Source organism: Apteryx mantelli, chromosome 2, assembly GCF_036417845.1.
Source record: "Apteryx mantelli isolate bAptMan1 chromosome 2, bAptMan1.hap1, whole genome shotgun sequence".
Taxonomy (NCBI): domain Eukaryota; kingdom Metazoa; phylum Chordata; class Aves; order Apterygiformes; family Apterygidae; genus Apteryx; species Apteryx mantelli.
Window position 1 is genome coordinate 20,781,153 of NC_089979.1, and position 144,179 is coordinate 20,925,331.

Consider the following 144,179-nt stretch of genomic DNA (forward strand, 5'->3'; position numbering starts at 1 on the left):
AAAATTAAGGGGCCAGTTGTTCAGCTTGTCCAAGCGGGGCTTCTACAGAGTGGTGTGCATAATACTCAGTTCAAAAGGTCCCTTGCATGTCAGTGTTGCTGCAAATATGGTAAGGAAGCACATGCCAAATGTATGACCAGAATACTGAGGATGCAGAAGTGGTTTTGAGAATATTTGTTTTGTGCCCAGACAAAATGGCCATGTAAAATTCTGAAGCCAAAGAATTAGACGACTCATAAATTCAAGGATTACCTTGGGGTTCTACATGTTATTTATCTACATTGTTTGCAATTTCATAATAAATTACTCTCATTATAAGGAAGTTTACATTCCACAAGTGAAGTGGAGGTAAGCTTAAAAAATGGATTATTTTCCTTTGATATGAATGAATGTACTCATAAATGATGCTTAATGGCTGTTTTCTTCATTTGCTTGTGCATTGTTAGGTTTAATGATCTGCTTCTTTGTTGTTTAGACTAATTGATCCCATCATTCTTTCTATTATCATTCTTTCTATTCACTGCTGGATAGATAAAAAGAGTTCTTTTGTGAATGGCTTTAGTGGACAGATAAGTGATTTTTGAGGGACATATCATGTTAGAGAGAAAAAACTTATATGATGAAAATAGCTACTTCATTGGTGCTACATTAACTAATATACCCCATGTGAAAATCTGCTCAAGAACCTTTTTAAGATAGTTTGTGTGAATAATCGATTGAAATAATTCTTTAAAATCATAGTTCTGAAATGTTTCAATATTCTATTTTTATTTCTCTTTGTTTTTCTGTTTGAGAATTTGTTTTTATTGTGAAAATTGTTACTTCCTTCAGTAACATTGAGGTATTCTGCTGTTGTGTATTGATCTGCAAAGACTGCAAAGTCCTCAGTAGCACAAGCTTTTCATGTCTGCATTGATGTTACATGTTCAATTTTCTCTACTGTCACAAATGCCCTTTCTCTTTATATCCATTGTTTTTCTTGTTTGCTAAAAGTTTTAGCTCTTTTCACAGAATATCAAAAAAAATAGAAGCTTGTTCACTGGGATGTTTTCTAAGAAGAACCTATCAGCATGGTTAAATTCGTAGGAAATTTTCATGCATTATATGGTTGAGTAAAAAACAAAGATGTGTGTAGTATAATACACAGGTAGCACTCAGAGTGTGACAGCACTCACACCAATGAAGAACAAACTAGATAAGTGGACAGTGAGGTGGACTGAAAACTGGCTGAGCTGCTGGGCTCAGAGGGTTGTGATCAGTGGCAGGAAGCTCAGCTGGAGGCCAGTCACTAGTGGTGTCTCCCAAGGGTCGATACTGGGTCCAATACTGTTTAACATCTTCATGAGTTACCTGGATGATGGGACAGAGTGCACCCTCAGCAAGTTTGCAGGAGATACAAAACTGGGAGAAGTGGCTGACAATGGTTGTCCTGCAATTCAGAAGGACCTCAACAGGCTGAAGAGATGGGCAGAGGGGAACCTCATGAAGTTCAACAAAAGGAAGTGCAAAGTCCTGCACTTAGGGAGGAATAATGCCATGTACCAGTGTAGGGGTGGGGGGAGGGTGACTGGCTGGAGAACAGCTTTGCAGAGAAGCACCTGGGGGTACTGGTGGACAACAGGTTGTCCATGAGGCAGCAATGTACCCTTGTGGCTAAGAAGGCCAACATCATCTTGGTGTGCATTAGGAAGAGCAGCAGGTCAAGGGAAGTGATCTTTGCCTTCTACTCAGCACTGATGGGACACATTTGGAGTGATGTGTCCAGTTCTGGGCTCCTCTGTACATGAAAAACACAGACATACTGGAGCCAGTCCAACGAAGCACCACGAAGATGCTTTAGGGACTGGAGCAGCTGTCATATGAGGAGAGGCTGAAAGAGATGGGACTGCTCAGTCTGGAGAAGAGAAGGATCAGGGGGGATTTTATCTGTGTGTATGTAAATATTTGGTGGGAGGGAATAAAGAAGATGGAGCCAGATTCTTCTCAGTGGTGCCCAGTGAGAGGACAAGAGGCAATGGGCACAAACTGAAATACAGGAAATTCCATTTAAACATAAGAAAACATTTCTTTACTGTGAGGGTGGCTGAACATTGAAACAGGTCGCCCAGAACATTGGAGCAGGTTGTCCAGAGAGGTTGTGGAGTCTCCATCTGGGCGATATTCAAAACCTGATTGGACATTGCCCTGGGCAACCTACTCTAGATGACCCTGCATTGAGCAGAGGGTTTGGACTAGACCATCTCCAGAGATCCCTTCTCAACCTCTGCTGTTCTGTGTGTGTCATTCTGTGTGATTCTCCGTTTGTGATTTGAGTGAAACACAGGTGAGACCCCTCTTTGTCCTTGGTTGTCTTGAACGTAGATCTCCTTTTGTGGTATTTGTCCTTATTTCTTAAAGTGGATAACTGAGGCAGTTTAATCTGGAATTAACAAAGGGATCATAGTAATTTACCTGTTCCTTTTCTGAGAAGAGATGGCAGAAATTGTATTACCATGTGTAAATGGAAACTGTATTGATGTGGAACATTGCAACATCAAGATATTTTCCTTATGATACTAATGTGTGTGTACTTGCCATAGTTGTAAATACTTCTACAAAGTAGAAGTGCTTGTTTGGATTCACTTTTCAATTAAAACATTAAATTTAGGTGTCTGCATATGAGTTAGTTCTTAGTCATTGTCAGTCGGGGCCAAGACAACAGCACAAGAATGGTCTATCCCATACTAAGGAAAACAAGAAGACATATCAGGCAACAAACTTGCCTAAACAGGATTTCTGGAGTGAGATCCAATTCAAAAAGATGTATACAAGAGATGCAAATGAGGACAGACTACAGAGGAGGACTACAAAAACATTGCCAGGACATGCAGGGTAGTGTTAGGAAAATCAAAGCTCATCTAGAGATGAAACTAGCAAAGAAAACCAGGGGCAGCAGGAGGAGCTTCTAAAGCTATGTTAACAGTAAAAGAATAAACAAGGAAAACCTGGGCTTACTACCAAATGGGCAGATACTTAGCGACAGCAGTCATAAATAAGGCTGAGGTAATGAATGTCCTTTAGCCTTGTTTTTCATCAGCAAGATTGCCTAGACATTAGTGCTTAGAAGCAGGGTTGAAAGAGAAGGTGAACTACTGGCAGTGGAAGGGGAACAAGTCATGGATTTCTTGAGAGAAATCAATTCATGCCAAGTGTGTGGGATGTGATGGGCTCCATCCAAGCGTGCACTGTGCATGGTGCACTGTGGGAGAAGGAGGTACAGATATAAATTGAATCAAGGATTCAGAGAGTATATAAGGAATAAAATAATTAAGTATAATTAAGCATTGAAGCCATTTGCCCAGGGAGGTTGTGCAGTTTCCATCCTTGGTGGTTTTCAAGACCAGACTAGACAAAGGCCTACAGAGCCTGGTCTGATCTCATAGCTGACCCTGATTTGAGCAGGAGGTTGGATTAGAGACCTCTTGAGGTCCTTTACAACCCCAGTTATTGTATGGTTCTCCTACAGGCATTTATTTAAATTACATGTGGAAAGTATACTGAATGTTGTTATACAGTCAACCATAACCCTGGAGCGTAGGAAGTTGTTGGAGGAATAAAAATAAAGCTGAAATGATCAATTCCTAAAGTAATCCTGAATTTATAATTAATGGAAGCATTCTTTGATATTTCTTCTATAACTAGATAAAGTTGCAGGCAAACATCCACAAAAGCAATTTAATTTTACTTGTCATTAAAATGTATTTTAACCAAGGTACAACATAGGCTTCTTAATCTGTCTCAGTAGAATCTTCAGTGAATAAAATTGGTTAATGAGCTGATAACATTCTTAATTTTTTTTAATAGAACTTTTCTTCATCATCCAGACGCTTTAAAGGCTCAAGCAAAAGTATCATGCCATATATCAGGAGAATGGAAATGTATATTCAGTGAATTTCTAAAACTGTTTTAATGTATTATAATTCCAAGAACTGGATCAAATAGGAAATGTTGGATTTCTCTAAATTGTTTTTATAGGCTAATTTTTAACTAGATTCAGTTCAGTTTACAATACAGCTCTGCAAATGGTCATATTGGCAAAGTGAGACAGTGAATTCTGTGACAGATGCAGAACCAAGTGGCTAGGTAGAAGGACCTTCTCAAGATCCATTTGAGCCAATACTGAAGCCAGTCATGTTGAGCTGCCTTGGCTGAAGTGAAGTACCTTTTTATGTAAGCCTTTTTCAATGCAATTTCTGTTGAGCTTGTATGAGCTCTTTAGGGTTTCCTTTGGATGGATGTCCTTGGAATGATACTCTCTCCCTAGTGGACTCAGCCAGCCTTACAATTTAGATGACTGTAGGTGAACATACGGATATAATGGAAATGTGCCTCATCCTGGCACATTTAATAGAGGAGGAAAAGTTACTTCTTTGCTAAATATGAATTTAAGTGCATAAGTGCTTTATAATGTATAATTTCATCACTGTTCATTTTATAACCATGCACAGCAGAACAATAAATATGGCTTTTTACTAGCTGCAGATAAAGACCAGACATGACAGCATATAGAACTACCTTGGGACAGTAGTGTTTGACTTAGTGACTCCTAACTATGAATGATGATTTAGGCTGTGACACCAACTAAACCTAAAATAACAGTGGAGAGAAAGTTTCCTGTGAAAGGAAAATTGAAGTTAATTTAATGACAATACACTGAGATTTACATTTATCATTTGACACAATGGCATGTCAGACTCCATGTTAGGATTCATTTTCTGGTGCTAGGCAAGAGCAGCACTTGTATCTACTGTATGCAGTATTCAGTGATTGCAAGGTATTTGAATGGTCTGATTGTTCTACATGATCTGCCCCACTACTTCTACATAAAGATGGAAAATGCCACTATGATGCAGCAGCCTCAGGAATAGACCCACCCTAGAATAGACCTTCTGCATAGCCTGTATGATGCCTAGTAGTGAACCCTTGTAGTTTTATACCTTTTTCTAAAGCATTGGCATGCTGTGGTAATGATAGGTATTATCTGGTTTGCTCTATTGCATCAGTTTTGGTGTGTAAATCCAACATTATTTTGTGTCCTTTTAATTACTTTTGCTTTTCTCAATGGACTTGTTTCTCTACTTTCTCTAAATCCATTCTATTATAGAATATACTTTCAAACAGTATCTCATAGTAAATATACTTGCTTTTTCCCACTGGAACTAATCTCCTGGTCAGTTGTGACCAGGTTGCTCATGTTAGAATAGAGAATGAACAAATTAGAGAGTATGTAAATGAGTTAAATACCTGTAAATCAGCTGTGGGGGGAACTACATACTTCAACAGCAAAACTAGCTGAAAAAGCTCTGCCTATGGAAATTTATTCCCTTGTAACAAAGATTGTCCCTCTCCTTCAGCAATTCTAGGATACCTGGTTTGGAGGCCATAGAAACTAGATTTCTAAAATGATCTAGAGGAATGGAATTGTTCTAAAAATATCAAGAAAAATGATTTGTTCACCCTTGAGAAAAGAAAGCTGAAAGTGTACATGATATAAGTCTTAACATATATAAAGCAGAGCTCCAGAGATGAAGGAAACAATCAATTCTCCATAACCATACTATTTAGAATAAGATAGAATGAGCTTTAATTGCATCAAGAGTGATTTAGGTTACACATTATGGAAAACTTAGCTGAGAGAAAATGAAGCATACATTGAAATACATTGCCCTGTGGAGACTGCAGAAATTCCACCTGTGATGGTTTTGAAGAGGCAGGTTAGAGAACTGTCTATCAGAAAAAGTTTAGGTTTTGGAGAAATGTGCCTTTGGCAAAAATTTGGATTAAATGACCTCTTGAAGGTCTTCTCTAGTGTTGTTTTTTTTTCCTTATGATACTGTGAAGATTCTGACATTGTGATGGGGATTATTGTCACACTTAGAATTTATCTTCTGCTTCCTACCATTTAACAGCTTCATATCTTTCTTGAGCACAAATATTTCTGAAAAGCCTCTGCTTTTCCTTTTTGCAAGCCTCTGCCTCTCAACATATTAGCATGAGGGAGAACTCTGAATACTGATCAGTTTATTCTATTTATTTGGTGCTTTATACAAAAAAGGGCACAAGACATCGTTTACAATCTTGGCTCTTAAAAAGCTCATTTGCAGAACTTTTATGTTGTTTGCCATGCATTTCTTTTACTTTCTACTTTTTATCTTTTACTTCAGATTCCTTACTTGAAAGCTCAGAATAAAAATTCTTTTCTTGTGGCATTTGGGGGAAAAAACCTTGGTGTGTTGTTTTTCCACTTTCCAGGCAGGAAGAAATCTGTCATGAGGTATATATTAATCCTTAGATTATTTATATGAAAAAATGTCAGAAGTATTTTGAAGTGATTTAGTTGTAGTGCTATATAATAATAATAACAATGCCTGTAAGTGCAAATTGCAAAAGGAAACCAAAGGATCTGTAAGCTCCTAAATAAAGTAAAATTGTTTTAATTAATATGATTCTGTAATTCCAAAACTAGTAAATTCCTATATTTTTCACATCTCCTCCTTATGGAAAAAGCAATTACTTGGTACCTAGAAAAGGTAAACAGTACTTTGTCGACTTTCTCACAATGCTGTTGTGGTTTGGTAATATCAGAAATACATCACTGAGTCTAAGAGACCTCAAAAGACTTTGTCAATGAACAGGATAGACCCAGGATTTTTTGTGATGAGATGATTAATTTACCCTCTATCTTTAAGAAATTATGCTTTGTCTACTGCACCTCCTGCACAAAATATTCAAATCTTTTTTGTTTGTTTGTTTACTCTTATTTAATAATAGTTTTATTCCGTGATAGTTCTTGTCAAATGTTAGAAAATTTGTATTCTCCTTTTCTAAATATGTTTCTTATTGAGACTCATTAAAAAACCTAAAGCAATTGCATTGTTCAAGATTATGAACGAACACTGCTGGTTTGCCAGGGTAGAGGGACAACTTTGTTATAAAGCAAAATAGAGCATTTCCTCCCAGTGCTGGATACAGACCACTCTAAGAGTTAATATTTCTTCATATGTCTCCATAGTATAAAAGAAAGAGGACTTGTGTTTCAGAGGAACCTTGTTCGAGGTATACTTAAAACTATTCATAAAGATTTTTCCAAACATGGTTTCATTTTCAGTTCAATTCACTGAGTTTTGTTTTGTGAGAGCTGGTCAGGTCCTCAATATGAACACTGTATTGGAGACAGAGCTACTTTAAGCAAGTGTGTGGATTTTGTCCTCTCTGCTCTGCTTTAAGTGGTTGGATTTTCTTTCTTTCTTTCTTGTCTTTTGCACTTCTCAGTTTCAGCCTGCACTTCTCCAGCTTAATTTACCTGGGTTTGGATGTAACAGCTACAAAAAAAGCTGGAGCTGTTGTAGCATACAGAGGACACCTCATTACCAACACAGACTGGCACGAACATTTACTTTGTGGCTGTGCTGGCTTCCCATTCACTACAAAGCAGGGTTCAAAGTCCTGATGCTAATAAAAGCACTAATGACACAATTTCAGAAGTATTCAGTGCACACGACCAAGGCCAGATTTTCTAACACACTCCCTTACCATTTGCATGACAGATAAGTGGTTAAATTCTCGGAAGAGCTCACTGTGCTTGCTGGTTAGCTGATGAAAATCTGGACATTAATGTTGCTGGATGCTAAATGATTCTGAGTATCTGTCACTTACTCAGCGGTCTGTGTGGGAGCTGAAATCTTGTGAAAACTGAGTCCCTTACTCTGACTTCACTAGGTAATCTCTAAAGTCCCTTCCAGATACGCTTTCTGTTATTTCTCTGCTTCATGGAAATCTAATCCAGAGAGGAAAATTTGTCTCTAAACACATCTGCTTAGCTTTATGATTTTTTTTTGTATAATTTATGTATTGCCTTAAATATTTAATTCCAACACAAATTTAAAAAGCTATGAACTGAGAAAAATTCTTGCATCTGACAAAACAAGTATTTTCTGTTTGGCAGACTTAAGTCCTTGAAAATGTAATCCTTTTCTTGTAAATTATTGTCTATAACACAATGTTTTATAATTGGCTTTTTCCTCCTTGATATAATCCAAATATGTATACTGGTGATCACTTAGGTGAGACCTAAATTTGACCAGCACTGTACATATACAATATAATCTGCACTATTTTCTATTAAACTTGTCAAATTAAGGTCCCAATGCAGAATAAGCAACCCCCTAAATTCTGTGCCAGATCATGTGTGCTCTAAGTGAAAAAGGACTTTAAAGGATTCTATCTTGTAAATGGCAAGTTCTCTCACATAGCTGTGTATTGATATTTGTCTTAATCTTGGATTTTTCACATAAGAAACAGCTAAAAATTGTTAGTGATTCTCACACTTGACTGTGAGTCTTTGTGCCACTTCTTACATGAGCGAGGAATTGTCAGTGATCTGAGCTTTGCTGTTTGGTAGCTAATGAGAGTCGCAACAATTTCAGAATGAAGGGACAGGGAGGGCAACGCTCCAGCATCCTTTATGCGGGCAATGCAGATGCATAGATGCTGCCAGGTCACTTAGCTTCAGCAGGGCTCATCAGTTCAGTGCCGGTGCTATCGACTGCCACGTCTTGAGTAAGCACAGCTCTGGCCAGGGTCTATTAAGGCCTTGGCAGATCTGGACTGGCTCTGTGTGGATCCCATGTGTTTGTGTAGCAATGAGCACAAGCTCTCAGGTCCTGCCAGAAAGAGAAGCTGTGAGACAGCTAGGATCCACACCCAGTCCAGAGAACCATTACATATACTCCAGTAGTAATATATATTTTCCCTTTTCTGGGGTTTTTGAACTCCATGTTATGTTGTGCGATAGCAAGCTGACTTTATCTGATATACCTACTTAAAAATATAGGTATGTTTGGTGACAGTTTGAAATTGTGGATCCCTATGGATCAGAGCCCAAGAATTTGAAGCCACATGGCTTGCAGGATCAGGGTCTCATTTTTAGCCAGATTTTGGCTTAGATCTAGGCAGCTAAAATCTACCTTTAATAAGTATTTCAAAAGTGACATTCAAAGAGAGGCAAGCACTTCAGTCAGCTGGTAGTAGTAATAGCATAAAAGTGTTATTAGAGATCTTTAAAACATCAGTGCCAGAATAGAACAGAACCTACACAGAAATGGTATATGGGGGCGGACCCCAAAACAATCTCCCACCCCCAAAAAAGCATGAAGCAAAACTCATTTCAATGGAGAGATCAGTTTTGTTAGATGTGAGTTGAGAGGCTGCCTGGAGGTTGCATTGCTCCAGCACCTACAAATAGATGCCCAGGCACTTTTGGGATGACTTAGAGAACTGAAATAAGTGTTGAGGCCCCTTTACAGTGCATGGGCAAAGCTAGGTGCTTCTGGCAACACGCAAGAGGGACCTAGGTAATTTGGTTTGCAATATGGAACCCTGTTGCCTTGGGATCGTCAGGTTTCAGTCCTCTTTGGAGTGGTGGCAACCCACTCTTCCTGCAGCTGGCTGGTGAGACTGCCTAAGGTCATGTGCCTTCTGCATTAGCAGAGTGGCAGCACTGAGTTCAAGTCTCTTCTCAGACTAATGGGTGGCACCTTGCCTTGCCTTCTTCTTCCAGAAGAAAGGGCACCTCCAGAGTCCAGAAGCCCTTAGACTGAGAGCTTTCAGGATCTGTCAGGATATGTTTATATTCTGCCCTTGTTTTAGATGCCAGAACAGGCTTTCAAGATCATTCTGTAAATGTTTATGCAAGGAGATAATCATATTATACAGCTATATACAGACACATTCATTCTGTTCAGGAACTAATAGTAATTTTCTGTTTATGTTGATATAAAATTTTCCTTATCACTACTTTGTGTTCAAACCCTTAGCTGTTTTGTTCAAACAATAGCATTAAAATACATAAGTTTAAATTATTTTCTAACTTTCTTAAACCTGAAATTATAATGTGAGGGAAATTGATATAGTCAAGTGGTCCACTTTTTTTTTTTTTACTATAAATAGAACAGCTCTCTGATACTTCTTTTAACAAGAACTGAACTGTTATAATTTGTGTCTCCCTACTAGTTGTATAAATGAGATTTTACTAAGTGACATTTGAACCCAGAGATGCTTGCTCTCAGCCAGTGCTAAAGTATGTATGTAAAGTAGGGCAAAAAAACTGGTATAGCACATGTTGGTGTACGTTTTCTAAATTCAGCATTTCATTAACAAGAATAAGGATTCAGTTAGTGGGTTATTGTGTTTGTTTAAATCATTCATTAATTACTTAGAATTTTGTGAAGCAAAATTACAGAAAAAACCTAGTTACAGGAGAATAGGAGAATACTGAAAATTTGTCAACAATGTTAGAGTCAAACAGTTTGTAGTTATTGAATAGTTCCCCAATAATGATAATCCTCCTTAGAAAATATTTGCTAATCATTATTCACTGAGACATTTTGTATCTTTCTAGCTAATTGATAATTATTGATTAGATAGGATATAATGAACTGCTTTTTCTAATCACTCTGAACATAATTTGTGTAAGTTGATGAAATTGAAACCTGAAAGATAAAGGAATGTATATTCTGTGGTCTTGAATAGAATAATTGATAGGAGATTTTAGTGGACTGTGCATGAAGGGAGCTATCAAAACTAAAGTATAAGAACATACCATCACTGCAGTAATGAGCACAGAGTAAAATGAAATATTTTGGGGAAATGATGTAATAACTATAATATATAAAACATGTTTATTGCCAAACAAGTATTTAAATTTATGCAGTGCCATCAAATGCCCCAGATTATTTGAAGAAAGCAGATTCCTTAAGAAATAGCTATTAGCAAGGATAAAAAGTCTATGTAAAAAGTAAAATACTAAGAATACCTGAGAAGAACTGAGCCCAAAAGCAGATTTCATCTTTTACAAGGTTAACTGCAGACATGTTGAGCTAGGTTTTGAACCATTTCTAAAGTTATGGAAATCACAATAAGAAAAATGTGCTGAAGTCTAATAAGGGTCATAAACTCTTCATTCAACAGTTCCCAGACTGCAGTGCATGTACTAGAATAAGTGTCTGTCCTAATGATGCTCATTAAAATTTTTAATGTGATGTGCTGAGTACTTCTGAATGTCTCGGGGTCTGAGAAACACTTAGCTGATTATAAATTTGTCATGCTGAGAAGATTTTGTGAGATGTTTTTAATTTGAAATACCTCACATTCCTAAGGTAGAAGGGGAAGGTGATGAATCCAAGAACAGTTTGACTGCAGGGGAAAACAAAAACCTTCCCTAAACATCTGGGGTGTGAGCAATATTACTGTGAATTTGGATTCCTGTTCTAAATTGAAGACTGCAAGAAGTTGTCAGCTAGCCTTGTCTTCTGGTGGAACACAATGTTTGATAAACTGTGGTAACTAGAAATACGGGTTCTTTTTTCCATCCTGTAACTGAAATTATCTCATAACTTTGAGAAAATGACTTAGCTTTTCAGGTTCAGTTTTGCTATTTACAAAATTGTCTTTTTGAAGAGATTTGAGACTTACAGAAGAACAGGTTTTAAAAAAATGGTTAGGATGTTATTGCTATTATTCATTCTTCCATAAGGAAAGAACTTTCTCCTACTAATGAAAAAGTTAAAAACTGATGGCAGGAGAGATGCAGGGGACAAGGAAAATAAGAGAAATGCAGGAATAAGATGTAATGTGCATAAGAAATTTGAGGTTGTATTTGGTACTTTCAGTGTAAAGCAGAAAGAATAATCTTGTAAGAATTGCAATAATTTTGCAAAATCAATTTCTATAGTTTTTAATAGGCTTTGTCACCTTATATCACTGTTTCTTAACCTAACCTATTCATATATTTCTATTGATTTATAAGACATAAGAGGATAATCTATAGAACTGCAAAATATAACTATTTTTAAAACATTAATATATAGCCCTCCACACAAGCTAGAAAACCAACAAAACAGAGGGGAAAAAAACCTACACGGGCCATTTAAAATTTAGCCTAATTTTTATATCTTTGCAAGTGGAAAGTATTATGGGAACATTTCACAAGAGAAGCTTTGGATTGTTTGAGAAAGGGGAAGCGTGATCCTTGATGCCTTCTCCTTGATCGCTTTTGCTCGTCCCTTCCCTTTTTTCTTCTTCATTCCCCTCTCCCTAAAAAGCAGAAATATGGCATTGCTTAGCTTTAAATTCATTGTATAATGGAATTCTCGTATGCAAGGTTCAAGTACATGCCTGTGAAGTTTACTCCTATGGGTAATGTGGAACGTTTCAGAGAAAATGTGTTTTTTGGTTGGGATTCTTTGCTATCCAAGCCAGTTAGAATTTTATATATGTATCAGAATTTAAGAAAGTGGATTTGCTCAGAAATTGCTTTGTGTAAAAGAGGAGAAGAGAACTATGTCTTTGTAGTGATAAGCTACAGATAGGTATATTAAAATGAGAAGGATAAAATGTGAAGAGTTCCAAACAGACCTGTTCTGCCTTGTCTTTGGTTTGCACCACAGTGGAACTCTGGAGCTTGCATTTATGTAAAAGTGTCACTAATTCCTTCTTTAGAAAGTTGGCAGAGCCAAAGTGTGAGGGAACTGGCAGCCTGGTTGATCCAATCCCTGGGAATTTTCCAGGGTAGAGAGTATTCACAGGTGATAAACTGTCTGGCAACCCTTAGCTTATATTACAGTGTGGTCAGAGGAGAGAGTCTGTGGCCAAATTACAGCCACAGCCTAATGTTCTTTCATGGATAGAATTACCCATTATGTGTCGGACAAGCAGGTAAATTTTACAGCAGTTTCAAGGCTGCTGTAAATTAAGTTAGGAGTCAGATTAGACAAACATAACCACCAGGATGTCTGTGTCTTAAAAACACTTTTGAAACAGATTTTTTTAAAAAAGGATAAACACCTGAATATTTCTGTCTAGCTAAGATAAACTTGCTGAAAATCCACTATATGTAGCAACAATGGTTTGGAGTATTTTAATATAATTCCTTACCTTTATCAACCAGAATTTTGCTCTGGAGTCTGCAAATGAGAGCATTCCCATGGATCTCATTGGACGTTGGATCAGGCCTTCATTTCTTGTAGGTTAAACATGTGCCTTGATTTCTTAAATACGTATACATCTGTGACTATGTATGTAATTCCTACTGAAGTGTGGCTGTGATGCACATATATTAACTGAGTGAGAACTGAGCTTTATATATATATAAAATATATATTTTTCTCATTTTTTATCTTATTTTTTCCTTAATAAATAAATAAATAAAACTTTTTCTACCTCAAGTTTGCTTCTGTACATGAAGCTGCTCCTTTTTCTCATCTTTGCTTCTAACTAGATGCAATTTTTCCCTCAGTTAAATTGTTTAATGCAGATCATTCCTCCCTTTGAAATCTGAGGATTCTGCTGCTATTCCCCAGTCTCCCTCTTTCACTCTTTAGCTGTCAAAGGATGGCCTTAAAGTTAATGAATCCAACACAGCAGGGCCCAAAATCTTGCTGACAGTAACTTTCTGTCTTAATTCCAAACCGTGTTGGAAAATACTGTCTTATATTATTGAATGCAATTTGCTAGATTGATTTACAATGTGAGCAGGTCACATCTATGTTTCAGCAATTAATAACAATCAATCCCTAGTGAGCTCTTATTGACTATATATAAGGCAGGATTACAGTTTGTTTTTGTTCTTTTATTCATATGCACAAGAAAAACAGAAGAGTTATCTACTGTAGTAAATGCTGGTCTCAGATAGAATCATTAAGCCACAGAGGATAATGAATTTCTTTCCTCCAGAACCGTGGACTGAATCAGAAGTCTGTAAATCCCCCCCTAACAATGAGGTTTCTAACAATGAAAATTTCCAACCTCAAAATAACTGGTATGTAGCTACTGACCCTGGGCACTGTTTAAGATGGGTGTACTGCAATAAGACCAAAAGCCTTTGTAGCATGCTGAGAAGAAGTCCCCATTTAAGTCCCAGATTTAGAACACAGCTTTATTGCTCTCACATATACGTGCCTGCCTTCAATGCTATGAAAGAAAGAAAGAGGTGGCAGCTATTTGCTGCGTCAGTTCACTGCCCAAGAACAGCAAATTTATAATTTATGTCTAGGATTAAATTATTACCTGTTCTTCTCTGTGAGCAACAGGAGGCAACAAGAAGGCTATAGTGCCACACAGGATTTTTTTAAAGTTAAGTATGATGCTATTCAGGACTGCTTATGAGTGCACAGCACATATTTACAGCTGCAAAGTGGCACTAAGAACAATATGACATACACAGAAAGAAAAAACAAAGCAAAACAAAACTGAAAGGCCTGGTTTTGGTTTTGTTCTGCCTTTTCCCTACTGCTTCTGTATGCATGTATTACAATACCAAAGGGAAGTTCAGTAAACTTCACTTCTTTCCGTTCTACAGTTTGGTCTTTAGACCTAGTTCTAAAAGGTGCTAAGCACTCACAAAAATTTTCAAGTCAATGAATGCTTCAGATGTTCAGTAACTTTAGGACTTGACATTATATGTTCATTTATGTCCACTTCAGGAAGCATGATATGAAAAAGATTGGAGAATTAAGTGTGCATAGTATAGACTGCATTCCATATGGCATCTTGCAATATTAAAAATTAGCTGTCGATACCTATAGAGGCACCTAGAAATTTTTCTGCATTGGACACATGCTATATCTCATAAAGCAGTCATGGTATTAATTTAAATTCTCTTTTTTGGCTCATTGCTACAGTATTATGGTCAGCCAAGTGAATTCATCCTAGTTTTCATATAATTTTGACACATAGTTGGCAAACTGCAACTCTGCACTACTTTAAAGCTCTAGCTCTATCAAACAGTACATGCATGAACACAAAATGCAATTTCCTTCTCATTCATATTTTAATCTTTATTATGCAGTGTTCTCACATTCTAGGATTTGGATGGATTAAAATTCCAACATATTATGCTGATGATTTTTTTTTACCTCAGTTCTGGCCTCATTTTATTTTTATTTTTATGTAGCTTTTGCAATATTTCCACTTTTTTTTCAATTTTTTTTCTTGCATATATTTATTGTACATATATACATATACTGTCATTGCAGACTGACTTCCAGATTGAGAGAGAGTTCTCAAGGGGCTGTAATGTCCTAACCCAGGCAATCCACAAATGGAAAAGTGAGCATTTCTTTATCATATCATTTAGTCACACTGATAGCCCTAGTTTAGCTTTGAAACAGTATCTGTCCCCATATTACCCACTTGTTTATTTTTTAAAGGTCTGAGGAGATACTGTGAAAGATTTTATTTGTGCTCATATTCTAGAACTCATCAAGAAGTTTGGCATTGGCTGTTGTTGCTCAGTGGGAAAATCCCCTTTGAGCACAGAGGAAGGTAGAAAACCAGGCTTTGTGCTACCAGCAACCTATCCAGGCAAAACAGAGAGTTCCACACTCAAAATCCATCAGTAATTAACTACCTGAAAATGGAACTGGATCATCAGTCTATACATAATCAAAGTTTAGCCTTTGTGGGTGTCACCAGAAAAAGAATGATATTAGCTTTCTGCAGCTTCGTGTATGGTTTTCACTGTTCTGCAACCAAGTATTTTCCATGTATTTTTCCCAAAAGAACTATCCTTTGGGGGGCAAGCTGGTTCAGCTGGATTCAGAAAATCCATGTTGTATTCCTAGCAATCCATTCTACCATAAATAGGATGAGAGTTATCCCTTTTGTAATGCGCTTAGAGATTTACTGATAAAATGGGCTATATATTAACTAAGCTATTGTATTACTACAAAGTGGTAAGTTCTGCTCTGATCTAAAGACTAAATTCTCTTAATTTCCTTATGTTTTAAGTTGACTCACATGTCATGGCAGGAGCTCAGAAATTAATGTAAAATTCAAAGTGTGATTGCTCTATAATTCATAAATTAGGACTATTCATGACACTATATTATAATAGGTAGTTTTTGAAATCTCAGAAATGGACTGACCTATTTTTATATTCATTTCATGTTATAAAACTATTTTGCAAAATTACCATTATGCTTAAAGAGTTCTTGGATGAGGTCTGGCTATGTATAAATGTCATACTCTCTACACACACTCCTTATACAGTTTTTCTCAGTGGAAAAACCCTGGCATTTGAAGTTACAGTTCATTCCTCTTCAGATCTGTTGAATATTTCTAAGTAAGAAGCTGGCTTCTGTAGTTCACACAGACATTGGCATTTAATTCATTAGTCTGTGAAACATGCTTTGTGATTCTAGATAGTTCAGTTCACTAAGTGTTGTGATTATTATTTTTCCTTACAAGATTCAGATCGCAGACATATGCTTGTTACCATTGTTTAACAATTTTTCACTGTTGAGCGAAGCCGTGGCATCTGTATGCAGTGTTAGCTAAGTATTGCATTCATTTTAGACTTAGTCTGAAACAAGAATGGTTTCAATAAATCCGTGACTGTAGGGTATGTCTGCAGATTAAGACAGTTATGCTCACTCTACTGGTTGGTGGAAGTGAACCTAGTGTAGCTTCATGCTCCTTTAAGCCTCAGGTAAAATAAACTTACTTGACCAAAGTAAATGCACAAGTACTGGTAATACTTTATAGAATGTACATGTTCTAACAAATTGCAATGATATACAAGTTTGTTGATGTCTGGTACCTATTCAAGATTAGCAGACCTACCTACAGTGACCTTGAACAACAGTTAAAATACATGAAATTTTGATCCTAAATAATATTTAGTTGAACCTTCCTTCACTAAGATGAGGTATTTGTTATTCTCACTTATTGAATTTGCTGGCATACATGAGGTTTTGTTTCAATCTGTTGCTTACGGTTTATACAATTTTCCTTAACTGGTGTAGATGTCCTCTGATAGATCATCTGTGCAGGTGTTACTGCATTATGGTCTCTGATGTTACCGTGGATCATGTTAGAGGTCTAAGCCATTATCTAGATCAATAACATATTACTTATTTAGCTTTATTGTACTGGCACAATCTGTTTTTTGTTGCCAGGCTTCAGGTATAATATTTAACTATTCCATACAACTGACTGTTTCTCTCAAGGAAATGATGGTAAGTACCCTTCAGAGTTTTGCATTTCTGAGGGGAAGGATAGTGCCTGTGGTTCAGTGCAGCTAATACAGACCAAGTAGCCTCAACAAACAGGGTCTCTTGTGAAAATAAGACAAAGTCCTATTAATCCAATCTATGCACCTACCTGGACACCAGTGTCCCACCCCACTTTCCTTTCATGCTACAGGAGGTTACAAAAGCAGGAAGCACAAACTGCACTAGTCCTCATGTGTTGTTATGCCCAACATAGTGGGAATCTCTGGAGATCTCACTTCTCACCTATGAATCAAAATGGTGTTCCCTTCTGAGAATAAAAGCTGACCACATACTGCGTTGCAATAGTAGGAGAGTAGCCAACAACTGAGGGGAGTGATTATTCCTCTCCATTCAGCATTGGAGAGACCACATCTGGAACACTGTGCCCAGGTTTGGGTTCCCCAAGATAAGTAATATATTGACAACTAGGAGCAAGTCCAGCAGAGGTCGATCATGAAGGTCAGGGGCTGTAGCACAGGTTGCATGAGAAGCTGTGAGAGCTGTATGTGTTCAGCCTGGAGAAGAGAAAGCTAAACAGGGCATCTAATTCTGTCCTCAGTTACCTGATAAATCAGACAGAGTCAGATTGTATTTGGAGGTACACAGTGATAGGATGAGAGGCAACAGAACTGCAGAAATGGAAATTCCAATTAGCTATATGGAAAAAATCTCCACAATGAGGGAGACAAGCATTAGAACAAGTTGTACAGAGACATGGTAGAGACTCCCTTTTTGAAGATGTTCAGATCTCATACATATAAGGCCTTGAAGAACCTGATCTGACTTCAGTTAGTTCTGCTTTGAGAAAAGGTTGGACCAGATGACCTTCAAAGGTCTATTCCAACCTGAACTATAATTCTGTTTTATGAATGTTTCAGGTATCCTTAAAACTCCCATATACCAGAGAAAGTTTTAAAAATTCCCATGTAATGTGTTTCTGATTGACGATACAAGGAAAAAATCATCTGCACAATGCAAAAATGGTTATCTCAGAGGCACCCAACATGCTCAGGATTCCAGCAGTTTGACTGAGTGGGATTGAAATTGAAGTCCACAGCAGCTCCATTTGTAGATGCCCATTTTACTATCTCCCTTTGTGTTGTATTACCACTACAGTCAGTTCCTCAGATCCAGGGGCAAGCAGCCTCCAAGTTATGGCCCTGGAACAGCATGTGATGCTCCTTTCCATTACTTGAGTGAAGGCTAAGGAAAGAGAGAAGTAGCAGCTCCACATGCTGGAAGTGTGTGGGGGAGGGGGGGGAGAGAAGAGAAGAAGGAAAATATGAGAGAAGAAGTACAATTTCTTCTTAGCTGCTAGCATGTGGTATTTCTACTGCTCCCAGGAGGCCCAAACTTCACCCTGGTGAGCCTCTGAAAATAAACTGTAGCTAGTACGCAGGCTCAGAACTGTAATGCAAGCAGAGGCTGTGCTCTGCTATACATGCGTATACCACAAAAATGGAGATGATGACAATCACACTTTCCTTATGCACAAGGATGAGTATGGTTAACTTCATTAATGAAGTTCTTGTATACTATGGCAAAAAGGGCAATATCCATAACTAGGGGATGTAAGTAGCACCCACATAATGCTTCAAGAATTTCTTTGAAAAGACTTCTAGATATGTAAAAAGTTATTAAGAAACCAGAGGCAGGACATTCAAAAGGTTAAAGTGAAAACAGCCTCTACTGTGACATCTGAATTATTTGCTCTGTGAATGTGCATGTTGACACATGTGAATGCCATGTCTGGCAGCAAATACACTTAATTGTGAGAACTGAGATAGATAGCTTCATCAATAAAAGATTTTACTTTCATGGAGTTATCCTTAGTAATAATATCAAGGTAAGCAAACAAATGGAATCTATGATCTTTCAGGAAAGCTCTCTGTAATTTCCATAAGGCATGAGTGGCATCAGGTATTTGAATGCAAGTCTAATCTTTCAAAGGGGACATTTGTTTTCTATAGACCATACTATGTCATTAGTGTTTAAACACAATATATCATTGATTTCAAAGGGAACTTATGCTTAACGGCTGTTGACAGGATATGGTACTGCATCAAGGGAATTTTAGAAAACTTTCTGCATGTCAAGATTTATACTTATTAGTTATCTGATGAGCTGTAATCAAAAAGACTCATGCTGTCTGTTAGAACCCTGGCAACAAGTCTCTCAATTAGATGTCCAATTGGTTGCGCTGCCAGGTCTCAGCTTTTCAGAGCCCTGTGCTCTTCACTATATAAACATTGACACATGTGCTCTGCCTTCTACACCTTTGTAGAAATTTCAGCTTTGGTGTAAATTCACCTCTTCAGGAAGTAGCTAAGAAACACAAATGCCGTATAAGGGTTTCATAATCACTTGTTATTTTAGCCAGTACAAGACATATCCAGATAGAGACAAATTAATAAAAAATATTCCAATGTTCTTTTTGCTTTGATTTCCCTGAGCTTATGAACATTCTTTGATCTCCTATCAGAATCCCTGATGGAATCCAGGGGTCTGCCTGTTTTCCATTGAATTCTCCTTCAAATTATGTAGGATATCCCTCCCTACATTTATATCCTCCCCACCCTCCTTTCTAAGCATCAAACATGTCTGGTGAGAAACTTCTCCTTTAATATTTTCAGCTACTTAATTCAATGATTCCCTGCTCAGCAATGTCAGGCAATCAGAGTCCCACACCAAATGATGCCTGCTTCAGTTACCTCCATTACAAACTTGAAATACTGGATAGGAAATTATTTATTCCAGGAAGCTCCAGTTGACTGAAAGATCATAAAAATTTAGTCCATTTTCCACCCTTAATCATGCCCAAGGTATCAGAATTGCTCTTTCAGGTTTTATTTCAATATGGATGCTGAAGTGGGCAGGGTAGGGAACCACAGCCCATATTTAAAATGGAGTGTACAGCCTAAGTAAACGTTGTTCTTTCAAACAAAATTCAATATGGCTTTTATATATGTATATATATATATATTTATTTATTTATTTATTGGTAGAACAGTTGAACATCCAGCAGTATTTTCACTGGGAAAACACAATTGCTTTTTTTTCATTCAAGGTAGGTGGTCCTTAGAGACCAACAGCTTTTTCTACAGTAGATCAGTGATGAGCCATGTAATTCAGGTGCCAGATGCAAATGCCTGTATGCCGTAGCTTACGCCTGAAACAGAATCGAAAGATTTATTTTTGCAGGTCACTTTTCTGTTTGGTTATCAGTATAATATTTGAAAATAAGTTAGGTGTCCTAATATGTGTCTGTGTAAACAACTTATTGATATTAAGTGTTGCACTACTAAGTAGGTAGGTAAAATCCTTGAAAGTTGGGGTGTATCAACTACCTTACTAGAGGAATAATAAAAAGCTATATTCTAAGCGAAAAAGCTGCAGCTGAGGTGAAATATGAAGTCCAATTAATTAACATACCTTTTCTGGTAGAATAGTAACAACCTGAACAGACTTTTGCAGTTAAACACTTTCAGCAGAATCTTAGCTCACAAAAAGCAGAGATCAGTTTGTATTAGAAAGTTTGTAGCCAAATGGACTGATTATTTTTTATTGAACCTTTCCTTTAGAATTATACACAAGACTGATGTTAAAAAAGAGCAGATATAGCTCAGAGAATTATAAAACTAAAAGGAGGAATGTACTCTAGATGCCGAAATCATTAAAGTTAGCATAGACACTCCTGTGCATTAGGTCTCAGAAGAAAATCTGTTCATGAATGTATAACAGAATACCATCCTTATTATGGTATCTTTGCAAATTATTCCTTCTTCATCAATTTAGACTTAAATAATGGTACCTCTGCTTCTCTTCACTGACATAATGTCTGTGCAAGTATTTTACAGTGGAATGCAGACATTTCTGAACAATTACATTGGCATGTATTAATAATAACTGTAGTCCATAAAGTGGTGGGCAGTCATTAGCTGAGTTTTTAAAACCTAGTTATAGCCCCCTGTCGAAGCACTTTTTATGCAAAACAGTCAGATACAAGAATGTAGTTTAAATTATTTCAGCTTATTTTAATGTGTTTTTCAAATGAACCTAAGGAGCAAGGTAGCTTTCCTGCAGAAAACAAAAAATCCCAATCTTAATAGACTGGAAGCAGGGAGGGAAGAATACATTTCTTCACAAATGTGGACTTTGCCATGATCTATCAGATGATGTCTTGTCCAGGGATTCCTGCAAGTTGGGTTTTCTTTCTGGCTTTGTCGATGGACTATCATGTAACCTTAAAAAGTTGTGTCAGCTTTTGTCTTCTATGCCTCCACTTCACTAAATCTAACTGCTCTTGGAACCAAGTTATATTTTCGGCCCCTGTTCTGTTCTGCAGCTGCTAATTCTGCAGTTTAATTGCATATGGTGAAAACAGACATCCTTTTGTTTTCAGCCCACTTCCTAATCATTTCATTTTGTGCTTTCTACATGTTGACTAGTGAGGAATAGTAGAAAAATAATTTCCAGTGAATTATACCACTGACGATTTTATAGATTTATTTTATTCCACCCCACAAACATCTTTTTGTCAAAATTAAAAATGCTGGCTTATTTAATGCATTTCAGAAGTCTTTTCATACCTCTTTTTGTTCTCACCTCCATTCTATGTTTGTTATCTATACTACTTTATCTTTTTTCAATAAAACTGCACACTGTATTCAGGATGTGGGTATACCATGCATTTATACAGTTGTGTTATAATGTTTGCTGCTTTGCTTTCAATGCTTTTTCTAATAATTCTTAGCTTTTTATTTGCTTTTTAGCCACTATTTAGCACCAACCTGCAGTTGATAAAGAATGTCTTTTCTCTTTGATTCTTTATCAATGCCTCCAACACTCTAACCAACTTCCTGCCTCTGTTGGTTTGAAAAAAGGTTTTATCATCATGAGAATGATTTTCCTCAGGATGTTTTTGGCCATGAGGCCTTTAAAAGCCTCTCTTTTCTCTTTCTCAAGTGCCAGTAGTTAATGTAGACACTGCTATTGTGATTGATTTTTTTTTTAATGCATTCTTTTCTGTTTAATGACATAGAATGTCACTGCCTGTATCTTTAACCAGTTATGCAAAGCTGTGAGATCCTTCTGCATTTTTTGAAGCCAGTTTTAGACTCAACTATCCTGAGTACTTCTGTTTCAACAGCAAACTTTGTTGCTTCACTTTTGATCTCTTCTCCAAGATTATCCATGTATATGTTGAGTAGCACAGTTCCAGTACATCTCCTTGGACAACCCTTTCTCTGGTGTAAAGACTGACTATCGTTTTTCTCTGTTTTCTGACAGTTGTTAGTTCAAGAGGACTTTCTTCTTATCTCACAATGGTTTAATTTCCTTAAGAGCCTTTAGCAAAGAAACTTGACAGCTTTTTGAAAATCTGAATATACTTTATTGAACACAATACTTTTGTCCATCTGCTCTTTGAGTAATAGATTTGTGAGGTAAGACTACCATTTTCTAAGGCAAAGAGTGCTAAATACCCTGTGTTTACATATGTATCTCCTCATTATATTCCTTATTATAGTTCCACTGATCTGCCTGGTATGGAAGTCAGACTTCTTGGGTATAGTTTTTTGGATCTTCCCTAGAACATTTTTAACAGATTGTGTCACATTTACTACCTTCCAGTACGGAGGCTGATTTAAGTGGTAAGTTATACATCTCAGATAGTAGTACAGCAATTTCACATCTGAGTACTTTTAGAGCTCTTGGGTGAATACCATCTGGTCTTGGGAGTTTGTTACTACTCAGCCTGTTCTAAATCCTCTTCTATTGACAAATCAGTCTGAGACTGTTCCACAGTTCCTCTTCTCTAAGGAATGATGCTGAGGACCTGCTCCTCTACTATCCACATTTCAGAATATATTTTATTTTATTATTTTTTCAAATTAAAAATAGATGTGTATTTTGGACTAGCTCTAACCTGGTCCCATGGACTGAACACCCATCTGGTGTGTATAAGGAGCACTCCCTTTCAGTTTAGTTTTGTCTGAAAGGAATCCAGTTCATGCACTCCAAGGCTGCTCCTCAACTTGAAACAAAGGATGTTCAAACAGGTTCCCATGCACAAAGATACATTAGTGGGGTTCCTAGCTGATACGTTGACTCAGATGGTGAAGGGTTCCTCTGGGGATGAATAAAACTAAAGAAAAGAGAGAGAGAGAGAGAGAGAAAAGGGAATGAGAAAACTCTTCCCAGTGGCCAGCAGGGAGAGGAAGTGATGGAGGAGTCCCCAGGCAAGCATCTCTCCTGGGCATCCTCTGCAGTGCAGGAGTGTCCCACAGCAATACTTTTGTCATGGTAACTATATATTTTTCATCAGGACCAATACTCTCCTATTTCTGCTTTTGATGCTATCAGCACAGATTAGAGCACATTTTCATCAGGGACAGATATTGTATGCCAATTGGGTGTTAAATTTGTGCATGCATTTTTAGGGGTAACATAAATCAAATGTAAATCCTAATTCAAAAGCTGCAACTAAGGGGTAGAAAGGAGGAGAAAGAAGAGGTGATCTGCATGCCAGTGGCAGTTGCTTCCCTTGACTACTGGCCATAATATTAATACCGGGGTTTGCAGGTGCAAGGCCATGATAATAACAGCATGAGAACCACAGAGGCTTTGGAAAACGCTGCCGTGACAGCTTGGGTGAAAGGGTACAGAGCAGCAGGTGAAAGGCAGGCTACCAAATTGCAAATGAAAGGCCCTTAGTGGCAGAGGCACCTAAGGCACTGTGCCCACAGGGAGTGGGGATGGTAAGGAGATTTGCTTCAAAACTGCACTCCTAATCCAAACTAAAATCTGCTAATGTAGGTACAGCCTCTTTGTCTCTAGCTAATATCCCAATTCTGTTGTTTCTAAAAAAAAGCACTGCAAGCAGAAAATCATTTGGCACATGATGCTGTCATTTTTTATTTAACTTGATAGAATTAGCAGTCTTATTTTTCCCATTTAGAAATGACTTCAGTTTTTTAAAGATGTTTTTCTATTCCTCTTAGCTTTCTTTACTTTTCTATGAACATTTTTGCTTTTTATTCTTTTAGAAACTTTTGATTTAGGGTATATATTTTCTTATATTTTTGATAGTCACCATGTTGTATTTTATCTTTTCTCCAGCTATCGTTTCCTTTTAACTAGCATTCTGCTTGTCTTTGGTTTACCTTTTAGAAGTTAAAGATGCATTTTTCCCCAAGTTTTTCTCTTTTATGAGAATGTTGAAATTGAATGTATAGAGTATGAGGTGGCATGTAGTATAATAGCAAATTGTATTCAGAGATAGGCACAATTAGTTTCTAGCTTCCATTTGAAGCCAGTGGTAGGTGCTTGCTTCTGCCCCCAACTTTGGGGATCTCCCATCTTGTGTTTAAGCAGCATGACATACAAGCTGTGAAGCATATTATAGTCCTTTCTACCTACTCAGTTATTAGACATAAGGCTAAATTAGATCACTCAGTTTCTGCTAACTCTTTTATAATTTAATTTATCATAAATCACATAAAGCATAATCGTATCCTTGATATACAGTTTCTGAACAGAAAATGACTTTATTTGTAAAGTAATCACTAGGAATGACACACAAAGGGCTTAGAAAATCTGTTCAGAGGGAGTAATTCTTTTAAAGTTTAATTATTTTTCTATAATTTTTGAAACAGAAACTAACTCACAAGGATAGAAATGAAAAAGGCCATTTCATACTTGAAAGGCTCCAAAATGTGGCACTGACTGTTTCTGTGCTCATAAAATAGTTTAGGATACTGCATATCTGACAGATTCATCTTTCTTGGTATCTCCCTTGGGTTTTCTGACATTAGAGGACACAGTGCTTGATACAGTGCTCAATAGCTGGAATTATTGCTAATAAAGAGATACCAAGGAGGTCTAACGGTGTTCTTTAAACAAATTTAGTGAAAAGAGGAGGACTCTGTGTAACATTTATTTTTAGAAAGTGGGATGGGATAGAAAAGAAAAGTAATGGATTTTTCTCCATTTTTATGGACTCAATACACCGTGGATACATTTCTGTCTGCCTTACTTATATTGTAGTTCTGTCAGACTATTAAGTAAAGTAAGAGAATGAGTGAGTAAGACCCTTAATTGCTATAAAATGGTCTACAGACTTACTAACAAAACAGAAGAGAGGCAATAAACTTCTAAGGCAAGTAGTCTCTTTTTTTTCTTCTTTTTTCTTCTTCTTTGTTATGCAACTCTGGCCTTGGAACTTGTTAATTTTTTGCGCTGATAGAACAGCTCAGGAGCAAACCATGGGGGTAGCAGATGTGCTGACCCAACCTAGAAAGTGATCTACGTCCTTGAATGCTTTCCTTTGGTTAGGTAATTGAATAAAGTGGTGCAGTGTGTCTGCAGAGGGGATGGATGTGGTTATGTTGGTGCATTCCAACCATGTAGAGACAGCCAAGCTCTTTCTCTGCTTCTCATTTGCTTAAAGTTCCTTGATCTTTTAAATGTATTTTGGCCACTAGCACTTTATAGATAGATGAAGATGAATAGATGTTAGATTGACATTTCATTTAGTTGGGGATTGAAAAAAAATATTTGAATACAGAATACTATAAAGATATTAATGTAACTTTGCTTAAAGGTATCTGTTATGGTCCTCGAGGAAGTAGAATTTCTATTTTCTAAACTGCTATTTTCTCCCATTTTATCTACTGACCCTGTTCAGTTTTGCTATGCTAGACCTGGAGAGCTATATATCAAATTTTACATATATGTTGTTCAACCATTTCTTAGTGATAGTTCTAATGCCAGGCAAGATAGTAAATGAGCACAATGTCAGTACTAAAACGGGCAAGTTAATAAACCCAATAATGTATTTAAATTCTTTTTGTTAAAATAATACTCAAAGGATTCCAGTGGCAAAATCTAATGTGCTTAATGGTTAATCACAATTGCTTTTTTATTCTGTTGCTCATTGGGTGATGTAGTATGTGCCATCCCTCACTACTAGTTTGCATTTTTTATTCCTGTGTGTTATCCAGTGTTCCTAGTAGCAAATGAACAAACACAAAGTCTGCTAAAATTGGTGGAAACCGAGAACACTGTATTTATTCATCTCCAGGTTTGTTTCTTAACATTAAGGATAGTTTATTTATTTTTACAAATTTCTTTGCAAATGCAATGACACATAACTAGCATAGTGTCATCTGAAAGAGAAATGTAGCATTAATAAAATAAATGTATATTCTATGTGATATTTGTTATAAGTGAGCTTGGAAAAGTAATGGAGTCTATATTGTCTTGTTCACAGCCTTTTTAGACTGTGTATTAGACTGAAATTCTGTGATAATAGATTTTTTTTTTCCTCTTTGAATGCGCCATTGAAAGAGAAAAAAGGTTTTGAGAAAAGCCAGGAAGGCAGGGAAGTAAGTGAGTGTTGGAGAGGAAGTTTGTGATTGAGTCTCATAATTTTCAGAAGGGTTTTGACTCAATTTGAATTGAAGTAAAAGTCTCAGGCACCTCAGACTGCCTCTCTATGGAACTACCTGTTTTTTTATATATAAAGCAACACAATATGTAAAAAAATGCACCTGAAAGATGTTTACAAGCTCAAGAGAGGTGAGTTGAAGAGCCTCAGAACATGCCATTAGCTGTTAAACCTCTGCGAGGAGCTGCAAAGGTGGTCAGGAGAAGCAATAGGACTGGCCATGAAATCTGACAGATATCATGGGTTCTCCAGAAAAGACTTGTGCACTGCTAATTGATTTGTACCAAATTTTAGAAAACAAGCAAACACAGCTTTAGCCTTGGCTTTTCTGAGTGACTTCCAGCTGGAATTGTAAGGAAAGGCTAAACCTGTGGATAGCATAACCTTTCTTGACTAATTTATTTGGGGCTGAATGCAGAGGAATGAGCTTCTTGTTCCTCTCACCATCCAAATAAAGACCATGCACCACACAAAGAGACATAAGCAGTTGGAAGTAAAGAAGATTATGTCTGTGATGTCTCCCAGTCTGTATGGTATGGAAGACGCACACATATGTGAGATCTGTACACCTCAGGACACAATCTGCTGTTTTAAAGTCTAGGTTTATGTTTGATTCTGATTCACTGTGGACTCAGATTCATCACTAGAGTCCACAGGGCCACTGCAGAGCTCCGCTTACTACTGTAATTGGCAGCAGAATTGGGAGAAAGGCTGTAGCTAGCACTGCACTAATTTTTGCATGGTGCTTTTTGATCCATGCATGCACCTTCCGGGAACTTACTGGCATCTAAAACTGGACAGTCAAAAGTGATATGAATCTATGTTAGCAATTGCCAAGTGGAAGATGACAATGCTGTATGCAAATAAAATACAGATATTTATCATCTGTAGCCCACATACTCTGAGAAGCTTCCACTGCACAGCTTCATCTGGTATCCAGGGAAGTAATAATCCCCAAAACATTTCCTGTACCTGGGCTGTGTACCTTTTAAATCATTATAAAAGGCTCTAAGTGGATAAATGGATGCCTAAGGGTGTTACCACAATTGAATTTCACTCACAGAAGTTGTACTTGGGTTCTGTCCAGGATGGAGAGCTGTGGTATTCAAGGTAAGTTAGTGAGGTTTGCACCTCATTTGTGCTCTGAGACTACTGAAAATAAGTCTCATTACAGTTTCTTGCTAGATTTTTCTTCAGGTTGTTTACTTTATAGGACATGGGATATTTTACTTTTGCTCCTTCAGGCTCACTAATTCATTCTTATTGAAAGAAATGTGCCTTTTTTTCTAGCTATTAAGACATAACGAGGTTTCTAGACATCAGGTATCTAAAAGTTGATTGTGAATTGTCCGTCTCAACCTAAAACACTCAAGTATACACTCTCACTACTACAACTCAAATGGCTTTTGCCATTTTTACCTTTCCATTCAGTGAGAACTGAGTCATAACTAAACTTCCATAAATCTGAGACGACAGGCATTTTTATTCTTCTTTAAATGCCACTGAAAAAGATTCCACATTTGAAGAGTGCTTTCAAAGGAGAACAAGCTCTTTCTTAGAAGTATTCCAACCCTCTTACATGAAAACCTGTTAAGACACAGACACTCATTTTCTGGTTGAGCTCATGTATGAGTCATGCAAGAATCCAAATCCTTTGCCTTTTTACCATTTAAACAGTTTAGAAAACCTTTGAAGAACTGAACAAATTTCACTCAAAGCTTTTTCTCTTGTTTACCAAGAAACCCTACTTTTGCTTTTTCCTGCCTCATGCCTGTATTCATTATTTGATTGATATTGTTTTTTGCTGTTAGCATTTTAGGAAGATGCTGCTGTTTTCTTCATCTAGGCACATAAATTATATATATATTTTTAACATGGTTATATATAAATGTGCCATTAGAATGATGTTTAAGGATGAACAGTTTAAGGATCCACAGACGTTAGATTTCTCCCTTGCATCTACAATTAAAATGTACCAATTTTGTATGCCATCTCACCTTTTCTTCCTCAGTTTGTCATAAATAATGATTGAGATTATTGTACGGTTTTATTTTTTTTTAGGGAGAAATGACAGCACAGGAAGACTGCATTTCCAAAATGCAGTCTTAAAAAAAAAAGGGGTGGGGGGGAGTTGCTGATTTGAGTGTTCAATAAGCTGAGTGGCTCAATGCTTTATTTCTATTCAGGCATGTTTGAGGCAGATCTGGATTAAGCTCTCCATGTATTAAATAGCTTTACTATTTGACTTATGTATCTTGATGTATTTCTTTCTTCTCTAACAAGAAATCCTAATTTTTAATCAGCTGAGACTTTCAAGGTTTGTATTAGAAAATTGATTTCCTTCCCATAAAGGCACATTATTTAGAGGGCTTTGTATTGAACTAAAGTTTCTGCACTATTGCCTGTGATAGGGGTTTTTACCATGGCAACATCCCCATAGAAAGCAGTTGTGCCAAAACCATTACCTGTCAATAAAATAGAGAATTACATGAACTTCGTGTCTGCAACCTTTGTCACAAAAATGATGTTTCACAACATTAATATCTGATATATTCTCAGAAATTTAGTAGCATGGCATTCTGCTTTCACCTTTCCACATTTTATATGTGACTGGTTAGCTACTTCATTCTTTTTCTTGTTGATGGCCTTGCTAATTTGAGGGAAAAGGTGTAGTTGCTAGCAAAAAGATGAAATGCTGAAAGGTTAAGGCAATAAAGCACATTACTGTATTTCATGGTAGAGAAAATTACTTACCTGTAATTGTTGTTCAGTGGAGAAGTGAAACATTTGAACATCCATTTCTAAATGTTTTTCCTAGACAGTGACCTGGTGTCTCAGTGCCAGATAAAACAAAACACTGGGCAGATTTTCTAACAGCTTTTGTCTCTCTATTTAACACAAATGGCTTTTTAAAGTCTAGTCTGTGAAGGGAGACTTGGGGTTTTGAGGGAACAGTTAGAAATAAGTCAGTGATTAAAGCTGAGAGGAATGTATGATTAGCATGCAGCTTTGTCATTTATTCATTCATCTTTATAACATCTAGGGCTCAGTTTTGCCTTGCAATATGCCAGTAAGCACCTAGCACTGTAGTGCAAAGCCATGGTCCTCATTGCAGGAGGTGGAAGTGTGACTGCTTGTCCCACCACTGCTTTATCCCATTCAGCCCTACATTCACTAGGGGACAAGGGCAGTCAAGTGGCCAAGGGCTGTCTACTAAAAGGATGATGAAAGCAGCCAACAGATTCCTTTTTTCCTTCTGAGATTTTGATAAGTTTTAATCTTCTCCCAAAGCCCCAAGAGCCTGGCAGAACTCTCTTTTTTTGGAAAAGTGGTCTGTCTTAGGTGATTCCTGCCCCAGCCATCTGAGCAGCAGTCTGGGCCAGGGGGACCGCACCTCAGCTCTCCACTCGCAAGATCAGCAATGTTCTCCAGGTGGCCCGGAGGTCAGCACTCACTGCTTAATGTCTCCTCAGAGTGCCCCAACTTATTCTTGAGTCCCTACTGCCATCCAAGAATAGGCAATTTAGAAATCAGGTGAGGTATGAAGTCCTTGATAACCTTTTAAGCCTTACACCTTCGTCTGCTGCATGTGCAGCTGAAAGGCATGTAGCTTAGTGCTGGGCATACAAAATACTAAGTAATTCAAGAGGTAGATTTCATTCTTGGATGAACAGTTGGTGTCATATTTAATGCAAAATCATCTGTGTAGTGCAAACACTGGGAGAGGAATGAGAGCAAGTTCTGAGCAGTTTGTGTCTTTGGATAAATTACACAGCCTGACATGTCAGCTGGCAGGACTAATCTACCAATGGGATTTTTACCACAGTGTAGGAAAGGATACACAGCATTTATTTTATCCTGCAGTTTCTTATGACCCTTTTTCCTTTAGCAATCTGTGAACTACCAAAGCCTCACTCTGAGAGTAAAATTATTGCATATCATCTTTCTTGACTCACTGGACTCGTTTTTTCGAATTGGATTAGGAACACCTACTGTTTGCTTTTGAAGTAGGATATACTCAAACTATGCTAGTGCTGACTGTAAGCCTTGCTTGTGTGCAGTCTTTTGATCTCTGTCCTGTACGAACCAATGTAGCCTGTGGCCTATAGTGACTTACTATAGCAAAAGATAAAGCAAGTTTTGGGTGCATATCCTACAGGTGTACAAGCTCATGGTGTTCCTAGGGTTCAGCATTTGAGATGACAAAAGAGTTTGTCTGACAGGTAGGAACCATTCCTGTGAAAATGGAGATATTTTCAATCATCTCTTGCACTAAACACTATAAGATGCTATATTCAATTGCTGTATTTTAGTCAAGAATTCTTCAGAATATAAATGTTAATACATTTTGCTGCTGGCTAACTGCCTCTATCAGTTGGGCTGGCAAGGTTTTTCCAGGGTGGTGGGCACAGTCTCTCAAGGCAGGCAGGAAGCTGCACTATGAGAGACAAATAGCTGTTGTGAGGACCAGATTTGTCAACAACATAAATCGCTGGCAGAGTCACTATTGAGAGCTGCATTTGAAAAATCTAAAATCTAAAACTATAGAGGGCCTAAAATTAAAAAGAAATCTTTTTTAGGTTAATTTCATGCAAGTCACACAAAATAATTACAAAGAGTCACATGTTATCCTTCCATATGGCTAAAACCAAAACAGTTGTTTGTATTGTTTATCTTAAAATCGTCCAGCAGAAGCAGCCTGGCATGATGTCCAAAACCAATATCCCATGGAAAGTTTCAAAGAAATACAATGTGTATATGGTTTTTATACTCTAGATATTCATTTTCTAATCATTTTTTAATCACAGTGGTTAACACAGGAGAGTGTAATTATTATTGGCTGCACAAATTGCTTTTAACAAAATTATATCCTAACTTATTATCATATTACCATAGTTACATTATTATTACAGAATAACCTTGTACTTAATTACTCACCAAAAGCAATTATGGCAAATAATTTGAACATTCTAATTTAGTGAAAATATCTTATTTTCTTTTATGAACAACAAAATGTCATTCTAGCTAGGTAATAGGATAAATCGCATTTATCACTGTACACTTAATATAGTTCAAACAAATTCCTTAGGCCAAAACGTTCTCTCCCTGTGTTCCTGCAAAGTTAGCAGACCAAAATAAGGTTAACATCAAGAACAAAATCTGATTGTATTGACTTGCTGTTAATCTACATGTTATATTATGCTGTCATGCTGTAATGATGGTTACAGAAATGTACGGTGCATTAGAGTACAAAATGTATCTCTGGCTTTGTTTGTTTTTCTTGTAGATGGGTTGCAGGTCTTCTCTGCACTTCTGGACATGTACAAAGCTTGAAGGTGTTTAACAGCTGGACTTTTTATTTGGGACTTATCTCTAATTGTTGTATACTGGTATTTAATGTGTGAAAAGAATCCCAGTTTTAGCTCTGTTTTGGTAAAGGTCATTTCAAGAGAATTGATAAATTTTGCCAATAGAAAAAGCCAGTAACTTATTTTATGCTACATTACATTATTTCAGTTTATGCAATTGTTAAGACCTCTCCTAAGAATAGAACAGGAAATGGTCAGGCAGCTGTAGTACTGGGATTAGATCAATATACAATTGCTATGAATATGCAGAAAGAAGTTGTGCCAAAAATTCTAAATGTTGAATAGGAAATAGATAAGGAAACCCCATCTTAATTGTGGGATTAAGGGCAAAGTTTAGAAAAAGCTAGGAAATCAGTTACCAGAATAACTATATACAAAGAAGGGCTTATAGAGCAAGGGCAGATTCCATATGCAAGTTCACAGACTGTACACTCACCTATGTTCATACTGGCCACATTGCATAGCTTTGCAACGCTTAGTCCAGGGAGCAAGAAGGCCTGAATTTAAGGCAGCAATTGTGACAATCCCAGTAAAGCCACAGAGATTTAGGAGAGAAAATGCCTTCTGATGTGCAATGGAGAGAAAAAAAAGACACTTAAACAGAGCCTAGCTCTGAAGTGGAGAAGTTTCTGATGTATAAATGCCACTGCTGGAGTGTGCGATAAAAGTACAGAAATGTGTTTGTTGCAGCTCATTTTATGCGAGCTGCAAACTCTGAACCAGAAGCAGATAGAATCCTTTATCAGAGTGCTATCAAATGCATTTTAAGGCTGTGATCCTATGGATCTGAATCCCTTCTAAGCAGGCAGCAAATAATTGTGCATGCGCAGCTTGTTGGAGAGGTACCAGAAATACCAGATTTACTGCATGTGAGCAAATTGTATTTGCATCTCTTGCATGGTTTGTCTGATGTGGTCAGGACATATCAGACATGTTGCATGTGCTCAGATAGAATTCAGGTGTGCAATTAATTGTTATTTTAACCTGTGCTGCCAGAAATCTGTAAATCTGAAGTGGGAGCTCAGCAGATCTCTCACCAAAATTGGTAAGATTGGCAGCTCTGCATGAAGAGGGAAGGATCCATTTGCTTTTTAGTTTTCAGAAGGCGAAAAAAAGCAACATATCTAATCTGCAATAATTGCTGTCAAGTATTTAGACTGTCTTTCATTGCAGCTGTCTAACTGACAGGCAGTCTGAATATAGAATGATTGACATTCTTTAAGGTAAACATGCAGACATTATGCAAAAGGAAGCGCTGCCTAGAAATGGTGATATAATATCCGACACTGATGATAAGTGCTCTGTGTTATCACCTACAGCCCTACAAGTAATTTGATTGAAAACAAGGAATTCTGTCCATAAGAACACGTAAGACACTCCTGTGAGCAACGACGACTTTCTCCTCTGGAAGATAATTTCCTAGACTTTTGTTTTTTTGACAAATTTAATTTGGGCAAAGAGATGGAATAAATGAAGAAAACGGACAGGGTGATCTAGTCAGACAGAAAGAGAAAAGGGTTAAGCAGTTTTGAAATATTTTTCATCCAGCTTTTAATCATGGACAATAATTTTTAAAATGATTACACGGTTTGTCACAGAAGTTATGTTTTTGCTGCTTTATTTTTGCCTTTAGCTTTCATTATATCACGCTAGTCAAAATAAGATGTCCTTCCCTCCGCTTTAATTCAGCATACCATTAAGTATACATACGTCTATGATTTGATTTATTCTTACCATCTTGAAAATGTTTTTGTTGAAAAGAATGCTCCAGAAAAATATGTCTGGGAAATGTTGGCCAAGTTCTGTGCCTAGTTTAACTCTGAAGGATGCATCATTCTTACCCAGGTTGCAAAGTCCATTTTGATGCTTAAGCATGTTTTCTGTTTTATACCAGCTAAAGCAAACAGTCAAAAAAAAAAAAAAAATCTGCCTCTGCTGCTAAGTAGCCTAGTGAGCAGATATGATGCTGTTTCATTCCCCCAAGAGACCTGTAAGGACCATGCTGCTGTTTCCAGAAACATCTCTGAAGTGATCAGATCTACTGATCAGATCTACTGATCATAGTACTGAGAGCCCTTCAGAATAACTGAGAGTTATTAGATTTCATACCAAGCTGCAGTTCTGTTCTTGAAGGCATGGACTTGTATCTCTTAAGTGCATTTAGCTGTTTACAGCACACTTTGTTGGAACATCACATACACAAGGAAGGTCCTGAGTTTAAATTAGTTCTGTACATTACAGGAAGAGAAAATATTTGATTGCTAAGAAGTCTTTTAAAGAAGTCTTTTAACCCTAACATGGTTATCTAACAGCTACACATAAGGCATTTCTAATCATACCTATCATAGCATCCTATTTATGCTTATACTGCTGTGCATTTCATCAGATTGTTCACTAGTTTCTCCTCAAAGTTGCTCAGTTTTCTTTCCAGTGTTTTCAGCTGCTTAGAAGCTATTAGTGTATATGAGCAGACTAAATTAATTATTTCCATGTAATTTTCTTTGCCATTGTTGATACTGAATTTTATCACTGTGCTGGTCCAGTGTATTCATTCTTTGCAATCTTACAGCCTAGAGCATTCAGAAACAAAAATAACTCCTCACGAACCTTTTTTCCAGCTTCCTTTATTCACTTCATCTTTCAAGCCATTGTTTAAATACATTTAACAGTCCTGATCCCTCAAATCACTATACTATTAAATTATTTTCATTCTGAGAATTACTCATTAGAAACCACAGGGGACTCTTCTTGAAGCAAGATACTCCTCACCGTAAGAAAAAAAAAAACAACAGCATTTTGTTCTTATTTATTCCCATTTATTTTATTTCTAGTCTTTAATTTTATTCATTATAGCAGTGTGCAGTATTAATCAGTCTGTGATTTTCAGACTCTCATATCTTGTAAAGAGCTTCTATTCAAAGCTTGAAAAATGTCTGAATAAATTGTAACTACCTGGTTTACCTTAGACCTTTTATTCTTAAATCTTTATTTACCTACACAGACAATCTGCTAAAGCCAGAACTGAGATCTGTAATTTTCTTCATGTGGGCTATACATTCACACAGTAGTATTATCTTACTTAGTGGCAATAAAATATGTTTTTTAAACATGAATAATTGCCTGGTTACTAGCCAGGAAAGTCCTTTGTATATCTAAGCAAGCCCTGCGCATATGGGAATCTGAACAATAGCTGAATACTGATTATGGTTATTCCTGAATTTTCCCACAATTTTGATACCTGAAAATAAAAGCATAATTCTCCTAGACTCATTGAAGTTATAATAAGATTAGCACAATTTTTAAAACACTCAGTTTCCTTCCTTCACATCATTTAAACACATTGTTCTGAGTAAATATTATCTGATTAATATAGTAGTTCTATTTTAAAATTTACGTTTTATATTTTGTGTATATCTCAAATATCAAATGCCACTTCCTCAGTGCCTTAAATTATATTAAATAAATTTTGCATTAAAGCATATGAGCATTGGTAAGGAAATACATTATTTGTAGTCTGTACGTTACACAGAGCCACCTCTGCTGCCTAATGGAAGTCAAAGTGGGATTTATATAAATTCTTACCCTGACTGTCCTAGCTGTGTACAGTTCAAAACAAGCTGTATTTTCCTATATGTTATTATTAACTCTTTTACTGATTAATGAACAAACAATATACTTTAGCTCATCAGTGAACATATTTTTTATGATGCACATGATTTGTTCTTCAAAAAGTGAGCAAATATCTTCCTTCACTAGGAGTGCAAAGAGTGCTACAAAGCCATATTTGTTCATTTTACCTGAGGAGTCCAGAGGATCCAAAACTGATTTTTGGTCACCAGCAAAGTCCTTTAAACATGGCCTGGCTTGGTTCAGGCTGTTGGGTGCTAGGCTGTCACTCCCCTCATGGTTAACCATATCATTTACATGTAGTCAGGGCACTGATAGTAACATCACCCTTCCTGACATCTGTATAAAATCTTTGTACAAACACAGGTTCCTTAAGGCCTCAGTGTCTTTAAAGACAGCAAGTTTTGGCCTTTGGAATGCATTTCATCTTGGCATCTTCCTATCCTGCTCTGCATCATTTTGGTTAAAGAGTTTAAACCACTCTTATGGACTGTGCCATGCTATGGGCTGCACCATGCTTATTCTGTTCAGATTCTCTTTCTAAAGAATCTAACTCATTCCTCTTCTTCCCAGACTCTCTCACCTGTCTTTTCCTGGGAATATCCTCATTCAGAGAATAAGTATTTGATCAACACAGCCTTATTTGCTGATTTGTTCTGCTTCCTGAAACTATTTTCTTAAAAGGCCCATGTTATGGAGCTGAGGATACTTAATTCTAGGCCTCCTAAGTATTTTTGGAGATACACCATTCTTTCATAAGCAATGGGCTATTATTGTGAATGCACGATAAATTGCTGAAGAGACCATGCTGTGGTTCTTTCTGTTTCATGGAGATCAGTTTATTACACTTGTGGCAGCTAGTGTAGTACAGCTGAAATTACAAAGTGGTTTCATTTAACACTCTTCCAAATTTTCATTTTCCTGATTTTGTAAAGTGTACAAAATTGAAGCCCTTTCAGGCTAAAGTTTTCTGTGCTTGGTGCCTACTCAAATAACAATTATTTTGGAAAGCTTGAAAGTTCCTTAAGTCACTTTGAAGTAGTGAGAAAGGTGACAAATGTGCAAGAGTGCCACTTCAAAACAATTTTTATTACTTTTTTCTATATAGATAATTGTACTCTGACTCAAGAATGGCTGAATTTTACAACATACTAACGTAGGAGAAAAAGGATAACTTTTTTAAGCAAAGATGTTTGACATTATCTGGGGTGATTATTAGCAAATAAAGTCCTTGTCTCCTCTTGTGACATTACAGTACAATCTTTCCCTCACCAGATACCTCATAGGAAAAGACTGCTGATGGGACAGTGGCATAAAGCCTCAGGAGGGAACTAGGCAGTCTGCTATCCAAATAAATTCACAATCTCTTCATGCACAAGCACACAGGGAGAATTAAGCAAGGGAGCAGAAGCTAAAGATGACAGCAATCTGAGCGAAGGTCTTCCAGAAATAAGAGAAGGATGGATTTGTACTCCTTAAAACTAGTTTTGTGCCCAGCTGCCTGCTGTGACAGATACTTCTAAGCCTCTTTTTTGATGTTTGGTATCTGTAACGTTAGTCCTTACCCACAGGAGCTGAGGGGGAATGAGAAAGGTCTGCCACAGTCTGGTGTCCACGATACTTCCTGGGATGTGGGAGGCTAAAGGTAAACTCCCTGCAATAAGTTCAGCAAAGCAGGGATCTGAACTGCAATCTCCCATCTCACAGATGAATCCCCTAGTTACTGGGCTGCTGGGTGTAAGTCAATTGATATGGTCAGCTGCTCCCAATATCTTTTAAAGGAAATTTGATCTGGTCAGGGTGATCTGAGAACATGGCTGAAGTGGGCAGCATGGATGAGGTGCATGTGGCCTGCAGTGCTCAGCAGTGCTAGGATTTGTGTAATTGTGTACACCCATGAAAGGCAATTTAGATACCAAAGGGATTTCTGTATTTCTGAAGTTAGGCACAGCTAGATTAGTTTTCTGAGGTTTTCACTGGTGCCAAAACAGATGGTTAAATGCTTTAAGCCTCCATAAATGTAGTCCAAGTCTTCATAGACTATCCAGATTGACTTTCAGAAAAGAACAGAATTGTTTGGGTTCTTTTTAAGTGTTGGTTCATGCACCAAAGCCAATAAGTTAGTAAGCTATCTGTTATTCACCTAGTTGATGTTTACATATGCAATTAATTACAGATGCAGTTGAATATGCATCCTTGCTTCAGTAATTGTGTGCATGTATTAAGAGTTATGTTGAATCCAGATGGAGGCTACAAAAACAAATGTGAAGGATGAATGAAAGAAACCATACTGACAGATGACCTGAAAGACTGGAAGCTTTAAAGCAGTATTCCTTTCTGTATATTTGGCAGATCATAACTGATCTATAAGTAGTTAGAAAGTAACTGATACAACTACTTACTGATACTTAAAATAATATATATATATATACACAGTATTATATATATATATTTTTTTTTTCCTTGCAAACTAGAAAGCAAGCAAATGGAGATAAATAGAAGTAATAGATTAACTGTCAAAGTCTTCCTTAATTTCTATTGGGTTGTAAATGAAAACGACCACTGTAGTAATAATACAGAAAATCATCTTTCATTCAGTTTATTTATTCACTTATTTCTTTCAATTTTAATAAATAAATATTGACAAGAACAGGTGCTGGAGGAATGATTATCCAGTTGCTATGAAGAAAGATGGGCAAGTGGCTGAGAAAAGGAAATGGAATAGAAAGAAGATTAATGCTTGATATTATCAGTTTTGACTTATGTGGAAAAATGTATTTTTTGACTGACCACTTTTTTCTCAATCCCTTGAGGGCTTTCTTAATATTGGTTTGACTATATCAGAAATTGAGACAGAAATCCAATATATTTGCCACAGAGGAAGGAAGTAAAAGGTTTTCAAATTTGTCTTTGTAACTTTCCAGCATGACTAATAGTTTCAGATAGAGAAAGAGAGATACTTTAACTTGCAAAGGGTTGGTACAGATGCAAATTTAGTTTCACAATCACTTTTTAATAGGCAAATTATGATGAATAGAAATTACTTTTATATTCTAGATTAAATAGCACTGTAAGACCAATAATATTTTTAGATATGCTTTTCAGCTACAATTTCCCTTTAGGTTACCAGATAATGTCTTTTTTTTTTTTCTTTTTTTTTTTTTAAGCAGAAAAGAGCAAAGAGCCATTAGAAAGTAAAAGAAGTAGAGAGAGGAGGGAAATTTTTATTTAATGGGCAATGGAGACATTGGTCAATAAGCACTAGCACAGGTAAAACTACACACTTTATTTTCGATTTCCCTAATAAAGGGGTAGTAAATAGATGTTATTGCAATAGTCCACTAATTTGTTGAATAGCTAGGAGTTAAATAATAATGAAGATAAATGTGTTCCCTTTTCTATAAAGGGTCTTGATACTCTCTCTCATGGTAGAGATTTAAACGTTCACTCTGAATTCTATAACCTTTTCTCAAGCAAATAGCTGAGCTCCTGCTCAATAACATAAAAAAAAAAAAAAGAGCTTTTCAGTTTAAAATTTTTAAATTATTTTACTTCCTGGGACATTAAATATTTGTGTCTTAAAAGCAGTAAATTTTATTTGGCTCATTTCTTAAAGTGGAACACTGTTCTGTGGAGAATCTGGAAACTGCCAAAGGTAGGGCTGTATGATATAGGTTTCACAATGCTGTTATCACTGTGGACTTGTTTTAGTTGAATGCTTTGCAAAGCCAATAATGAACGAGGTTACTGTGAATGCAGGAATGACCTATGATTTATACATTAGATTTGATGGAACAAATTTGAGATGGTTTAATTACTGTGCTAAATAATAAACTGTAATTTTTGGGTAACTTAGTGCAGTTAAACAGCAAGTTCTGCAAAATGCATGAATAACAGGACATATATTTGTGATGTAAGGTTATATGATGGCATATGTGTTATACTGAATGGCCATAAATCTGCAAGGTAAAGCTCACTTAAATAGGAGCTGTATTGCAACTCTATGAACTAGTACAAAGTATCGTGTCATTAGCTGGAAAACTGTATTGTACTCTCAATAGCTAGAGCAAAGCTTGTGAAAGCAGTGTAGGCCAATTTTGAAGTAACGATTCTTTGAAGCTGAGTTTGACTCTAGGAGAATAAATGAAGTTATTAGCCATCACTGTGATTAATAGTGACAAATTAAAATATATCTGAACTTCCCAAATGGTTTATATAATCATATGTATTAATATATTATTTTGCAGACCTATTCTAAGAACTGCAAGAGAACATAAAATAGTGTATAGAATGATGAAACTTATTCCTGACATAAATGTTCAGCTTTCTGATGCAGAACTGAAAGAGCTCAGCACGAGTACCATCAAGGAATACTGGGAAAAAGGAAGCACAGGTAGCAGTATATCTATCACAGTGACTTTATCATCTGGTTATAAAAAAAAAAAAAGGTTTATTTTTTCAGGTGCTGAAACAGATATGTTCTCTTTTTAATATGATGTTGTCTGTTAGAGTTATATTCCTGCAAATATATATATATATATATATATATATATTCTTGTCTCTCCAAAACCAGAATTGAAGATGCTGTCACAAGCAGATTTCATATTCTTTGAGAGCAAAAAAATGGATCATCTTATATAAGAATTCTGGAATGGAATACCTTTACAGGGTATTTTGGGCATAGAGTTTAAATTCTAATTCTGTTAGATGGACTAAAAGAATTTTACAAGAGTCCTTATTGTCCTTAATCAAGAAATATCCTCTTCCAGACCTTGCTAGTTCTGAAGATCACTCAAAAACTAACCACAGAAAATGTTGCTCAGGATTCAAAACTGTGACAAGTGAAGTTGGGTGACTCACTGTCTGAGCCCCAGCTTGATAGATTGCTATTCCTGTTCTGCGTTATGACACTGTCTCTACTCTTTCAATTATGCTGTAATATGAATTGTCAGTTTTTTTCCCCTAGAAGCTTCCTACTAGTTCCTACGAGGAGAAATTTTGAAGAGCTTTCTTAATTTACTTCATGAGATATTCGTGCATTATTAATTCCCTGCAGATTAGATATTGCTAGGTGTTTTGTTTTGTTTTTCCTATATATAATTTACTTTCTCTTAAAATCATCAGAAAGTTTCCTATAAATTAGACTAACTCTTTGCTACAGCTACAATACCAAGAAAGGCTGTTTTGCGTTGTACATCATCAGGGTGCCACCATTTTGATGATGTATAAAATTAAGTGTCACTATCTTTATGAAGGATAACACTAGGCAACATGCTCAAAGTGATAAATAACACAAAGAGCCATTGCTCTGATGATGTATTCTAGTAAGGGGATAGTACTGATGTAAAATACATAATGAGAGCAAGTTGTTTGGAGTTATCTATCATCAGAGCAAAAATCCTTAATGTTATATACTGTCTTGGCAGCATTGGTCTGACAATACATAATACAAAATGGAGTCTCTTTACATATGTGTCATGGATATCATTTATTGCATAAAATAAGGAAGAGATGAGAAAAGATAATCTCTGTTTTGTTTTTGTTCTGTTTTTGGAATCAAGTCTCTTTTGAGAGGATAGAGCTGCAAAAGTTAGAGACCATTGGTTATTAAATCTATTGTCTGTGTCTCCAAAATTAGGCAGTGGAATATGCAAATAAATCACGTCTATAGATAAAACAATGCTTCTAACACTAACACTGCTTGTCTAATTAAAGACTCTATGTCAATATCTCATTGTAATAACATGTAGTATCTGGCAAGGTTTTTGTTGTCATCTATGTTTGTATTGGTCAGTGACTTGAATTGTAGACTAAAGTCCTGTGGTAGTAGGGCTGTACACCTAGTGATGGCATGATGGACTTACAACTCCAGCCATGACACCCTGTTGGATTTTAAAGATCTATTTAGTCTTTACATGGAATAGTCTGATGAATGCTTGAATTAATGTGTTTAAAGTTAATATGCAAATCAAAGTGTGAAACTCAGGATGGAGGTGCTTACATTACAGCATTGCTATGTAATTAACAGGCAGACTGAACGAAGATGTGAGCAGGCAGGAACTACATTTGCATAATGATATGGTGATAATGAAAAGGACAGATGTAAAGTCATAGCTCATGACTCACATGATAGTCATGAAAATTGGCTTCTTGATGCAGTATTCAAATTTGAGAAAATCAGGGACTTAGTTGTGAATTGCCCTATAAATCTTGGTCACTAGGACATCCATGTTATGTTAGATGGGGTGCTTTATTGATTTTTTAATAGCTAATGCGGAACCATTATATGGTGTAAAATGGTGGCAAAAACTGCTGATCATGAAGCAGTTTGTCAGAAAAAAGCTAATTTTAATGATTCACTGTCACATTATGCCTTACAGACAAAGCTGTTTTACACCAATATACAATCATTTCCTGTTCTTTGAACCAGACTAGGCACTATTTTCAGTCTAATCTGATGCTATGATCTAAAAATAAATGGTAAATTGATTTTATACTAAGTAAAACAGGCTTGACAAAAAGAATAAATGCCAGGCATGTTTTTAATCTCCAAAGATTATCTTTTAGAGTTCAAGTTCAAGAAAGTAACGCATTATTTCTCTTATACACTCCAACATATCCTGTAACAAGGGTTTCCACACTCATTTGCTTCCAGGTAATACCTTTGAGAGAAATACATCTAAAACATTTTCAATTTAGGGGATTATTTCTGTAAGCATTAAATCAAAGACAGGTCTTCCTTTGACTTCAGTAGGTGCTAGATGAAGTCCCAAAGGACTTATGCAAATACAGAGCTGTAAAAATACCAAGAAAGTTCTGTGATGAAGCAGTCACCAATTTATGGCTGATGAGGCTGACCATGGGAATAACAATAGTTTTGGACCATAGATTCATAGTTTCCGTCTCTTATTGTGAAGTATTCTATTTTCTGTTACTATTGATATAAAATCTAGAATACTTCACAAAAATCTGGTAATTTCAGTGTCATAAAAGCTGAGAAAACAGTGGAAATTTTGGAGAAAAGGAATGATCCAGAGGCTGATGGGGTTGGCTTGTGAAGAAAGAATAAGTTTTTTTCTGAGAAAAGTTCAATGAATGATGTGGGCTACAAACATTTTGAAGAACTAAAATGGTAAGAAGACAAGGAAGTGCAGCATGTGGGATGTCAACTGGGGCAATGAGTGGAACTGAGCTAAAAAGGTTTGTGGGACTGATAGCCAGGTGCTGAGAGGCTACTGGTGCTAACCCGGGCTATAGAGATGCCTGTGATTTGTACAGCCAGAGAAGCATGGTTGATTTAAGAAAAACAAATAGTGTAGGCTGATTTACATTCACAATTTCTCTTTTTTATCACCACAGCCACTATTTTCAATGCTGTTTAGTAGACTTTTTTTGTCAGAAAACTGAGGCATATGACATAAGGCATCATTTTCCATCAGAGAGTGCTTCCTTTTTCTTCTTGATGCTGCATCTCTCATGTTCTAGGTCTTGAAGCTTGATGCGGTGAAACAAAGCAGAGGTAGAAATAGCCTCCAGAGCACATTAATGCATTAAAGAAAGTAGAAATGGGGATGAATACCTTATTTATATTGCCAGACATAATGGTTAACATGTCAGGCCATGAAATTAAAAAGTGCTTTCTTATGCTGGGGCAAGTTGAGGCTCTGGAAACCACCAATAGTTAGAAGAGACAACTAGGGATGTTATAAAATTTATTTGCTGTACCAGCTTGTAAAGACACAGACATATTGCAAAGATTTTGGAAAGCTGTACTTCTGCTTGAGTCATCCGAAATGAATTGAAGCAGAAGTTTTCATCTCTCTCTGACACGAAATGACACAACTGAAAGAATTCTGAAATCCTAGAATACTTTCTACTTGGTCTGTGCTTCATAACATCTGCAAGCATTTACATTTATGTCTCCAGTTTGGATTGTATATGTTCAAGTTTGGCTTGTATATGTCCAGTTTGGCATGCATATATGCAAGTAACCCAAGAATGGGTACTTTACTTTAGCTTTGTGTTGTGACCCAGATGAAATCTTTTAGTTGAACCTGTGTCAAATTGGTTAAAAATAGTTGTCTAAAGTGTTGTAATTTTGTACTGCACCCAAAATGTACTTTATAGGTGCATTTCATACAATTTACAATCTAAAATAAATTACCCCAAAAAGGTTTGCCTTCGAAAAAATAAAAAGACCATACTGATCACATTAAATGTTTAGCTTGTAATCTCATTTTCTTTACTTGCACTTTTGCCAATAGTAGGCATTTAAACCTTAAAAAAAAATCACATTTATTTAGTTATAAAATATTTCAACTGCTACACTGCAACATTATTAATCTGTGCTAAATGATTTAAGAAAGTCAAATTATTTTTTACTTTATTTAGATTAATGGCATTCTTACTTGATAGAAAATCCCCTTTGACCCAGGACACCATGTCTTCTTGTCAGTAAAAGACAGACTAGTAAGTCTTACACAAATATAGGATTTGGGGTCCTTTTCTTGTGCAGTATTTATGAACCTCAATTAAAAATATAAAAACCAAAATTTGTTAGGTCTTCTGCAAAGGTTATTTATGCCATAGGTTGTTCTTCTAAGTTTTTCTTTTTCTTTGTACATCTTTTCTTATGAACTTCTTAAAATACATTACCTATTGTAAATAAAAACAAATAAAACAACATGAAGACAGACAACTGTACCTATAGCTTGGAAATTAATCTCTTTTTTTATTCTAGTAGTTGGAAATCAAGGTTTTTATGCAATATTGAAAGGCTCTGCTAGACCTCAAAAAAGACTTTACAAAAGAATGTTGGGAGAAAACTTTGATTCCTGGGCGATGGAGACATCTCCTCAACCTGCTCAGGGATCTGCAAGTGATTTATCTGATTAGGAACTGGTAAGCACTGGGAGGGGTGTGTTGTATAGCAAAAACTACTGAAGGTCAACTACTACTCCTGTTAATATCCTGCTTCCAATACAAGGGCACAGAAATACATGTTAGTTATTAAATGTTGGTTAAAAAATGAATGTTGCAGCTAGATGAAATATATACACGCACGCACACACACACACGTTTATATATATATATATATATATATATAAAATGAAGTGGTCCACTTAGATATTGAACACCTTGGTCTAAAATATAACATGCCATGCAGTTACATAAATATAAATATATAATATTATTGTTATAATAATTACTCAGAAATAATGCCATGTTATATACACTCTATCCAATGGTCTGCAACATCAGAATCTTATTCCTCGCTTACTTCATCTAGGCTGCTTTATATGGGTAAGGTGGAGATCTGTGAATATTTCTGGTTAGTCCTTCAATGGAAAAATTCAGTAAAGCTTTATAAAACAAAGAGCTTTTAAATGTATATTTTGTTCAGTCACATTTAAAGAATTTTCCCCATTTGGAAATTTGGACATAATACTGGTGACTTCCTTTTTTTGAAAATCTTTCCTTTTTAGAGTTTTTGAAATCTCTGGATATAAAATTTCAATATAAAGGCTTTACATTATCCTTGAAAATTAGCCCTACAATTTATAGCTGCTGTTTCTTGTCAATTGCTCCTTATGAAGTCTTTGTATTAACCTGTTTTAGACAGAGGAATTTCAGGCAGCTTATTTAATTAGAATTTATTTTGATAATTAATTTAATATACTTTATATTTTCTCAGTTTAATTAAAAAAATCTAGTATCTTACAAGACATCTAAAGTTTCAAGATTAAATGATCATTTTTTATTTCTTCCTAAACAGAAAAAAGGTGCAGTTTTTATATCCTATAACACTATGCCATTTATTTGTGCACTTAGTGATTATAATGGGTTATATAAAGCATGTGCCTACATGTTTAAGCTTAACCTCTGTTTCTCATTTAATGAAGAAGCCAACTAGATTGGAGCTTCTTTTGAGAAATAATAGGCTTCCTACTTAGCTACTGGTTAAAGGCTTGTATGTACAAATATGGATGATTAACTGAGCACACAGAAGTTACTGGGTGGGTAATACAAAAATGATTTGCGAAAATTGGAATTGGCTGTCCTTGTTGCTGTTGTATATGAATCTGAATATATCAGTGAGAGTCCGAATAGCTTTCACTGATGTTTGGAGGTTTGGGAAGCTGTTTGATTTTGTGTGGATGGCCTTATCGCTTACAGTAAGCTTTCATCAACCTGCTGGAATTGATGCTGTTAAGCCTTCCTTCAAAAAGTGTTAAGCATTATTGTTACTCACATATCTTGTCTCATCAAAACAAACAATAAATGAATTCTAAATGCCTTCAGGACCGAGAGTTAATGCCTCACAAAAGGGGCACTGAGAATTCATGATGCCATCATGCTAAAATAAAACTGCTGACCTTGAGGAGAATGGCAAGGAGACAGGATTAATTTTCTCTTATTTTGTCCCAGTCCATTCTAAATTAGATCCTCTTTGCAGATTGCAGGCAGTACACCAATTGTTTTTCTTTAAATCCCTTTTTATTATGTTTGATGATAGTCCTGATCTGACCTTTTTTTTTGTCACTGTGTGTGAAGTGTTGTGCCATTCACCCAATCCAGCAAATATAAATTGTACTTCACTTATTTAGATGACGATGATTGCTGATTTTCTGAGCCCATTTATTTTAAGACCAACCCTTAGGTTTACCACCATTTATTTTAAAGAAACTTTGTTTGACTGCTGTCAAGTGGCATCAGAAACTCCCCAAATAAAATCCTAAACAAAACAAAACAGAAAAGAGATGGATGATGGAGTATACTAACTTCCTGCTGGCAATAATGGATGTGGGGTTATAGGACTGGAAAGGAACTTTTGGGCTGTCTGTTTCAGTTTTTGGTTGTCTGGTTCAATCTGTTTTTTCTGTTCCATCACTGCAAATAATCCTTTTGCAATTCAAGTAGATACTACCTTAGAAATACAAGTTTTATGTTCGCTGGAAAGTTGTTCTTTAAAGAGTTATAAGAATTAGAAACTTTTAATTTTCTGTCTAATTTTACTAATGGCCAATTTGTACAAATTGATTTCTGACGTGTGTTTTATCTAAGATACTGCTTTTTAAATCTTTTATTCTTACCCAGATGTATATATAAACAATAGCTATATCCCTCTTACCATTTCTTTCCTAAACTAGACTAATCAAATACAGCTTTTCTAGTGTTCTGTCTTAAAGGAGAGCACCCATAGTCCTGCCCCTCCCTTTGGCTGGCTCCTCCTTGAACTGCTGGGCGAGCACAGCAGCCATGCATTCTAGATGAGGTCTCATTAAGGCCTGCTATAATGGCACTAGTATTTCCATGTCTTCACCAGAAATCTCTCTCCTGATGCATGTAGAAACAAATTGCCATTTTCAGAGCTAAATTACTTTAGCAGTTCATAATTCTCCTATGATCAGCTGGAATTACAGTCCTTCCTTTGGGCACTAATTATGTATAAAAGTTTTTTTTTTTATGATTGATACTCAAACATGATTAAATTTTATTTAATCTCCATCACTCTGTCCCTCAAACATACCATGGTAATTCTTCCATAATATCTTCCTGTTTTCTGATGATGTCTCTCAGTGTTGTCTTATGAGCAAATTTCATCAGCATGCTCACAGCAGCTGGTCTAAAGTTATTAATGGAAGTATTATACCAATACTGGGCCCATGATAAATCTTTGGAGAGTTTTTCTGTTAACATCTTTCAAGTCTGATACCTGTCTTTCTGGCACTCCTCACTCTGTTTATCTGCCTTTCAGCTTCTCTACTAATCCAGCCTTTTCCCACCTGATGGTTTCCTAAATGTCGCGCTCTCAAGTTCGCTGTTGTGGTTCAGACGGACGCGCTCTGCCATAGCCACCCAGGCTGCACTGTTTGTTGACCTTCTGTTTTGGCACAAAGATGTCTACCTTTCAGTGTCCTGCCACCCAGAAATAACTTATCAACAGGGGAGAAATATTTTGCACCCTGCCTTTTAGTATGGGAATTTGACTTCTGAGTAAAGGAACTTCTGCTGTCAGAAATTTACACACATGAGAAGAGTGACTATTTGTTCTCAAATACCTAGATTATCAATGAGTACAGGAAAGTCAAATTTATGGCTTAGAAAGCAAACCTGTTTCATGCAGAAAGCCATTACATAAGGCCTCCAGTAAATAAAGCTATTGCTTTTCATAGCTGCTTTGCTGATCTTATTTTTCAGAATTGGTTTCTTCGCACATGCAAGGAACTGAATCTAGAATTTGATTTCCTTGCCATTGATTTAGATCTGAAAGCTACCTTTTTTTGTTTTTTTAAGAGGGCTATTATACATTTATGAATAGTGTGAAGACACTCATTTTCTTCTGATCTACATTAAATGCTTGTCTATGGATTTTAAGGTATTAATTGAGGTTTCCCTGTCTCCCTGCTGAATTGTGATTACTGTACACTAGGTGTGTACCTGCCTCTGATTTGAATTATTTCGTCAGATGGGAATTTTGTAGTGAAACTGGAAAGAGAAGCCAGAAATCACTGCCTTTCTTTTCTGTACTTTAACTATAACCAGATATTCTTCTGTGCAGATTTATATTTACAATTTGTGTAATTTTTTTTATATTTACAAAATATTTCTTTGTAAATTTCTGAGGGTTGTCCTATCCGTGACAGGAGCAAAATCTGTGAGTTAGACTGAAAATGATGCAAAAGCTGTGATAATGGACAAACAAAAAATGGCTCAAAAGCTAAATTAGGCCACAAATGTTTCTTATATTTTCTGTTAGCATAGTACTTGGGAGTCTCCAAACCATACTGATGCCCCAATATGCTCGGAAGCTAAACAAACACATAATGCTCTGAATGTCTAAGAAAAGTTGAGTGGAAGTTCTGGAAATAGTGGTAACTGACTCTGCACTGCATTTTGTAATGTATTGAGAAACAAATAGTGGCTATTTATAATCTGAAGGCTGTACAGCTTTACTATCTAGTTTTATAGATGTTGATATTGACCACAGATTTGCAAAAACTAATTCCTGAAAAGATTCAGTAGGAAAAAATGCTTTTCTGAAAACTTCACAATCTCTTTTTTTGTCCTTCTCTTTAAGCTAAAACAGAAGTGTTTGGGGGTTTTTTTTGTTTGTTTGTTTAAATTCTAAGGCTGGTAGTATCTTGTGTGCTGTGTTTTGGCCTGAAGCAAATTCTTCTGTCCATGCTGTGACCTCCTGAAAATGGATATTTTTAAAAGAAATACTGACAGATACTTAAACGACTACTTTCTACAGAAATACACTTGAAAGAAGGCAACACTGACACAGAAAACAACTTATTTTCTTTGTAATTCTCTGTATTGCCTATGCCATTATCTAAGACATTTTGTGTTTGAATAAGACCTAGCTCCTTCCCACTCTCTACATCCTGCAGAGAAATGGGAGTTCGGTGTTGTAATCTGTTAGAAAAAATGCACGTGAATTCATAAATTGAATATTATTACTTTCTGCAGGTTTAGAAATTGATCTGATCAGCTGGTGAATGCCTTAACTCCCGTTGTCTTCAGCAGGGGCTGTATTTCTGCTTCTCCAGTAGTTTATGACTCAGTTCTTCAGTGTGCTGGGCTTTTCATAAAGAGAGGACCTGAGCTAGAGAAGGACAATTTATGCTTAAACAAAATAACATTGAAAATGAGAATGTGTCCAAGAAAAAGAAAAAAAAAACAAAGAGCAAATACAATATAACTAGATGAACTAGAATAGAAATGAATATATAACACAGTGTTGAAGGCACTCTGATTAGATAAAAACTGATGAATTGTGAGGCCAAATCATTTAATTTGCTTCTGTTTTTAGAAATACATTCCAAACAAATACAGTGATTAGCCATGAGGTCCTCTTTATACAGAGAAATCATAAATAAACAAGACATTTACATTTTACTTTTGTATCTACAGAAAATTCCCTGATGCTGAAATCCTGATTGTAGTAAGGATTCCTTAAACTTATGTGGCTTATCATTTGTATGATAAATTTAAAAAATAATATGAAATTTAAAAATAATATAAATATTCTCCTGTGTTCACATGTATTATTCTTCTAACAATGAGGAAGAATCATTCCTCTGATGTTTAAATATTCCGTCTTTCAGAGACTTTAAATCTTATTTTGGGATTAAAAGAATTAACTACCCACAACTAATATTTGGGCTTTCTGGCTGGAAAATGATGTTGCTATTGAAACTATTTCCAACCATGATTATTTTTAAAATCAGAATACTCAATGAAGAAAATTTCATACTTTTGAAATAACATGGATTGAGTTTACTAATTAACTGCTAATTTTTCTAACTTCTAATACTATGAAGTGCAAATAGACCCTTGGCCTTTTTCATAATTTTCATAATTTTAGACAATAATGCCACATAAATTGAACAGCATGTGAGTCTGTTAAACTTTGTATCTCTTTGGATCTCTTCAATGTGAGCAAGTTGCATGCTTCAAGCAAAATTATTGAGAAATCCAACCATGAATTTCTTCTTTCTGATGTCTGCACACTCAGCACTGGCAGCACACATATGCATCATGGATAAACCTGTAATTTCACCACCACATTATAAGCTTATCTACTTGAATGAAACTGAAGTGAATGAAGGGTGATTGAGGATGTAATTTTAATACATCAGCCAAGATAAATACTAAACTGAAACTGCATCTGCGTTATGGCACTGGGCTGAATGCCATAATACGATTTTTGCACCTGCTGAGCAGTTGGGAAACTATTTCCCTACTACGGGGTGAAATGCATTCGGGCTTAAAGGCATTCCAGAGAAGCAGGGGGCCGTCAGGACTCCAGTGGGCCCCACGTGGGTGCTGCTGTGGCTGCTCAGAGCAGGGCGAGATGCAGAAGGTCTCGGGACTTGGCTGGCCGGGCGGTCGGATGCGGCACCCGCTCTCGTCTCAAGGAGGCAAAAGCACCTCTGGAGGAACAAAACCAGCTCCACACCTATGGCTCAGAGGAGCCAGCTTGACTTCTCCTGGAACCACTGTGATCCCTCTCCATACGGCCCAATCTGCACATTCTCTTCTAGATGATTTTGATGGGGAAGTGTGTGTAAACATGGCTTATATTTAGAAAGGAAGGCGGCATTATTTCTAGTATATGGAGAGAGTCAATTTTAGTTCTTCTCAGTGTTGGAGGATGTAGGATACAAAATCATTATTACATTAAAGAGCTCTGCAATTTTCTACTTGTGGCATTTTGTGATTTATTATGCACATTAATTAAACAGTGGGTCAAGCTCACCAGCTACATGGTGCCTAAATGTGTGTTGTGTAAGATAAAGCTACATTAGGAAGAAAGGAACAGAAAAGAATTTTGGGGAAGTACTGTAAATCTGTTAGCCACAGGCAATTCAACAATTAAATTTCACAATAAATTCATTAACTTTAGGAGAGCAGATCTTAAAGCATTGCACATATGAGTGGTTCTGCCATTGGATAAACTCTAATAACTTACAGTTTATCACTGTATTCTGAAGCTATATGAGACATACACATTTACCAATACCTCAGTTTGAAGATATCATACCTTTTGTCATCTCTTTATTCAAAAGAAAAGTGGTAGTGGCAGCTTTTTCTGTCCCTTTTAAATCTGCCAGAAGATAGAGAAATGATACATTCGTTCTTATTCAGTAAGAACAATTTTTACTCTTTCTCCTGATGTCTTGGAGGGTACCAAAGTTAGAATTTCTATTAGTGTACATGCATGGAAGGAAGGAGTTGCACAATGCCAAGATCCTGCTCTTTTATTCCCTCTCTGGGGGAAGGGTAGCCCTACTCTTCCTCCAAAGCAGTTGAATAGGAGCACATTTGTGGAAGTGAAAAGTCTAAGAAGTCTGGGGTTGATGGATAAACTACTAACCAGGTATATTTTCTCTGCCCTTTGTGTAGAAGGAAAGAGTAGGAGTGCAAGAGTAGCTATGCCAGTAGGTCTGGAATAGCTGTAGACCAGCCTGTGAGGGTGACCTTTCCAGGCATATTTACTGTGTCTGGTTTCTGTATTCCTGCAAGGTGGAAGAGACAGAACAGCCATCTGGATCCATTTGTTCTAGGACTCCACTCCTAACTATAAAGAGTGACCATGTGTTGCCAGATATTCTGAAAATCCTTGCAAATTTTCTCCATTGTAGGGTAAATATACCCATGGAATTGAACATATATATTTTTAAGGGAGACTGAAAGTGTTAGTGTACTTTGAATCTGTTTATTGCCTTCTATTGTAAAAGACAAAAATGTCTTTTTATTGGCATATATTAAATCTGTTTACTGATGTTTCTTTACTAAAACAATAAAGGGAGAATTTCAGTTGTGCATGTTAATCAATTTGAATTTATTACTATTACTACAGTGGAGAATCAAAACAGCAGCCAAAACATATGATCACCAAGTATTTTCCAAAGATTTTTCCAAACATCATGTTTCCATCCCATCCCATAAAATAAGAATCTTTGATTTTAGTGTCCATTAGGAATTTCTTTTTGGTGGGGAATTTTCTCTCATTTCTTCTTTTACATTGTATTTTAATGGTATTTTGCAATGTAAAAAGCAATACAATTAACTATAGATCACTTATTTTCCTGTCTACAAACAACAAAACTATATAAATTTTAGAACCGCAGCTGGTATCTGTTAAAGAGAATCACTGTCAATGTATATTAAGTTTTCAGTGGTAAGTAATGTGTGCTTTATTTTCTTCCAGCGTATTCTGTTAAATCTTTGAGGACTTTGAATCAAATTACTTGGCAGCAGATGTTAGATTATTACATTTGAGTTTTTGTGTTTGATTACTGTTTGATAGTGTTTTCTTAAACAATAAATGGATGTACTTGATAACAAATAAGACAACTTTTTCAACCTCATAATTGCTTCTCGTTCAGAAGAGGATGCTGTCATGGAGCAATAGGTACCCAGTTTCTGCAACTTAGACTTTTGAGGAAGGTGCTGCCATTTAAAAGAAGTCACAGCTGTAGCATACTCATTTACTGAGAAAATGCTGAGGAAAAGGAGGGAAGGGGAAAAAAGCAAAAGACGTAATTAATTATAGAAAATAGTGCTTGGACATCATTCCGCTTGAAACTAACAGCTTAGAACTGGGAATAAGAAGAGGGCATAACACACACTCTACTTGGCTGAGTGTTATTTTTCATGCCTGTTCAGGATCCCTATTTGCGGATAGTGAAAATCCTGCATTTTACCTGGGATTTGGCAGAAGCTGGTGGAGCATCTAAGCTTTTTTCCTAGTAGGAGAGCTACTTTTCAGAAATGTGCTTTTATATCAGCCAAGCTGATACACAGAAACTGATCACTCCAAAATTATAAAAACATGAAAATGAAGACAAAAGTGAAATTTATTGAAAGTAACATTTTAAAGAATTCATAATTAGTCTGTTTTGAAAGTTTTCTTAGATACTTTAGCTAAAAATAGTAATAAACCTCCCAGTTTACCACCTCCTATTTTTTCACCCATCCTCTATTCTTTTCCTTTCTTTATTTGCAACAGAAAAAGTAAGTAGGAAGGAGAAGAATAAAGAGAGAGAAAGACTACGAATTTAATGGGTTGTTTGGCTGGCCTTTTTTTAGAAGAGGGCTACTCAAGAAGAAATGACTGAAAAAAGGGTATACAAGACACATGCATAAGCCTCTGAATTTTGCATTTACCTCCTAAGTAGGTATTCAGCTTCTTTTTGACAATGTTGTCTTCATTTACTGGTATTACAAGAGGAGGCTAAAAGTGTTTGGTTTCTCTGCCAAAAAAAGTCTGTGAGATATATGACTTCTTTTTAGAAATACAGTGGGTAGAGAAAGGGGAGAGTAAACAGGGAGAAGAACTATATAAGCTGAAGGACAATATTGATATAAGAAGATGGGATGAATACTGGCCTATATAAATTTAGACTGCAAATTAGAAGAAGGTTCCTAGCCATCAGACGTTGTTCTGGATCAGCATTTTAACGGGAGTAGTGGGGAGGAAATGTAACTACTTTTCCAACTGTGCATATTTCATCGATGGCAAGGATTATTGCATCCTGATTCCCTGGCTTGCGGGAGTTAAATTGGATTGCCTCCTCTTTTGGGATGGACATGATGTTAGGAATTAGATATTTCCACTTGCAAAGCATTATAGGGTTAAATATCCATGGGATGCATGAAACATCAAGTAAGTGTGAGACAAAATAAAACAAATTCTAGTATATTAAACAGCTGAAACTGAAGTTATGCAATATCTTTGAATTAGCTATTTAGCCTATGATAGGAGTCAGTAACTGAATTTGTTTACAATCTCTTCTCAGGTCACAGTTTAGCTATGATTACAAGAGTAACAGTATACTTTTGCTGAGCATTTCAGCTGGTGGAATTAACCTTTAATTAACCTCTCAGCTGATGCTTTCAAATTTTGGTACAGAAAGATGAGTTTTACTTATGTCAGCTGTTTCTTCTAATTCCTTTTATATATATATGTTTTTGTTTCAGAGAATAGTAAACAGATCATGAGATATTTTTTAAGAGAACTTTTTGGAGCTGATGCAGCTTTCTGTGGTAGAGAAGGGGCCCACAGGGATTTTTCATATTCAGAAAGGTCTTTGAATCCTTGGAAACTCCAAAGTAAAACAAAAACATGAGGAAATTCAGGGTCATTATATGAAAAAAAAGTACTAAATAGTAGATGCTTTTTCTGGGAGATGTTAGAACTGTTTTGATTAATTCACTTTGGAAAAACTCTAGAAATATATCTCTGTGCATTAAGTTATGATTTCTGAGCACCTGGAAAAAATTGTGAAATAAAGACCTATAAGGAAAACAGTGAAGTGTAGCTGCAGAAATAATTTTTATCCCTTTCTCTAATAATGTAATACCTACTCCAACATTTCTGGCCAGCCTGGCCGCATCTTGTCTGGCCCATCTGCACAGGCACAGTAGGACCAGTGCTTCAGGGAAGCGACAGACTTGCTGCACATGCCCGAACTGACTGCACTGCGTGTCGGATAAGAGCGTGTGGCGCAGGCGCTTCCCTGAGTTGCCACAGAAACTAGAGCACATTCCCACAGCAAATTCACCCAGCCTATTCCCAGCTGCCTTCCTTCCCAAGGATAAACCGGACAACATGGTGGATGAACTGTGAACTGTAGTAACGGTCCTGGCAGTATGAGTGTCTGTGGGGGTCTTGTTCTTGTGGGACAGTGATTTTTTTATTAATATTTTTTAAATGTTCTAGATTTTGGCTTGGTTGCATGCTGTTTACTGTAAATAATTGATACCCAGCATTCTGCACACAAGCCGTGTTGATCAGATCAGATTATTATACACATCAAAAGTATTATTTCCTCTCCTTGATTCAATAAAGATAACCCTTATAGTTAGAGAGGATTGAAGAAAACACCAAGGGTTTCAATTTTTGAGGGAAAGACACTTTGGCAATTAAGGAGCAAGAGTAGATGAAGAGAAACTGAATTTTTTGGATAATGTTTATAATTCTGTGTTTCTTCAAAGCATCAAATGTTGAAAAATTAGTTTCATGAGAAATTTATAGACCAGCTATAGAATTCAAGTTGCATTTTCCTCTCTGACACCCACACACAGTTAACACATGCTCATTTACATTCCTGGCTGCAGATCTTGTGATCAGATACTTGCTAGTTCATATTCAGCCTGATTCAGAACGCTATAGTCAATAGGAGGTTTGCTATTGACGCTACCAGGAGAAGCTTTTCAGGCCCTTTTTGCTGTTATGTGAGGGATCTGAAGAAGAATTTGTGAACCATGACAGCCTGTTAAGTGATTATGCAGTGTCCTGTGATATCTAATTTGCTTTCTTCAAGTTTTATTGTGCTATTATTTGGGCAATAAATGTGAAACAGTAACCAAACCAAAAATAGCTATATGGTGTTTATAACTACAGATTAAGATTTTTAATATTTAATGATAAATTCATAGAATGAAAAAAATTACTCTTGCTTCTTCAAAAGTAACTGCTTCTTCAGAAGCATTATTTATATCTGAAAAAGATTTTTAAAAGGTATGAGAAAAAATGTTAGCTGATCTTAAATATGTTTAAAATGTAATTTTCATTTTTCAGACGTATTTTTGAAACAAATGTGAATGTTTTTATATAATTAAAGTCAATATAAAAGCTTTTCGATATTTTCAAACTGAATTAAAATCCCACTGACTCGTTTGGGAAATGTAAAAATTTTTGCTTGGCAATTTTTAAAATAAAATCTCTCTCAAAAAAATGAGATTTTTGTTTTAAAGTTTACCTACATTTAAAAGGAGAAAGGAGAGAAAGCAGAAAACAGAAACAAAATCATGATTCACTTAGTTTTCCTTTTTAATGTTCTCAGTTCTCAAGCAACTTATTTCCATATCTTCATACTTAAGAGAATATGAAATTGTTGCAGTTTATGGTGAACATAGCATTGAAAATGCAGCCTCTGGTTTCAGAGAAAATATTGAGTTTTGCCTGCCAAAATCATTTGCTACTTGAACATTCTTGTTGATGATAGAGACAAAAATGAGGGAATAGTGAGATCTATAATTCAAAAATAGCTTATTCTACTAATGTCATGGCAGTATAAGAACACTGACAGTACTTACATTTGTAATTTTCTGGAATCATGGATATTTGATGAGCTGTGGTCTCATTTAATTAGCACTACAAAGAGTGCTGCTGAAAGACAATTATACAAACATTTCAAGAAAAGTTATCTATGTTACACTGTAGTGTCACAATTACTTGCAAAAGTGAAGCTTAAAAAGGATTATGTTCAACAGTGTTTCCTGGCACCAAAAAATCCTGATTTATCTAATAAAGGAAGATGGAGGTTCCTATCCTTGGCAGTGCTGAGCTTCTCTAAAAAGTTTTGACACGCGCTTGAAGACTGCAGCATTGGTGGCTGTAGGATGGGTTGAGATTTGTAGATTTGAGTGAAATAGTCATTTCAGGAAACACGTTACTGTACTTTATTATGTCTAAAAGTGTGTAAGCACACAGTGTAACCCCAAAGCACACCTGCACAGTGAAACAGCTGACAACCCAACATACACTATGCAGATTTTAGGGCTTTACTTTCGTATTAGTTCTGCTGGGTCTGATGGACTGATGCTCAACAGCAGATGGAGTATATCACGGGCTTTCTTGGAGTATCTGATGTTCCAGTTTAATTTCATCTAAAAGGATGAAAGTTTATATCTCCCAAGATTGCTCTGCAATACGATCTGAAATATGCTAAGTGAGGAAGATCAGGAGAATATCTTCCAAAGCGTGCTTCTGATCTGCGCTAAAACAATAATGGAGACAAACCTTAAAAGTATAATTCAAGGAAAAATCAGAAGATGTCAATAGCAGAGAAGTTAGAATATTTTGCAGCATTGTTTTTGAATACTTCCTGCAATTTGTATTATTTACTTGCTTTGATATAAGTTAGAAAACCTGATAACTTCACTCTGTATTTCTGCTTGTTGCTTATTTGTCATTTAAATGAAAATGGTAGATATTTTATTTTGGCTACTTCAGTGCAGATAGTGATATAAATGATGTAAACTGATATAAACTATATGATATAAACTGTGAAAATGTTCTGATTTATATCAGTCTTGGATGTGGTGAATTGTCTCTGGTGTCTCTGATAGATTCTGTCTTTCATGAACCCTTCCATATATTCTTCCAGCTATCTTCTATTAGGCAGGGAGATATTCATGAGGGAAAACATTTGCAAGGAGATCCTGCACAGAGGTTGTTTACCAAACACTGTGTCAAATTGAACTTTATTACCATACTATTCTGGTATAATATCACCATCCCTAATTGCCACATGATTACATGTTTAATGCATAAAATATCAGTTATTACTTGACTGTGCTTTCCAAAAGTAATACAGGTCTGTACGTAGACACAGAACAAGGAACTACATCAAAATATTTGGTCACACACGAAGTTCTCAAAGTAAGTAGCTGCAAAATAAAAATCTTCTAATTTTATTGTTTGCCTGTTTTACACATAAGGAGAGAAAATTATGTGTGGTATTTATATTTTTATTTGTTTATTTTTGGTAGCTTGTCAAAGGAAGCTGTTTTGGAACTCTGGAAACTCTCCCATCAAAAATGCAGAAAATCCGCTTATCTATCATTACAGAAGAAGACTGTGAAATTCTTAAAATTTCTTGTTTGGATTATCTGAGAGTCAGAGAGGTAAACTGCAATAATATTATGGGTTTATGACCTTTTAAGTAATTTTCTCTTGTATATAGTTCATCTGCACACTTAAATAACTCTGTAATGTAATTATTTTTTGTTTTGAGTACTTCCACCTAAAGTGTCAGATTCAACCCACCTAATTTCCTTCCAGTTACATTTAGACTGCTAAACCCAGCATAACCTTCCTCCTCTTCACAACATTAAACCCCTAAATCGAGGTTTAAACTGCTGTATCCTGACCTTTGAAAGCCATCATCCACTCTGAGATCAAAACTTAAATGGATATATGCAACTTGTATCCTCATCCATAGATTATTACAGGCTGTTTCTGCTGTGAATTTGCTCTGCTTCCCTGCCAAGCACATTAACAAGACAACACCTAGTTCTCAACCTCATCAGTACTCACCTGACACCTCACAAATTGTCAAGTGCCAGCTCAAGCACTAAAAACTCAAGGTCTCTGTAGATTTTAACTTAAGCTGAAAATTAGCAGTAATGTTCCTACCTGTGGCTAAGCAAAAGACATGAAAAATTAATGTTTTATGGAGTGCTAAGAAAGGTTGGCTGAAAGGTTTGCTAGTTGTTCCTCATTCCCCAGCTAAGCTTGAACTCATGAACTCTCTTATTTAGAGTATAATTCCTTGCACTTTTTCACTGGCAGCAAAGTTAAATTTAAAACACAGAGATCCCTCCCCTCCCCTCCCCTCCCCTCCCCTCCCCTCCCCTCCCCTCCCTTCCTTCTTCCACCTTCCCTACTTTTTTCCAGTTAAGTCACCCAGGTATCAGCACAGTCTCATAAGCATTTGTACTGGCACGAGTGTAAGGAGAAGGCAAACGTGACATGACACTTGGGTCAAGCAGGAAGGGCTGGGGGAAAGCAGGAATTTCCAAAATTGATCTCAGGAGAAAAAGCATCACTGAATGTTGTCCTGGAATTTCAGATGTGTTCGCAGTGACATTTCATTTCGGATTTGAGTTGGTACATCCCAACACAGGACTTTAAGCTTTAGACTCGCAGATCCAAATTCAAAAACCTTCAGATTCCTCACAGTGAAAGGCCAATTGGGGAAAAAAAAAACAAAACAACAAAAAAAACCCCCAAGCTCTGAAACGATGAAAAAATCTGTATATAATAATAACCTTTTAAATTATTTGTGCTAAATAGGAAAATATACCTCTTAGTCATGGGTTACTAGGCACTATTTTTTTTTCAAGCTGAATTATTGCACAATAGAAACATTCACATGTTCAAATACCAGATGAATTAAGACCAATAACCACAAAATATCAATGGCTCACTTGGGAAATTCTGTTCAAGTACACAGTATATATCCTGTTTTTGTGTGCACAGCAAAATAACTTAGTCTCCACTAGATTGCACAGGTGGACTCAACAAAGTGGCAGCTCAGAAAAAGGGAGACAACTTCAGTCAGTCTCTGTCTTTGGCTAGGGATATCCCAACAGATGTGTCTGTGCTAAAGTGGCTATTCAAATTGTGTACCAGTTAAGGAGTCTTCCAAGTTGAGTGAATTTTCAGGTTTTAGTTTAACTCAGAGTGCTTCTTTATTTTTGTTTTAAAGAAGAAAAGAACTGATCTTGAGCTCGATCCTTAGTCAAATTGGGACACAGCACAGAAAATGGTGCAAGTCCTTTTTCTCCTTGAAGCTGGAAACACAACTACTGAACCTCTCCTAGCTACACTGGCTGGTGAGGCTGAGTGAGGGTATCACATAGCATATTGCTCTTATCAGGTTTCTGAGGGACTTTCTGTGATAAGTCCTGAGAGAAGTGAGTTGACTTCTCAAGATTACACTGAGGCAGAAAAATCCATTCCAAAAGTTGGCTTCATCTTATGATTTTGTAATTCTCTTTATACAGAAGGTGAATATGGTCTTCTAAAAGCACTAGGATATCTCAGAAAAGATACTATAAGTTTTCTGATAATGACTACTATCCATTAATATGTACAGTGCAGTATTTCATTGGATAGGCTAAAAACTTAATCGGTGGACTTTGGAAAAGCAGTGATATACTTGCATAAAAGAAGGTACAGAAATTATAATATAGTCATTTCTAAAGAAGGAAAACAGAAAAATAGGAGTTGGTGACCTTCCAGAGTACATGGAAATTAATTTTATATCAATAATTGAGACTGAGGGACTGAAGAAAAACTTTCTTTGAGATAAACCTCATGCTTTTTAAGACATTGAATTTTTTCCTTTTCTAACTTTCTGTATGTTCTATTTATCATTTTTAGACTTTTTTTTTTCTCTTTTGACTACCAGAAATTGTTATGTGCTAAAAGATAAGGCAATGCCTGATAGAGAGACTTCATTTCCTACCATTTCATACCATCCTGTAAAATAATCTATTTTCTATGATATAACACTTTCTGTTCTTTGACTCACTTTTCTTAATATTAGATTGTAAAATTTCTCAACTCAAGAAGAAACCCTCTGTACTGACAGGTGACTCTGGGGTATCATAAATAACATTGTCGTGTTTAAAAGATCTCAATATGAAGCCACTTAAAAAAAACCCTGTGGTTACATACCCTGAATGTGACACCCCTTTCAGGCATCAATTTGTTGCTTCTTAAGTCAGCTGTTTTTGAATTGCTAAACAGAGTCTGAACACTTCAAAGGATCAGCTCCTCTAGGTTGAGACTGACAAGATTGACTTTTGTATTTAATTTATGCAGCAGGAACAGGATTTTAGATTATGCTATTCTTCACTGAGAAAAAGCCCCCAAAGCAGTTTGCAATTAGGAATACAAACTTTAAATCAGAATTTCTCAGGTTATAATTACTAACGGTTAGTATTTTTGGCTGTGCTCTCATAAAAACTCTTAATGATCAACTTGATACTTCTGAAAACTTTCTTTGTTCTACAGAATTTTAAATAAGCAAATATTGCATTTTCTTTATTGCTTTTTTTTTTTTTTTAATGCTAGCCCTTTTCTATTTCCTTCACGTGTTGTCTACTGTAACTACTGAACATCTTTCAGGAAGTGGCTAAGCACGAACGAGTTGCTAAGGAAGAATTAATTCGGAACTGCTCATATTATCATGACTGGCCACAGCTGTATATACTCCAGTTAGCACCTCATTTGCAGTGGAGACAGTTTCCTGCAGGCCATGGTTGGTTAGTCTCATTCTGTTTTTTTGGTTAACATGTAACTTCACAAAACAAAGTCATTTTTGTGTGCATCTACACTAAATAATACATTGTAAATAATTAAAGAGGAATTCCTATAAGTGTTTGTTTCCTTACACTATTTTTTCAGTTATTTTTCATTCTATCTCCATTTCAAATATCCACACAGACATAATTAAGCAAGATTGCCTTTTATTTAGTTCATAAGAAAACAATGAAACTTTTAATCAGCTAGCTAGTACTGGAGTGAATTATATCTATAATCCACACTGAAATGAAAAAGCAGAAACATTATCATAAGCTTTTGATTAATTAGTTGTTTAAAATGATTATTATCCTATGCATAGCATTAAATGATGCCCTCTATGATGTATCAAAATCTCTGTGTACATTCAGACTCTGAATTATTAGGTGATAATAGATGATCTTTAGAAAGTCATCTAAATTCTATATAGAATATGCAATATAACCTCATTAGAAATCTTTATCCTGTTTTCCCCTTAATTTGATTTATATAATTACTTTATTGGGTGAGCTTATTGCAGTAATGTTTTAAAAAGGCTTCTATTAGTTTTGGGACATGCAATTGCCTAAATAAGCCAGTTAAGTTCAGCTAGATGTAGATACCACTGATCAGCGTCATTGATCAAAGAAAACTTGTTTAGATTACAGACATACGATTTACTTTATTTTTTTTTCTCTACTCTTATTTATATAGCAGAGAAAGGAAGCTCTGCAAAGGATGTCTTCAATAATTTGTCGGACTCAGGGCTGCACATAGTTTGTAGGGATGAAAAGCATTTGTAATAGCACTCATGCTTGGTCTTATCCATCAGGTACTCTCTTTATAGTGGCAAGTGAGGTTATTAATTTTGGTTTGTAATTGCAATCAGTAATAAATCAGCAATAATCATGGTGAAAAAATGAGAGTAAAATTTTATTTTGCAAACAAGCCGGAGTTAACCACATTACTCCAATACTCCTTGCTTTTCCTCCTGGTTCTCCACACATTTTAAGGCTTTTCCAAGCCTTCCTTCAAGATCATGCCTCTTCTCTACCCAAGGATGTTGTGCGGTGCACTCTGCATGGATTTCATACTCCATTTGACTAAACTTAAACCACTTATCGCTCTTTAATCCAGTAGCTGATCATCAGATAACAGCCTCACTTTTAGTTCTAATGGCCAGCAAAATAAATCCTGATTGCTCCAGAAAGTGGCATGCTAAGATGAAAGAAGAGTTCATTTAGCTAAAAATATGGCTTATGAAAAAAACATTAGTACTCTTAGGAGTCGCTGAATCCGGTAGCCCAGTAGACGTGAGGCTGCCGCAGCTCCAAGCCCCCAGGCCCAGCCAGCAGCAAGGCAGAGCAGGTATTCCCAACAGGCATGCACAGACACATGTATATACATATACACACGGCTGGCCACACCGGTCAATACAGAGAGAAAATACAGCACCCACACAAACACAAACCCCTTATCCCTCTGTTTCTCATGCTTGTTCCTCCCCAAACCACCTTGATCCCTCCCTTCCCCTGCCTTTGGTTCCTCCCCTAAACATCGTATAATCAGTTTTGTACAATCCCAAACTGCTCTTCCTGGCATCCCATAATGAGTCCCAGACCTGCAGGCAGTGACCCCCCAGGCTGTGGGGTGCTCCGGTGAGCCTCTCCCGCTGACCCATGGGGACGAGTCTCACCACGGCCCGTGGGGATGATGCTCCCCTGGGGCAGCCCTGGGGCAGCCCAGGGTAGGGGCTCATTTTTCAGACTGGGTTATTGGGGTTCCCCCCCAACACTGTTGCATCTCTGGGCTCCTCTGTGTGTGGGGGGAACGAGGCTTTTAATGCATAACCAAACAATTATTATGTGCAGGGTCAAGCAAAAACATAATGTTTCTAGTCATGTTACAGTAAGCAGCTTTGCAAGACAGTTTCTATCCATGCCTCTACAGCTATGAAACTATAGGAAAAGGTTACCTAGGCAGGTCTACCTTAAAATGAAGATAGGCTAATACAGAGATTTAAAGGAGAACTAAGACATACTTGAGCAAGTAAAATAGCTCTGTTGTTGCATACATTTTTAAAACTTTTTTTTAGTCTTTACATATGCTTTTAACAGTCCACATCAGCATCCTCAAAGGCCTTTCCAGCTAAGCAGGGTGGGCACTGATTTCAACCAGACTTTTCTAATATTGTTGCAAAACCTTGCGCAAAGGTTGCCTTTGGCTTCCAGTACAAACTGCTTCCTACCACTAGGGCTCAGCAATGCTGCAACAACAGTCTCAACCCCAGTCCTCCTATCTTGCTATGGTTGCAGGTCTTCCTATTAACATAATATTTTTTTCCCTCTGGAAAGGTACACCATAAAATTGTACTGAGAAGGAGTTGCGATTGAAGCACTTGGCCTTTCCCATTAGATGACTAATATCAACAGTATGTGAACAATGGGCTAAATTTCCTGCTAGAAGCTCAGCAAGTGCCTTATATAATCATTAGTTTGTCTTGGGTACAAGCAAAAATACCCCCTTGTGCATGTCAAACAGCAGCTTGCAAATGTGTGCATATTCTCAGTTCTCATAAGCAAAAGTAGATTTTTCTGCAAGAAAGCAGATAAATGGGGAGAAATGCTCACACAGATTAGAGAACGCATACTGCAAAATCACGAGCTTCTTGTAAAATACTAACCACTTGACATCACTTACAAAGAATGGAGCGTTGGCAAGTACATTTTAAGTGTGTATGGTTTATTTAGGTTACAGAATTCTGCATTCACCTTGTTCTGTTCCTTTTCTAACCTAATTTCCATCTCTACCTGCTGTCTTTGTGCATCTGCCTCTCAGTTAAACCTCACACCTGCAGTGACTTCAGTTTACTGACCACAGTCATTAACCCTTGCCATTATAGCTGAGGTCATCGAGTTTTTCTGTGATTTAGAAATGCAAAAATAATGAAATGGGACGATTCTTTGTTACATATATTCCTGGTAGACAGCATACTTTATTGACGAAACAATCCCCCAAATACCTTTACTGTTGAACAACTCCATAACTACATGTAAAACATTCTTCTGTGTAGTCAAGCATCTTTAAAATCATGGCTGTCATTATTATCTCATTTCACAGAGGCACAGAGCAATAAAGTAAGCACACAGATCTACAGATAAAGATTGGGGGATTAGTTTCCTTGAGAATTAGGTCCTAATATTTACTACCTTTCAATGAATGAATTGGGAAAGTCCTGAAGTTTTTACACTACAAAGGCGGGACAGGATACATTTTTGGCAAAGGCACAGTCTTTTCAAGGGATTTTAATGAAACGGTACACAGAATACAGCCAGAAAAGCTTTGGATTCTACTGGAGGAGATTTGTAACTAGTTTAAACAGCAGGTTTAAAATATTTATTGACCCTTGAAATTTGAGGCAGAGTTAGAACAATTTGGCTTTCATCCTCACCGTAGGTACTGTAGGTTGTACTCAGACAAAAGAAATACAATTTCTGGCTAAAATCGTGAGGTTATTGAACACAGTGGGCTGTAGCCCACTGATATCAGTGGAGCGGTTCTGTTGTTTATCTCCAAAAATTGGAGAATTCCTGTTACATTTTGTGAGATTAGGACTTTGCTCAGTGTCATTGTAAAAAGTTTCCCACTGTGAAGTAGAGCAACTTGACAGTTAGCTGCTGCCCTTTTTCAAAGGGGCCTGCTGTGATTTCACATTGCTCTCTCAGCCTAATTGGTCAAAAGCCAAATGTAAGGTGCTATATAAATGTAAAATATTATTGCAGTATACTCTGCTTAATTGGGACAGGTTTTTTATTGAGTACCTCCCAGGTAAGTAATTTAACCTCATGATAGTAGATTGCAATGACTTCTTTTTAATTGACTGATATTAGCATAAATTCTGCATAACACCTATATGTACATATGTAGCTAATGCCAAATAGTTAAATAGTGTTTTGATGAAAATGAACTTTAAAGAAATAGGGTGAAATTCTGGATCCTTTAAACAAATGGTAAATCATTCTGTGTGGTCTAGGACTGTGCCCCTAATTTTTGAGCACCTCTGTTTTCTCAAATTAAAATAGAAAGATCCTTTATAGAGAATAACAAAGGCTGATTTCTGGAGAAGTCCAATTCCATCATGGAATTCATAGGTTCTATTTGTAATTTCAGGTCCCCTCATCAATGCAACTATAAGATAAAGAAGTCAAGTGTTCTTTGCTGATAAAATTCATGAGGCCCCTCGGTTCATTCACTGCAATAACACTTCCACCCTTACCATGTTTGTCACAACGCCTTGTCAGCTATGTCTTGAGATCTTTAAAGGGGCTTACAGCCAGAGATGCTAATGCTGATAAGCATTAATATGCTGTTCAAAAGGGAGGTGAGTCACAGCTGAGTTTCCCAGTGTGCTAGTTTTCATGACAAAGCTGGTTTAAAAGGCTCTTGCCCCATGCTGCATTCACTGTTCACTCAGTTGTGCTAGTGTAACTGTGTATGGGCCCTATTGTAAGCAAGGGTACTGACACGATTTAAGTTAAAAGAAATCTGCAAAAATAAAAAGTTAGTTTTAACTGGGATTGAGTCAGTCATCATCAGTGGAGTCCCATAGTTGCATTGACACAGCTGGTTGACTGATTAACATAGGCATGAGCAGTTTTGGATGGCCTTATTGCTGAAGCTGTCACCAAAATCGGGAGAAAAACTCCTTAACACCAATGTAGCATTAAGAAGCAGGCATTCTCTTTACAGCGCCGGGTACACGGGGGATAGCTCCACCCAACGTGCACACCGTGTGTCACATCATCTAAAGTTTATATTGCTCTATCATATACATATGCATTAAATTTCCAGGAATTATTATACATATTAATTTTATTTCCTAGAACTAATTACTACATTTACATAATCATTACACATGCGGTCTGAGTCTCTGGGGGTCTCTGGTGGTCCCTAGTGGTGTCAGAAGAGGTATCACTCAGCATCTTGCCATGAACTTTGCTCTACTTTTCCATACATGGTCTCAACTTGGCCTGCTTCCTTGTTTGAGAAAAGCTATCTTAGTCCTAGTCTTGGCTCCAGCTGGCTTCTGCTGGTTTATCTGTACTTTCTCAGGATGTATCAGTCCCAGCTACACCGGTGTCCTTGGGTATGTTTGACTGAGGCTCCTGCTGAGACTCCTTCTTGTCCGAGCTGGTAACAGGTCTCCCATTCCCACCCCCCCCCCCCCCCCGCCCGAGACTCTTTTTTGTCTGGGCCTTTTGGTAACAAAGCCACTATATTGTGAATCAATAGCCTCAAAGACAACTTAGTAAACTGTTCCTGGTGCTTTTAGGTGCTAGTTCTCAGTTTCTGGATGAGAAAAGAATTAACTCCTTAATGGAAGATGACAGGCACCTATAAATGCTTTGAGGGTGCTTCCTGGTCCTGCCTTCTATGAGCAGAAGGAAGGAAGTGCATTTCTGTGATTAAGGCTCTGGATTCAACTGGGAGACAGGAGCTACCAATATTTTTGCTTCGCAGCTTAGAGCAGAGCTAGCTGAAGCTTTCCTCCCCAGTTCCTTCTCCGTGAGGGCTAACAGCATGTGTTGTCAGCTGAAAATGGGTTATGTCTCTCTCCCAGAAACGGTTGGTATGAAGGGTAAAACACCAAAGGTGGAGCTTAGTATTAGCTGTGGTGGTGTTAAGTACCATGCCCAACACCTGCTTCTGGTTGCAATACTGGAAATTCAGTATACTCAGTGATTCAAATCTTAGGCTTAAACACAGTCTGAATACAGTGTCCTTTCTGTCACAGTGTCCAAAGTGATTATAATTAGCTCGTATAAGCACCCTCCAGAGCCTGCCTTTTCCCCAGTTTCTGTCTACATGTCTGTTCTTGACATGTGAGCTCCTCAGGGCTAAGACTAGCCCTTTGCGTGTCTGGAAGAACCAGTTAGCACATTGTGGCTACTGCCGTAAACAAACAAGGGTGGGTTTTAACAAAAGTCACAGCCGTTAACAGCTCCCACAGAGAACTTCTAGTTGGGAGAGAACAGAAGGAACCATTGGAGCTGAACTTAGCTGAAAAGATGTTTGACAGCGAAATGGTAGTTGTCAGACCTGAGCTCTTTAAAAAGTCTAATCCATAAATATTATTTTTTAATTTTGCCCCCTTGCTTGCATGTTAACTTGGATGGAAGTGCATAATGGCGTAAGACTTCTAGTGATTAACACAGCAAATCAAAGATTACAAAAAGAAGTTTCTTCTTCATTTCTATTTACAAAAGTATGTACTTCTACTTCTTCAGGCATGCTCTGGTTTCTTCTTTTTTCTGTTATGCTGATTCAGATCTATAATACAGATAAGGATGAGTGTGAAAAATCTGCAGGTCAACAATTTTGAAGTACTGAGCGCTGTTGGTTTGAGATTATCTCCACTATGAAATGATTCTGCAGCTTAAATGAAATTTAAATAAGCACTCAAAGGTTTGATAATAATAGGCTTCTTAATGAAAATTGTCTTACAAGAAATGTAAAATAGAATTGTATTCATTACTCTGGGGACAGTTTTACCACCTCCTGAATTGTTTTCACTGCATACCTATTTCTTTGGCATATTGAGTCAGCTCAGTACACATAGCACACAAAATGTCTGTTTTATTTAAAAGACGTATATAGCCATAGTCTGCTTTTGTTATTCATTAAATTTCTACTTTCCCAGTCAGGAAATGATTTGATCCCCAATTCTATAAAGGAATCATAGCCCCACACTTTCATGGGTGCGACAGTTGAAGTCGAATCTTATCTATCAGGTGCTTTTCCTTACTTTCTTTTTTAAGTAATTATTAATGGATCTCAAGCTGGCTAGCCTTAAGTGACTGCCTAGGAATCTATCCATGTATGTAATTTAGATGACAAAGAGATTTAGTAAAATACCTTTTACAGATATGGTTGAAACTGTGGATTTCTGTGGGACCTTGCTCAATGAGTAATCTGTAGATTCCATTTGCCTGTCATCTCTGTTCTACATTGGTTAAAACTTGCTTCTCCTACAGTTGTCTGTTTTACTGGCAACAAATTATATTTTTGGTGCCAGCATCATTTTGCGCAATATAAAGGATGTTATTGGCCTGCTTGTCACTGAGTATTTCAAATGATTCTCTCCGTATAAAAAGAATACATTTATCCATGCTTTCTCTTTACATTTTTGTGATTTTTCATTCTGTTCCATGTTATTTTTTTGTAGTTCTTTTTCTCCACGGGCAATTTTACCATTGTCTCTGTGTGAGTGGAGGTGATCCCGAGGGAGGCATCAATAAAGTGATCCTTTGTGTCTTCTTTCATGCTTTTGTACCAACATTTGGGGTATGAAACAAAACAAGGTTTCTGATCATTTCAAACTGAGAGCCAGCAGCCAAGGAAATAATTATTGTCATTGTGCTTATTGACAGAACCATTTTTCCTGTAACTTTCTTTGTCCTTGATTTTAGAAAGGATCAGAAGTGTATGAACTTCTCTACCTTCATGTGCACATACCAAAACTGAATAAAAAAGATGCATTAATCAAGTGAAGAAAGCAAAAGAGCAGGAAGCTGAAGCCAGACAAATTGTAATGACAAATAAAATACTTTTTAATCACTGAGAGCAATTAACACTGTAAGAACACTGTATCAAGGGAAAAACTAGAGACTTCATTGCTTATTCTTCCTACCCAGGACTGGAGACTTATTTCAGGAGCTATATTATAATTTGATGTCCTTTACTGTGCTCAGGAGTAACTGGACGGAATTATGTGGCCCTGTTTATATATGCAAACAGCTAGGCAGTGGCAGTGGTGAAAGGTGAAAGAAAGCAACTGCCATGATATTTTGTGTGGAGTGCAGTGAAGTCATCAGGATTTGAGGTTATCTATTGGATTTAAGCTTCTCAAGAGAGATGAAAGTAAATGACAACTTTGTAAATATCAAAGGATTTTAGGAATGAAACTTGGGTTGGTTGGTCTGTGCTGTCAAAGCTGAGAAAGAACTGTAGATGTCTAGGAGCATGAATATGAAAACTGAAGTCTCAACGGACTGTTGGGAACCTCAGAATTCAGTAGCTTTTGAGTCTCTGTATTTTGGATTAAGGGGCTTTCATTTGCCTTGAATCCTCAGTAAGAGAGATGTGTCCCTTTGTGCTTGGCTTATACCTTCACAAGGAAAGTGGAGTGGAATCTCTTTCCTTAAATTTCCTATTATCTAGGTCATTATGTATGTGGCTCGGTATCCCTACATTCTCTGTAAGGCTACATTTGACTAGGGCACTACCAATACCACTCTAATTCTGTTTAACTTTCTTGAACATCAGAGTTTTCCTGTGGGCAGCCATTTGAAATGTCAGGTGCCTTCTTTTCTATTTCATCTTAGTAATAGTTGGAAACTAGAATGTAATACGCATCTCTTGCTTTGAGAGAAAAGTTTAAAGAACATTTTAGTAGTTCCAATGCTTCACTGATTTTCTGTTCTTTTCTGAACTGATTTTTCTTTAAAGGGTTTTTCTATCTTTGATACTCTGTTAGGTCACCTTGTTATATTAATGATGGAATGGATCCTTACTCCTGCCTGCTTGCTTTTTAAAAAGGAACCACTGGAATGTGTAGTACCAGACATGGAATCTCTGCCATCTACCTTTATCAAAAATTAGAATAATTTCCCTTAGCAATTTTTTTTATCATGTAAATATTTTCACTAAAATAACACTTCTTTTTTGTTGGCTTTATTTAATTATTAAGATCCTATATAATAAATATATGTACAACACAGTGGAGCACACCGAGATCAATATAGAAAATCAGATAAGATTTTCCTATATGTGACCATTTAATTTATTTCAGGTTTCTTAGGAAGAAAAGGAGACATAGACTCATTATTTTCAACCGAATTAAGTTGCTGGCTACTCAAATTATATCTAGTAACAGCATATTTTATTTCATGTACAGTAAACAATCTCTGGAAGCCAGAGAGCTAAATTCTGGACTTTGTAACACAGCAAATGTTTTATAAACCTCAGGATAATTATACCAGTTTATTGATCACATTTAGGGACAAATTACATCACTTTATTATTTACATCTTGATGGTCTTAACGCTAGCTATACAGATGTGACTATTCTGCTGAATTTTGTCTCCAGTCACAAATGGTTGTAAATCTTTGTCGTGCTTTTTTAATATTTCCTCTTCCTTAAAAATACGTGTATAATCTGGTGGTTTTTTTTATTCTATATTCAGAAGATACACAAACCAGGCCACAGAAGATTTCTTAGAGAATTTTAAACATCCTGGGTTAGCTTAATGTCTTGTATAGCTCTATTGATTTCAGTTAGGAAGAATCTCACCTGCTCAGTCCACTGCAGTGTGATTAATTGGTAAAGAAGAAGAGCAGAAAATTCTCATTAGAGACCTGATCCTGCATAATTTCTCTGTAAGCTGTAGCTCCTTAGTTTACCTAGAGCATCAGTGGTTTCTCTGAGACTGTACAGCAAAGTCATCTGCACACGTGGAACCATTTATACGATCAAAAGCAAGGGTGGTTTGTTCTCTGAATAAAGAGGACAATGCTGTGTTATACCTTTCTGATAGAATATTTGTGGGCAAATATTAACCATGGAAACTGCAACTAATTTCTGTTTGAGAGCTGCTTAAGACTTTTCAGTGTGTTTATTCTGACTTCCTACGTAAAACAGCCTTAGCATTTTCTTCTAGTATTCCATAATCAAGGCCAAGAACAAGTGGTTGCACTGAAAATATTTTTCTAGTAAAAAAAAGTTCAGTCTTCCTCTAAAATGATAGGGCATTTATCCTATCCTTTGACAAGTTTACTTCCAAAGCTGATTGGTCTCCCTGTTTTAAACAAATTTTAGAAATCACATCTTTCTGTTTAATGTAATCTTCCTGTAATTTCAGCTAAACCATTGCCTGGTAGATCAACAAACTCTCTTCCGCACACTGATTTGTTCAAACAATTTCCATTGGTTTGAAACAGAATGTTAGTATAATGCAGCTGAAGGTAGTAGACTACAAATGTTAATTCAGAAACACTTGTAATAATATATCAATTTGTGGTTGCCAGGGAAATCAAACAAATGGCAACACAGATTTCAGTCTATCATCACAGAATTGAGAAATGACCAGTATTAAAATTTCGCATGTTCACTGTTCTAGGATTTAAAAAACTGCTGTCAGTAATGATCTAGTGTATTGCTGTTTTTGCTGAAGGCCTTATAAATCTGATTAATGATGCTTCCATGGAATAACAACCGAGTGGAACAAACACATTCTTCCCATTATATTTTTTGTGGTGCTGACATTTGGTGTTGATTGAAAAGAAAAAGTATATTTCATCTTCTAAATGTATGTAATACAATGATTTGTAGAAAACAGCTCTATACCACCCACTGATTATTTCTTTATGTATTGTATATATGTAATATCTACTATATTTGCTTTCGGAGTGATTAATTCAATGTTTATTGAAAATCAGATAATTTTCAAACAATAACACTTTCATTTTTTCCCATGAAAGGGGTGGTAATTGTACCATGACTATTATTTTTTGTTCTCTTGTTATCTCTTCTTGCTAGACCACTGTAAATGACCTGGAAACATCAGAGTCTTTGCACTGCTGTCTTTAGAAACAAATTAATTTGTATGGCAGGCTATCATGGCCACCAATGGCAAAAATAAGAAAAGTACAAGCTTCCCCTTTACATCAACATGATGTACTCCAGCCTCAAAACTTTTTTTTTTTTTTCCTATGGCATCTTTTTAATGACTGGCAATTTATTTATCATTTTTAAAAAGAACACCTGAGAGTCTGAAAGTATCATGCAACTAATTTTCACCTAAGCTAGTAGACTGAGGAAATGCTAAATTCAATAATGAACATTGTGAAGATTATATGATTAATGCTCTGTGCAACATTGAAGAGATATGGCTGCTTGTTCAAGAAAGAACTTTAATCCCCAAAAGGGATTATTTTATAGTTTCAATCTTTAAACAGTGACATAATAAAAAAGGCAGAAAAGTTTATGTAATATATACACATTAGACTATTATATCAAAAACAGCTCATAAGCCACTTATAATTTACTTGTCCTTGCAATACATCACTCAGAAATACATTAAGATAACTTTCAATAATATTTTCATGATGAACTGAAAGGACCCTTTTTATAGATGTGCATTTTCTACTTTGAAGAAACTTTTTCATTAAATTGTGTAGCAAAGGCCATGCTGCCTTGTCATGTGCATGGGAAAAGAGTCTTGAGACCTTTTAGATACTTGCTCTGTAGCTGCGGTTCACAGAGGTCAATGCAAGGTTTATTCATTACTGAAAGCATTTAAGTGTTTATCCTCATATGCGATTCCAGGTATTCACTCCAGCAGGCTTTCTCAGAACATACCCAACAGCCTGGGCTCTGTATATGGTGTTGGGCACCTCGCAGAATGAATCTAAAGGCTCAGAAAAGTTCATGGACCAAACAGACATACATGTTTATTGAAAGTACATTTAGTTCATCACATGTAAGTAAATAAATCATTTCAGTGCCTAAGATTATATTTATAGAACAAAGCAGGCAAAAAGTCTTATCATTGATGAAGGTCTGCTGAAGATGGGTTCTACTTTTCTTGACATGAAAAAACCTGAAATGCTGAGATTAAGTGGACCAATGTTAGGAAATGAGTCTTTCACAGACACCAAAAGTACTTTTATGCACTTCGCCTTCACCAATTCCTAGATGCAATTACTGTATTTACACAGTTCATCAACTGATTTTTTACTATTTATAGTGATTAAGTCAAGACAAATTAAAAACTTCATTCTCTTCTTTTATTTATTGGATCACTTGTTTTTGATCATTGACTAAGCGATGGCTCTTTGATTTCTGACTTAGAAAAGCAGATTTAAGCCTTAGAAAACCTTATCTTTCAGTAGTTATACAGATTCTATTATACAGATTTATAGAGAAGAATCCCTTATAAAGGCATAGCCACGGGAGAAGGTGACCCTCTGTGCATGCTCTCAACAGGACAGTTTTTTGGCAGAAGACCTCTCAAACGTGGGGTAGTCCCACATTCAGTCCCTTCCTTTGCCTTAGAACAGAAAATCAGCTTCTTCAGACCTGAACACACCGACCAGCAGAGTATTTTGTGGGGCTGGGGTGCCCAGCACTTCTCTTTAAATTTTCTTTCTTGGATGGCATACTTGAATGTTCGTTACAGTTCAGTAAGGGGTGAAGAGTAAGGATGGTTATGTCATTTATCTCCAAGGGTTTCATTTCCTGCTCTACATACATTTATACAAAACTGGTGTTCAGTTCACAAGCAATCTGGTGGCAATACACTTAGTTATATAATTAACTTTTGGTCTGAACAGGACAGATGTTATTGTTTTTAAAAATTTCTGGGGAGCTAGATATGCTAAATTTTTCTATGCTATTAGAAGTTTTACTGAGGTATCAATATTGGATTTGACTATCCTGTATCTACAACAGATCTCATTCACCTGGATTTTTATGAAGGTTTCTTGTTATTTCAGGCAGAATATTATGAGTTGAGTGAACTGGAATTTTCCAATTAAACTTTGGATAGATCTCCAACACTTATATAATTAGCTTAATCCCAAACACAGTCATAGCCTCCCTGCTGATACATCAGACTTACATCTCTATTTGATACATTTACCCATATAAAGTTCATTTATGTGGGTGATGCTCAGGCACCACATCTGAGCCAGCAGACAGTAACTGACTGCTGAGAGACCAGGAGGATGAATGGCTTCAACAGCTTTTTAAACTGCTTCTCAGCTGTTTCCTGGCTCTGTGAGCACTTAAAGTCCATTTCATGGCAAAATTAAACATTAGGTCTAACCGTCACTGAAGGTAGTTTGAGACAGCATGTTTGACTTTGTTTGGAAACACTCAGTTGTAGCTAAGAGGGATCTTACTGTCTCTCAGCTGCTAGCTGGCACTGAGTAATTGAGACACGGTTTCTAATTGTGTGAGTGCCTCTCCTTCACTCTGTACGGGTATAAATCATCCCTTCCCAGGTCCAGCAGAAGTTGCCTCAGGGGAGGAGCACCACGGTGGTGGGGTGCTGGTCCCTGCTACGAGTCATCGGGCGTCAGTGACTGCTGCTCCTCAGAGGTGTCCCTATGTGGTGGTCAGGACTGTGCTCCGTGGTGCCTCTGAGGCATCCCCACGTGGTGCTCAGGGCCGTACTGTGCCTTGCACACCTGCCACATGTTTCTGGCACAAAGTGGTGATAGGGGAAGCCAAGGAGGTTGACTCAAACGCTGGCCTCAAAGAGACGCCACAAACTAGTGGTGGGGCAGTGGCTGTTCCCTTTGAGCTGAAGCTGATGGCAGACAGCACGGCCCTCCCTCCGGATGCTCTGTCTGTTTGTGCTGGAAGCAGTCAGAGCAGTTTGGTTATTGCAGCCCATTGCTGAGTCTCGCTTCAGGCTGTCACGGACAGCTGGGAGAGAAGCAGCTCCTCAGCTGCAAGTCCCTGGTCTACAGTGTTTTTCTGCTGTTTTTTGTGTTTGTGAGTGCACATGTAGAAAATGTGGACAAGCTCTGATTTTCCTTGCTGTCTACTTGGCTCACCGTTACCCTGAGCTAGTGCATTTGTGGACTGGATATTTGGTATGCTGGGTCTCAGGAGCAGGTGTGCATGTGGACCTTATTTAAAACACTATTTCCAATGAGTTCTAGAGTCCTGCGTCTAAATGCTGGATGCAAACATTGCACCAAGGCTGAAGATGTGCAGTTTCGGCCTTAGGTAAAATACTTCAACAACGATAGTTATCCTAGCAGGTCTCACGGCACATGTCTTCTCTGTTCTTGGTAAAGAGCTCCCCTTTTATAGGATTCCCTATGTATTATGTGAGTAGCCTACAGACTCCTGAATGTGAGATACCCCTCTGTAACTCAGCGTCTGAGCTGTCAGGGGGTTTCTTGAGGCATGGAAAATGAGTACAAGAGGGTTCCTAAATATTCATATTACTAGTGAGGGCATCAGCAGAACCCTGAAATCTTGCAGCTTTTATGGAAAATAAACAGGTAAATAGCCATGAGAGTTGGAGCTGTATGAACCTTGCAGAATAAGGTCCTTTTTCATGAATAAGTCTGAACTTAAACTCATACAAAATGACAGTAGGCATTCCCATCCCAGACTGAATTGCCTTGAGCATTGTGACTATGCTTCTTGGAAAAATGTAAGATGGAAAAAATATTTAGAGATGATGGATATGCAGGATTAGGACAGAGATTATATTTATGTTTGCCTATGTCTTCATGATTAGATTTGGCTGATTTTCTCTGGCCAGCAAAGGAAGAAGAAAATCATTGTTACTCTATTTTCTCCTTTTAAGCATTGTGAGACATGTGCCACAATGTCAAAATACCAAAAAACCCAAACATGTTTATAGGCCAGGAATTCATATTATAATGTTTATTCTGAGAAATAATTAAATTTATAAACAGAGAATTACATACATACATGAAATTCTAGTTGTGATAGTATAATTAAGAGCAGATAATATAGCAAATGATAGGAACATTGTCTACATCTTTTTTTTGTGGATCTGTATGTCTTAAGTATATTTCCTTTCTATTGCTGCTTCATTTGCAAAATCCTGCTGATAGTATTCCTCTGATAGCAGACCATGGGAACACTGCCTACATCTTTTTGTGAGTATTTTATGACACATTCCCTTACTAGCACTTATATTGGTTTCCTTACAGCTCAGGAATGTGCATCCTTGCTCAGTTAGAAAGTTAATTCTCTGCTATACCGTGGAGAGAATTTTGATTGTCAGATTAGATGAAGTGCAAAGAACTCTCTTCACTTTACTCAAAATGTGTCTGCAGTAGAAGAAATAAGGCCAATGAGTTCTGGATTGGTGCTAATGTTTCTGAAGCAAAAGTGCTTAGTAGAAAGGAAAATTTGTCCTTTTGTTCTCATATCAAAAAGTTTTTTGTTGTCAAGTTTCTCACTTTACACAGTGAGAAAAGGAATTTTGTTTTAGCTGTGTTTGGTATATTCACCTTGCTCTGTCTCACTGAGAGCTCTGGCACTTATCATTGGAGGTGGCTGGAATTTGTTGCTAACATATTAGCAAAGAGGAAAAAGGTCAGTTTTGACCATCTTTTTTAATTAGAAATTTTAAAAATCAAATAAAAATTATTAATTTGAAAGATGTGCCAGTTAAGTGAAAAATTTCAGACTTCTTATTTCAATGAAAGTTCTAAGGTTCTTATGACAATGACATTTTGCTTTTAAATTCTAGCTAATTATAATACACGATTTTAAAATAACCACAGGTAACATTCTCAGCTACAGAAATGAAACATTTGGAATGAATTCATCTGTCTTTTTTTCTTTCTAGTTCTATCTTTTTTTTTTCATTTTGATCCATAACAGGAAAACATTTCTGAAGTCTCAAGATTTCTCAGTATAGGAACCTAATTTACACCTGGCTCTTCCTATGAACTTCTTAAATTCAGGTTTTCAATTTTCAAATGCTGAAAACTCCAATTTTAGTTTTAATTTTCCTGGAAATTTGAGTGCCTCATTTCAAACATACCCTCAAGTTTTCATTTAAGACCAAAGGGAAAATTAATGAGAACAGATGCTGAATATATTGAAAAAAAGGACGCCTTTGAGGTAGTATTAAAAAATGAGGCACTCAAGCTGACTAGGAATCCTGAGCTTATTCTTGATATTGTATGCTGAAATAGACTGAATTGAAACACTAAAGGATACACGTGTCTGGAATAAATTCTTGGGGAATCAGCCTAGTAATATCTTTTTCGGTAGTGCAATAGACAAAGTGCAGTAGAAACGCAACCTGATCTAACAAAATAGACCCATTGCTTGAAGCAGTTTCTCATGAGTTGAACTCAAATATATTCCACAAGGCTACAGTGCCCTCCTAAGAAAATAGCAGCTGAATGAAAAGGCACATTAAAAAATAATAATAATATTTTGGTTCAACGTACTTACTGTTTGGTAACTGCTCACTGTATATACTTATTAGTGTTTCAGTTTATTTCAATGGCCCATAGAAAGAAATAATATGCAGATAGTATTTTCCTTTCCGGCCTCCATCCCGTATCCCCGGCGGCAGTTAGTGAGCCTCCCGCAGCAAAGCTCCTGTTCACGCTGCTCCCTGCCGTTAGCCTCCTTGGGAACACAGAGCCACAGAGATTTGAGTGTTTATCTGGCAGCTGTTCAGAAGGTGCTGCTGAAGTGGTGTTTGAGAAACTCGCTACCCTATGGTATAAGGCAATTCACGGGAATTTGAAAAAATTCCCAGCGTAACACAGCTTATATAAATACTTTGATTGAAAACTTTCAAAATCAATTTCATTCTGAGGAAATGACTGTTCTCTTTTGCCTCTGTATATATTCCTTAATACTTCTCTTCTAGAGTTTCTGACAGAGCATACGACTATTTTCTGAAGAAGCTGGAAAATATTTACAGACTATATGAAACCAATGATTGAAGCAGAAGGGCTTGGGGAGGCTTGAAACAATTATGTACTGGGATAAGAAAGGGATACATTTTTAATAATACCAGTGAACGTGTAAATAAATAGTGAGGCAATTTAAAGGAAATATTCTTTTAAAACATCCCACAAAAGACATGGAACACATTTTGGTGAGAGGGAATATGTTTTTGATCTTTCTTAACAAACAGTCTGATATTAGAGTAAGAGTCATTTGTCCTTCAATGAATACCGAGCAATCCTTCAAAACAGAAGTACTCGAACCCAGGCACTCCCGCACTCCAGTACCAACCTTTACCATGGCATCAAAAGGATCCTTTTTGTATCACTGCTAGCTGAATTAGGTCCTAAGTCTGCTGCCCAGGAAAAATAGCCTGTAGCTATACGCTGGTGATCAGCTGCTCTCAGACGTTATGTGTATTTCATGCAATATATTAATGTTTTTCCTCTGACAAAATTATACTTTGTGTTTCAGCTATTAGTATTTCAGCCAGTGCTGTTTGTCCAGATAATATCTAGATTCTTGTATTTTGAAAACAAAATAGTAGTCATAATAATAATAAAAACAAAAGCATGAGTTAATTCTTTTAATAAACATTCAGCTTATTCAAGTGAAGGCCTGTTCCTAGCACAATACACAGAATTCAAGGCCCTGACAGTGATAACTTTTTTATGATTGGAAACATAATCTGTTGCAAAATTAAGCACATATTTGATTCCTCAAAAGAACAAATATATTCAGTCATGTGTGCAGAAAAAAAAAAATATATATAATTAAGAGAACATCTCATGTAATGCTTACCTGGTAAATTCCTGGTTATTCAACTGTGAAAGGCCATTACTGTTAATGAAAATGTACTGTGTAGTGCAATGTAGCTATAGGCATTCTCGTTTAATTCTTCAATACCTTATTGTATTGGAATTCATGACATCTTTGAACTAAATGAAAGCACAGATGTCTAATCATTGTTTAGAGAAAAACTGATAAATAAAGATGCAGCTTAAAAACATCCATGCCTTAAGACCGAGAAGTAGGATTTAGTATATTATCACCAGTCTTGATGGGCAGCTGAGAAGATCAGTAAGAAACATTTATTAATATCAGCTGCAGAAGCAGACAAAGCTTGGACTTTTATTCATTCAAAGCCCTGTATAGTTTTGACGAGACTTTCATCTACTCTGATTTGGCTGTTTGCTCCAATCTTCAACTTCATTCAGAATTTCTTTTCCACATTTGCCTTTTACCCTTTTTCATTGCTTTAACTTCTCCTCATTTCCTTCTCCCCTCTCTTTCAGTTTAGCTTCAGTTAGCTCTGAGTAACCTTCACACTATTAAAAAATGTGAATTAAAAGATTGTTGCCAGCCATCAGATAATTTATTCTGTCTGACTTTCTCTTCCACCTTTTTGTGTTTGAATTGTCGTGGCTCACAAACCCTTCAGACAGAAGCCCATGTATATCTGCAAGCAAAAGACCTAACACGTTGGGGATCTGTTCTATGTTGACCCTTAGTTACAACCCCCCCAAAAGCATGATTAGCATTCATAACAACACTTAGTGTCAGCTTGAATTAAATACACTGCAGCCCATGTTTGACATGTGCTCATTTTAATGTACGTGGGGGTGAAATAGACCTTAAAGAGGAGACTGTAATACAGATAGTAGAAAGCTGAATATGTTAATGATGGAAAATGGCTTATTTCAAAACAAATGTTTATGATCTCATAAATATAGCACAGAGCAAGATTTTCTTTATTCTGTGCTAGATCTGCAGACATAAATGATGTGCATTTGAAAGTATAATTCTGGTACTGACTAGAAAACAAATTATGTTCACAAGGTCATTTAAAATAGGAGTTCATATTGTATCTGCCAGGCATTATTCCAAAAATGTATTTTGTATTACAGAATATGGGCAGGTAATCAGGTTAGATACAAACTAAAACTATTAGAGTCCACCATCAGTAATTCATTAAGGACCAAACCCCACTGAAATGCATGGGAATTTCACCATGGGCTTTCCATTAATGCGATGATGTGAAATAATGAGATGTTTCTAGGTTATTCACATACCATTAGAAAATTGATGGCATGCTGTCCTATTATGAAGGCAGCATTGTATACATTATGATATGGGCTGAAAAAACATGTTATTATTTGAGACATAATAAAAACAACCAGTGGGGTATGTCTGTTTTGCATTTCTTTATCATGAACATGGGGGATAAAAGAACTTTGCACCTAATTAGGCATTTCGTTGGTCATCATCCCTGGAATGGCTGAGCACAGCATTCATTTACAGAGTTAGGCTGTGTATTATTAGACAACATAAAAAAAGGGAAAAAAAAACTGTGTTTGAGCAAATATGAGACATTGTCTGGGAATGTCTGTAAGAAGAGCAGAATACAGACAGAGTTAGGCAGGAAATTTGGATTTCTTTATAACTTCCTTGGAGAGGCCTCCCCTGTGTTCTAAATTAATCAATGATATGCTGAGCATGTTAATTTAATTTAGTATTGTATCATTATTGGTGGAGGTAAAATAATGATGCATTAAATTCAAGCTGAACTATAATGGAAATCCTATAGTCATTATACATTTATTAAAACCAAGTGAGTTCATTAAACCGCTAAAATAAATCCCAAAGAAATTTGTGAAACAATTGTTAAACTGTTATTTTAAAGTGTCATTGGTTGAGTCATTCTCTGTAACTAGACATTGCCCTTGTTCTCTTTCCAAAAGCATCCAACCATTTCCCGCTTCCCAAAGAGCGGAACAGTACCACACAGCACTTCAACATAAAGAAGCAAACGTCCTCCCCTTTCAAACAGAAGCATATTTTATATATTAAATGATGAGTTACATTTGGTGTTGGAATCACCTTGATATTTCCTCTCAAAATTCTCAGGAAAAAAAAAAATATATATATATATTGTTCACTGGGCATAGGAGAGAAGTCCACAGCTGTAGATGGAAGAATGAAAGATTCAGGGACATACCAAACACTGGTAACATACATACTGGAGACATCTTATGTTTCTGAAAACGCTTTCTGCTAATAGAGATCTGAGAGATTTATTGTGTGTGTATATCATTTGAAAGGAGATCTGTTGTCATCTTTTTGGAAGGATGTTAATATCTGTAAATGAGGAAGTTTTACTGTGGCTTCATACATGTAAACATCCCTACCATGAGAAAAATTTTTTTACCACAGCTCATTCCTCAACTATGTTAAGATCCTAAAATATTAATCAATGTTATCTTCTCCTTTTTATAGACAAGCAGACAGGCAAAATTGTGAAACAGAGTGTGGGAGATTTAAGAAAACCCCTTCCTGTCCACAGTTTTGTTCTAGTCAGGCTGACACTTCTTACATATAAGCTCCTGATATATCTGACGTTTAATTGGCCAGTTCTTCACTTTGATATGCAGAAGAAATAGTTATTATAAAGAATTTTGTTTAAAAATATACTTCGCATATGCCAGTTGCTATTTAAAAAGTTCTTTTTGGCTAAATCAAAGCCTGTTCACTGGCATGCTGAAATGCTCCCCTCAGAACTCCCCTCTAAACAGCATGTTTCTCTGACAGATTTCAGCTTTCTAGCCTCAGAAACTTCTCTGCTATGTCTATTTGCAAAAAGTGGTGGTGAAATATATGATGAAGAAAGTCTTTTGTTCAGCAACTTTAATTTCATTCAGTCTAAACTGTCTAGCTTCCTACATTTCCGCTCTGGAAAATTGTCCTTGAACAGATACCAGCTCTTGATATTTGGACAGGAGATGGAGGAAGACTATGCAAGGAAAATTCCAGGCTTACTTTTTTCAGAAGTATTTCCACCTAAAACATCTGAGTATAAAATGTGCAATATCCATGGTGCCTCCTTTTCCAAAATCAGGACACAGTCCTATAGCTACCTTTTCTTCTCATCCAGGTGGAAGGACAGCACTGACTCCTCAGAAGCATCTCAGCTCATTCACAAATACTCATGAAAAGTTCTTGGTGCCTCGCCAGTTGTCTTCTTCCCAATACACACAGCTTCTCAGAGGTCTCTGCATCCCCCAAATGGATGAGACCTTGCCCTGCATGGAAGACTGAGAGCAGATAGCAAGGTCCCTATGGCTGCATCTAAACTAGTGACTGTAGGCCCAGTGTGTGGATGTAGATGACTGCTGTGATCTATACCAGAGCTGATTTGATTGAAACCAGCCTCCTCCCATTCTTTGTTTAAGGGAAAAGAAGGCAGAGGCAGTGCTGCTGGAAGATGCTGTGTTGCTCCCTAGGCAGGAATGCGAGATAGAGAAAGAGGGCAATAGGAACCTGGAGAGCTGCACCGACAGCAAACTCTGGCGCAACCTCTGTTGTTTGACTATATTAGCCCAAAAGCCTCAAAGGTCTGCTGCAGTGAGCATAGAAACCTCTTCATATGTTGAAGTGTTATCATGACTCTCATTTTCTTCTCCAGAGCACATCCTAATTTAGGTTAGAATTACTACTTTTGTTTTGTTTTGTTTGGTTTTGTTTTGTTTTGTTTTGTTTTTAAGCAATAGCTGGTGAGTCTAAAAGGTTTTAATAAGACTCGTCAGTGTACTTGATTATTTGAATTTCAATACCTGACCTACTTTAGCCCAGAATATTCTGAAATATGAGGAAAATGATGGTTTACTTGGTTTTCTGCTACCAACTGATGTTCAGTTAGTAATGTAAAAAAATGCCCTGGCTACTTAAATACCCTGATAATGAAGAATAACTTGAAGACTGTTGTACACTGTCTCTGCTAGGTGGACAACAGTTGCCAACCAGGGTTTAATAAATTATATAAATCAAATGAGACTTTCATATGGTCAGACTGTCAACCTACTTGATTTGGTTAGCTTTTGTCTTTTTTTAATAGTATCTCTATCATTTCCCCATTTTATAATGTGTTAGTTGTTGTGGAAACATTTGTCATTGGCATGAGTCAAGCTTAGTCATAGCCACATGGGCAAAATGAAACTGGCTTCTATAGTAGTTGAACATTTATGTAAAGATTTGGGAGCTAATAAAGATATTTATGATGTTTATGACTGTGCATATGTGTGTATGTGCATATCTATATAAATATACATAATTCATGAAGCTGTGATATCAATATTTTTATCCACATAGTTTTGAAAAGATTGCACTTCTCTACAGTAAGGAAGTTAAATTATACAAGGTGTCCTAAAAAAAAGACTGCAGTAAATACATTTATGTCACATGGCCCTATTGTATATTCTGTCTTACTTTTTGAAGTGAGTTCTTTTCAGAGGTGTGCTAGGATTATCTTAAAATCTATGGGGTACATAAGAAATACACAGAATTACTTATTTATACTTCTGTTCCCATATTGTCTGATTCTTGGTATTTGCTTAGTGCATTTATGAATAGTGAATCCCTTGGTCACATTTCTTCATGCTGCTCATTCCTTACACGTCTCCAGAGCTACATGCTGGATTGAATGAAAAAGAAAAAACAATCATCAGTGCCATGGGAAGGTCTGTGGTGCAGGAAAGCAGAAGAGCCTTTGCATTGTTTTCACATTCAAAATTCCTTTAAGAGTTAATGACAGTTCCTTGACTATGATTTGAATAAATACCCGGCCAGAGGGTTACATATATAATTAACCATGAAGAGGTACAAATGAAAATGTTTTATTTTCTAGATGATCAGAAATTAAAATATGTATGTAAATACAATAAAAGGGAATGCTTAATAATGGATTGAATTGATTTGTATACAGTTATCCACACAATTGCTGCTAACATTTAATAAAAATAAGATGTTCTTTTTTTTCTTTTTTGCAAGAGTTTCTTTTTAGGATAACTAGTTAGTGTTTGTTTTAGAAAGCTTCACCTGTGATTAAACTCTTTGTTCCATTCCAGACTGGGCAAAATCTAAGATAGAGTATGAAGTTAAATTGGGAGTTTGTGTGTAAAGCATTTTCATAAATGCTTAAATAAGCTAGGAGCATGATGACTTACCAATAGTACTACCTGCATACACTTAAATCATGCTTTTGAATTATAGCTATGTCCAAGAAATATTGTTACAGACTCTCTTTGTGACTGGCTCATTGTCTGATTTCTAAAATGCCATATCTGGGAAAGCTGATTGGCATTTCTCAATAGCAACAAATCTAGAAAGGCGTCAGAGTAATCTCACCTAACTTTAGCCAAGTAAAAGTACATTCTCAATACTAACATAATCATCTAGACCATCTTTATGGCCCTGAGGGAGGAGGGTGGAGGGTTCCTCCCGAGAACAATCAGTGAAACCTCTCCTAGCTGCCCAGCTATGGATGGGTGAAGAGGAATCGCCTTTTAGCAGTGCTCATCGCTCTCCATTGACTATAGGTGTGGCCTAAACAATGAACATAGACTAGGTACCCTAACTAGTAGAATCTTACGTTAAGTGAGATGAATCTTACTTTTCATGTTTAGAAATTCCTACTTTTTTCATTTGGTTGGAATATTTTCACAGTGAGAGTACAAAACAATCATCGTCTTCCTCTGAACTAATGAATTCTATGATTGATATATCAGACATTGTTTTCTCTCTCTCCTCAGTGTTAGCTTTTTCATTCAAGAACTGTAAAATGTTAGCTTAATGTATTTTCTTTAGGTCTTCATCATTTCAAACTTTTGCTTTAATTGTGCATTACATCATTTCACAAATGCGTCACTTATGCTTCATTCTTTTCCACTTTTTTTTTTTCTGACAGTTTATATTTTCCTGACTATCTCTTTTCATAAGTTTTATATCTTTCCCAACCACTTATATTCTCTTGATGGTTCCCCTGATGCTTAGGAGGAAAGTTTTCTCTACTGACTACATGATTCTCAAAATAATTCCTTTTTATTGGTACCAACACTTTTAGTTCAGCATGAATTGTTTTTCTCTGTATTGTTTGCCAGAATGTCTTTCAGATCCTCAGTGGAGGTTATAGGTAGGGTTTGAGACTAAGATAAACTCTCCGTAACTTCAGAGGAACAGAATCAGGATGATGCTGAAGGCTTTTGAACATTTCTTTCAGTGGAACACTTCAAGCAATTAATACTTTTTTCCCCCCATTTTCCCCAAGATGTTTCAGAGAAGGTGCCATTCAAGAATCTCTGATCCTCTGAGTATCCTGCGAAGCTACTGTGGACTTAGCCACCACTTTCTTCTTTATTCTTATTGAGAGAAGGACAATGAGAGAGGCAGAGGGAGAAAAAGAGAGAGATGGAGAGAGAGAGAGAGGAAGGGAGGGAGAGAGAGTGCAGCACTTTGGCTATACAAAAGGAGCACAAAAACTGGGTTATCGGTCTGTCTGAATTGGCTTAACAGCTGTTTTACCTCGTTGAACAGTAAAACTACACCCGATATTAATTTCAAACTCCTATATCTAATTTTGTTAGTTTTATTTCTTCCAGCTCTGGGGAAATATGACTGCTTAGTGAAATTTAGGGGAGCAGCTGCTGTAGGTTAGCATAGTTTCACTGAAGTATTGCCTAGTTTCACAAGTTCAGGGTCTGAATTAGAAAGACTGAAGGAGATAATGTATTCCGAGTTTTTCTTTCTTCTGAACATCTGTTTGTATGGCTTCTCAACCAGTTTCTTTAGTAGTAGCGTTATAGCACTGGTAGCATTGTTTGGATTGTAAAATAAGTGAGTAAACAAATAAAGAAAGAGTTGCAAATATTTCCAGTAGAATTGTAAAATAATTATTTTTCCAAGGATATAAATGTGGGATGGACAAAACCAAAATATCTAAACTGTTTCTTCCCCAAAGGAAAAAAGAAAGCAGTGTTTATAAAAGGGGAGTTTAAAATATCCTGTAAGTATTTGGACTAGGTCTTTGCTGTCACAGTTTTAAATTAGGTTTAGATGAATTAAGCAAGTTTATGCCAATTTGAGGATCTGACCATTTGACTCAATATTGCTTGTCTGTGGAATTAGAGTAACATTAGTGCTTTTCTAGCGTCACTGTGAACGTTAGCAGTTGTGGGGTGAAGCTAAGAAAAAAGTTAGAAAACACTAGAATTCAGGATTTATATATTCTTAAAATGGTTAGATTTCAAGAGAAAAATACTTAATACTATTGGAAAATTTTACTGGCTCTTTGAGAACATCAGTTTCCTTTACTTAGAAATGGCTCAGACTGAAATAGATTATAATTTCACAGTAGCTGATTAATATTTTTGTGGGTCATTGCTGTAGTTTTACTGTGGTATCAAATCTATATATAATTATCAGTAAAATTAAGATCCCAACCCAAAATTAGTGAAACGTAAATGGATCCCCATAGATATCCTGGAGCTTCCCAGCAGTTGACAGTATAGCTGAATGGGGCTTAATAATGAATGAATGATTTAACTTAAATTTATATATCAAATTTATTTTTGCAATGCATTATAATCTTCTTTTATAATTTTTGATTTAAGAGAATTTTTTACAACATCCTTTTTGTGTGTGTTGCTTTTCTTGTTGCAGAGCTAGTAAAAGTAGGTGAAATAAGTGCATTTGTAGGATTTATTAGTTCTGTATTCTGCAATATTTACAGAGAAGTCAAAGCACTTGTGGAGCTACCACTGGGGAAAAGGGTAAGTTCAATAACATTTTGAAAAAATCAGCATTTTACTTGTTTTTTTTACTATTCTGGTCAGGAATTTCCTGGTGAGTTTACCCAGGGATATATCCTCTATCCAAAAAGAAAAAAAAAAAAATTATTGCTAAAATCCTGAGATGACATAGATTGGAAGAACAATTAACAATACAGAGAACAAATCAGCAATATAAATCGGTATGGACTGTGAGCTAAGTTTATATATTTTATAAACCCCAAAGGAAGATGTGTCTACTGTGAAGGGCATAGCTTTGTGTACATGAAATGGAGAATATATTCTGGAAAATAACAACTGTGAAAAGCATCTGAGAATTATAGTTAACCAGTTAAACATGTGCTCCTGGCATGATTACCAGGTGTCCTAATCTGATCTTTGGATGCATGAACAAAAGAATATATATAAAAACAGCTAAAATACATTATTGTTGTAAAAGTCATATATGAGTCCCATTGTGTCCCGTTTGGGAATCAGCAGTTTCAAAAAGTTGTCTGTCAACATATTTTAAGAATTCTCTCCCCTCCTCACCCCCCCAAAAATGTTGTCACCCAGAAGTGACCTGTTTGCACAGTCAGCATATGCACACAGCTCTGACCTGCATGCCTTACACTCAGAGCAAGGAATTTTGAACTACTGAGTTTATTCAAAAAATTTTAAGTCACTTGATCAATTAAATACCTGCATGTGGAAGAGTTTTATGATTGTAGATAATTCCTTATCTGTCAGGGAAAACGTCATTCAGAGCAGACCAGATTTGAAGATTGAAGTTGAAACTGCAAAAATGGGGACAAAAAGCTTGGGTTTTTAATGACAAGGGCAATTAAATTTTGGAGCAATTTATTCAGAGATCTGGTGAATTTCATTCTATCTAAGAACTTTATATCAGGACTGTATGTGTTTTATAAAAGATGTGCTACGGATCAAGCACAAGTTGTGGGCTTGATAAAGGAAGGTTCATTATCCTCTCTTATACAGGGTTTGCTGGCTCCTGTCACCAATGTTTGAAATCCTAAGCCTCATATTTATTACTGGTGTGCTATTTACAAGAGAAATATGGTCCATGTGAAAAGCCAGAGTGCTGTTTTGGCACCCACAGCACTTCTCATAAAACAAACAAGGCCAGAAAAGACAGCAGCAGCAATGATAACAGAAGGAATTCCACCTACATAGCAGAAAAAAGACATTTCTCCAAAAGGGGGGCACCGCTATGTGGCTGGACACAGCGTGAAGGTGGGAGGACACGCCAGGCAGAGCAGCTGAACGTTGTTTAATTCACAGTGGCTAGGCCAGCTTAGAGGATCTTCCCATGGACACAAACTGCTGCACAGAGAGTGTAATTTAAGAGCTCAGCTGAGCGGGAGGCAGCCTGTTACTGCTGGAGTCTTCCAATGCGTCAGCTCCTCTGGAAACACCCATCCATGAGTGACGGCGGTGGGCAGCAGGGACAGCGTGTTTCTGAAGAGTGATGATATGTTTTTAGGGGCCATTATTGCAGCTAACCCAATGTCCACATTTCTGTGAAAAAGTGGGTCTGTTTTGGAACAAAATAATAGCGATTTTCAAAAAAAAAAAAAAAGAGAAAAAAATTCACTTTAAACTATTTTGAAAGAATGCAATTCTAATTCATTTAAACATCTTACTGTCCTTGCAGTCTTTCCCTTTTTAGGAAGGACCCCAGGGCTTCCTACCTCTTTATTGCTGGCCGTGAGACATTGGTACAAAGCAAATGGTATAAAGTCCAGACGTATTTGGTCTTTGAGGCAACATAGGGGTTCCTACACACTGTGCATATGTCTGTGTCTGAGGGCATTCTGAAGTATAAGTCATTCAGGAGCTTTCTCCTGCTTTCCCTTCTTCCCACCGGGTAAATCAGTATGGATTATCCAGAGCCAGCTTTTAGGACGCACTAGTTGCTAAGCAAAGTTGACAGCTGGTAAATTTGGTTTCAAGCTAAGTGTATGGGAAAGTGCGGAAGAATGTCGAGGAAATAGGCGATGGAAGCTAGCCAGACCGTTCCGTGGGAAAAGGAGCATCAACAGGACATGTTGACCCATAGCCATGTAGCTGGGCCTATGCCAGTGTGGTGTGCACCTGGGCTTTGACTCGAGATTAGCGATGAGCTCAATGTGCCCACTGCGCACGTGTGTAGTACACAAAAACCATGTATAGTGCCCCCCCGGCGTTCCTCGCCATGGACCGACGCTCAGCGGTGCCAGGGACTCTCCTGCTCCTTTATTGCCTCGATCGGGAAATCGCTGGGGAACCCCCGCTCAGACGCAGAGGTAATAAACGCTCAGCATCGACCTTAGTGTGCCTTGTGTTTGTGTGTCTGTCCCTGCTGGGAGTCCAGGCGTCGCCCCCGCCGGACCCTTACACTAAGCACATAGGATACTTCTGCTCTATAATTTAGATGTGGCCTTTAAGTTTTACATTGCTCTGTGCAGTGCCTAGGTCAGATTTGATAACATTAATTGAAGAATAAAAAAGACACTTTGCTCGTAGATAAAGCCACAGAATATCTCTCAGCTGCCATGCTGTCTTCTGCACAATTGCAGGTACCTTTTTCCTTATAAACTTTTCTTACTTTTCTGTTCCCATTCCTACAATTTATGTTTGGGTCAGAGCATGGAGGAAATTATCAGTGAATGGAGATGGGGACAAAGGACTGCAATACACCACTTTGTTAAAAAAAAAAAAAATTCTAAAAGTCACACTGTATTAGTCTCTTATATGTACTGAGGGAGGAGATATGTTTTTAATAAGCTGATTTCTGTCATCTGAGTTCATTATATTAGACACCACATTCAGTGTGGTGCATCCAAATATTGCTAGCTACTGTAAATAAAGTTAGATTTGTTTATTCTCCCTCAAAACACTGTAGCAATATCCCATAGTTTTTAGAAGGCCAGATTACACAATCTTTTCTCACAGTCATTAATTCTGTTACTTTAATAATTTTAATAGGACTTATCATCAAGAAAAGTAATGTTTAAAGTTAAATAGGAAAATGTATAAAACTGAATTAAAACCAGAACTATCAAGATTTAATGCACGGCTGGTGCTCTTTTTTGAGCACATCAAATTAAATTTCCAGGAAAAATAATAAGAAAATGGATTACTTGTACTTATACTTGAAATTTGGAAGTAAATTACTGTTTGAATTTTCTCAGGCACTAAAACAAAAACTCATGACCCATTTTCTCACAGAACAGCAACATTTGGGCATGTGCAATCACCAAAGTAAAATGACTTAAATTTCCAGAGTGTATATAGTTTTCCTGTGCGTGCATGTATGTACTTTTCTCTCTCTCTCTCTCTCTCTAATGTTATTATTATATTATTATATATTATGTCTGTAATATGTATCATTTGTATATATGATACATATAAAATGTATAGAATTTTTCTTATAGAATGTAGTAATTTTGCACTGCTGTCATGCTATGCTAAACAAAGAAATCTCTGTTTCTCAACTAGGTTGGAAGAATCAAAGACGTTCCTGTGGGCCAGCTCCACAGGAACAAAGCCTTTGGTGAAGCAAGCATCCTCCTTCAGGTTCCTTTCACATGCACAATCGTCACCGCGACAGCTGTCAAAATGGGCATCATCGATGCTGATGATATGCTAAGTATGCAGTAAGGCTTTGTTTCTTGACATACGCATTTTGATGGCAGAAGCTCAAAAGATGTGACTGCTTTTCAGTCCAGATAGCTGACTTTAATCAAAAAGTTTAACCTATTCCTTCCTCCTCCCAAGGTTTTGAAAAATGACATGTCTCCCTTTGGATGGTATGCAAAGTTTTTTCTGGGCTCCCTGTCTTTGACATACACATCTCTGGTTTCTTATTTTTCTGAGTGGTAGGCCACAACATTGTTTTCTCTGATTGGAATGGAGAAAAGAGGAAATTCAGGTTTGTTCGAAGTCCTGGAATGAGATTGCAAAACAGCAGTGGATGAGAAATAGGCCAGTGATTCAAAAGATGTTTAGGACTTCATCTTGCAAGCTTTTCCTGTGTCAAATAGTTTTATGTGGACTTTTTCCACCTGACATGATGTTCACCAGTCACAGTGCTGCTGGTCAACCCAAGGCCCATGTATCACTGAAACTTTGGACATTTTCAGATAAAGATTTACTGGAGGAAAGAGTTAGGGATGGGGGGACAATTTTCTCTCCTCCCACCCTTATTTTATTACTGGCTGACACAGTACATGCACCATCTCATGTGACATGGATTAAGCTATACAGTTCCCTGAAGTTCCCCCCTCCACTGAGGGTTTCATTTACCCCTGATTTTAATAGAATGTAAATTGTGGTTTGGTTTTGTAATGCCACTTGGCACACGGTTAATTGCAATCATAGAAAATATATAAGATTAGGCTTTTTTAATCCTGTATTTCTGTTCACCATAAATAACAACCTTAATTTATTTTATGATTCATGAAGTTATTCTTATCCCTCTGACATCATAATCTCATCATCAGACAACAATGATGATGCTGCTTTATGAAAAGCTGCTAAATCACCTAATAAAATTATTGCAGTGTATAGAAAGACGTTGGTTCACAGTAAGAAAGAATATTTGAATGCCACTGCAATCTTTACTATTGCATTGATAACTCTTCCTATCATATAGTTATTCTTCCACACTAATTAGGTTAACTGATGCAAGACAAATACACACTGGGCTGTTTTATAAAAAATCAACGTTTCACAAATGAAAGTGGTTTTTTTTAAGCATATATCAATGTCTTCTACACCATATGGTAGATTCTAACATCAAAAAGTCTCCATGAAGATTTTGAACCTGTTCAGATTTCAAATTTCAAATCATATTAAACTCACTTGAGATTATTTTCTATAAAGATTCTGTCATAGATTGCACACTTAATAAAATAGTCCCTGAACAGGGACTAATTCTTGGACTCTGTGTTTTATTACTACATGATATATACATACCGTTTCTCTCAATTTCGTGAACTAGGTTTTATGATTATTTTCACTGATACTTTTAGATGGATGCCTCAGCATTAAAGCAGATCAAGAGAGACTTTCACTATTACAGTAAAATGCTGATCAGACTCTCTTGTGTAAGAACATTTTTTTCCATGAAATATGTGGGGGGTTTTTATAGGTGGGTAATTAGTATATTAGGACTGCTGATTTTACATGAATTGTTCTCCTATATCGTACAATTAATTATTGCTCCTATAACATGCTTCCTATTTGTTATCTATTTCTAAAGTGTGACTTGATACTTAGAATGCTCTCTGGAGTTGGGTCTTTTTATTTTATTTCATTTCGAATTTAAGTGCTGGGATCAAATCTTGCTTTTGGACATGCCTAGAGTTCTGCCTCAGATTTTATTAGGAACTCTGTATATAGTATAGTCATAAAATTTTACTGTGAGGAATCTTATTTTTTCCCCTGACTTTTTTCAATCACTATTCCTTTCACAGGTCTGAATTAAATATAACCATTCATACCAAGGTACACTTGTGATCTTCTTTTGAAATGACATTTGCAATGGGCTATTGATTATTACTCTCCATTTTCTGAGCATGAACAGAAAAATGAACAGTGAAATGCCCTTTTGTCTCTGTATACTGATTCCAACACGGTATTCTTTCCCCCTCAGTTGTACAAATGCTGGGTTGGGCTATTTGGAGACTCAAGGAGAATATGTCCTTAGAAAGGTATTATTCTTTTACTCAATGTATCTAGTCACTGTTCTCTTTCTAAAGTGAGATTTCATATTATCTCTTCCATCTATGTTCACCTTTCTCACTATCTCTTCATCTGTGTTTTGTGCCTGCAGCTTATCCTTAACATGTTCAGTATAGCAGTGTTATATGTAAAATGAACACGGTAGGAAATTTTTAGCTTCTTTTCTTAAGGAAACAAATGCATGTGTTTTCTTCTTAATAGTCTTTTAACCAGCTGGACAATTTCAGTTAAATTTGAGAGGTCTCAAGATAAGTAAGATAATTAGATTCCTAGAAGTAGTGTAAAAATCGGCTGCTTGTTAGATGAGAAAGAGTCACTGTGAGGGAAAGGCAGAGAGAATAAATTTGCTATAGATTATGTTTGACAGCAGCTGGCCAGCCAGTCGGTGGAGATGTACTGCCTGGGAACTCAACGTGCACGTAGCTCTGCACTCCTCACGGCACATCCTGCCTGTCGCCCAGTGGGACCAAAAACCAGGCAGGGAAGGTGCGGTTACCCTGGTGGGATGTGTGGGGGTAAATAAGAAATAAAAATCTTTAGGAAATTAGCCTTCTTTATTTCTATTGCTCAGTAGAGTAACTTTCATTTGTATGTGATTCCCTGATGTTTCCATAGACTTTCAGTCATAATCATTTGCCCTTGAATTAAAGCCAGGTAGGTTTAGATAGGCAGTTGTAACACCCATGCCATGATGTTGTTAACTCCTACAGGTAAACTGTGGACAGGACAGGGACTGGCTCAAAAGTATATTCCCCCGAAGAACTTGCATTTGTGATACGAACTGTTGCTACTCGTTTGATAGGTAACCTGCTCTTCCTTGGGATTATGTACTAATCCAGCACGCCACTGCAAGGTGAGGACGAGTACGTTAATGGCAATGCCAGTGCTGCTGGGGGTCCTGTCTCTCAGATGCTGTCAAGATCTTGGCTGTTTACGGTTGTTACTGATCCCAGAACTTTTTCTGTAAGGCTAAAGTTGTTAATCTGGGTGTGCGGGCCACATGTCAAAGTATTTCATTCATTCTGTATGACTAATTTAGTGTTGTAAAATCAGCTGGAAATTCGTTTTTGTTTCCTACTCTGTGGTCATAAACTATATGTACTCTGAAGGTCGCAATTTTTTTGTGGAATCAGAATAACTCACCTCAATATTTTATTTGTGCCACAAGTTTGGAGTTAAGATATTGTGCCAATATGACAATAACTTCAATGCATTTTTTTGAGTACCTATGCTTAATATTATGGACTAGTATGCAGAACATTTATGTGAAACCACATCATGGAATATTTGAATGTTTTATTGGAATTTAACATAATCTCTTTTGTCTAGATATTATAGAAAATCTTTGATAAAAGATTCCTGCCTGCCTGCCTCTCCCCTTTCCCACAAAAAGAGAGTTTTATTTTCTGCATATTGTTTTTCCCATTACTGACTGAGAATACAGCACAATAACAATAAAAAAGCTTGGAAATGTTTGCCAACATTTTCTTATGTAACATTTCAGGATGACTTTTATATATATTTTTTTCTAATGTGTAAAATTTCCAGAAATCATTGAAATCAAACAGGTTTTATCTGGAATAGGTTTGATTTCCCTCAAAATTTACTAGATTGTCAGTAAGAGTTGTGTTTTTTCAGATACAATATAAATAACAGCTAATCTGCTTCAGAGGTTTGTATGCTGTTCTTTGTTAGCTAAAATTTGGGTGGGGTTCTGGAAACAATATAATAGCAGAAGAGATATATCCTCAGTTTTTACCATCTCTATTGTTTCTTTGAAAATGTATGGCTTTACTATAAGCAAGGGTGAAAAAATTGTCTATGATTGTTTTAACACAGCTTAATAAAAGGCTACCACACAACTTAAATGTGGCAGCTGACCACATGAGCATTCCTACTTGTATGTGATGAGCGCTAAAACAATTTTCCTTAAGGTACTGAAATTCACTAATCACGCAAAAAAAAATCATTGTACCATATCTTCATTGCTTACTTTTGGAGTTAAGGGACAAAATGGTTAGCAACAAGTTTTGATTACTATGATCTCTTTGCCTTCAATCTGTTTTTGTATTTTCACTTCCACAATTGATATGTTTTATTATAACCATCATTTAGAAGCAACCCTTTCATGAGAAACATATTGATGATTTGCATATGAACTGCACATGTTTTGTCTTAATTTAATTATTCATTTAAAATTGGTCTTTTTTTTTGCTAACCTGATGAATCTTCAAATGAGTAAATACCTGTTATTGCAAAGTCATAAATTCCCTCAACATGAACAGGCATAATCATGTCATTCTATGTTATAGAAATAAAGATTATATTATGCTATGGAAAGAAAGACTATATTTGAACTTTTCATTAGCCTGTGATTTCAAGCAGCACAGTTTGGTGTCATGCTCTTTTAACGTCACATGAACATAGTGCTACACCTGTGTAAATAATGCTGAATTAAAATGGATAGAAAGATACCATCTGAAACAACAATGTGAGGAGACAAAGGTATATCTAGGTGAGATAGTGCCACTTGCAATCAAAAGAAGGATATTTTCCTCACGTGCTGCAGCAGAAAAGTTTCATTTGGACACTTTTTTCATGATGATGTGCATATCCCATAGTGTTTGGAAATAGGTTAGGAACACGGCTCAGTTCCTGCCTCTACACCTAACATTTAGTATACTTTGGAGGACAAGGTGTGCTATTCTGAGTGCATACCATTAGGCTGGATATGCTTCTTGACAGCACCTCTCTTTCTCTCAGAGCTGTTCCTGAGGCAATGCAACTCTGCAGTAACACATCTTAGGACCATGCCTAAATGGTATGGTATCTGTCGCAGATTTATGCTGATAGGGATGTCGACTCGCTGGCTGACAAATGCACCCAGTGCAGTACTCTATAAAACTAACTTTTCTCAGATAAGAACAAATCTAAATCTGATCAGTGCCTTATAATAATAAAGATCTAATTAATGTGTAATTAAATTCTATTGTTTTCTTTGAGAGTGGCTGTAGACTGTTAAATGTATTCAGACCCGATTCTATAGGAACTTTGTCTCTGTGTTCCTTGGGAACACGGCCACATCTGTAATGGATTTTCCTTAAGAAAGTATAAAGGTTTGCTCTGTGTCTGTATTTTTTACTACCTGCAAGTTGTTGTAGATCTATCAGTTGGTGTAATTTCTATCTTACATAGAAATTTTAGCCAAATATTTTGCTTTCTCTACATAAGGGTTATCTGTAGTTTCCAAATCTAAACTGCTGCAGCCCTTTCTATCACATTTTCAGTAGGAGACGGATGGAAGAATCTTGTCCTCATGAAATCAGGATCTGTTTAGTAATTTAGAACAGGACAAGTTTTAGATTTTTTTTTCCAAGCAGTTCGAGTGCTTAAAACAAGTATTCATTCTCAGCCTAAATCATAGTTAGAAATTCTTTTTTTTTTTTGTGACCCAGAAATTTCCTGGAGTTCAATGTATACCTTCACCAGAAAGAGGAACCTAAAAATGCAACATTGAACTTCTTCAACTACCAGGTTGCTTGTGTATCTTGAAAAGCAGAAAATCCTCTCAAAACAAGACTCTCAAAGCTTCTAAAATCCCCAGTTCTAAAGCAGTTGTCATGGAAGAGTCATCTCAGAGTCATAGATCCTAAAAATCTAAGTTCTCCTGAAATTCACTGGGTAATTTGGCAAGAATACTAGGCAAGGTTTTATTGGATACTTGTCTGTGTTTTGGCAAGCATTAGTTGAAACAGATGTTTATATACAACATTTTTATTTCTAAAACATGCTTCATCTTAAAACTGGTTTGGTTTATTGCTCTTGCTGCTCCTATTGGAAAGTTGTTACAGAATCTCCTGGCTCTGATGATTAGAAGCTTCTAGTTTCCAACCCAAATGTATTCATGGCCCATCCAGAAATATTTTTCTTAGGTTAACATTGTTGTTGATTTTAAATAGCTTTCCCCCCTCTCTTGTGTTTACCCCCAACCACTCCATGTATTTATGTAGCGCAACCCTGTCACATCTCCGTTCATTTTGCTAAATTAAACAGGACAAGCCCTTTTTGTTTTATTTCATATGGCTGGTACTGCACTGCATTGGGGTCCTTTTCTGTAGCAGCTAAAGTCTGAATTCGTCTTTAGAAATGGTGACCATTCACAGAGTTTCAGATAAGATCTTCTGCCTTTTGCAGTGCCCTGGGGACCTCATCTCATACATCTGGGAATTGCATTTGCCATTTGAAAGCCACATCGCATTACTGGTAACAATTAACCTGGCCAGATCCCTCAACTTCCCTTTTCTTCCCGTTGATGAGCTCACAGTTTAGAGCAGAAATTACTTTTACTTCTCTTTAAGTGCATCAGTTTGCTTCTTTAATGCACAGTCGTGTTCCTCCTGTTCCTTCTGTATCGTGTTCTGGTCTTCTTCACGCTGTGCTTTACCAGCAAATGTTATCAGTTAGCCCTTACTTTTTGTGCCTACATGAAATGTAATGTAATGGATATATTAAACAGCATCTGTACCATGACTAGACTAACTCTATTAGTAGTTGATCACAACTTGATTATTCCCTTCTCAGATCTGTCTGTTGCCAGCTGTTGTTTAGTCAGTTCCCTACCCACCGCACAATTCTTGCACCTGCTGGCAGGTGCTTCCGCTTGTTAATTCCCTTAGGTACGCTATCAGATGTTTTACCACATGTCTGATAGCTTAAGTATATTGTTATTCTCCCACTTATATTATAAGCTACAGGTATCAGGCTAGTCTGATTCAATGATTCTTGGATAATTTATTTTGGATTTTATCTCTTGCCATTTACCATAGGTCTTGGATTACTTTCCTCAATAAATGTATTCTTTACTTAAAAATGACTTGGTTTTAACCTGTAATATATGAAATCGTATTATCTTCAGATAAAGAATGGGTTTATGTAGGGTAAGGAATTTTATAGGGGTTGTGGGAAAAGTATGCTGGAATTTTTTTTCTGTCTGGTTCAGACAAAGACTTGAACTATGTTTTCTCACTGTCTAAAATCAGTCGGTTTCTTATGTAGGATATTCTGACCAGAGAATCTCTTATCCCTCCCCTTTTGAACCCTCCCCCTCCCTTTCAGATAAAGTACTTAAAGAGTCCCTAGATAAGAAAGTGAGAATGACTCTGGTCTGGTGCTCTCTGGGGAGATGAGGCACCCAGGTTCCATTCCCAGCCTTAAAGAATATGTAATTATTTGTACAAAGTAGAATAGAGTAAACAGGAGAGATTAAGGACGCTTGCTCTCCCTGTTTTCACTATGTATTTCAGACCTTTTGGGTAGGATATGTCCTTGGGAAGTAAGAGCTGGGGTTCAAACATTCAGAGGAAGAGAAAGGAATTGAATGCTCTTACCATTAAGCTATGGATAAAGAAAAAGTAAAACACCTTTTCATCCTCTTCTGGCACTTTTGTGAATCTGGTCTTACTTTTTCTCAAAATTTCTGAGAGTAACCTGTAATGAAACATACTGTTGTAGATCTAACAGAGTTGACTGTTTAACTTTTTTATTATTTATTTGTGTGAGGAAGTGGCAGTCAAGAGAAGGTATGCTTTGGTTTGGCAAAAGATCTCTAAATAAATGTGGTTCATTTCACACAATTGAGAGTAAAGGGGGATGTTTTTATTTTGGCTTATTTGACCGCTGAAAATCAGTTCTTCATGCATGCCTAGAAATAACTTATTTATGTTTCTTTGTCCAGCTTCTTGGTTCTCATGGAAATACCTAACATGTTTAATGGGATTAAATACTTTTTAACCTAAATAGCTAGGAAAATAAAGTGTGGTTCAGGATATAGATTCTCATTGATACAGTCACTTTTGTCAGGAGCTATATGTGCCTATGGATTTATCTACAGTTATTACACTATTTGCTCTTGGGAATGTTATATTTCAGGCTTCAGGAGAATCTTATTAAAGTCTGGGATCACCAATGGCCTTTTAAAGACAAAATGTGGCTGTACCCATGGACATAATTTAGTGGACTAAGCTTTACATATGATTTTATTTTCCTGAGTTAAAAAGGAGAGATGTTTTTAAAAATATCTAGGGAAACAGTCTGCTCTCATACGCACTTTACAGGACACTGAATAACAGGTATATTACAAGTTCAGTTTATCTAATTATTATCAATAATCCCTGTGCTGTAACAAACAGGAATCCTTGCTTCATATTAATTTACATGATCAGAATGCTTCCTGACTGTACAGTTTTATTTCAATATATAGTTACTACTAAGACTGAAAAATAAACTAATTAAAATAGTGATAGGAGGGTATAAGAAAATCATTACGATGGAGGAATTTTGATACATTCTTTTAAAATATGTCTCACCTTTTCCCCAATTGTCAAAAATTAAATTAACAACTTGGTCTTGCCTTATAATGAACACAATTGCCAATTTGTCAAACGTAATCTGTATTTACTCTTCAGAGAGTAATGACCCATTATATTTTCTTATTGGCTTTTTGTATAAGATGATGGGACCCATACATAAAACTGTTATTTCCTTTATAATAAACTGAATGTCCAATTATTAAATTCAATGTAATTTGTTTTTCTCCAGTATGTAATAAAACAACATTTTTTCAGCATGGACAAAAAAAAATATCTTTCAAACTCTGCTCCCAGAAGAATAACCAGAAAGCTTTGATTAATATTTTTTTGCCTGTGTTATTACACAATATTGATCTTCAGGTACCAGCCACTAAAGGATACTGCTATATGAGCACTTGCAGATCACGAAAATATTGCTTATGGCCTTGGATTCCTTGCTAATAAGTGGCCATATTTTTATTATTTTATTGGAAGCTCTGCATTAACATTATTTTTCACTGTTTCCTTGCATAACCTTGGAAGAGACAAATTGAGCTTTCACAAAACATATAATTAGTATGTTGCATTCTAAGATGGCAGTTTAATTCTTTGAAAAGATATGCAGCATAATTTCAGATCTTTTTTCTTCCACTACTTTCCTGTTTATTTCTTTCAAAGGTTATACTGTAGTCTTAATGGCATTTGGTTTATATTTATGCAACAGTTAAAATGGCACAAGGAAAAGAATGTACAACAAGAAAAGCTTTATGTAGACTGAGATTTCTGCACCTGCAAAATGCCTGATGAGTTGCATTCTATGTTGGTGGAGAATTTGCTGAGGGAAATGTGGTAGTTTTTGGTCAATGAGGATCAAGGCACTGCAGCTTCCTGTAGAAACAACTCCAGTTGAGGAGCTGCACAGTCGGAGTCCCACCTCAGCCATTTGCGTGAAATGTTGTCCCCAAGCAAACCTGCAGAAAACCTGACGTGACTTTTAATCTTTAAAACTAGTGATCTGTATTACGAATGAAACAAAGCAATATTCTGTGACAATGCAAGGCCTGAATAGTCATCCACCGAAATCAATGATCGTCGTAACAGTTCCATTACACAGAGATACAGAGCTTTCTTTTCCGTATCGTTGTCGCAGGTGCCGGCATTGTTAAGCCGGATAACAATAATGACTACATAACGTTGTTGTCACGCGGTGCTATTGTTCCCTGGCTGTGCAGGTACTCTCTGCAGAACCACAGGAAATCCAGAGACGGGAGGGAAAAAGGACACTTTGGTACATTTCAGGCAATTTGAATGCCATCTTCAAAGGAGATACTTAAGAGATTTTTGTGTACGTTTCCACACAGAAGCAGCTTTCCACTTGCAGATTCTCAGGAGCTCTTTGGGAACACAGATTCTGATTTAATATAGCTGCCTTATCCAATGACAAATTGAGGAGCTTTGCTGGCTGTAATAGAAAATTATGTGCCCGTAGGTGGTGCCTTGGAAATGAAGAAACGTTTACATTTTTTCTTAAGGTTTCTGTATAACCTTTTGCCACAGCAAATCCCACAGGCCCTCAGAGTTTTGAGGAGCAGACAGCTAGGAGACAATATATTTTTGAAGAAAGTGTTTTGCAATTGCTTTTTGTGTTTTTTTTTTTAAACTTTCTCTGTGGCAAAAAGCCAGAGTTTGTCCTATATTTTTACATGGAATTGAGCACACAAATAATGCCTGAAAATGTATTTTTAAATTTTATTCAGTGTAAAATTGAGAATTGTGTACACGGCCACTTATTTTATAGCAGTACAAGGAAAACAGTATTGGCATAATTTGTGGTATTTTAGTGTGTGATTTTGCTTCTAAGCATTTGCAGGTGTTGATAATTTTCATCCATTATTTCAGTAGGGATGAAGTTATATTTACTATATAATTACTGGAAATTCCTGTTTTCAACACTATACTTGTTACACTTTGTTTATCAGGCTCCTCCCCATAGCAGTTCAATGACTTTTACTGATAGCTTCCTGTAATTCCCTTTTCATATCAGTACCAGAGATTTGGGATTTAATCCTCCAATGATTTGTACCTACCATATATATTTCTAATTCAGTAAAACATTAAAAATGCTAATACACTGAGCCAGCAGGGTTTTGTATGCTTTGAACAAAGTAAATGACTATGTAAATTGCAAGTCAGAAAAGAAAACCATCTTTTCACTTTCATCCTTCCAGTTACCTGTTTCAAAGGTGGAGTCAAATTACAAGCAATGAATTAATGAAAATTGTCACAATTCCTTTTCCTTTAATTTAAGAATACCTTTTTTAAAGAAGTCTTTTACTTTGCTGCTTAGTTAGATTTCAAAGCTTCATAGCATACAGCATTTCTCCAAAATTCCTTTGAGGATCTATTATGATAGCTGAGCTCTTCTGAAAGTCTGCCATTAAATATCAAACAAGCTTTGTCTGCACACTTGAAATAGCTCTATTTCAGGAAACAGTTGTAAGAAATCAGTTTAGGTGAACTGATCTGGACTTAACCCCAGACAAGTGAATGCCTGCTGACCTTAGTTTATTATAAGTTCTTGCAGATAAACTATGGTCAGCACTAGATCAGCAAAATTAACTGTTGAAAATAGATCAAATGTAGATAAGACTAGAGGCATTACACTCTCTCCTCATTCTAAGTCAGCTTTTCAGTAACTTCTCAAAATCACTGCATGCTTTGTGGCTCCTTAAGATACTCATTGATTGGTTATCTTTTTCTTTCTTTTATTTTCTTTCCTTTCTCTCTTTCTCTGTTGTCCCAAATAATCTTACTTGCGTCAGTGAACTGCTAGCTGCCTAACCTCTTACTTGCACTGAGGTGAACTACTCCATTCTACATAATGCTTGAAGTGAGGGAAAAACATCAGCATAAAAGATCTTGCTCTATGAATGGCTGTGGTGGAAGTTCATAGTAAGAAGCTTGACTTGAGATCCCAGCCCCTCAAAAGGTAACCAAATGCACCAAGCTATTATCAGAAATGTCATGTTTCAACAAGATGTAGCTGCCCTTGAAGGAGCAATTCCTACCCTCAGCCCCAAGCAGCAATATCCAATGATCTTTAAATAAATAATGTTTAAATGAATAAGGGTTGGAATGACAGAGACTCCCCCATTTTGAGCAGTGCCTTCACACAGAAGACAAAATCAGAAACATCCTGAAATTCAACGTTCAGCTTTTTCAAGAATTGCTCTCTGAGGGGAATATATGGCTTTGCAAATCTGCAGAGGAGGATCCACAAGAATTCTGTCTTCTATTCCAAGATATCTATAAAGGGAGCTTGATCCAAAAGCTGTTGATATCAGAAAACATTATGGGAACTATCTTAAATTGCCATTTCATAATCCATCCAGTCACTGTAGTTTCACTTTGCTCATTCAGCATTATCTACTCATTTTGCAAAGTCTGTTTTTAACATCTAGGCCCATCTTCACATCTCACTTTTAATGCAGACAATTTTCTGTAGCCACAAATGGTGCATTTTGATAAAAACAACATTTTCACAGGAAAGTAATAATCTAAACAGATCCTTTAGTCAGCTCAAAGGGGAATACAGCTCTTCTTGAAGAGATTGTGCAAGGATATGTATTAACTACTAACAGAAAATATAGCTAGTGTTTTAAATGGTTGAAATCTAGACTGTCTCGTTTCTTGTACTTAGCATGATGTTCAGTACTTGACAAGTTTAATATTTACATTAATAATATCTAGGTAGGTAAAATGGGAATAAGTAGTCTAATCCAGAATAAAGCATTCTATAGATCAATGAGGTGAAACTGGAGTAAGTGGCCCATTCTGGGATAAAGCTTTTTAGAACTCATTTAACATCTGTACTTTGGTTATCTATGTAAAAAACCAAATATCTTCTAAGCAACAGCTCTGAATGCTAAATGGAGGAGATAAGAACGACATCAGGTTTCTTTCTTCTCAGACAATGACCTTCTGCAATATGACAATTACTCTTTAACACAGACAGGATTTTTTGTAGAAACAATTAATTGACAATTAACTTATTTTATGGCCGTTTGTCACAAGTTTTCCACATCAGCATTTTATTTTGACATTTTTTAGTTGAAAACTTCCAGTTTTGCTTTTTTTTGTTTAAGGGAAAGAGGAACAATTGCAATAGAGGAATAAATTCACAGATAGAATCAAAACAATTTTTCTGAAATATAAAATAAAATATACAATAATATAGAATGAAGTGTTTGAGTTGGCTTGATCCAAATTTTTATATTAAATTTGATATCAGAAACATTTGGGGAATCTTGACTGTTCTTATGAGGGAAGAAATTCTTTTTTCCACCCATGTTCATTGTAACTCTCTTGTCTTCAAACCATGGCTTGGGTTCATAATTTCCTATGCATGAAAACTTACTTAGAAAAAGGTAATGTGTAAATTTAGACTGGCTTAACTCCTCTTGATTAACTCCATCTGCAGTCTCTCTGATTCCAGAAGACACCGTATTTCAATTACCTCTTTTATTGTAGAAACTGAGTGTTCACACATGGACTTAATCAGGAAAAGCCGCTTACGAATGTGTGTTCTAGAAAAAGCCTCTTGTGAAGAGAAGCCTTAACAGAACCCTTGAAGGTAATGGGATTGGGCAGGTGGTAATTGATCCAACTGTATTAAACTTTAAAATCCAGTTCATTTCCTCTGAGATACATGGCTCTGTAGGTCTAGCTAGAGAACAAAGCTAACAATTTCATCACATAAGTTGATAGCGTTTGCTCTGTATGTGCAATAAGAACAGATCTGTTGTTTTTACCTAAATATTTCTTAGGGCTCAGATGCACGAACTTGTTGCTCCAGGCCTGCTCTATTCCATATGTCTCCTGCTCTCTGGTAACTGCATTGGTACATACCTTGATCTGGGCAAAATGGGAAGCAACACAAACTAGATTATCCTTCAGTAAAGACAGCTAAGGTTACTTTAGCTACCCTTTGTCTGCAGTGGTCTAAAAACAACCCATGGCCAGTAAATGCAGATCAGATGGTACTTGGTAACTTATTCATACGTCTAAGCCCCTTAAGTAGAACAAAACTTTAGGTCATCCAAATAGATTTTTTTAGGTCAGGCTTTAGATTTCATTCTCATTTTCTGTCATCTACTGTGTGCAGCCACAGCACTTTGATATCATTGATCCAAAAAAAAAAGAGAGAAGTCATACTCAGCCAAGTGTTTTCTGGATCAGTGATCCAAATCTACACATTCTCTCTCCATTTTACTTGAGATAACTTCTTGAAATAAGCAGAGTGATTTATGAAGCAAACCTACATTTTTAGCTATCACAAGTTTCCTCACCCTGAAATATTGCACAGATTGAGCAGAAGTGAAAAGTTTAAACCAAATACACAGATATCAAAAACTCTCATGTGATAACAATGTCCTTTTCAATAAACTCTCTCTATATGCTAGCATTGTAATTGATTCCTATGTAATCAAGAGCAAACTAGAAAAAAACACTTTGAGTGTAAGTTAGACACTCACCACAAAGCTCTCTATATAATGAGCTGTAAGAAAGAAAAAGGTAAAAATCTCTGAATAATCCAGTTTGTTCTTATGTGCTCCTATTGCTCATTAATTTGCATATAGAAGCTTATCATCATTAAAGTGTCTTTTTGATATTGTTCTTGCCTGAGGCCTTGGCAATTGGCTGTTGTTCAAGCCAATCTATTCTGCCACCATCACAGAAAACATAGTCAAAAGGCTTTTTAGTGATACATGAAAATACAGAGTTTTTTCCCTTAATGTGTTTTTTTTTAATTCACTGTTACTCAGTAATGCTCATTTGTGCTATATAGCAAACCCACAGAATTAGTATATGACAATTTTTTCACACAGAAAAGAACAAGAAATAGCATCAGACCTGAAGGGGAGAAAATCGTAGTTTTACTCAGAAAAAAACAAAAACAAAAACAACAACAACAAAAAAAACAGGTGACTGAATACTGTCTTTTCTGACAGGGAGGTCCTAGCAATTTTGAGGCTTCATTTATGTTGTCTGTTTATAGGCCCCACCAGCACATCAAGGCAGATTCCTGCAAGCCCTGCTTTCCTTAAGAGGTTATTTTTCCTTCTGTCTTGTATTTACACACAGCATATTCTAAAATCGTGGCAGATTGCTTGGCTGAGAGAGTCTTTGATGTGATGCAGCTGAAAGTGCTTGTATTAGTATACTGAAAAGTGCAGCCAGACTTTTCCGATGATCCAGGAAACTTTTTCCTTTGCTCCTTTTTATCCTCAGGCACTAGAGATGATTAGAATAATTGACCAGCTGTGGGGGTGCTGCAGGACATGAAATAACAAAGGGGAAAATCATAAGAGTAGATGATGAACAGCTATTACGGTGTGAAGAAAACAAGCATATATATCAGTAGTTACCTGACTGTGGTAACTCAGTTTTATGAAAAAAAAGTGAAAATTCAGGATAAGTACCAGATGCACTGGGAATTTTATGGTTCCACTGAATATGCTAGAAAATATCTGATAGGCATTATATATGACTATATGGTACATATAAAGTATTGCAAGGCATATTTTCCCCTATAAATAGATAAATTCTTTCTCTCTGATGACATACTTCTATAAACAATGGAGTTACACTGCATCGCATAGTAAGGTACTTTGCTTTATGGGGATACTTAAAACATTCAACTAGATTCAGAAAGCTTATCTGGCAAGATGCTGCTAAGTGTGTGTGTTGTACTGAAGCCTGTCCTTTCCCACTGGTCACACTCCTGGCTGTTCAGGACCTTGAAAGAGTGGAAGAGATTCTGCACTGACTTTTTCTTGCTAACATAAAGGACCTTGTTGCTTTGGGGATTTCTTAGAAACTAGGACAGTAAAAGCAAAGAGAGGATATTTGTTTGCAGTCCCCTTTTAATTAGTATCATTTTGGTCTGGTAGTGATAGGTGAATAAGTAGAGCTCAGTTGATTTTGGAACTATTACTGTGTCAAAGGTGTCACATGTCTTTAAAGCAGAAAAGAACTAAAAAAAGCAGCTGGATTGAGAACTGAATTAGTCTTCTCTCTTGAGTTGGTATTACAAAATCCATATTTTCTCCCTAAAAACAAAAAAAAAAGATGAAAAAAATGATGAAAAGTCCAGACTCTGTAGGCAGAAGATAACAGGAAATGTTATTTTCAATTGATTTTAATTTCAAACATCAAAATGTTATGTAGACAAGAGTGAAAAATAAAACAGTGAGGCTTCTCCTACTGAAATCACTGGAAGTGGGAGTAGGCCCAGTCATACTAAAATATATATATAGACACTGCTTTCTTTGACTACTGCGCATTTTACAACAATATCAGACATTCTGTTGCAGTATAGGTAACTTTCAATTAGCAATTTGAAAAGGATCTTGTGCATGTACAGATAATTTTAATGCATTTCAAAAGATTAAAAACACAGCAGGGAAAATCAATAGCAGGAATTAACTTCAATGGACTGTGTCTGATAGGTGCTCACCAAGAGTTAATAGGAAGTGACCTAGAAGCATTGACAAGGTTGTCAGTACGTCTGCTAAAAATATTTGATAATGTGTAACTTCCTCTGAAAATTCCATTGCTTTGCCCTTCATTCACTGCATATGTTTCGCTATGTTTTCATATATTGTCCACTAGAACCTTCAGCAGTACTATTAAATGAGACACTAAAGATCTATAATGAGACTTAATTGCGAGAGGAGATGGAATGAAAAATATATACCAAGATATTTGGTAGACTGAGAGACAGTTTTTTTCTTACGTCCCTCATTCTTCTTGTTTATTTTATTTTTATTGTCTTTTTTATAGAGATGTGAAGATTATTTTATTCAATTTGGTCTTGCAACATAAAAAGCAATGCAAAGATGAGCTCTGAGTTAAAAATCTAGAAATCTTACCAACTGTTTTATAACTTTTATGCATTTCAAAAACATTTTGTAAGGGTTTCTTGACTTTGAGGAATATACTTGAATACATGACATCTATTAAATAAAAACCCATTTGAACAGCATTTATAATGTTTGCACTCAGTGAATCTTTTCCAAATTTACAACCAATGGCAACAGAATTTCAAGTGATCTTGGGTAACATGTTGGAATGTCTGCCACAAAGGATAAAATGCTTTCTTATGCTATGTATTCATATTGCTTAAAAGAAACAGAATTGTAAATAGACCAAAGGAAAGCAGTAATCAACCCCCAAAATGAATTTTAGTCCCCAGAACAGACATGATTTCAAATAGAATTTATACTAGCGTAATGGCAGTGATATTATACATTGGGCAAAGATTAGTATACAATGAGTGCACAAATTCCAAAAGTGCAGAAATTCAGAAGTAAAATTCGCAGCCATACTTTAGCCCCTTGCCCTTACACATGCCGATAAGGCTAATGAAAGTCCTGTGTCCTCTGGACTCCTTGAGATTTCTGTCATTGATTTCAGAAGACAATACTTTACTTTGTGTTTTTTTATACAAGGATGACTGATTTGTTCATGAATATGATATATACCAGGTCAACATTTCTCAATTTTTCTAGTATCGAGATAAGCACTCAGGTTATATATTTTTCTTCTTTTGCACGTTTTCTGCAGAACATATCTGCAGAATAAGTGGCAGACCCTAATTTTACAAAGTGTTTGATGGGTAATCCTTCTGCAAACAGACCCATTCATTTCAGTGCAATTACTTACAGAAGCTTTTATTTGTTATGGCTGTGGATCTTAACAGTGCTGACAAAGGTGAGAAACTCTCTTAATTATATAATGCTTCTTTCCATGGCCTTTCAGGGCAGCAGCGCAACTAGTTTTGAAAAGCGTAGAGCAGCTGTTTGTAACTAAAGATGGCATCCTTCTTTTAGTGGACTTCAGTAGATGCCTTTTCTCTCTCTCTCTCTCTCTCTCTCTTTTTTTTTTTTTTTTAAAGAAGAGACATACTTAAGTGGAGAAGAAGGAAATGTCTTTGTTGTCAGTTGTTTTTTCAAAGGTGTTTAGAAGTAACCGGGGTTTGGATTATTTTAATAACTCTGTATATATTAGTGAGCAAGGAGGGGCCAAGTGTACAAGAAGGACTCCTTTTGCTCTTAGTAGTTTAATATCACATGCCCATGCTGTGCATGCAATGGTGGTATACAGAGAGAAACTACTAACTTTGTGAAAGACCATATTAAAGGCACCAAGTGAGACTGTAGGGTAAGACTATCACAGAACATGCATGAAATACAGAAATAAGCATGAAAGGGCATATTTTCAAAACCTCAGTGTAGCAATACTTGTGCCTTCGAAATCACATGGCATTTCGCTACGCAGAAATATACACATTGCATTTAAGAATTGTTCAAAATAATAAAAAAAGATGGAATTTTACTTGTTTTTTCCTTTACTTATCTATAATAGATTGTTCCATTATTGCAACATCTTTTTCTTCTCTCCCATATAAGATGTCTCAATATAAATGATAATTATTTTGCAAATGTTTTTGGTGGGCTGAATTGTTATCTCTTTCCCCTCTGTAACTGAGCTGATTATATCCTGAGTTCTGTAAACTACTGGTGCCTTTTTTTTTTTTTTTTTGAATGAGATGGTGATTCTGCTGCAATTTTTCAGGTTAAAAAGAAAAGCAGCTGATAATCACCTTTTCAGAATAATCCTTATTTTTCAAGTCTTATTCTTCCCTTTTTTAATTTTGATGTTTTTGTGCTTCACCCTGCTAGATTATCTGAATCTCTTGGTCTTGCACAATTGAAAAGTTGGAGTTTGATTGTTGACTTTTAAACACTAGGAGCAAACCCTTTAATCTTTCCACAACTCCATTAAAATTGCTATTGATGAGTAGGATCTGGTAGAATGCTTTTGTTTTTTAACAGCTACACAATTACTCAGTGAAAAATGTCTTTTCAACCATATCAGGTTTGTTTTGTTTTTGAAGTGTTCATATTGATTACATTTAGTAATTGTTTTTCCATTTGAAGAAAATGAAATACTGCTTTTTTTAGGGACTTTTTTTTTTTTTAATTTTACATCTGGGTGGGTTTTTACAAAAAATTTAGTATTTTTCAGTGGACTTCTGGGGGGTACTCTATAAACATAATGCCAGTTATTATTTTTTCTTGTTTAGGTGCTTTTCAGCTCTTAAGAATAAATCTCAAAACTTAATAATTTTATGTTGAACGGTTTCAGACTTTTTTTTTTTCCTGCCTTTTTGCAGAAGGGAAACTATACTTTTATTTTCTAAATTAAGTTTTATTATTGTACTTTGTGCTATGCTATTTAATTACTGAGGGCTATTTAAATGGAGTTTATTCTGCTGATTGAAGAAAAGCTGGTGAAGTCTGCAGTGCTTCCTAGATTTTGCTGAACATTTTTGAACTTTGCTAAATATTTGTCTCTAGTACAAGAAAGCTTTACTTAGTAAAAACCTTAGTAAAGGTTGCTAAGGCCATTACTGTTACTTGGAATAAGCTTTATTTGCAACAGCTTAACAGAGCTTTTTAAAAGTCACTTTTATGGCATGCTATGTTAGCCAGCAAGATAGAATTTTGATTCATTAAGTGCTGTTCACTGTATACTAATATAGGAAATGGATGGGAAATGAAAAGTGAAGTTCTTACTTGTCAGTCATCATTTACTGAGAAAAACAAACCATCTTGTCAAAAGTTATAGTTAGAGAAAAGAGTGTACTCAGCCATCCTTACAAACAGAAGGAGAAGCATAGATAAGAAAATGATATAGTAGGTGCAAAAAGGAACTGTGAGGTTAACCAGAGCTCAGCATTTAGTCTGCTTCTCCAGGTATAGAATTTATCATAAAATTGCCAGTCTGCTGTGCCCTCTCTGTGTCAGCCAGTCTGCTGTGCTTCTTAATGACTGGGTTAGAGCAGCACCACAGCCTCAGAAGAGACAGTCAGCCCTTTTGATCTGAGGCTGGCACACGCAGGATGAAGCAGTGAGTTACCGAGAAAAGCTGGCACTTGCAAAAGAACGGGTGAAAGCCCTTTGGCCTGATCTTCCTTGAGATAAACATGCTGTTGAAGTCTTTCCCTCTGAGAAATGAAGTGGTTCATGAAGTGTGTCTTGGCTGACAGTCCACCCATACTGGGGGCTCTGGGTCAACATCATAAAAAGATTGAGAGCGTGCCGGCTTTATCTCACCATTCATATTGCATAGCCAGCTCCACCTCTGCTCTATCCATCGCATGTCTACCTGTCAGCAGTTCAAACTGGACAGTGCGCTCCCATCGCTAGAGGAAAGCAATGATTATCCAATAACCTACATAGCTTTGCCGAAAAGCATGACTGTTGGTAACCTCTAGTTATGCAATGGAGTCATAGAACATCCTGTATATAACCGTCTGTAAATCTCCTTGCCAGGAGCAACTAATCTCTCTGTCACTGAGGAGATGACCTCTGCCAGTACGATTGAAAGCCAGAAACAGATTGCTCTGCTCAGCAGACCTATACCCTATATTTCACTTTCTCTGTGGCAATCTCTATTCTTAGCTATTCTCTCCTGCATTCTCGCACAAATCAATCTATTTACAGTGCTTTTGGTTTTATTGCTTTGTGACTTTAGAAGTTATAAAATGAAAGATCGAGTCTTGCAGACGTGCACAGAAGTAAACTGATTTACCACATGTCATTTCATTTACCTCCATGGGAGAACTAGCTCTCATAAAGCTGTATGTGCCTGCTCATGTTTGCAGGATCAGGCCCTAAGCAGCTTGACTATTTTCTACATCTGCTTTGCTATTACCTTGCTATTTGATGCACCTAGAGCTATGCATTTGATTTAGAGTGAAGTATTGTAAGGAATGGATCTTGGTCACATGCCTGCCTGCATGTGTATGTCAGAAATTATATTAACAGTTTTATGGGAAGAATTTCAGAGAGTTGAAAATAAGCTTTTTCTTATGCTGTTTCCAAACAGATTTAGGGATAGATGTATCCCCTGAACAAGGAAGAACCCAACCCCCCTTAGACTTTAGTGAAGCAAATGAAATTAGCACTGTACTCATTCCAGTCCTGCTTCACCTGGCCCCTGAGGGACATAGGCAGGAAGTGACAAAGAGTTAGTTTCAGCAAGTTAATAGTGGAGGAATATAATTTCCTGCTGTAATAGGTTTATAGCAAACAATTGCTATTTCTCCCACTGAGGAGTCTTTTAGGCTGCACTTTAGACATGACCTTACTGCACCATCAGCACAATAGACTGTGTCCCATGGACACAGTTTAGCCCTGGCTATACTTAAAATTCTTTTGAAGTAAATGTTGTATTAGTACAAAAATAAAACAACACAAAAACATTGCTTATAGGAAGGTAATTCAATAAGATACAGTAAATTTCAGCATTTGGACTTCAGAATAGTTAAAATAGGTGCTGGAAAATACCAATTGTGGAAACTATTAGATAGTGTTTATTTTCTTAATTTTTAAAATTTTTTTATTTTTTATTTTTAGGTTTGGATCGGGTTACTCAAATGCTTCTTCTCCAAACAGCTAAGCCAACATTCGATAATATCACATAGGTAAGTGAAATGAAAGGACATATGCTGAGCTCAGTGCAATTACAACAGTTACACCAGCTGAGGATTTTCCTCAAACTGTTCAAGAGGAAATTAGACTTGAACAAGGTTATATAAGATGACAGTATTCATTTTCCTACATGGTTCATTTCATACTAACATGTTAACTAAGAGTACAAAGCAGTATAATATTCTAAAAATGACTGCAGCAATCAATATTTTTACGTTTGTCTGGGAAAAATAATGCAAAATGAAGCAGAAAGTGAGTGAGAACTATTGTGCCAATTCATCCACCTACTAATGTATCTTCGTGGAGATTGCTTGCAGCTATGCTTTGTGACAGCACAAGAATTTACAATAGATTCTCAGAGCTGTCACACACTAGCTACAACAAAGATACTCAATTTCATATTTTTTGGCATGTAAACATTAGCAGAAGCGGCTTGATTAAAAACCTGCACTAAATTCTTAAAAAATATATTCCTTTGAAACAATGCATCTGAGAATGGGTTATTTTCCTAATACTCCCTTTATGTTCATGTGTAAATTGAATCTAATGGACCTAATTCTAGTTCATAGCTTTCAGAAATCACTGTATCAAAGGTACTGATCAGGCAGATTAAGATCAAATTTGTCTTTATATTTCCTTTGAACTTTCCAGGACTCTATTACACTAGGTATTACAGAAGGGTAGAGCTAAAACATGGTCACTGACCCAAGAGGACTACAAACTAAATACAGAATAAATAACAAACAAATGCAGGCGAATGGGAAAGAACAAGAGAAAAATAAGACAGTGCTGGTCAGCAAGATTGGTAATGAGTTCTGTGAGTTTTTTTGTGTAGCTGTAGTCAAGTTTTTTGTAGGTGTCACAGAAAAAAAGACTTCTAAGGTGTCTGAAAAAAGGGAATACACTAGTTTCCCAAAAGTTTCTGAAAAGCTCATCCCACTTTATCAGGCAGCACAGAAAAAAAGGAAACATTGCAAGTTTGATAAAAATAACTCGGTCCATGATGCTTTCCAATATAGGACTGGAAGTCAGCAACTCAGTAAAGATAAAGATACGCATAGGTTGTGGCTAACCCTAAAAAACAAATTGTTTGAGGAAGCTTCAGTGGAAGGAATGTAGGTGATATGATTGAAGCAATGACTAGGAAATTATGCAGACTATTCTACTGAGGTGTGAGAATGGATATGCTTGTATGTGTCAAGGTCAGGAAAGAAAGTTGTAGTTAAGTCATGAGCCAACTCCAACATGGACAAGAAGTTTAGTCTAACCAATAGCTAAGAAAACCAAACCTTAGGGTTGTTATCAGGAAGAAAAAAGTCTGCACAGTTTAGTAATAACCTGCATTTGAGCATAGAGAGAGAAGACCCCAGAAGATGAGTCCTAAATGAGATGAAATTGGGAGGAGGGGGGCAGTGTTCACAGAGATCAAGACGTGAGTTAGTAGGGATGATTTGGTGGAAAAGACCGATCTAGGTTTTTTTTTAATGTTGACCTTGTACTGATGATCAGAAGTAAGTGAAAAGATGTTGAAAAGACAGATTAAGATTTATTTAGTTTGGACAGAATAGATAGGCTTCAAATAGGGAAGTAGATTTGTGGATTTTCAGCATATAAGGTGGTATCTGAATTTAAGCTTGTCAGTAAATCTGCCCACATGACAAATTGTAGGGTGAAAAAAGAGGACAACCAAGAACTAAACGTCCGCATTAAGATGGAAAAAGAAATCCTCTAACTGAAGAAGATAAGAGAGTTAGTAAAAGTGGAAGAGGACTGGCAGAAGAGGAACAAGGATAGACTTTTGGAATAAAGGCCTAATACACTGTGTCAAAAGGAATGGAAAGATCAATAAAAATAATTCTGATTTCTCGTTAGGAAGCAGTCTTTAGAGATGATGGAGAGCAGTGTTTTATTAAGGCCTATCTAGAGAAAATTTAAATTAGAGATGGGTAAAAAGTGTTGCATTTTTTATATGGTATCTAAAACAAACAACTAGAAAAAAAATGTTTTACTTCAACCAGAACCATGTTTTAGTTTCTACTTACAAAAATGCAAAAATATATATTTTTAGTCTAGTATCAATTTTCATTTTGTTAAGAAGTTCTATTCACCCAAGTTCAATCTTAAAACATTATTTAAAAAATTTTGAAAAGAAATATTTATGTATTCTTAATATTTCCATCTTTTTTCCAGAAGATATTATTCATAAATTCTGCCAATAATTTGATTAATTTTTGGCTGTTTTTTTTCTTCTTTTTTCAAATAACAGTTGTAGTTTAAGGATGAAATTTTAGCACTTTCGATAGTGACTAAAAATAGTGCATTCAATGAAAGACGATGTTCATGCTCGGACGTTCATACATGGACATTCAGATATAGCTACAGGTGGGTTCTCAAAGGTGGAGAGATCACGAGATGCTTATATTAAAATGAGCCAGGGGACAAAGAAAGGTTTTAGAAAGACTAACAAGGAAGAGGAGGAGGAGTGCAAAGGCAAGGGAAGTTTTAAGAAATGTAATGAGGTAACTCAGACAGTTAGAGACATTACAGAAGAGCAGACAAAAAAAAATTCTGTTTCTGGCACGGGAAAAAGAGAGTGTGTAAGATAAACCCAGAGAAGTAGGAAAGTCAGATTACATTTTTTAACTCTCTCTTGAAAGGAATCAATAAGTTCTTGTGCAGGGTCAGAAACAGAGGCAGGAAAAGGGGCCCTTGAAAGCTAGTCTGGCACATGAAAAGGTGCTCAGAGTTGTGAATCTGTGATTTCAAAGAGATGCTAGTTCATAGCAGGGAAGAAATGACAGAGGAAGGAAGGAGGTATTACTGTTGCAGGATGTTATCCAAGAGTACGAGCAGAACTAGTGGATATTCAGATTTTGTTTAGGCCATGGAATAGAAGAAATATCTTATGAGAGAGAAACTGAATGTGGAGGAGAAGGAAATATGGAGAGATTCATTAATCATATCCATGGAAAAAATAGGAAAGAGGACAAGGAGAAGAAAGTGAAGAGCACACACAGAAAATCAGTGTTGATAGTCTACAAATCAGTGAAAGCATGAGTGGAAAGATATAAGTACTTGCTGAACTGAAAGAAGTCAGTGGTGGCTGGAGGGAAGGAAGTTAACAAAAGGAAAATTAGAGACGAGTAGTTTAGGAGATAGCCAGCTAGCTCTGAGTAATTGTATTGTTGTACAGAGTTATTATTGGATTCCAGGAAGAGCATTAGCACACTGAGAAGCAGGACTAATTGGCCCAGGTGAAGAACGAATTCTGGGGGTAACCCACTGGGCAGAGATTTAGAAATGCCTGTTCTGTACAGTTCCCTTTGTGGTGTGAATGGACCTTTTACTAATCAGAAGAGTTGAAGCAAAGCCATAGGGCAAGTAAAGTGCTGAGGGTGAGGGAACTTTTGGCTAACAGCTTGGAAAAATATTAGTGGGGAAAAAAAGAAGTTTCAATCCTGACCACACTAATCTAAAAGAAGAAAAACAGAAATTTTAACTCTCAAGTGCTGTTTATCCACTAGTTTGTAAGACAATAAGTATTCAATAAACTTATCAAGGAAAACATTTGTAAATAGTGTCTAAGTACATGAAAGAGGATTAGCTCTACAAAACAGTTTCTGTGTTTGTTTTGTTGCCAAACAAAGTCTGATAACAGTTCTGTTGTAGGGCTGGGATTCAGCAAACTGTTCAAGCATGTGTTTAACATTAAGAAGTTGGGTAACTCCAAAACTAAAACAAATGCTTACCTGTCTTGCTGGATCAGGAGTAATAAAGATTAAACTGAAATCTTTGAAACATTCCCTCCTCCCTCCATCACTGTGATATTCCCAGTTTCCATAAATACAATAGGCAGCATTATGAGGATTTGGAAGGAAGGGTATTTAAGTAAAGAAATATTTTGTAAAAGTAAAGTGCAAGAGAAAGGAGCAAGTAAAGATGTTCACAAGTATTTTTATGATGATTAAATATTGCGTCAGGGAACATTCACTTAAACATTGATTAAATTTATCTTTAATTTATTTTTAATTATTTATATGCAGTTAATATTTAATAAAGTTTTAATTGAACGGCAGTCAGTTTCATTCTCCCTGACATTGTTATAAACTAGTTCTGCTACAACATCTCCTTTTTTCTTTAATTGCTTGTTTTACTTGACTAGAAGTAATTCTGACTGCCATGAAATCAGTGTTCTCAACTCCTGGCATAAGGATTGCCCATTCTTTGGTTGATTCATTGGCAATGGGACTTAGTGGAATCAGAGTGGCAACAGAGTATAGGATTTGTATAGTCCATTGTGGCAATAAGACTGGCAGCACGTCTTTGACAAATCAGTTAGTTAACTCCAATTTTCCTATCATTTGGTAGGGATAACAATGACAGTTAACTGAGGTGTCACGTAGCATCCTTTACTTACTTTACAATTATGGTTAGACTGTCGCTAACTGTAAGCAATGGTACTAAGCCCAGGAAGAAATAAGTATCTCCACTCGTTTGCTGCCTGAGGGTGGCTCTGGGGATTCTGTGGAAAGAAGCCAAGGAAGGACAGTCAGCATGCGAACACAGACTAGGTCGCCATTGCCCCTCCTTTCCTTTGGGGTTGTTTTTAACCCAGCTCATTTTACTGATCTAGTTCATGAAGCAGTCCCACAAAAAACTGTGTTGTGATGTGGATACAGAAAGCTTCCAGGGGCACCTTGAATCAGTACTGTTGTCCACATATCATGAAACTGCAGCCTTTGCTTAAAGTGTACTACTTCTCTTTCAGACCTCAAAGGTTCTAATTCTGTTAAATTATAGATGTTATTCTCTCTGTAAACTGTGGTGAAAAGTCTCGTTAGAGGTTTAATTTAGGAGTTAGAAGATAGCAGAGGGTTACTGGGAAGTGCATGCCTGTGGCTTTCTAAAATTCACAGAGGATGAAGAACTTGTTGATTATTAACCTCTGCTGACAAAAATGTTTTTGAGCAGTCTTCCCAATGTTTACCTCTCCTCAGCTCAAATGCTTGTGGATATTACCAGTTCAGTGTGTCATTGCCCAGGGTGATACATGCAACGTGATTATAGCATTTTTGGCAGCCAGGTTGCCCTGGCCTCCCTCCTTAGACAATGGACCGTATGCTACACTAGAGGTCAGTTCAGCCCTTTAGGATTTGAGTAATGCTTCAGTATTTCCTCTCTCCAGCTCAGTGATGGATGTATGGTTTATACAGGGAAAACCTAAGATGAGTAGGCTTTTGAACTAGGTATCTCAGTTAAGAATTTCAGATTATATTAAATCTGCAGGAAAAATCATTAAATCTCTCAGTAAAAGCTAGTTATGCAAGGAAAGGCCTATCATTTGCAGCATCTAGTTTGGTAATCATTTAATTGTATGAGTTGTTCGGTTGACTGCATTGGAAACATCTGCTTGAATAAAATGCTAACAATGAAAATAAAAGTTTTACTGTAAGAGCTGGATATGCAACCCTTCTTTCTTTGTAGTTGTGCTAGGACTGCTTCTGAAACTTTTCTCAAAGATAGGGAGGCCTTTGATGACTTCAGCGAGATGACTCATGCAATACAGTACCAATGCAGTACAATAGTAAATACGAGTGCTGGAACATGGACATCTGTAAGCTGTAGGAAAGTCAACTGCTTCCCAAAAGGGAGTATTTTCCATTCTTTCACTCCACAAGGGAGGGCCAAAGGTGTTGAGGTGGCCAGAGAAGAAGAAGTGTCACTCAGATGACACGTGCAGCTGGACGGATGAGTGCTCAGGGGACCAATATCAAGACCTCCTTGATGAGAGAGTTACTGCAGTGCATCTGCATCCTGTTGGATTTTTCTCCTCATGTAGCCTGTCTTTCTGTGTAACTGCTGTCTGCAACAGTAAAGTATTTGTATTGAATATGAACTATCAAAATATTATGAATCCATACTCTGCATGTGATTCTGTCATTTGGCTTAAGCTTACCCTGCTGTTTCATATTATTATCGATAATGCAAAATCTCTTTGGGAAAAGAATGACACATCTTTGTTTTCCATTTAAGACCTTAGAATAATTACAGCAATCTATCTGATAATATTTTGATGGCTGCACTACGTTGCCAAAGCTTGCCTGTGTAGCTGTTCTTAAGCCATATATTTTAGTTCTTTCTTGGTCTGAAACTTATAGAACTATGTTTTCCAATGACTTTACAAAATATATTCAAAGCAGGAATATAAAAAGACCGAAGGGGCATTCTGAAGGACAATAAATGTATAGTCTAGTAGATTCAGTCATTGGAAGTGGAGTGACAAGGTCACAGTCCCTTGTCAATAAAAGACAGAACTCTGCTGCCTCAGTTTTCCTGTCTTCAAGAAGAGGGTGATAATGTTTACTCCTCTCAATCTTGGGGATATTGTGATGAAGTACTAAACTGTTTTAAAACACTTAGACTAAAGAAAACTTTATAAAAATGTAATTATTAAAATAAGGATTGATATCCTAGGTCTGTTTACGCGTTAAAGAATTTTGCAGCTGGTTAACCAGCTTGTGAGGTTTTATATAAGCAAATTCTCTTAACGTATCTGGCAGAAATAAGAATACCAACAAGGCCACTTCTACTAAAACACTAAATACCACCACCGAAGAAAAAAAAAATCCAAGCTGATGAGAGAGAAATGTATTCCAAATTCATTATTGAAATCAATTACATTAGACCACAGCTGTAGGTAACATAGATACCTTTTTTGTTTCATTTTTTCTTTGCATCTTTGTAATATTAGCTTTCATACTTAGTCAAGATACTTATTACGAATTACGTAGAGAAAAAGCAAAATTGAGAAATATGTTTGGATACACATAACTTGGACATGGTGTGGCAAAGCAAAGGATTGTCTCAATTTTTTTTAACCAGTGGGAAAGGTGGCATTTCTGTTTTTCAGTACTACTACTACTGCACTGGGAGCTAATTAGTTTCATCAACCAAATTAATGTTTTAGCTATATTTATGCCACTATAATGCAGTTAAAGCATCCAATCCAATTTCAGCACAAAACATGCTCACAAAATGAAACAGGAACAGGAAATGAATCAGAAATACAATGGATTTGACTAAACTGGGACAGACTTAATTTGGGCATTCACTTACCTGGGATGTTTCCCAGTGATGCCTGATCCCGAGTTAAGATGATAGTTCTCTTTCTTGTGAATTGTTTTGGTTAGATAAATGAAACTAATTTATTGTGGCTGAGGCCATGTCATATTTAGGTGTGCTGAGTCTGTAGCTCCTCGAACATATTTGGGAACTGCTTTTACAGTGTTTTTTACTGGTGTTGTGAGTGACGTGATTCTAGCTAACCAGACAGCTTTTGGTGAGGCAGTCTGAGCTACCTAACAAAACAATACATTTGTACCTGGCAGTAAAGATGTCGTCAATGAAATTCTCCCGTGATTGAGATAAGTGATCCAGAAAGCATCTTGATGAGAAACTGTTCTGTGGTAGGCCTGTCTTTGAACTTTGCTGTTTCATGTTCCATTCCATTTAGCTTTTAATTCATTTCTCATCTATGCATGAATTTGCTGCTCTTTATCTCCAAAACAGCATTGTTAAATTTGGAATTGTGCTAATGTACAAATAGGCAATGTCAGAAAAAGGTTAAATTAGTGTTTTGTTAAAAAAAAAAGACATTTTCACTATTTTGCTTACTTAACTGAGATTCAGCAAATTTGCCCCATTTAAGCAGGTTCCACCTGATTGTTCGAACATATTCTGTTGTTTAAAAAGTATGCACTCAGCCTAGAGAAAAAGCACAGTCCAAGAATGGGCCCCAAAACACTATACTACTTACATAGAAGTATAGAACATAGCATATGCTACTTTTTATACAAAATATAGTACAAAGTAGGAGACTATTACAGTCCTTCAAATAACAGGTCTTATGATGAGAGTTCAGAACTTTTTCATTCAGCTATTCTGTAATAGAAACTCACTTCTCTGAAATACCAGACCTCTGAAAGATACTAACGTTAAAAGGACTGGCATCCACAAAAGTTTTTCAGTGGTGCATATTAATACTAGTAACAGCTTTTAAGAGCAGTGGTGTTTACTGAGGACAACGAGATATTAACTATACTTATTTGGCATCTGAGGGTCCTCTCTTAGATTCAGAAAGTACCATTTGGCAGCAGTAATGTTGTAAGCTATAAATAATACATCTTAAGTTTTTTGCGATGCACAATGCTACTTGAAAACTAGTGCTGCAGGAAGAATATAGCTTAGAGATTTAATTCCATTTTGAAATGGAAATTATTTAACACTAAAAGTAGAACACAAGAAAGTTTCTAACAGCTATAACTATACAGTTGCTAAAGATTGTTGACACAGGCTTTCTGTCAGCAGAAAATTTTGTATGCATGAGAATTCACAGCTCATGAAAGATACTTGACTGACAGCCTTAGAGACTAAAGTCTACAGCTGGGTGAATTCACTGGAACATTATTGTGTTTGTACTCCACATATATGATACTGTTTAAAAAAAAAAAAAGCAGAAAGGTGCAAACATTTCTGGTGAAACTTATTCTATATATTTAAACAAACCTTGCTCTTACACGGCACTGCAGTAAAGCAGTATAAATATGTCATTAGGACACTGAAGCCAAGGGAAGTGGGTTCTAGCTGGTGCAGGAAGCATGCTGGTTCTTTGCCAGTGCCCATCACTGTTCCCTGTGGTGATTATATATGGGTCAAGGGGACAGAAAAAGCTATGGCTGGAACACACTGTATGCAAACACCCAGCAAGAGACAGTGCAGTGTGGCGCAACCTGAATAGTGTAGCGATAATGATGAATTAAATAGGTATAGTTTAACTATCTAGAAAAGCAAATGACATTATATTTGCTATTTTAAACCACTGAAGTACTCATAGATGTCACCACTGATCTAAATAAATCAATGTAGCAATTGAGTAAGTCATGGCAATGCAATATTCATATGTGGACCAGGAGGAGAACAGGAAGCTGTGGGAAGAGATAAATCCATTTTTAGAGAATTACACTCCAGTCCACCAGAGAAACACTTTGAGAGGACTCTTCTGGGCATTTGAAAGGGAAATAACTTTGCAAGGCTTTTGTTAATAGCTTTACAAGTGCCTTGCATTTTTCTCATTTGACAAAGTTGATTTACAAGTTTTTTGTCACTCATACTGACTTTTGTGTTATCTTTGCACGGCTCCAGGGCAGTGGGATGGCACATCAGGATTTGGATACTCTGGCTCTTTTTATTGAAGGAGCATCCAGTTCCTCTATGAACTGAAAACTCGTTCAATAGTTACTTTCTATATTAAATAAATTTAAAAAGAAAAAATAAGTTGTTCATAACCATTCCCACTCCTACACATGTATTACAGAGGTGATGAGTGGAAATAATTTTGCCATCTTGTATGAGTCTGTGTTAACTGAAAGCTATTGTTTTTCACATTAAATAATTATATTGGGAAATGACAACATATGTTGGCTCACAGGGATATGAAAACATCTTCTGAGCTCTTTATAACTCCCCTGAATGCCTTATGAAATCATAGGACTTGTATTTTTGGATTTGCTGCTTCACTCAAAAAATTTTAAAAAGCTAAGGAGTTTTATTTTAAATCACAAATTAATAAAATCATCAATATTTAAAATATTTTTAACATATTATTTTTTATGTGATGATCATTGAACACAGATAAACTGAAATGCCCTGGCCATGGAAACTGACTATCCTGTTAGATGTCTTTGTTTCCTACCAGATGCTGGTAAAAATGGCATAGGGAAGTTTACCATTAAGATCTCATGGAGAAGGGAATATGGTATTCCTACATATTTTTTTCTTTAATTACTTTGTTTAAATGTTGTTCCTTGGGGATTTTGTTTTGTAAACCATCCAAGAGAAGACACATTACAACTAAGCTGTTGGGAAGCTTTATTCAATTTCCTTTCTAAGCAGTGTCTCTTTTGAAGATATTTATTGTTTAGTTTTTAGTGTGATTTTTCATAATCAAAATATAGCTGGAGGACATCTTATGAGGGTAATTAGGTTAAGTCAACCTGTTTTTCATTTCATTGTTATACACTAGTTATTCTCGAACATATCAAATATTGCTATTTGCTGTCTGCCAAGAGACATCTGCATAAAGTAGGAAGCAATGAAAACCAAAACCTTACCCCCACAAAAAGCTATTTCATTTTCCATTCATTTTCATGCTAAGAAAAGTTATAGAAAACCCTCTATAAGCACCTGTGACCAGTTTTATACCGTCATTAATAAAATAAAGTCTACTTTCCATGCTTGTTCTCACTAGAGACCATACACTGCATCTTCTTATCAGCATCCCATGTTTAGTGGGTATGACTAAAAGTTTTGTCTATTTAAATTCATCTGAAGGTTCAGGAAGCAAATATACAGCTGCCATTATATCTAGAATTAGATCTTTAGAGATTAAAACGACTTCTGCTCCTTATTCAAAACTTCCATTCTGTAGGTAATCAACAAAATGCAGCCCATTAGGATATGCATCCAGTGTTTTATTGTTTAATGAGGAAATGTGAATAGCTGTATACATTTATTAAAGAAAAAAAGCCCCTCTGTAATAGTTAAATGTTATTTTGGTAACTTTCCTAGGTGTTGAAGCTATATTTTATAGTTTTGAAATGTTAGTCAAGAAAAATATATTTTTTTGAAAGAGTAAATGTTAGTGCTAGAGAATTCAACATTTTGGATGGAAAAAAAAACCCAAAAAACTTGGAAGCAAATTCTTGTACCATAGCTGGAAATCAGTAAACATTTACTGTTCCCACTTGACAGTGATTCAAAAAGGATCTTTCCAGACTCTAGAGACAGCAATAATGCCAAAAGCCTTAGTATTTCAAGGGACTAGAGGCCTGGACTGTTTGTCTTTTTTTTTTTTTTTTTTTTTTTAGATAATGTCAAACCTTGTGTTAATTTTGAGTTAGAAGGACTAAGATCACGTCTGTTTCATGATACAACTGGTTATTATAATGTTATATTGAGCCAAGTTATTTTTTACCCTTATCCACAAAGCTGTGGAAAATGGACTCATTAATGCGTCTTTCTTTTAATGATTTGATTCCTTTTTCTCTTCCGCATTAAGAGTAATTAGTTTCCCACAATCTGGACTCTTTCAATGGGGACTACTGTTTTCCAAATGTAAATGGTTATTGATTTGCCAAAAGGGGTCTAATTTAGAAGTCTAAGAGTGTTGCACAGCTAGGAAGAAATTGTAAAATATGGCCAAGTCATTCATACTGTATTTGGCAGTCACAAACCTAAAGCAAGATTGATTTTTGACTGTGTTTTCCAGTCATATTTCTTCATGCTTTTGTGTGTTTTTAATACCAGACATCAATTAAAAACCTATTTAAAGTTTACAGAACTGAGTTTTGAATGTGTTTTCCATTCATATTTTTTTCATGTTTTTGTATGTTTTTAATACCAAGTTTCAATTAAAAACCTATTTAAAATTTACAGTACAGATTTGTATTGTAACAGTAACTATCTGTGGTATCTTTTCATGTTCAAAATTGCCCAGAAGCAAATGTGCTTCAGTGCTTTTTCAGATTGATGGACTTATACATTATTCTATGTTGGGAGAGATTCCTGCATAAGTATTCTCACTGATATTATTACAACTATTTTTGAAGCAAGATTAAAGTGCTACTTTACATGAGTACATGCGGCACAATTTCTTCCTCTCTGTTTTTAGATTTAGAAGTCTAAATGTCATCACTCTTATACTGAATAGGAATTAACTCTCTGAGTAGCACAGTCAGCTTTGCATAGCTATTTGAAATTTAAGATATTTTTATGTGAATAATAGTGTCAGAATGAGGTCACTAGAGAACTAGAAAAAATCTGATCTATGATCCTATGATTCTGATCTATGATTCTGATCTTTTCTGGCCTGTCTGATCTATGGAACTTTCTACAAAAAGATTGCTGGCCTCATAGATCCTATACCTTTTTAAAATTGTAAAATGATCAAATTTGCATGCAACACAAGATATAGAAACCTAGTGGATAACATTCTCAAAAAACCTAAGTCCCACTTTCAAGAGTAATTTAGAGAAGATAGTAACAGACTTGCAAGTGAATGAAGGCAATTAAGTACACACTTAACAGGATATTCAAGAACATATTTCTAAGTTCTCTCTCTTTTAGAATTTGGCAGCTGGTTTTGAAAATATTGCTAGAGGCCTGATAACATTTTAAGCATCTAATATGTCTGAAATGGGATCCTTCAAAGCCTACCTGTGGAAAAAAAATCAGTGAAACATAGGATTCAAAGGGTAGATTCCTCCTCACCATCAAATCAATAACAGAAACACTTGGACTCAGGATGTGGTATTTGTCTTGCTTCTCGGTCTCTTATCCTCCAGAGTGGAATCTGTAAACCTTATTTTAGGGCTTGAAAACAGATTCAGAAAGAAAATCAGGTACTCGGATGCTTAAGACTGCAATATCCCCAAATTATGTTTCCTGAGCAGGCTTCATTATGGGGAGTTGGGTGCCTTAATCTTGTATGGATAGATTTAAAGAGTATTAGCATGCTAGGCACCGTGAAACATGAATCAACTGACAGAATCATGAAAGAAAAAAGTGGATGTATCTAAAATTCTGACTTTCCTCTGGACCTGAGCAGCTATTTCAGCTAGGTGCTGCGAATCAGAGCTTGACACTGTTTTGTTTTTCTTCTTAAAATATAACTGTAGTTGCCTGGTAGCTCATTTCCTGGGCAAGCACTCTAGCATCTGAATTTTAGGTCCACTTCAGCAAAAGGAAATGTAAATTCACATGTTCCAGAAATTTCTTAGCCACCAAGCAAAAAGGTACCTGGGTATGTTTGCTCCTTCTTCCCCGAGAAAGTTTACATGGCAAACAGGAATACAAAATAGATTTCATTCAGAAGAGAATCCTAAATCCATAGCTTAGCATCTAGGGAGCATGCAGAAGACTCCTAGGCTACGTCTATACTAGTAAATTGAACAGTGCCAGAGAGTCGTCTCAGTTGCATTTAATTATTAATATAGATGTACCTTTGAGGTCCAGACCTCTGTTCCCAGACCTGCTCATGCCTTTTACATTATGCAAGTGCTGGATAAAAAAGAGAAACAATCCAAAGGGACTGAATGTATGCGTTAGATATGACTAGCGTTATTAAAGTACTGTAAATCCAGCTTTTCATTGTGCTTAGAAATAAGGTTGGGATTGATTTCTCTATCTTTAGATATGTCCAGTATGGCTACTATATCAGTGCTAATCATGCAAGGCTTTCTGTGTAGGGAAAGAAACAGAAACTTTAAGAATGAGATTAATCTGACCTATGTTAGATATCTACAGTAAGATGAGGAGAACAAGTGCCTCTTTTCCTTCATTAAATCCGATGGGACTCTGAACAATGAGCTTGGATGTAGGTATTTATGCCTGGTATTCAGCTGAATATCACCGCCAGGTTTTGGACTCCAAGCAACCTTAGGTGGGAGATTATCTGCTGAGGGTTTTTTTTACAAACTTGGAGGTGTCTGTATTTTTCTAAGGAGCTTAGCTGCATCTTCTGCAAACAAGCGCTCCCAAGGAAGAGATCACTACCTGCTTGCTTACCCCCAGCTGCTTGACACCACCACCTAACCAGCTTGGACAAATGGGTCTTCCCACCTCTGTGTTTCTGTCTTTGATTCTAACTAACCTGAATTAGCTGTGTTAGCAAAGAACTACTATTTAAACTACTTAACCGTATCAACTTGATTTTGATGATAGGTAGCTATAGAGAGCTCAGCCTCCTTTGTCACCTCACCACAAGAAGACCCACATAACTGTAGGAGGTGGTAATGACAAGCAGCTGGAGACTGTAACTGTGGGCATCTGAATCTGCAATATGACCAGTCAGATGCCAAGGCAGGCTTTGTGCTTAGTTACCTGTGTCTTTTTTCACTGCCACCTTATTTTCCTTCTGGATAGGTGACTGCCCCCATCAGCTCATTTCTGAAAACACCACCTAATACCTCCTAATTCTCCCCATGCATCAGGCTGAATATTCCTGTAGGTGGCAAGATCCATATAGATTAGGCATTGCAAGAATCAGCATTCAGTATCCATATATCTTTGAGCTAGTGGCCTTGGATGCTATATTACTTACACAACATCATTTACCGATCCTTCCATATTTCTATGATAATCTGGTGAACCTGATATGTCTTCTAGATATAGTTTGTTAGGCTTAAAAATTACATTTTGAACAATACCATTGATGCACAGAAAGCTTACTTTGTTAATATGATTTAAAGGCAGCATTTAGTCATGTCTCCTCCTTAATACCTAACTATGCAACTGTGATTTCAGCTATTAAAATAATTAGAAAAGGTTTTGGTCAAAGTACATATGTTATTACATTACCACTGTGCTCAGATATCTGCTAACCAATATGTTGCTACATTATGTGAGAGTAAAGTGATACATACAGTTTAACTATTCAGGTTTAGTTTGTTAGGAAAACAAGCATGTTTTGCATCTATAAATGATTGCATCAGAAGTAACCTTACAGAAAGCTGTGCTTGTTGTGTATTAAACTGAGTCTGGGTACAGGAAAGGCTAAAATAATTGCTCTGGGAACATGCTCAAACATTTAATTCATTAGTGGTGCAATTACTAGACAAGAAGGTCAGCGAAGGCAGGAGTAAATGGAATTCAGTTTTTACCTCTAGTAAAATCCATACCTTTCAGAACTGCTCATAAAATGAGGGGGGGAGGGAAGGACATATTCCTATTTATACCAGTTTTGAATCTATGACTCCTTAATCTATTTAGGAAACCAAACACCCTATGTCCAGTCCTGTTCTCATTGTACTCAGTAGTACAGGTCTCATTCAGACAAGCTTATTATGTTTTAAAAGATAAGACTTGAATTAATGGATTCTGCAGAAATCAGAAATAATATGTCTTGAATATAGATAACTGCACTTCACTTCAACTTGTTGTTATAAACTATTTTGCCATATGGTTATTTGTATCCATGAAGCAAAGCCACAATACAATACACCAAGGAAACAATTTAATTTCCCTGAGTCAGTATTGACCAAACATAACTTCCAGGTTTCTTAGTGAGTAGCTTATATATTCTACACTGCAGACGAAAAGCAGTTTTTGTACTCAATTACTTGACTATGCTGAAAACATATTACATTTGGTAATATACTTGTAGGGATCTAAATCATAAAAGTTCCACCCCCATTTGTGGAGCAGCTCTTTTTTTCCTGTTTTCTTCTCAAAGTATCTTATTATTATATTTCTTCCACAGATTCAGAGCAGGAGAGTGGGATTCTTACAAGGACATCCAGTATGTCTTACACTTATCAAATACTTGGACACTATGGAGGTTTTGAAAACATTTTTTTTTTCACTTAATAATCTGAAATTATACATTTCTAGCAATAATAATAATGACAAAGCTTACCTATATTTTCCTGCCTAAATTGCTATACCATTCTCTAAGGAATTATTCACATTCAGGTTCATTATATTAGGGGGTATGTTGTGTCTTTTCCTAAAGTCCATGCATTGTTTATTGCACCATGGAGGTTTTTTGGATCATGGGGTCTTCCCAACATCTTCTGTTGACCTTGGTTGGTCCCATGGCAAGGCTGCCTTCCTCACTGTTTTAAAATGTTAAAAAAGAAAATTCAAAACATCACAACAGCATTCACAATCTTTCGTTTGCAGAGATTATTAAACAAAGATTGCCAGAATCATCCATTTTATATGATTATTGTTAGGGGGAGTGTCTCCTTGGTGTTCAGAAGATATTCAAGAATATCTTCTATGTTCATGCTTCTGTAAATTGTTTTGAGAGAGTGGAACTTGATAGAGGAATTTGTTGCAATGCACTGAATGACACTGCAAATCTGAGGAAAACCAATGTGCTGCATTTAAACATGAACTCTACAAATGATCTGAATTTTTTTTTTTAAGATGTGATTATAATTTCTCCTTCTGGATGTCTCTTCTCAGAAAATATTAATCTAGATTACTTTGCTTTAGTCTCTGATAGATGTTTTGAGACTTGTATCTTGATATCGCTCTATGCAGGCATGGCTTTTGCTTCCTGCTATCTGCCACTCAGGTTGCAGGAACTGCCACAGTGATCAGGCAGCCCAGCTTTGCTGCCAGGAGCTACGGGAAGTGGCTAGCATTGGTCCTGGTGGATCTTCGGGGAGGGAAACCACATCGTGATTCTCAGAAATGTCTCTTGCTTCCTTAAGGTTGCACCATAGTGGGGATGAATTTGGTCTCTAATTTCATGTGTTAATAGATAGAAAGTCTTCTGAAATGAACACAGTTGCATCAGTGAAAGTCCACTCTAAGCAATGTCGTATCTGGCTAATTTCCTGATTCTTTGTTTAAGCAATAGCTCGGGTTTGCTCATGAACCTGATCATCGATTTCGCTGGGATATATTGATGCTTAGAGATCTCTCTTGATTAACAAGAATTGACCCAAAGATCAAGTATTCTGAAGTGCTGTTTCCTTTGTACTTGAGAAAAAGGTCAGTGTATTCAGTGGGGTTTTTCCCCATGCAGCATATGCTTATCAAAATAGAAAACTGTACACACAGTTCAAGTCTGGTTCTTAATAGCAAAGAATTGTACTGTTGTGGTAGAGCAATTTGAAAAAAAAAAACAAAAAAACAACCCCCCCAAAACAGCAGCATAATCTGCTATACTTTTATATTTTCTAAGTATCCTATAAACACCAAAAATAACACTAACTTCTTTGGTTAGTTTCAACACAACAATCAGATTTCTATTAAAAAGCTTCAGTAGTAAGGGGAATCTGGAGTACCTGGTCACTAACAGAGGTCCTTGTTTTTCCGCATGTACTCTGAAGGATTTTCTGAGGGGAAAAAAATATTAAGTACAGATGTTCTTCCTTTTATTATCCTCAGGCCAGTGGGGAAATAAAACATTTTAATCAAATTTGAAAGACTGTTTGCAAACTGCTGACCTAAAAGAAAAGCCCTGAAAATCATTTGTTAGACTGTTTCTTACAGACCTGCTGAGTAAACTGTCATGTTGTTTCAGTTACAGACAAAAAATACAGGAAGGATATGCAGATCAAATGCTTGTATTCTCCCAAAAGGTACAAGAGAAAATACAAGACACAACTGAACACCAGCAGAAAAAAAGTGAATGCAGTAACTTGATATAATGCTAAGTACGCAGCATCCCAGTCAATCCCTGAAAAAACCCTAGAATAGAATAGACTTTGAAGATACAGTTTAAGAGCCAACAGGAAGAAAGAATGAGTAATATTATTCTTAGCTCAGACATATCAAGTATTGTAAAGGAAGTTTGTTCCCATATTATAGTATCCCTGAGGTAATTGTGCCGTCCCAAGTTACTGTGGAAAAGAAAGACCATGTTTATACACTGAACGTTCCTTTATGTGACGTGAGCTTGTAATTCCTTTATTATATTTATGTTGTATTTGCCAGGTCATCAGATATTGCTCTTTTACATAATTCATTCTTAGATTTATTATTTTGCTGCTTCTAAACACTTTAAGGGGATAATGGACCATTATTGTTTTCCACTGACAGTAATAGAGTGTGTTTTATAAGGGCAAACTACTAAATGTGGAGAGGTTAGTTACACTGAGAATTAACTAGAAAGAACAAAATCATGTTTAGATATTGCTCCTCTTATTTTTTAGGCTTATATAATATCAGCAGGACTGGACAGATTAGATTCTATTGGGAAAGAAGAAAAGTGTTAGCTGATGTTGATCTCCTGTAATGACAGTAGATAGCACTCTCTGAAAATGAGCAGTATGTTCTGTTAGGTAAAGAAAACAAGGGTAACCTTTCACATTTCTCCCCTCTAGAGTGTAACCACCATTATACTTACACTGAAATACCAGATTTAGCAGCCAATGATACCTTCCTATTTATATATTTCTTCAGGAGCAATATTTTTATCAACACCATTGAAAGCAGAAATACTCTTTCCTTGATATCACATAAATGGAATAGAAAAATGTCAACTTATATATTTAAAGTGCCTTTTGATCAACGTTGTATTTCCAAATTTCATGCTTAGAGATTAAAATGCCGGCAGAGGATTCCCTACATTAACTTGTCTCTTGGAACTGAGTCTTCCTAGTAAAACCGTGAATTACTTGATTTGTCTTCCACAGTTATGATTGTGGACCTCTCTGAAGATGTGAATAGATTCACTAGAAACAGTGAATTCTTTGTACACTGTTCTCATTCAAAAACTTGGTCCCTCTTCTGCATATGCATATTAACATTGACTTTGGAAGAAACAATACGCCTGTTTGAGCTTTTTCAGATGTGGAGCCAACAGGGGTCTCTCTGGCTAGTGATCTGTAAAATGATTTGAAACATTTTCTGCATTTTCCTCTGAGGATTTGCAAGTTGATTATCAAGAGTGCAGTGTATGTGGATGTCATAGGATGGTTTATGACTGGGTTATGTTTATTTTGGGCTCCAAATTGACACAATTAGGCTAAGGAAAACAGAACAAGTTTTCTAGCAGTTCAGATATTTCCTGGAAAGACGTGTTGAGCTGAGAGATTTTCTAGGAAAATGTAGATCATCATAGTTTTTATGACTGGATGTATCTGTTACGAAACTGCCCAATTCTGACCTCAGAAGCAGAGTTGCAGTTTTTCAGCTAAAGTAGCAGGAACTGAAACTGACCCTCCAACCTGAGAATTATATACTAAACCTTTTGAACAGCTTCCTGATGTTGTTATTGCAGTAGCAAGTAAAAACCTCCTGTTAGGATTGCAGCCAGATTGTACTGTGTGCTTCATAAGTACACAAAAAGGCATACGCTAGCTGTCCTATATTAGCTTTTAATCTAATTTAAGACAAGAGATAATACACAGAAAAACAGAATGCAGGGATAAGATATGGGGGAAAATGATAGAATTTAGTTTTGTTTACTTAGCTATTAAAAAGATAAATAAACAAATAACTAATAGAAGTGCCATTGACTGTCAATGACTACAGAATTATAAACAGACAGGTTAGCTGAAGACTGTTGAAGGGGTATATAACTTTCCCTCTCCCATCAATCATTTCAGAGCCTATGAACAGAAACAGTAGAAGAATCCTCTCTCATGGTCGGTTGGAGTTCCGTGTGCTACTTTGCAACTGTTGGAGTGAATTTAAAAAAGCAAGAAAGTGAAGTGATCTTCTCATATAGAGAGGTCAAAATAAAAATTCTGGATTGTGCTGTTTCCACTTAGTGGTGAACTCTGAGCCATGGACAGACTTGGCAAAAATGACTTCCACAATAGTTAGACAAAGAATGGCATGACTTATAACATTTAGAGATGATGGAAATCTTCTTTCTCCCATTTCCGTTAAGTTCATGTCATTTTGTGTTATTTCTTTCATTCATGACATTTCAACAAAACATTGATTATTTCATACTGGTAGTAAGAGATGCAAGAGGAAAAAGAGGTGAAAAATCCATGCAGAAAATAGGAACTTAGTCTTGCTACTTTTTAAACTGTTGGCAAAACTTTCGCTGACTTCAGAGAGCTTGGCTGAACCACAGCCTTCAACCCTCAGGCTGAAAATGAAATGGACGTTTTATCTAGTATATTGTTTACACATCATAGTTTTCTTGTTCTCTGTTCCCACAAGCACGCTTAATCTCACCTGCTCAGGGAAGTCATTAATGAGGGAGCCTCAGGCACCTCTCTAAGTAATTTATTCTATTGTACAGTGGTGTCCACTGTTAAAAACCTCTTCCTGATGTCTAATCTAAATTTTAAATTCTAAGCCATTTATCTTTGTTTTATAACTCTCAATCTCTATTAGAAGGTCTCTTCCTTTATTTAGCTAGACTATTAATAAAATGCATATTCTTTAAGGAAAAAAAAATGGTCTCACTGATTAGATTTACAGGCAACTTTTCGCATTTCACTTGGACATGTCAGGGTGAAACCTAGAACCTTTCAGAAGACCTTGAGACACTCTGTGTCCCTTAGGCAAAAAAGATAGCAGTGGCTTATTAATAAATATTTTCACACTCAAGAGTGTCCTCTGCCAAAGCTAACTCAAGGAGAAAGGACTTTGAACATTGACAAGGAGGTTTTGGGAGTGATGGGGAGTTACAATATGGTGGGGGTAGGCCAAGGAGACAAGGGAAGCAAGGGTTCAGGCAGTGAATATAGGAAAAGGATAAAACAAAAAATGAACATAGCTTGGAAGAGCAGATATGAGGGAGAGAAAGTATGGAATCAGTTTGAATTAAAAAATAATTATAAAAGGAGATAGTTTATGAAATCAGCATTTTCTGAAAAGTCTTAATATCTTTTCTAATGAATAATGCAAGAATAGTTAGAACTTTCCGTCATTATTTTCAAAACAATTTGATCTTCTCTGGAGCATTTCTGAGGGCATCTTTAGAACATTTTCCTACTGAAATTTCCGTTTGTTTTCTTCTGTTTGAATATTCTGTCAATAACATTTAGTATTGTGTCCTGGACAGAATCCATCTAAACTCTCTGGAATTCCTCATCTTTTTGAGCTCTTTTTTCTTTTCCATAATTGACACCATAACTGACATTCTTCCTAGCTGCTGACACTTCACCTTTTTATTTTTTTTTCTTTTGTAGAAATTGTTCAATGTGACTGCTAGTAGCACTTTAATTTTATCTGGCAATTACCTTTAGAATTTTGGTGATTAACATGTCAGATATTTAATGGATCCAAGAACTATTTCACTTTTCTCCTTAACAGCATCTCTACTTTAAATTAATATTTTTTTTACTTGAAATTAATATTCCTTTCTCTGCACTTTCCTCTCATTATTTTTTTTAATTAATGCCAGAAGAAAGGTGGTAGTGATTAATCATAGGCATTTTAGTTTAGGTAGCAACATATGTGGGGAAAGTAATCTCACCCACTTCTGCAGCATACCACTATAATGCTTTCGAGAGGCAAGCATATGAATATTCTGTCTTATGCACTTCATGACAAGAGGAAAATAATGTTATAATAAAGGTTGTTCTGCTATCTATCCTTGTAAAAGTTAGTGGTGGATTCGGAATGGTTTTAAGTTTCTAAAGTGTATTTATAGCCTGGCACAAAGCCCCCCTGTGTGTTCAGTGAATTCTTATCAGACCCCTTGTGATGCAGGCAGGACACAATTATTGAGCTGTGTGCCAAGGCTCTGTTGTCTTTCCTGAACTGTTCAGCCATTCCTCTCACGGGTAAAATCTCAGCAGAATCACTGACAGAAAGCCCTGCAACAAGTAGCCGTATCCTGCCAGAAGCTGACATTTAGAGCAAGAGAATGGGGATAGTAGGTGGGACCCAAAGCCTGCAACTTCCAGAGTCCTGACTCCATCTTTTACACTGGCTTCCCCTTCTGTCTTTGATCAATTCATAAAACCAAATTTTCAAACACAGGCTCTAATTTTCCCTGTGGTGAGCTAAAAAAGGTAATTCATAGGAATCTTGGCAGACTTCACCTGTCCTGAAACCCCTCTTCTGTATCTGTCACTTCCCATCTCTATATTTTCTTCATCTCTCAGCTCTAACTACTGTCCACTGTGCTAATCACCATGAATACACAACACAATTGCTGTTTAAAAAAAAAAAAAAAAATTAAAACAAATATTGGACAGTCTTAGCACTCCGGAGAAGTCTTCCCTCTTCCCTCTCCCCTCTCTCCCCTCCTGCACGGCCACCTGAAGACAACAGCAGCTATCAGGTCCAATGGAATTACTGTCTGTGGATGTGAACTTTATGGGTGTCAGGGGTTGGGCAGGTTTGCCGCATTACCGTTCTGGCTGTCCTCGTCCTCCCCACGCAGGAAGCAAGGATCACTTGGACTGGAGATTTGGGCACTGCCGTGGTCCCTCTGGTAACTCCTTTCTCATTCTCTTAGAACAGTATCTGATTGAATGGTTTTTTTTTCTTTTGTGTTTTTTTTTTGGGGGGGATAGATTTCATCCTTTTTATACTGCAGTTTACCCAAAGCCTGAAAGGAGTACATCACCAGGCCCCTAAAATTAGGATAAAGTCAGCAAGATGAATGGTTGGCCTAATCCTAAATTAATGGCTCATTTAGTGTGTGTACTGGGGCTTTAAATTCTGTCTGCACTCAACTTCTGTTCCAGAAATGCAGCCCAGGTATTTGAAAGCAATTCTTTACTGTCACTAGCATTGACAAATTATGTTTATAAAAAAAGAGAAATGAAGTACGGGGTTCTTGTATGAACATATTCTTATTTTTGATTTTGGCCTCTCCAGGTAATCAACTGAATTCTTCTTGGAGAATAGTTATTTAGCATGGTTTCATTATTTGATAAAATTTTATTGTCCATGGTTTGTGGTGATATATTTTGTGTATGACTATATAAATTAAATCATGCAGTCTTGAAGGGATTACACAATAATGTGGTACCTGAAATTGGGCCATAAAAGACTCTAAATAATCGAAAAAAGATTGAGTGATCGGGATTATTTTGTTTTCATTCAGGAGGAGGTCAACTTTGAATATATAAAAGGAGAAAGGAAAAGAGAATGGCAGAGTGTGAAGGTACTACAAAATATGTTTTACTGTTAAGGAATTACTTCTTAGCATTTTACCATAGTTCTGAAATATCTTAAATAGAAATTTCATGAAGTTGGTAAATGTGTGTGTGTGTGTATATATATATATGTGTGCATGTGTGTGTGCATGTATGTATATATATATATATGTATGTGTATATATATATATGTATATATAATTATATCAAGTGAATTTTTATTTCAAGGGCATCTTTTATGAAAACATATATTATATAACTTAAATCAAAATGTAAGCTGCTTTCTAATAATTATAATTTGGTAAGAAATATCCTTTGTTTTTAAAGGGAAAAAAAGTCTTAATAATATACCAGTTTGTTTATCAGTGATAACATTAATTATAGCAATGGATAAACCCAGGAATCAGGACAATCTACAGTGGTCAACATTCAGAATATTAACATTTGTGTAACTAAAAATCAATATGTGGATGTGGCTTAGGCAGCTTTGATAATAGAAGTAAAGAAACCTTCATTTTGTTTATGCAGTAATTAGCTCAGTCACTGACATTTGCATAGATGCTTACTTTCTTCTCTAAATTGCAGTTGAAAAAATACAGTCCTACAGACATAATGATAAGAGTATCCTACTGTTATCTCTCTCCTGCATGTAAAACTCAAATCTTATTACTATTTAAATCGTCAGCATGCTTTTGCCTTTCCCCAGCACTATCCCTGAAACTTCTGTTTTATTTATGAAAGTTGTAGCTGTATGAGATACAATGCAATATTCTATTTTGCAATTGAATGCAATATTCTACAGAAAATTCACCAAATGATGTGTTAGACTGTTAGACTTTATCAAATATCCTGTTGGTATTGAAAGGACTGTTATTAGATTTATTTTTTGGTAATGTTCTTAAAAAGAAACCAAACCAGTAACAAACACAGGAGCAAGAAAAGCACTACCCCAAAAGAAACCTGTATTAGCTCTTACTCTTATAGTATAAATCAGTCCTGCAAAACCGTCTCTGTGCATAATGTGAGGATCAAAGGCATTTTAGAGGAAAAATTCAATTAATAGTGAAAACTGAAAAAAGTGAGATAGCATGACCCAGAGATGAAAATAGGCAGATAGAAAAATACACAGGTTTAAAAAAAAAAAAAAAAAAAGCAAAACCCAGCCAAACAAAACCCCCTCCCAAATCTATCTTCTTCAAGATTCAAGAAATAACGCTACAAGCCTCAAACATCAAAGTTTTGGTTCTGGTAAGAATGAGCCTGCAATGCCTAATACAAACATTTTTGACTGGTTTGGTTGTACGCAAGTGCCTGCAACAGACAACGAATGCCAGTCGGCTTAACAGAATTCATCATTGCTTCTGTCTAATGGCATGTTTTATGGCAACAGTACTGGCTTAAATATGAAGATATTCCTAATTTGCAAGGGCAGAAACTGAAATGGTGGGACTTCTGCAGCACTCGGGGATTGTTGCTCATTATAAAGCCCCACTGTGATGCACCAAAAACTGTGTAGGGACTCTTGGTCCCTACTGGCATGTTCAGTACAAGATGGTGAGGCCTGAAGGCTCTTTGCAGCTGGGCTTGCTGAGAGGCAGTCAGTCCTCAGCCCAAATCCGCTTCTCCTGCAGCAGAACTGAGGATGCTGAAGCGGGCTGGGCAGCAAGGCTTTCGTTGCACCTCAGTGGTACCCTGGATGACAGCAGTTGCATCAGCCCGGTTAAGCAACCAAATAATCTTATTAAGACACTTAAATGGTCAGCATTTGCCAGAACCTGTTAAAATAGGTGAGTTGGATTTTTCAGATATTCATTTTCAAAAAAACCAAACAAAACAAAACAAAAAAAAACCACTCAGACCTTCTGTTACGCATTCAAGCCATATGATAAATAGAAGTCTGTTTTAAAGTTTTCCATGAACAGGAACCAACCAAAATAATGATTCTTTCCATGTACATGGTCTGAAACCTTACTAATCTCAGAATAAAAGTCCTGACTCCGAATCTTTATGCCTTTGCTCCAAAGCTTTTTAAAAAATCAGGTGCTCTTTACAGTGTAATCAATTTACAGTAATGAAATCGTGAATTCTGAGATCTGCTTCTCCACTCAAATATACAGGTTATAAGCCAGCATGTCATCACCACTTTCAATAGGCTTAATCCTAACATACACAAGGGTTAGCAGTGTAAGAAGACTGAAGTTTCCAGGCCTCTTAGTGGAGTTTATCAAATTAAGGAGAATATAACACAGGACAGGGTTTCTCTGAGTTTAGCCAAACTTAAATTTGATTTTTTTTATAATTACTTTCTTTTTTTATTTGACACTTGTTAAAGGACAGGATAGTGCAAAGAATATTGTTCCATAGAGGAATTACCCCAGGTTTCGGGAAATGGACACATGAATGGAGTCAATTAGGCAAGAGAAGGCAAACATCAACAGAACAGACATCACAGAGCGGCTATTTAAGTGAACTCAGTACGTAAGAAGCTTGGAACGGCAGTGAGAACCAACAGCCATCTCATTGCATTTTTCTCTCTGTTATCTCAGCAGTCCTCACAGATTAACTCTCTCGCCCACTCTGTTTTTCTCTACAGACTAGCCTGCAGCTGTTAATTATTTCTGTTTGGTAATCTTTTTCTCCCTCCTCCTTCTATTTCCTGCACCATGACCTATTTAGGTTTCTCTTTTTTTGTTCAATGGAAGAAATAAAAAAAAGCAAATGTGTATATTTTTTCTGAACATTTACTTACCCTGAGAACAATTTTAATACATTATTAAAAGCAATGGGGATAATAATTTTCTGAATTCCCAACAATGCACTTCAATTAACCAAGTCATTCTTTTATTAAAAACAGTGGTAAAGAAAAAGGGTATGGTACCATTTAAATTAAAGTGTGGTTCCACACAACAACCAAGACAGGTTCTTTAGAACTTGCAAATTGCTGCCTTATCTGTGATTCTCTAAGCATAAAATATTTTATCCTAAGCATATAATATTTTATCACTCACAGTTTTATCTTTCAGTTATTAACTGCTTTCTGACTCTGACTTTTCGAGGATTATTCCTCAGCTTATTCCTTTATTCTCCACATCCTTCTTGACCAGACCTCATCTCTTTGCAGTCGCATATTATGACAGCCAACTCCAGAGGAGCAATGTAGCATGTGCAACATTTCATGTTACACTCCATCTAACACAGCTGTGAGCTGTTAAAGAAAGGGATGGTCTTACTTTCCCCCTTGTCATGCATTCAGGTCACCTAACCCATCTAAAGGAAAAGAACCCACTAAATGTAGCTGTACGCACAAAGACACATGCACACACCATGATCAGTCTTCCCTCAACTCATTCCAGATACACACAGATAGAAGGTCTGATGCCACGGAGAGGATTGGGAATGACTGTCATTAGGCCTGGGAAAGGGAAGGAAAGGAGCACAGTAAGATGCAGACACTTTCGGTGTAGTCAGATCAGACCAAATTATGTGAACATAATGAGAAGCTGGATCCTCATTGCACACTGAGCCTGTGTACGAGTCTGCTGGTGCAGGGGACAGATAACCTGCCCGCCTCTGATTTTTCCAGAGGGAGCTGATGCCTCTCTTCCACAGTCTCTCAGAGCTGTGAAATTACAGCTATAAACCTCAGTGGAGAAGGTGAGAAGGAATAGAGCTAATTTTGTCTTTTCCAGCAACATCAGAAACCAGCCTCAGCCAAAGTCCTGTTTTTTGATTCACAGAGAAGTTGTTTCATGTTTCATGCACAAGACTCTTAAAGACAAAAAAAAAAAAAGTAGCCACTATTCAGGCGATCAGGAATATGAGCGGACTCACAGTATGAGCAGGGATTTCTTGTTGCATTATTCCTGTTATCACCAAACAGAGCTAGATTTGTCTATAATCTTCTATTATCTCTATGAGCAGTTTGAAATTGGCTCCTTGCTCAGGAGCAGTCCTGTATGTTGAAAGCACAGGGATGCTAACAAGAAGGTTGCCTGCTCTGCTGGTCTTTAAATCAACCAGCTTTGAAGTAAGGACATATGTGATATGGTAATGCCACAACTTCGAGAACACAGGAGGGGAGTGCTGAGAAGGGAACTGTGCTTGCGCCAGCCAGCTTTCCTCCCAGCAAGTGTCAGCTTCAGCAAGGAGGTATTTAAAAGGGCAGTATTCTCCCAACAGGATGCTGCCTGCTTAGTGAAAGAGTGCATTCTTGAGTGAATACCATCGCTGCCTTTTGCAGCTGTGCCAACAGTTGGCCTAAAATAAAGCAGGCTATCGTTTGAATGCTTTTTCAACAGAGCAATTGTTCGGCATAAGAGTTATGACAATAAAAGTGCTTGTGCCAGCTTTACAACAAGCTTTTAGTGGGGAAAAAAAAAAACACTCCTGGATATATGGTTCCCTTGTTTATATTTTGCACAATGCTCTGCCTGATTCACATTAAATTCAGCATAATCTTAACACCAGCTTGGGCCCATCATAAATTTTCAGTCTGGGGCAGTGGCAGTTGGTGATTGTTCCTAGGAGGAGCTTTTACTTGAGTAAGGAATTACTTGGGACCCTGTGCTTTGTTTTGTTTTTCCCCTTTCTCTAGAGGCTCTGGTTATGAAAAGCCTTTCCACACATCCTCTGATTGTATGTAAAATTCCAGCGTGCAAGTGGCACTTTCATTTCATATCATGTAGATGTCTACCAGGGTTCTTCTGAAAATCAGACAATTAGACAATCTGAATTCTCCAAACTGAGTTTTTAATTAAATGCAGCCTCAAAATACATACAATTGGAAATAACTACTTCAGAATCAGGCCTTATGTCCAAATTTATTCCATTGTAAGTAATGGAAGTTCTGCCTAAATCAGACTCAGATTTGGTGCAAATTTATTCATTTTTGGCTCAAAAAAGCTGGTTCTGTGCACATCCAGTCCATCTTCACACCATTAGATACTGTCACCACATTTGGTACAATGTTTTTGAACTTTGCTGTTTTATTCACACTAATTTTTAATGCTTTGTTCATATTCCCCACTTCTAAAACCTTAAATGCTTGAAATGACCAAAAAAAAAACCCCCAAATGTTATCGCACCCACAAAAAATCAAAAGTATCTTTACATTAGCAGTACTATATAATAATTTTAACATTCTTATTGCTTATAAAATGTAACAAGATGCAATGCCCAAACTAATGCTGCTAGACTGTCAGTGCAGTTAAAGGAGGCATGAAATCTGAGAGTAGCTTAATGTTAATAACTAATGATATGAAGATAAATAACATGTCTAGAAGCTACGCAGATGGAAAATCCCTTAGTTTTCCATCCTGAAATAAAAAAGGTAGGTCAGTTTGTAAGTATCTGGCAAACATTCTAATCATGTATGATTACTGATATTATACAGTCTTCTTTGCAAAAAGATCCATACATTTTATCTCTGATCGGTCTCTCATTTTGAAGGAAATTACCCATTCAAAAAAAAGCTTTCTAAACTCTTAATACTTACTGTCCCCTTAATTTTATAATTGAAAATTATTTATACTGAAATAAACCCCCAAATCTAGGAACCTGTCTGCTTTAAAGTAGTTTTTCCAACTGACTGAATAAGCATCTGTACCCTTCCTTTTGGTGGTTGTCACTTCTTTGTCATACTTCTGGGTATATGAAGAAGAAACAGGCTGTTTCTCTTTTTTTTTTTTTTAATAATAAAAACAAAAACATAAAACAAGTGCAGAATCCCAAGGTGTTTCTTGGCTTGTAGCATAGTTTTGAGTAGTGGCATGTGACCAAAGCAATAGGCCATAGAAGCAGACTTGTGAAGAAGGCTACTCTTCTTTTAGCTATTCATTGCAGAAAAATTCCTGTTTTGCAAAATATATCTGCTTGTTTAAAAGAAATATATGCATATATATAAAAATGATGAGTGTTGATAATGATTGGATCACGGAAGTTTTCAGCTTTTTGCTTAAACCTTTTGGAGGATAAGGTATATTTCCTCAGGGATATGACAAACCACACAAGAGAAATACAATCTAATCTATAATGTCAGATCAGAAAGTTTGTATGCTTGATAACTCCACATAAGATAACTTAATTTCTTCCTGATGCAATACATCATTGCATTGAACCACTGTCTGGTTTAAACTTCATTATAAACAACTGAAATGATATGGAATAGATTCTCTGAATTCTCTGAAATAATTATATATTATTTCATTTGGATGAGCACAATATAACATGCAAGGGATGTCCAAAGTAATGAGATACAGCAGGAGTTCCATTTTATGATAACTAAGTCTCTTAGACCTGTGCCTAATATCTACAAAGGCATCCCGAAAGATTTCTATAAATTATATGTGTACAATAGTACAAATGTACAATAGGATATTTATGGAAATGCCAGAAAATCCAAATTGTTAAATATATTAAAATCCAAATAATATTCTAGGGTCCTGGAAGGAAGCAGCTTTCCAACTGAATTCAATTATTCACATATTTGTCTATATGAAATACAAGCCAAAGAAAATAAGAGGCAAAGAAGAGGAAAAGAATCCTTTGTTATTATAAATCACAGGCATGATGTTCCTGACAAGATTACACTGCCTTACCCCCACCTCCTCCCGGTAAAATGCAAAGAGGCCTTGAGTAATCTAAGAGGAAGGGAAAAAAGAGTGCACCATTACTTGAATAAAGGCAAAACTCACACTTTACTGCTTTCTTTTCAAGGTACAATACATGGGAGGGATGAGAAGAGAGTGAAGAGCTCTTGACATTGGTCAGAAACATCTCAGAGTCAGATACACGCTCAGAGCAACAAACCAGAAATAAAACTTAGCTTCCATCCCTGCATTCCTAGAGCAAAGATTCAGAGGAAGAAAAGAAACTGCTGCCTGCCCTCTACTCAGAGGGGTAGAGAACAGGCAGTGAGGGGCTGGAAACTAAAGCCAGAAGCTTTGTTTACCATTTAGCACTATGTAAGACATATTGCTTGGAATGGAAACTGAAATGATATTCCCCAAAACTGATTTTCTGTTATTAAGAAAACTACAGAAATGTGTGCTTCCTGAGGACAGTTACCTAACCAAACCTTTTCCTTCAGTTGTTATTCCTTGCGCAAACAGGTATTTCTGTTTTACAGGTGTCCACATAGCAGTTAACTAGATATCAGCAACAGTGAAAAAATAAACCATTCCTTTTACTTCATATCTTCTTAAGCATACAGTCTAAAAGCTTTCCAGTAGAAATCCAGAAGTCCAGTTCTCACCTCAAAGACTGTCAGCAGCAAAAATAAATCTTGCATTGGCCCTGAAGTCCATTTTAACTTTAGTTAAAATGTAAAACATCTACTTTAGTTCACAGTGTGGGAGGGAAGGAACAGTAATCTACTCACTGAGACGGTAGCTGGTCGAAAGCATCTTTTCTGGCATCTGAGTTTATGCCAGCATTTTAAGAGCTTAAGAACATTTGCTGTTTGCTGGTATTTCTCATGTCTTGAAGGTCAGCTGTTTCTTAGTACACAATGCATCAACCTGAGGAAAACATTGTGTCGTCTAATTGCTTATTTTAGAATCTATTGTGAAAAAACACAGGTTAAATATTTTGTCAAGGAGAAAGAGATTGATGAGTTGCTGGGAAACAGGAATAGCTCCAGCCTGGATATAACATCCTCCACAGGTGTGGTCACAATATCTCTGATAGTTCAGGGTTTGTTTGTTGCAAGTTTTTATTTTTTTAACTTGACAGCAAATGTGAGGTTGTGTCACCAAGAGACATCAGTGAGTGTGAGTTGTAATTTAGGGCAGTGCTGTTTTAGCAGGAAACTCATTTGGATGAATTATGAATTGGTGTCATTAATGAAGTAATATACACATTCCAGCTCACCATCATTCAGATTACTGGGTTTTCCAACCAAGTTCCTAAATCTGTAAACCTAGGCTGTGAATGCATACATCATCTATAAAAACTCTTTTCCTAAGTGCGTAACTAACTACTGGTACCTTTCTAAGAAAGGATTCTATAATAATTCTTTGTCTTTTTATTGTTTTTTTTTCCAAGAAGCACTCAGAAGTGGCCCCCAAAGCCTATATTTTTACTCTTGCGAGGTTCCTATGCCCTCAATCCTTTCAGAGTCAATACAGGTGGGATTCACAGGAAGACAAGTCAGTGAAGGTGTTTTAAGGTGTTCTGAACCGCCTCCTGCAAGGCCCCTTCCTCCCTCTCTCTCTCCCTCCCTTCCTCCCTTCCTTCCTCCCTTCCTTTCCTTGTCTCTCTCTTCTTCTCTCCTCACTCATTATAAAGGGAGGCCCCACTAAACTAAAGTTAATCTTTCCAAATGTTCCTACCTTTATCCACAGGGAACACTTCATGTGGATGTTTGATTTCCTTTACTGGAGGATGGAATGAGAATGAATTACATACTAAATTTTGCATGAAATTTGCTCACCCTTTCTACCAATATTGAGTATAGATTTAATATATATAAACTAATATAGAATATAGACAGATCTAGTAACCTTTTCAAACCAAAAGCTACTAGACTGGCTGCAAGGAGACTGCCTCCCTTTTTCACTGGTAAACAGGTCACTAATAGTATTCTCACTGTGAAGGTGATGTCTCCACTCACTTGAACAGCTGAGTACTGAACAGCAGTTACTGGGGAAGAAGATGGCAAGGACTCTAGTTTGTAGAACAGAGATATACGGATCTTAATTCTTCCACGTCTCTAACTAAACATTATCTTGAAAAGAATGAATTGATGAAGAACTGCAAAATTCTCTCTGTCTGCACACACACACATGCATATATGTATATATATATTTACCTATCTTTCTCCAAACGATTTCAAATTATCTAGACAATGTGTTCATTCCACTTTCCTTTAGCAAAAAAGCATCTAAAAATACACAATCATAACACCCACTGTTGCCATTGTCAGATACTGGGGGTGGCTCTTCTATTGAAGTACTGTTCACTCTAAATGGAAAGCAAGAGGGAGGGCTGCAGCTATACAAGAGAAGAGGAAACATGAAGGACAGCCAAAACTCTCATCTGGATCCTCTGGGGCCCAAAACTGGATAGTACAACCACCCCTTTTTCTTAGTCTGCTTCTAGCTGAATGTTCTTTAAACTTACTCCTTTTGTGACACTAAAATGGAGAGAAGTGCTGAACATTGTGCTGCCACCTCAACACTGTCATCTTCTTTCCCACGTGAGGTGGAGTTATCTGAGGTTGCATGGAGGAGTCATGGTCCCACGAGATGTAAGCGTCAGTCAGGTGAGTCTCATGTTCCATGAGCAACACTTAACCAGGTTGCATTGTGGTGGGAAAATTAGAAGAGAATATTAAGAAAGAGCCCTTGGGAAGGCAAGTTACAGCCAAACCTTCAATCTCAATTTCCCATAAACTGGCTGTGGAAGACTTCTGAGCTTTTGATTTTTTTTGGTCCCTTCAATGGATTTTGGAGAATAAGACAGTATGTGGGGAAAACTGACTCAGTGTTAGCACAAAACAGTAAAATCTTCCCTACCATCAAAGAGTGCTTGGCAAAATTCTGTTCTGTTAACCCAAGTGCATCCAGGTGTGACTGTGCTCTCATCTTGATTTATTATGTTTTTCCATTGACTATTCTTGTAAGCACATCCTGTCTCAGTTGCATGGAAATTTTGTCATGTTCATTTCTGCTTAGTTGTTGCAAAAACTGTGCAAGTATTTACAATCAGTTTTTTGGTTCTCCATTTGGCAACAGAAAATAAATTTCTCCTGTAGCAACAAGTCCACACTTATGCTGAAATCACTACTACTAGCATTTGTATTAGTACCCAGCTGCCAAACTTCTGTTTTCTTAAAGCACATGTATGCTCAGATAGATTCACTGGATTCTTGCAACCATCTAGTGACAGGTTGCGCTGTCAAAATGCATGCTGCAATGTGGATTAGTAAAACCAGTACTCTTTTTGCATCACCATCTGGTGCAAAGCCTGTGGGACAGAGGCACAGTGCATTTTGGGTTGCCAGCACTTTCACAGAAAATTGACGCAGCTTGAGGTCAGGTTCACACAGTTCCCTCTGCTATCTGACATAAAAGCAATTCTAAAAAAATCTGCTCAGATCCTTCACTGCATCCTATGATTTACTCCTTCCTTCACTAATTTTAAACTTTTAAGTTCTTTGTGGGGCAGAAACTTGAATGTTGAATAAATTACTTAGACTGACTTGGGTTTAGGACATAAGTTTTTTTTTCACAGACACTTAACTTATCTCATTAACAAGACACACTAAATCTAGAATAAAAGAGATGGTCAGCTCAAAATTCCATGACATATTCTGATCAAAACTATAATTAAACATTTTAAAGTGTGTCATATCTAGATTTAACCATGCATCAGCTTAACAAGCATGTAGCCTTTATCAGAAGAAAAGCATTTACCTTGAGAATACGTTTTCTAATGGAATTGAGTTGCAGTATTTAAATATGCTTTTTAGGTAGTCCAAGTGGTATATCCTCAAATATAGTGACTATGGCCCACCTGAAGAAAAAATAATATATTTCTTCATTGCCAAATAATTTTTCTCTGGTGTAGGAACACACTTTTTAATGCAAAACTTCTTATAAACTTTCTTTGGTAAATCTTTTATTGGAAAAATATAAGTTATGGAGTTTTTAATAACAGAAGAGACTACACACACACGTACTGTTGAAGGAATTAATCCGTTCATGCATCAATTGATGGTATCTCTTCTTTGGTGTGTTAGTACATACTCATATTATTTTTTTCTGTTTTTAACTTCTTAATATATTTTTCAGCTTTTCTGTCACAATGATAGTTCCTTAATGCCTCTGTTATCTCAGTTCTTAGGGATAATTCTGACTCTCTCCTGTACAAAGGATGCTCTCCCCTGCCTC

General features: G+C 36.5%; 1 protein-coding gene across 1 annotated transcript; it reads left to right on the forward strand.

The window, feature by feature from the left end:
• Window positions 1-27,562: 27,562 nt before the first annotated feature.
• On the forward strand, window positions 27,563-89,700 carry CNBD1 (cyclic nucleotide binding domain containing 1). Its single transcript, XM_067290012.1, has 8 exons — window positions 27,563-27,648; window positions 39,782-39,927; window positions 44,275-44,412; window positions 57,434-57,498; window positions 57,609-57,743; window positions 60,757-60,889; window positions 85,931-86,040; window positions 89,539-89,700. Exons 1-8 carry the CDS (start codon window positions 27,563-27,565, stop codon window positions 89,698-89,700), a joined length of 975 nt encoding a protein of 324 aa, XP_067146113.1.
• Window positions 89,701-144,179: the final 54,479 nt, after the last annotated feature.

What these genes read in the sequence shown, in the direction of transcription:
- CNBD1 (XM_067290012.1), top strand. Translation starts at nt 27,563, where the DNA reads ATGCCTAAGGGTGTTACCACAATTGAATTTCACTCACAGAAGTTGTAC. An exon ending in ACCTGCTCAGGGATCTGCAA is followed by an intron (nt 44,413 to 57,433) that starts GTGATTTATCTG and finishes AAAGTAATACAG; the next exon opens with GTCTGTACGTAGACACAGAA. An exon ending in ACAGTTTCCTGCAGGCCATG is followed by an intron (nt 60,890 to 85,930) that starts GTTGGTTAGTCT and finishes TTCTTGTTGCAG; the next exon opens with AGCTAGTAAAAGTAGGTGAA.